At 39.9% G+C, this 144,179-nt stretch overlaps 1 protein-coding gene across 1 annotated transcript; it reads left to right on the top strand.

Annotated features, from left to right (window-relative positions):
* Window positions 1-37,175: 37,175 nt before the first annotated feature.
* On the top strand, window positions 37,176-142,485 carry MARCHF11 (membrane associated ring-CH-type finger 11). The gene is made up of 4 exons (XM_074353957.1): window positions 37,176-38,189; window positions 39,382-39,537; window positions 123,842-124,034; window positions 141,887-142,485. Exons 1-4 carry the CDS (start codon window positions 37,638-37,640, stop codon window positions 142,207-142,209), a joined length of 1,224 nt encoding a protein of 407 aa, XP_074210058.1. The 5' UTR covers window positions 37,176-37,637; the 3' UTR covers window positions 142,210-142,485.
* Window positions 142,486-144,179: the final 1,694 nt, after the last annotated feature.

The following is a 144,179-nucleotide window of genomic DNA, read 5'->3' as shown; positions in this document are numbered from 1 at the left end:
CAATCAAGATGACACTGATGAGATCACTAGCATGGCTGACCTCAAGGTGACTGTCAGGGCTGACTGTGCTGTTCCGCATGTAGCCCCCTACCTCTGCCTGGGCCCCACCTGAAACTCCCCTTTAAAAGCTCTTGCCTACTGATCAGCAGAGAGGAGTTGGCCTTTGGACATGAGTCTGCCCTCTCCCCTGAGTGCCAGCCTCCAGATTAAAGCAAACTTTTCTTTTTACCAACACTAGATTCTCAAGTACTGGTATTTGAGAGGTGAGCAGCCAGACCTGAGTTTCAGTAACAGGAGGGGGCTGAGATGCCTACAAGGAGGCTGTCGGAGGAGTCGAGGTGAGAGATGAGAGATATTGAGGGGACTGTTACATGACAGAGAATTTTATCCCTCAGAGCACTTTGATACCTGGGAGAGGTAAGTGAGACATATATTTGATTATGTTATTTGATGAATTAAAGACCAACTAGACAAGTAGATGTCTGGCTGGTGTTATTTTTCAGGGCTTCGGACTGAATATTTAAGCAGCTCTCAGACTCCGCTGAGCATACGAATCACCTGGGAAGTGTTAATATGCAAATTCCTGGGTATCATTTTAGCTCTTCTGATTCAGCAAGGATGGCGTGGGGCCCCAGAACCTGCATGGGTAAGAGCACCTGGTTCTCATGCAGGTGGCTCAGGGATCCTGAAAAATCTAGAATCCTTTCCCTGAAAGGGTCTCCAGTTCCCTGCAATTTTGGCTTCCTCAAATGTCCAGTTAACTCTACACTCTGAATGTCAACACTTATTAAACATTTTATTTCACTGTGTTCTATTTTTTCAACTCTATTTTTTTCACCCCTGGAGCTTTAAACACTTTGAGGACTAGCTTTTTTCCTTCCTCGTTCTTTTGTCTCTTTAATTTCCCTCCTCATAGAACAGAATTCCAGGTGCATAAGCACTTTTTAACTGTTTTTAAAGCAATACAGTGCTCACAATGTAGAAACATTTAAAGGACAATGTATCAATTACAAGCAGAACAATTTAGAGTCAGAAGTGGCTTAGTGATATAAATAAAGGACCCATTTTCTTTAGGAAGTAACCGAGACACAGTCACCAACCTTTCCCTCCCATAACCCAAGACATTTTAGGAGAATAGCCTTCTAAGTCACAGGCAATAAATGGCAACTGAAAATACACAAATGTTTTTATCAGGCATTTTAATCTAAAAAGTGAAAAACACCCCCAAGGTAGCAGACGTTTAATGCTGTGCTGTTGAATCTAATTGTAGGACAGCTTGCTTTTTTACTTACAACAAAATGGAATTTGCTCCAGATATCTGGATAACCTTGACGGAGCAGAAAATGTATGATTCAATCATATGAGGCATAATAACATGTATTGGTACAGACTGAAGTTCGTAAATGTTCCAAACTGTCCCAGACAAGATGATCCAGAGGCAGATGTTGGGAGACCTTATCTCCTTAATGCTGATGAGAGCATGCAATCATGCCGGTCATTGATGGAGACAGAAGCAAAGCCGAGGTGCTACAAGAAGACTCTTCTCTTCTTCCAAGTAAACAGCTTTTTGTTTTGTTTTTCCACAAAAGGAAGTCTAAATGATACTTGAAGAACAAAATATTTTTCAACAAAATCTATATAGGAAAAATCAACAATTAGTTTTATCTAGCCGAAACACTTGTAAAAAAAAAAAAAAGAAACATGCACCTCAGAAAAATACCACGTGTAAGGGAAAAATACATTTTCGTTCTCTTTGTGATTGCTTTCCTCAGCCCAAAGAAACTACTAGTTAATGCAGACAAGTTCTCAGAGAAATCTTATTTACCCCAAACTGAAGCCAGATTGACATAAAACAACTAACCAAAATACGGTGCTCGCCACACCTGGCGAGCAGGTGGGGTACTTTATCAAACCACCTGAGGGATCCAATCTTTTGTTCCACATCACTGTGCCTCAAACAGGGAGACATGTGACCTGCATGTCCCAAGCTGAGAAGAATTCAATATGCCTTGTGTCATGGCTTATTTGATTGTTACACATAGCGTACAAGTAAAAAGCAAATTGACGTTCTGTCATTTCTGTTTCAGTAAGCTGGGAAAACATTCATCTCAAACAGAACTAAGACAAGCCACCTCTCAGTTGCAGGCCAAAAACTGGATGGTTAATGGATACACATCTGGAATATATTAGCAAGTTTTGTGTTGGGAAAAATATTTCCCTAAACAATAGTGTTGTTAATGTGACTGAATTCCAAAGTAGAATATGGTATTTTTTTAATGTTTATATTTACAGAAAAGGAGAGTACCACTTCCATTTCTTGAGGAAAAATTTCTTTCAGGCAAAAATAAATGTCTGAAAAAAGTATTGTAAATGTGAAAATATGTTGTCTCAGGGGTAATGTGAAGATACTGTGTTAAGGGAAGAAGGGAGACGTTTGACAAACTAATCAAGTGAACCCCCCTCCACAAGCTTCTTAATAATTATTTATTAAATTTAGTTTGGTGCCTCAGTGGAAATAGCCTAAAAGCCTATTTCAATGGCATTGAAATCCAAGATGACACAGAAAAGTTTGAGATGATGGATCTATTACCTTAAAGTAATATCTCTGCCAGAATCTGCTGGATCATTTTTACAAACTCCTTGAAAAATGTACAATTTGGAAAAAAGAAATTGACATGTCTGGGCTAGTATGTGAAAGTTTCATGTCATTCATTTCTTTTCCCAGAATAAAATCTTTGGGACTAGAATGGTTCTTGTTTTAGTGTTATCAGATTGATCAAGCCATTGGAGCACAAGTTTGCAAGGGAAAAAGGAATTTGCTCTGGTTAATTAACACAGTAGGATCTGGATAACAAGGGGGTAGGTCAGACTCTAACCTCAGAAAAGGCCCTTTATGGGAACACACTTCATTATCTTCGTGTCTCTGGGAAGCAGTGAAGTTTGCAAACTTCAACAAGGAAGAAGCTCTTTAATCTGGTCATTTACATAATTTTCCTGAGCCAGTGGGGTCATCACAGTTTGTCCGTCTCTGTTTCCCTTAGTTCACATTGCAATTCCCTTCAAATATTTACCTTTTTAATAATAATGTCTCCCTTTGCCCTTCAGCTTAAAAAAATCAGAGAAAAGACCTGACACAGGTAATAAAAAACAGCCACACAACGACTGGGACTTTTAAAAATGGCACAACCAAAATACGCTCTTTCTTTGATATCCCGTAGTTTGAAAGGACATGCTGTACTTGGTGAGCGGATGGAAACTTTTGTCATCTAAAAAAGTTCAAGGACTTATCTGGCCAGGGAAACCAACGGATAGAAAGGAGAAACAACTGTTTAATTTTGTTTGTTTTTGTAGCTAAATAAAGTGATTGTCCTAGTTATGCTCAAATTTACCATCTGGCTCTCATTCCATGTTCTCTTAGTTTAAAAAAAATCACGAGATCCAGGACTGCTATTAGGGCCATTCTGATTAAGAAGATACGGGAGGACAGATGGTAGAATTAGGCGCTGGAGAAAGTGATGGGGGACAGTGAACTACTTAAAATGAATACTGTGCTGGCGTAGTGGCTATCGAATTGTTGGGTGGAAACTCTAAGTTGACTGTCATGTCTAGAAAAATTCCCGTGTGAAAATCATCACTAAAAGGGTAAAAATGTGTGACAAAATATACGTACGTTAATGTAAAGGAACCTAATGATGTGTAGGTCATTATTAATATTGTCACTTATTGTGGTTAGCACTTACTGAACACTTGTGTATTGGGGATTGTACTAATTTCTTACACGCACTATCTCTTTCACTCTTCAAACAACCCTAAGAATCAAGTATTCTTACTGTTTCATTTTTTCAGACTGAGAAACTGAGGCTTTGAGAGATTCTCAGCTCTTAAGGCGAAATACACAAGAGGCTGAATGAGAGACTCAGAAATAGTCTGGTTTTGAAATTCTTACTTACTAAGCACACCACTTTCTGTAACGTTGAATAATTTGGAATGCAGCCACTTGGTATTTATCTGCTTTCATCCGCCATTCAACTTGCTTTTTCCAACGTCAGTCCTCTCCTTCCACTCTTCCTTTGATATATGTCTTCAGCGTGTCTGTGATTGAGAGAAGCTTCCGAGTGGTAACACATCCAATACAGTATCAAGTTCTAGATGCCATCTACCAGTCCTCTCCATTTTCCTTCCTTTCGCTGCCTCCTTATTTGCTGTACAAAACTGCATCGATCATTTCCCAGCCCATCTGAGTTCGCACGTGCATGATTAACTTCGCCATTACCCTCGGGTCTTTTAGGACATTAGTATTTGACTGACTTCACTCATCCATTGACAGTTCATGTTTTGGATTCTTTTTCAGTTCTCAGATATATTCGGTTGTAACTTGCCAAGTTGAATTTCAGTTACTCTGTGGTTTTCTCCTCAATTTATTCCTCTGCCACTGTGACAACTCCCAATTTAGAATCAGATTTCATTACAGTGACAATTTCACATTCTTCCAGGTTGTCAATAAAGATGTTAAACCAGATCAGACCTTCAAAGTGACCCCTTGGTTTCTGTTTGTATGCTCTTCCAGGGAGCCCATCCAAGAAGAGCTTAGAGTAAATATAAACTGTGAAATCAGATTGCAAGAAGCTTCTAAACTTGTTATCAAGGGTCAAAATGATTCCCCATGTAGTAATTAAATGGAAAATGGCTTGGACTAGAGCATGAAGGAAGAAGTAGAAAACTTAAGGAAGAGGATGAAATAATTTTAGTTCTTCTTGCTAGAGATGACATAGAAACAATGCCTATAGTGTCTAGAATATGGTTACTAGTTTTTTTTAAAAAAATGTTTTCCCCAATATCAAGAAATAGTTAATATCCTATTACTTTCACAGCACGGGTTTCGTTCTCCCCTCTTTGCACTCAGGACACCAGAAGGTGATGTTATTTCCATTTACTGTAGAGGAAGGGAGAAGCACGTAGTGACTCAACAAAGCCACTCGCTCTTTGGCTTCAGACCCAGGTCCACTAACGTCCACTAGATCTTGGCAAGTGTCTGAAATTTAGCAATGCAACTAATGACTTGTACATAGTAAGCATGCCATAAGTATTTGTTTAATGAAAGCTCTTTATAATCAAATCAGAAACTCTGTCAGGAAGATTTAAGAGACGTGTGTCTCCAGGACAGACCATACCTTGATCTTCCCTCACCTCTCCTTGATGTCTGTGGGGTATTTGGCTCCTATTTATTGTTCCTGAAATGAAGACTTGCTGTCCTGGTTTCCTAGGGCTACAAAACACTACAGATTGGGGCATTTAAACAGCACATATTTATTTTCTCACAGTTCTGGAGGCTGGAAGTTCCAGATCAAAGTGTGGTCAGGGTTGGTATCTGGGGTGAGCTCTCCTCCTGATTTGTAGGTGGCCACCTTCTCCCTGTGGCCTCACATGGCCTTTCCTCTGTATGAGTGTGGAGAGAGACTGCTGGAGTTTCTTCCTCTTCTTTTAAGGGCATCAATTCTAGTGGATAAGGCCCCATCCTTATGACCTCATTCAACCTAAATTACCTCCATAAAGACCCAATCTCCAAACACTCACATCGGGAGGTAAGGCCTTAACATGTGAATTTGGGGGACACAATTTAAGCCATAACACTTGCTGATGCTGCCTGTTACCTACAAAGTTGAGATATAATCTGCTATTAGTGTGTTCCATTTCTCCTCTACTCACCTCTTGCTAATGCTCCGATCACCACATGAGCCTCATGAGCCTGGGGTGAGCCTTTGCTACATGACTCTGTTTCCCTAAGAGAGAGCAATCCCTTGAGGAGAGCTGTGCAGACCCCTGGCTGCTGTACTGGATTGTGTAGTGTCTCCTAAAATTCTTGTCCACCCAGAGGAAATAGGGTTCTTGCAGGCGTAATCAAGTTAAGATGAGGTTGTACTGGATTAGGGTGACACCTAAATCCCATGACTGGTGTCGTCAGAAAGAGAAGGGGACACAGACACACAGAGTGAAGACAGGCTTGTGAAGACAGAGGCAGAAAGCAGAGTGATGCAGCTACACGCCAAGGAAGGTCAAGGCTCGCTAGCTGCCCACTGCAGAAAATTCATGAATTGTTTCTTTCCTTCCACGTGTCCCTATCCAATTCATAAGCAGCTCTCCTTGAGGGTCCTTCTAAGATGTGTCCTGTCCCCTTCGACTGTTTCTATTCCTGTTAACCTCATCTAAGCCATTGTCAGCTTTCATTTAAGTGATCATGATTGTTTCTTAATTTATTTCTCTACTTTCACTCTTGATACCTTGAGATCCAGCCTGTGCACAGCAGCCAGTGTGATTTTTAACAACTTAAATCTGATCTCATCGCTGCCCTTTGTAGAGCCCTACAAAGGCTTTCCAGAGTAATCAGGGCAAAATCCAATCTCTCTTCCCGTCACAATGCCCAATTTCTATGATGAGCCTCTATTCACATTTCCACTTTCGCCTCACACCCACCCCGCTCACCCCCACATTCCAGCCACGTCTGCCCCTGCCACGCTAGACACCCACTCCCACTGCTTGGAACGTTCTTCCTCCCAGATCTTCGCTTGCTTGCTTCCTATTGCCAAGCATATTGGCTTAATGCACATATTACCTTCTTGGAGGAACCTCTAGAGCATCTGGTCACCCTCTGACATTTTTCTTGTGTATTTGTTTGCCTGTTTTCCTCCCTTTACCTGTAATGTGAGATCCTCTAGAGGAGGCAACGTTTCTGCTCATACAGTGTGAACGTGGCGGCGTGACACAGAGTAGCTGCTAGGTAAATGTTTGTTGAATGAGTGAGTAAATGTAGGGTGGAAGAAATTGTCATGATTGTATTTGTGGAGGTTTCCAAGGATCGCCAAATTGCAGAGATCTGTCTTTTCTTTTGTTGAGAAGATCTTCTATAGCCAGCCCTCAGCTCTGCCAATGGCCATGAAATTATCCAGTTTTGCAACATGCTTATTCTTTTATCATCTTGAGCATTTCACATACTCATCCCCAATAAGTTATCAGCGTTGTCAAGTTATATATTTTTGCTTGCCTCAAGAGTTAAAAGATAATTAAAAATAAATGAAATACACCAGTGATCATATGTAATTGGCTCCACGAGGTTGGGCAAAAACACTTTCTTTGACTGCTCAGTGATGCCCGAAATTCCTTTACCTAAGCAAAGCTTTGCATTCTAAATCAGAGATAAAGTTTAAAGATAACAGAGCTAGGAGGAGGCTTGGTGGGCAAGCATTTATTTGGCACCTGAAACGGGGTTGGGGGAAATTACCTTTAAGGGTAAAAGTTGAAGAAGATCACTTTCTGCCTCTGGCTCCCTTTGCAATTTTTATTCTTGTGTGGAAGTGAAAATGTGGATCGTGAGAGCTATATAATTCTGAATTGTTGGCAAATAAACACGTAATACTCTGTTACGTGAAGTAACTGCCTGTGAAATGAATCCCTTCCTTCCTTTGTTTTTGGCAAATTTCATTTTTCCTTTGTACATATACAGTCTTTTCATCATTCTCTCCAGGCCTTGACATTCCCCATCACCCGATACATTTTTTAGGCTGCTTCTTATGTGTGAAAAGCATATTCCTCTTAGGCTTTTCTCAGCAGAATCCCTCTCTTACAAATTTGCTTTCAGAATTATGTTTCACCAAATCTTTTGAATCTAATCCCCTAGTAAAATTCTCCCCCTTGGTGGAGAAGACAGGCGAGATGACTCATGGAAGAAGAGAAATGAGATGGAAAGTCAGTAATATCTCATCCATGAAGCCCGCTTTCCTTCTGACTCATATTTCTGACTTGCTTAGTTGGTCTATTTCCTGTTTTGTCCTTCAACTGCAGTCCCAGTGGACAAAGGCTGTCCCTTCTTTTATGTTCTCAAAAGCACCCTGTAAATAACAGGAACACCTGTTTGGTGGCTGTTTTCTAAAGCTATCCGAATTGCTTACCTTATGCATATTTTTTTGCAATGATAAATATCCACTCTGTCCTGATTCAACATCTATCTTCAGTGAGGGACACCGAGTTGATGGTAATTCAAGTGTTCAGAGCACAGAGCACAAAGCCCAAGATACAGATCTAAATGTAGGAGTTGTGCATCCTTCCTCTGCGCTCGAAATTGAAATTCAGCCCATACTTTATCTGAGAACCTCTATTTTATAGTAAGTAAAGGAAAGAAGGCAAGGTGAGAGTTGTATTGGGACTCAAAAATAAAAATAGATGTTAATAAAATTGAACAAGATAAGGGATATAGATTCACTTTGTAAAATATATTCCTACACAAGTATAAAGAAATAATGGCTTATACTGACAGTTGATTTTTTCACCTTCAGACTAGATGATTCTTTTAATCTTTCAGAGAAAAGTTCTTAAAATTTCCTAGCATCTAAAAGAGGAGGGAGGGCAGTAAAAGGCAGCAAAACTAAGCAAACTTAGTTTTCTCCCTCTATGTGGCTGGGGTTTGTTGCGTTTGCTAAAGGAAATGAGTGGAGAATTTACTCACTTATTTTTATAATATAATCAGAATGTTATTTTATTATCTTTATTTCCTCAAGTTATGAATAAGCCAGTCAAGATTATAAATGTCCAGTGTACATCCTGTTCTCACAAAGTATTTACTCCTTAAACAAGTTATTAGTAATCAATGCTATTAATTGAAATTGTCTGATTTATATTATCAAAAGTTACTGAATACTTGAATCGTTTAAAATCTTTGTTTCCTTTACCTTGTTTAAACCTTAACAACATCTCTGAGAAGAAAGAGAAGCAGAATGTTACATGAACTTTAGGAAAATTCACAACTAGAGGAACCAGGGAAACTCACAACTAGAATTTCAATCAGTGGTGTGCTGTTAAATGTTTAAACGCAGTCTCTTGTTGGGAGAAGGGAGGGAACCCCAAATCCCTGAATTGTAACATTTATCAGTTCTTGTGGTCTAAACACTCCCTCCCTGGCCGGCCCAGGCTATCAATGTGAAGTAACTGAACATGAGGGTGGGAAGAGATGGACATATTTGGTTCTTACAACAGCAGCTCAATAACCCTGCTCTTTCATGGCAACTGACAGCAGCACTTTTGAGAGTGCATTTCACTCTTTTAGGTTATTTTGAGTGAAATTACAGTGATCAAGAACTAGTCTAAGCAAAAAAAAAAAAAAAAAAAAAAAAAAAAAAAAGGAAGAACTCATAGAACATATGTGGTGTATGGTAGTATCTCATGGAACACAAAAAAAGAGCTGACCCACTGGACCTTTCCCTGTACGAGGACCATGGTAGCTCTGGGGTCCTCTGCAATGCAATGTCAGGGCCTTTCCTCTGAAGTGCTGCCATTTATTTGCCTTGGTTACTGATAAATCCTGATTCTCTCATCTGCAAAGTCCAGACTCCAAGGTCAGATCATCTGACTCGTCCAGCTTGAGTTCATTGTCCAGAGCCAGGGGAACCCATGGCATGGATGCTGCTGTTGGGGCTTCACCATCATGACAGATGCAGTTTCTGGAGAAGCAGGAATCACTGTGTCCTTGAAACACCTGTTCAGTTAGGAATTAGGTATCTGATACATACTATTACTAGGTTGGGAAAAGGGCAATATTGGTGGGAATGTAAATTGGTGCAGCCACTATGGAGAACAGTATGGAGGTTCCTTAAAAAAACTAAAACCAGACTTACCACATGATCCAGCAATCCCACTTCTGGGCATATATCTGGAGAAAATTCTATTTCAAAAAATACATGAGCCTCTATGTTCATAGCAGCACTATTTACAATAGCCAAGACATGGAAGCAACCTAAATGTTATCAACAGATGACTGGATAAAGAAGCTGTGGTACACACACACGTGCGCATGCACACACACACACACACACACACACACACACACACACACACACACACAGTGGAATACTACTCAGTCATAAAAAAGAATGAAATAATGCCATTGGTAGCAACATGGATGGACCTAGAGATTGTCATATTAAGTGAAGTAAGTCAGACAGAGAAAGACAAATATCATATGATATCACTTATTTATGGAATCTAATAAAATGGTACAAATGAACTTATTTAAAAACCAGAAATAGACTCCCACACATAGGAAACAAACTATAGTTACCAAAGAAGAAAAGGGGAGAGGGGATAAATTAGGAAAATTGGGAATTTGGGATTAACATATATGTACTACTATATATAAAATAGATAAACAACAAGGACCTACTGTGTAGCACAAGGAATTATATTAAATATCTTGTAATAACATATCATGGAAAAATATTAATAAGAATATATATATGTGTGTGTGTGTGTGTGTGTGTGTATGTATTTGGGTAACTGAATCACTTTGCTGAGCACCTGAAACTAACACCACATTATGAATCAACTATACCTGAATAAAAAATAATTTTTTAAATGGGGAAGGAAATAAATAAGAGAGACTTTCAGTTAAATATGTAGACTTGATTACACATGTGCAAACAATTCTGCCCTTCCAAAACCTTACTAAGATGACAACTATAGAGCTTTTGAAAAGGCAAAAAGCTCAGAGGATAAAAAGAATAGGCGTAAAGGGAATAGCAACATAATTTTGGGAACTAGAAAGGAAATGAGCAAGTGGTAACTGAATTAGCAGTGCAGAAGAAATTGAAATATAAGTCGGAGACGGAAAGCCAAGTCAGGTTTTATCACCAAAGTCCAGAAATGGACTTTTTTGGAAATGGAAAGTACTGCATACCTCTGAAAATGGGGTTTGCGTGGGACTGAAGACAGATAGATTGTCTACAAGTACTTATATGTTAGAAGCAGTTACCCCCAGGTCTCTTTTCTTCTTCCATTTTAATCCTGATTCCAGCTCCTCCTACCTGGCAGAAGACTTGAGGATTATTCTATGAAGAATTTGAAACAGGAAATTCAGGCTTGGGAATTTCTGGCTGATGGTGGGGACACTGAAAACAAGGGCATTTAATGAAACATGACATACTTTATGGGAACAGTTCAATCTCCTGTCCTCTTTTCAATACTGGGCTCCAGAATTCTTGCAGCTAGATGTATACCTCTGAGAAAGAGAAAAGCAACCCCGTCTCGCTGAGAGCTGGCCTGGCAGGACCAGCTAGCTGTTGGTGTGGCCAGGAGCCAGGACAGGCTGCACAGTGTGTGGCCAGAGCAGCCACACAGGACCCACCACACAGAAAGACCCCGTGCCTGGGGTTTCCTGCTCTGCAATTGCTGTCTTGAAATTCTTAATTCTTTTTTTAAAGATGACTTTTATTTTAATGGAGGTACTGGGGATTGGACCCAGGACCTCATGCATGCCAATCACACGGTCTACCACTAAGCCCTACCCACCCCCTCTTAATTCTTAATTCGTTTGAATCTGTGCTTTGTAAATGAAGCCTAAGGGCCAAGGAAGCATGCACCGTGGGCTTGGAGCCTTGGGTCAGGTGTGAGTCCACCTTCTGACAGGTTTCGGACCTGCCTCCCCAGAGCCAATTCTCCTGAGTCCCTATGTCCCGCTCATCCCGCCTCTCCAAGTACCTTCCCTCAGATACCGCTGCCCTCTGCCTGGGACTGAATTCCATGGGTCAGCTGGGGGAGGCGAGGCCGCACTCCAGCCCAGTGGGGCCGTGGGCACATATAGCGGAGGGTCAAGTTCAGGCAAGATCCCCTGGCAGCCAGTGCCAAGAAGTGTTTGATAGGTGGCTTTGCAGAACCTTTTACTTACTCCCCATCCAGGTACCACCAGCACAGAAGTGCAAGCAACTGGAGTGGGTGGGGAGTGCCGGGTGGTGGGGCATGGCTGCTGTAGGCTATGCCTTATTTTCTTAGTTAGCTATTTAAGAAAACGCAGTGTCCTAAATAGAACCAGAGATGATGTTGTCAGGGCTGTCTTTTATGTTCATTAAAATGTAAAACAGAGAGACAAAGACGATTTGTCCTTATGTATGACCATAGTAAGGGAAGTTCAGAACTCCAGAACAGAAATCAGACTTGTGATCAGACATGGAAAGCTGGGTTGATTCCTTGACAGATTCTTGGTTTCAGTTAGGTTTGTAATAAGCTATTTAACACAGTTAAGAAAACTTCTAGACACAGATTATGCAGGATTAACTTTGACGAGTTATCTAATTTGGAGAGAGAAAGTGAGAGACAAGACATGTAGTGAGTGCCTGACAGTCCACCAAGGAGCACGTGCTCTTAAGTGAGTGTTAAATGGGAGGTAAACTTGGTGTTGACTCTGGGAGCCTCTGGTTGTGTGACCATCGCACACTACTGACAATAATTCTTGTTTTATAGACATATGTTATTCATACAAAATGGCCCTTATATGCAAGCCAGCAATTTCATTTGGTGTGAAAATGATGAAACAGCAATCCATGGTGATGTGAAAAGAGACCTGGGTTCGACTGGGTTTGACTTGGGAGGAACGGAAATTCTGCCCTCACTTGGGTGACTGTCAACGATAAGTTTTTACATGTGATTTTTGCCAAATAGGCTGATTTTAGAATCTAACCTGGGTACAGTGTGACTTACTGTGATTAAAATGTATATTCTCACAATAATCAATATGTTATGTGAACACTTGGATTAGTAAAAGCAACATGTTTTATATACATTAGAAACTATAAACAAATTTGGATAAAGTTAACCAACAGCTAAAGCAATCTATCCTCAAAATCATATGAGAACCTTTTTTAATTCCCAAATCTTGATCTGGGTGCAAAGATGTTTATCAAATACTGAGGAAATTAAATTATAGCTACTATCAAACAAATGTTGATGCATCTAATTGTATCAGGTTGGGAGTCATATTCCAAAAAAATGTAAAATCTCACAGGAAGAGATTCAGAGTCAGAAAATTTCAGGGCTAAGTAAACACTGTCCAGGAGGTAGACCAGGAAAATGTCTAGTTCTCATCACGCAACAGATAAGTAATGAGTAAGCTTGGTGAGCACACAGTGGCAGCAGAGGGAGTCAAACTGTTCTGAAGGCTATTTTATCCAGGTTGTGGTGGGTCAGGTACCCTGGCTACAGAAATTATCTTCCTAGGAGGTCCTGACTGAAGATAGCAGAAACCTTCGTGCAAAACCCGAATGGAAACCAGGCAAACTATTAAGCATGGACTAGATGCCAAAAGGTTCCACAGCAATTTGTTGTTTGAAAGAACGTGTTCCATATAATCATAAAAGTTGCAACTAACCATCTGTTTCAATATCCGGGCATGACGTTGCTGGTCAGCGTTGTGAAAATGAACATCTTGTTGTTTTTGATGAGCTCCATTTAGGTTTATCTGAACATATGAAACACTAATGGTGATTAAATTCAACTTTTATTGTGTGTTTAGAAGGCGAAGAGCATGGTAACAGACACTGGGAGGAAGGTGGGGGGAAAAGAGTTCCTATTCTCGAAGTGTTTGTGGGCCAGCAAAAGAGACCAAGAGTGCATGTAGAATGCTGCCCTGGAAGGTGCTGCGGGGTTATTTACTTAAGACATTTGTTGAACGACTACTGTGTGTCTGGCACTGTGCTTAAAGCTGCAGGTACAGACATTAGAGAGACACTCCCGCTCTCAAGGAGGTGATGGTGATGATAAGGTTGTCTGGGGCAGAAGGAGAGACAGGGCTACCGACACTTACAATATACTGTTCTAAGTGCTGTAACAGAGAAGAGCCCTGGGGTATGCTGAGTCACAGGGAAATGATCCCACACTATTCCCCTTTGGCAGCATCAGGGAATGCTACCCAAGGAGTTGACAACTGGACCAAGCTTGTTAAGATTCAGTGTTTATTCACTGTTTCAATGGACACATACGGACTGACTTCCACCCTCCTCTGGGCACTGTTTGAGGCACATGAGATCTACAGCAACAACCCAGCTGAGTCCCTGGCCTCATGGAGCATCTTTTCTAGTGGGGGGGTGGGGAGAGAAGAAAAGTGAGTAGATAAATAAGATACCAGCTATTAAAACTGCTTGGAAACGTTAAGTTCTATGGGGACAAAGCTGAGAGATGTATTTTAACACTGAATCATCTTACTAGTCAAAAAACCCAGAAACTTAAGTTGTAATATTTTTATTGTTACACTGAGTTAACAAATACATCTTCTAAATATAGCGCTAATCTGTTAACAGTTGGCTTATCCAACTCATCTGATTAGATTAGCCAATTAAGAAAGGGGTAAAGTGGGAGGAGATATGCCAGAAAGATGAAGAGAAAATAATAGAGCAAAATATCACACTGGCAGGTCATGGACCTGGAGGTGTATGATGTTCTCGAGGAACGGAAAATACACTCAGTGCAGCCAGTGTGCCGGGGATAGGGCAGCAAGCAGTGAAATGGGAAAGGCGAGCAGGGACCAGGTAGTGAAGTCTGAAGAACTTGGACTTTATCCTCAAGGAAGATTTTAATCATGTCACCAAGATAATTGAATGTTTTTATCAGAAAGATAAATTTTGCAGTGGAGTAGGGAATAGTTGGAGGGAGGGCAAAGTTGGAGATGGGGGTTAATTAAAAGGCTACTGCAATAGTCCAGGGGAGAAATGACGAGGGTCTGAGCTAAGGCAGAGTCAGTGTAGATGGACGTGAGCTAAATTAAAGGAGGCAGAATCCTTAGGATCTGGTAATTGATAAAGGGCGGCGCCTCTGTCAGATGCTTCAGTGAGAATGGTGCTGTTCCCCAAGGTGGAGACCTTAGGAGGGATGTATTTAAACAGATAGATCATGAGTCTGCTCTTGAATCTGTAGCATTTGAGGTATCTGAGGGACGATGAAGTGGGTAGGCCCAAGAGGCAGCTGAATCTCTGAGTTCAGGGCTCTGCAGAGTGGTTGAGACAGGAAGCAGTGAATAGGGAGCTGTTTCGGTGAAGAAGCTCCGGAGTATCCGAGAGTGCTCAGGTGGCCCAGTGAGGAGAGAAGTGGGAACTAGTGAGAAGAGAAGAGAATATTCACCCATGTGCAGGAGAGAGAGAAGAGCCCTTCCCCCTGGAAACTCAAAAAGACCAAGAAGGAGTTGCAGGGGAGAGAGAGCAGCGTCCTGAAAGGCCAAGGGAGTTGGAAGCAGGAGGAAGTGGGCAGCTCTCAATTATAACGATATTGTGTAGTGACAATGAAGTGAGTGGCCACTTTCTCCAGAGAAGTTTTAGTAGAACATGTGAGTGATGGGGATGAGGGTGAGGGCCATGTATAGGGATGAGGAAGTAGGAAATGATATAAGATTAAAGAATAATTTAGGGATTAAAAGTGGAGGCAGTGATTGAAAAGAATTCTTTCAAGAACGTTGACCCTGAGAAGAAAAAATGAATAGAGCTAGAGAGAATCCAGAAGGAGTCTCCCCTTTGTCAGTGTCAGAGGCTGCGAGTTATTATTTTTAGCTGAAGCTAACAAAAGGGAAAGAAAGAGATAAAGAGAGAGACAGAGACAGAGACAGAGAAATTTTGGGGAAAAGGGTGGCTCTGGATCCCAGAGGTGAGGAGCCACAGATCCAGAGGAGAGATGGAGTGGCTTTCAACTGAAGGCAATTTTTCAATTGTTCTATGAAAATGTGGCTAAAGAGGAGTGATGGTTAATTTTAGGGGTCAACTTTACTAGCCTAAGAGATGTCCAGAGAGTTGGTAAAACATTATTTCTGGTGTGGCTGCGGGAGTGTCTCTGGAAGAGATGAGCACTTGAATCAGTAGACTGAGTAAAGAAGAGGAGGGTCCTCACCAATGCTGGTGGGCATCATCTAATTTGTTGAGGCCCCAACTAGAACAAAAATGCCAAGGAAAGAAGAATTTGCTCTCTGTGCTTGAACTGAGACATCCATCTTCTCCTGCCCTCAGACTTCGGTGCTCCTGGTTCTCAGGCGTGCTCAGACTGGGCTTATACCATCTGCCCTATTCTCAGGTCTTCGGACCTGAACTGAATTATACCACTGGTTTTCCTGATTCTCTAGCTTGCAAAGGGCAGATCATGGAATGTCTCACCCTCCGTAACTGTGTGAGCCAGTTCCTATAATAATTCTCCATATCTATCTCTATCTTTTTGGATCTGTTTCTCTGGAGGACCCTGACTAATTCAAGAGATTGGCTGGGTGGCTTGCACCACAGATGTGGTTGGGTTTGTGGGCTGGGAAGCTGGAAGCCAACAGAATTCAATGTTCATGAGTTCAACTTTCTCTGTGAAGTAGGTGGCAAAGCCAGATGCTGAGTAAGGATGATAATATGTAATATTAAGCTTGGGAGAGGAGGAGGAAAAAGTGAAAGTCAAAAAAAAAAAAAAAGGATGAAAGTAATTCAGCCTAAGGGATAGAATAAGGTTTTGTGAAGGAGGTGGTATTGGATTTGGCCCTAAAGCTGACAAGATTTAAGAAAATGGAGAGGGAAGAATAAGTTCCAGGAAGAAGACTGGCATGAGCAGAGGCAAAAAACAGAAGAGTGAAGGTCATGTCAAGGTCATTAACTCATAAAAGTGAGAATGTTGGTTAGATTCACAGGACACGTGAAGGAAATTACACAGACGTAATGATTTAAAATGTTATATTTGTTTTCTTGTCTCTAGGGTCCAACATGATTCCTGGCACAAACATGGGTCCTCAATCAATATGTGTTACATGAGTGAGAGCAACTTTGTTTGCTCCACAGAAAATTATAAAAATTATAATAAACATCTAAGGACAAGCAATGAACACCATTTTCTTTATTTTGTTAAATTCCATCATATCTCCTCACTTTTCATCTATATAGGTGCTCCAGTTACTAGTACTACATAACAAAATATCCTGAAACTCAGTGGGTGGAAAAGGCAGTCTTTTAAAAATTAAATGTCACAGATTCTGTAGCAAGGAATTCAGGCAGGGCTCAGCTGGGTAATTCTTCTGCTTCTAGTGACGTTGACTGATATTACTCAGTGGTACTCAGCTGGCTGACGGGTCACTCAGGGTCCAGGACGGCTCCACTCACAAACCTAGTGGCTTGGTGGGGGTGGCTGGGAGGCTGGGCCCCAGCTGAGACTGTGGACTGGAACACCTACATGTGATGTCTCCAGCATGGTGGTCTTGAGTAGTTGAGTTTCTTAAATTTTACTTGGCTTCCTACAGAACAGATTCTCAGCAGGAGGTGAGCTTCCCCTCCCTGGGGACAGTTGGTGATATTATCTGGAGATAGTTTTGATTGTTACAACTGGGGGAGAAGGTACTGCTGTCATCTAATACATAGACACCAGGGATGTTGCTAAATATCCTCAATGCATAAGACAACCCCCTCCCACTCCTCCCACCAAATGATTATTCAGCTTGGAATATCAATAGCGCTGAGGTTGAGAAAACCTGCAGTGGATCCAGGGAACCAAGAGAAACAGACAACAGCTGCGGGCCCCTTTTGAGGTCATACAGAGTGACTTCCTCCCATTGGATTGGTTGCAAGAGAATCACAAAGCCAGTCTGATTCAAAGGGGAAAGGAATAGACTCCACCTGTTGATGGGGGACTGGCAAAGTCACATTGCATTAGAGCATGTGGATGGCACAGCTCTGGAAAAAACAATTTACTACAATAGAGGTGGAAGCATAAACAGAAATCTGGGGAGGGGTGGGTGGCGTAGAGGAGTAGCTTTAATGCCCTTAAAGGTCAGGAGTTTTGAATATATATCAGATCAGATGGGGAAAAAGAATGGACACAGTTAATGTGCTTCAGGGAGAAAGCTTCCTTCAAGTAGGAAAGTTAAGGGGGAGAATCGCCTCTCTCCATCTCTGTTCCCATTGACAAGCAACGATCAGTGAGAAGTGGACCCATCAGGAAGAGGGTCCTGCTGATTCCTTGGGACACCAAGGCCTAGAGTATTGAAGCTGAGAGTCCAGAGCTGAGGCCACCAATGTTTTCAACACAGATACTCACTCCCTGAGCTCTTGGTGCCCCTGGAGGTTATCAAGAACAGTTTGTTGCTTGTTTTCAATTTTGTATTGTCCTCCCCTTAGGGGGACTCATGTGAGGCCTTGTACTGAGCTGAGATCAGCCTGAGTGACAGACTCCGTGCTGTGCTCAGAGCCAGTCCTTCCCGTCTATCTGTGCCTTTGTCCTTTCACAAAACCTCTGAGCTTCCACTCTGCCTTCCATCAGCACGAGTTCTTTCCCAAGAGTCACCTTGGTCCTTTAAAGTCACCAACTAGCCATGCTTGATTTGCAGTTGTATTTTGCTTATTTTTAAAAATGTATTTATAGTGCATCTTTAAAAGATATTTGAACAATATGTCAATATCTAAACATTAGGAAATTTCACATCAAGGAAGCTTTCCTGCATTTTTTGAATCCCTGGAAGATCTAGAAATATTGAACCCACAATCTTGATGGCAACAATTGTCTGGAGTCAGGTATCATCTGCCTTGGGAGATACTTTGTGGTCAAAAAAGTCTGTGAAATGCAACAAAGGAAATGGCCCATTTTAGGGATTCCCATTCGATGGTGGTGTATTAAACTCCCTGGTACTCCCTGGGAAGACTTGAGTAATGTTGATATTAATGATAATGATAATAATAATAATAGCTGTTTAACTTTGTTTAATGCAGCATTTTGCAATGGACAAGAAAAAAAAATTTTTTTTTAAAAAATAAATGTACTTTGAGACATGTAGAAGCAAAATATAAGCAGTCCATCATGGTAGCCAGTGGTCCATACCTGCATGCAGATGCCTGAATCTGGCATCCTTGGTACATGATATATGTGGAATATTTTTCTGCAAAAATAGATGCAATGATTTCCCTCTCTGTGTAATTAAGAGAGGGAAATTTTAACCTATACAACTTACACAAAGTCTGTGACTCACACGTAGACTTAAAATTCCTTGTGCTTTAGGTCTTGCCTTCACTTGCTGGGCTGAGAATTCCAAGATCATCATTTGAATCAGCCAAAGCTAGTCTACTGGAGAGGCCATGTGGTGGAGAACTGAGGTGCCCAGCCTACAATCCAAGCCAACTGCCAATCTACTACAACTAACTACAAATATATACATGAATAACCTTTAATGAAAAAGAATATGAAAACAAATACATGTACGTATATGTATGACTGGGGCATTGTGCTGTACACCAGAAATTGACCCATTGTAACTGACTGTACTTCAATTAAAATATATATATATACACACATACATGAACCCAACTGATCTCTCCTGGTGTAAGTGAATCTTCCCAGCTGATCCTGGCCCAAATTGCCAATGCACAGACTCACAAACAAATAAGTCATTTTAAGTTACTAAATTTTGTGATTGTACACCAATGAATTACTATCTGATCTTATGCATGGTTTTTGTTTATTTATTGCCCTCCCTTCTAGGATTTAAGCCTTGTGAAGTCTGGAACTTTGTCTTGTTTGCACTGTGGTCACCAAACCTAGAACAGAGAAGTCCTTGGGAAAAATTTGTTGAATGAATAAACCATCTTTCACAGAGTGACCTCATCCAGCTCTTTCTTTTGGGGGAGGGCAGGGAAGAGGGAAAGAGAGGGAAGAGAAGGAGGTGCTGTTAGGGGAAGTGAGGGATTATAAATCTAGGTGTCTGGGTAAACAGCCTTTGAAAAAAAATTTTTTTAAGTGAAAAATTTAAACCTACATAAAAGAGGCTGATTTAACAAACTCCTTCTGAATCTGAATTCCCACTTCAACAATTATTATTCATTTATTTTGAGCAAAAACATTTCTGAAATATCTGGACAAGACAACACCATTAGATACAGGTGTGTATGTCTGTTTTTTTTTTAACTCAATTGATTCTTAGTCTATTAGAGAGAAAAATGGCTTGAAGACCCTTTAATTTTTTCCCTAAATACAATTTTGCAAATGAAGCAGTGACTCTTACTCATAAAACTCCAATCCTTTCAAAGTCTTGGCATATTATTTTAAAGACTGCTATAGATTAACTGCACATTATGAACTCAGTCCAGCAGTCTTAATAAAGAGAAAACACCCACTCAGATGAAAATATAATAAATTTAACTGGTAAAAAAGAAGAAATGAAAGAAAATGCAAAAGTAAAGCCAAGTTTTTTTTTTTAATATGAAATCATCAACACGGGTGAAATAATTTCAGAGCAAAGATCAAAGTCCTGATAATTTGCAAGGAAGATAAGAAGGTACCACATGTGTACTGGGAATCCACACATACGGAGGCATGTGGGCCTGCATCCTCTTGATTGAACAGGTTTTTTAAATGTCATTTGCTCAAGTTCTGAATCAATATTAATTTCAAAGGACCAACATTTGAACATCAGCTCTTATTCTTCAAAGCTATTTTACTATCGAATGAATTTATTGCCAAGATACCTCTGCAAATAATTTTGCTTCCATTATTTTTTTAAAAATTAGCCTTTATTTGGTTCATAAAATTGCCTGAGAACCTTAGGCTCCCAAGTAAAACTTCCACCTGCCTGGATTTTTACCATTAAAAGACACAAGCAAAACAGTTGAAGCACTTGTACATAAAAAGTGGGCAACTGGATCATGCAAGCTCATACAGACTTTAATTATTACATTTTTGAAATCATGTGTGTGGTCAAGTATCAAATGTTACAGAAAGCAGGTAGTGAAAATATCGCTGTATCCCACCCTTGCCCACTTGTCCCACAGTGCTTTTCCCAAGATTCAACAATATGACTTGTTTCTTGTATCATTTTAGAGTTATTCAGTGCACACCCAGCATTTAGGTAGGTGCCTCCTTTTTATTTCTCTAGGTGATAACATGATGTAAACACTGTCCAGGACACTGTTTTCTTTCCTACCATTTCCAACGTATCTTGGCAATTATTTTACGTTGGAATGACCAGAGCCATCTCAGTGTTTTCAGCATTGCAGTGTACTCCATCATATAATGTACTATAATTTATTTTACCATTCTCTTATTGATGGAAATTTAAGTTGTTTTAACCTTTTGTTACTGCAGAAAATGTCACAATTAACAGTCCAGTAGAATGTCTTTAAGCATATGTGTAAGTGCATCTGTAGGGGAAAAGCCCTCAAGTGGAATTGCTGAGGCAAAAGGTTTACACATTTTAGATTTTAAAAGATATTGACAACATTCATAAAGACTGTGCAAATATTATACTACCAATAACAATGCATGATGTAACTATTTCTCCAAACCCTTGCTCACTCAGTATGCCACATAATTTTGCCAAGATGATAGGTAAGAAATGGAATTATATTATAGCTTTCATTTGCAATTCTATTATTTTGAGATGACTATCTTTTCATAAGTTCAAAAATATTTATATTTCCTTCCCTGTGAATTATCTATTCATGAAATTTGCCCATGTCTATAAGCTTATTGGTTTCTTCCTTGTCAATAATCGATAATAAATCAATAAAATTTGTAGTAAGAATTATATATATATTTATGGGCATCAAGGACATTAATCTTTTTTCGAATACTGCCTTTTTTTGGAGTTTGCTATTTGTCAGTTGACTTTGATCATGTTATGGTAGAATTTTTTATATGTTAACCTATTTTATAAACAACACATTCTACTTTTGAAGTTTCCTGTCTGGGAGTCAACACTATAAAGAATATACCATATTTTTCCCGTGAGTTTAGATTTAATCTAATTTTTTAAAAATGTTTGTATATCATCATGCTCTCTAGGTGAAATCTGAAAGAATTCTAGCAGCAACCAGGTGACAGTGAATGCCCTGAAGTAGAATTTATTCTCATAACAATGGATCTTTGAAAAGATTCTGCACCTTAAATGGAAGAGAACATAGCACTTAAGCTCCAGGAAAATTCTACATGTAAAAATTTACTATTGAAAACAGAGGTTAATCTGGGGAAATATTTGCTTTCATACTCAATAAAATTTAAGAGTAGATAAATTTTGTGAAATAAGAGATCAATGAAGAGATGAAAATTCCATTCTTGCATGAATAGGGATACACCTGAGAGGCAGGTAGAAATAAGAAGTAACTTAATTGCAATGGGGAAGACTGAAAATGATGCAAAAATGAAATTACAGAAGTCAAATTGTCATTGGAAAAATAAATCATTAGATGAAAGACACACACAAATATCTTAGTGTACACAGGGAAAGGACAAAAATACAAAATCGGTGAGCAAAAATTTAAAAAAAAAAAACGAAAAGAAATGAAAGTAGAGGACAAAGAGCAGAGATGGTGAGATGCTGATCTCAATGGAGACGCAAGAAGGAATGGAATACTACGATGATGAGGACAATTTAGCACTCAGTTTTCTCCACTACGAGCTAAAGAAAATAATTCTGGCTAATTTAACAAAGAAAGGAATTTACTTAAAAATATTGAGTAGCTCACAATATCTCCAAGAAAGTCCGAGAATTAGGCTTAGAATCTAGGGAACCAGGAAGTAGGCAGATAATCAGGTCAAGATATTACAGCTTGGACCGCTGAGGTACTGAATGCTCGATCTGAAGTGCTTCCACCTCACCGCTGCGCCTGGTACTTAGATGCAGCTGCCCCACTGTTTCTTCCCATAAATTGATTTATTTCAAAGTCTGCAGCGGCACATCTCAGTGACTACACATAGATCATGTACCTGTAGGCCAGCCACCAGGAAAGCGGTGAATCCGTGGTGTCTGACATTTTCACTTTCTGTAGAGGTACGCAGGCTTTTCCAAATACCACAGGAGATTCTTCAAACATAGAAAAAGCCTAGCTTAAGAGGCACAAACTGCTACGTGTAAAGTAAATAAGCTTCCAGGTTATACTGTACAGCATAGGGAATATAGCCCATATTTTATAATACTTTAAATGGAGTATAACCTATAAAAATAATTGTATAACTATGCTGTATGTGTATAACTATGTGTATAACTACACCTAAAACTAATACACTATTATAAATCAACTGTACTTCAATAGAAGGAAGGAAGGAAGGAAGGAAGGAAGGAAAGAAAGAAAGGAAAGTAAGGAAAGAAAGGAAGAAAGAAAGAAAGAAAGAAAGAAAGAAAGAAAGAAAGAAAGAAAGAGAAAGAAAGAAAGAGAAAGAAAGAAAGAGAAAGAAAGAAAGAAAGAAAGAAAGAAAGAAAGAAAGAAAGAAAGAAAGAAAGAAAGAAAGAAAGAAAGAAAGAAAGAAAGAAAGAAAATACGATAAAAGTGATGTAATATCACTTCCAAGAGGAGGTTACAAAAAAGATTGACTTTCCTCTTGCTGAATTCTCCCTCGGGCTCTTCTCACTTGCTTAGTTGATGAAGAAACCTGCCACGTTGAGCCATCCACCTGGCAAGGAGCTGAAGACATCTCAGGGCACAGGCAGGGAGGAACTGAGACCCTTACTTCAATATCCTTTGGAAAAATGGGATTCTGCCAACAACCACATGAGTGGGCTTGGAGACAGATCCTTTCCCAGTGGCACTCTGAGGTGGTTCAGTTCTGGGTGACACCTTGATTGCAGCCTGGGACAAACCCAGGGACACTCGGCTGAGTCCTGCCCAGACTCCTGCCCCACAGAAATGGTGAGATAATATGTTATTGTTTCAACCCAGTTGTTAAGAGAATTAACGATTTTGTCATTTAGAGAATTTGTTCCACAGCAATTTGTTTTTAACTGAAAAAAACAAAAAACAAAAAACAAAGCCCAACATAGTTCTTAATGATTCTTAGGTCAAGAATTAATCAAAATGAAAACTCTTATTTAGGGAAAAACAGCAATGAAAAAATTACAAAGGAAAACAGGTGAGTTTTCATTTCTGATCTGATTGGTTGGGTTTGTGGTAGACTAATGTCTCAATGAGAAGAAACAGAAAAGTTGGATATGTTGAAAAAAAGGATTCTGTTTGAAGGCCTCAGAGGCAGCTGAAGCAGCTTGGACTTGAGGGGCCAAGTTCCTGGAGAGAAGTGAGCTTACTGGGTTGGATTTCAGCCAAGACTGGGAATTGAGGAGCTAATATTCCAGAGAGAAAGAAGAAGATGGAAACTGGTAGATAAAATATTTCCCCTTCCTTTCCAAAGAATGTCCCTTTCTCCCCTATCCTCTTCGTCCCCCAGAGACCTGTCGGGGGGTGCAGTTTGCACAGCTCCTCGGGGGCGGGTCTGGGCTTTGAGCCAGCACACTTATAGGCAGCCGTCTTGGTGGTGTGTGCTCACATCAGGTCTCCCATCTCCCCTGCTTCACTCCTCTTGGGCCTCATTCCTGCTTCCGGGAATGGTAATTCCTAATAAAGTAATAGCTCATAAGCCCTTTGCCTGAGGCTTTGTTCAGCATTGAAACTAGATTCAAAATAAGTGAACAGAAACTAAAACATTTTTAAGACACCAGGGATGGTTAATTAGGAAACATAATGGAAAAAGCAACCCATAAGTTTTATTAGGTTGTGTTTTCATTATCAGTTCAAAATACTTTCTAATTTCCATTGCAGTTCCTCCTTCAGAACCATAGATTAATATATGTGAAGTGCTTAAAAGGTACATGGTAAGCACTATGTAAGTGCTAGCGTTTCTTATTGAAAAGCATAAAGATATGGGCACACACTCCCATGTCTGTGTAAACATAAACCTATAGTATTACAAGTAAAAGATAACTTTTACAATATAAATTACAGACAAAATAATAACAACAGCTAGCATTTATAGAGTGTCCTATACAGGTTCTCTATATGGCAATACTATGTTCTATTACATTTTGCAAATGAGGAAACTGAAGCACAGTAATTTTTCTGGGTCATAGAGCTGGTAAATGATGGAGTCTCACTTTGAACACAGGCAATCTTATTATACAAAGAATTCTGGTTCTGGTCCAGTTTACATAATAAGGGGCATAGTTATCACTTTCCCTTCTCAAACCATATTAAAATAAAACAAGAAATATATAAGAAAATCCATAAGATATTGGAAAGCCAGTGGGGATGCCAGTGGCATAATAAAACCTAAAATTCTGTAACATACAAAGCAGTTGGTAATTGATTAATAGTAAATGCTAATGAAGCTGAGAAATTGCACTGTACCTTGAGCTCCAAAAAATTAACAGGACTGGGAGAGAACACGGGTTCTGGTGGTCTGCTAGAAACTGAAAAGTCAACAGTAAGAAAGAACTGTTTTTTTCCCCCAATTGTACCTCTAGAGAGAAGCTGCCTCTGGAATTGACTCCCAGGTCAATGCCCCTGGGATTGTGAAGGAGAAGTTCTGACGTGGGAGGCCTCTGGAACGGGCCCTGGGCTGGAGATCATCCCAAGATATAAGGTTCCTTAGGATCCCAGGTTCCCAAGGGCATGATGAGGGACTTGGGAATCTCACATGCACAAACACGGAATATAGCCAATATGTTATAACTACTTTAAATGGAATATAATCTATAGAAATATTGAATCACTATGTTATATACCTAAACTAATATTGTAAATCAACTATGCTTCGATAACAAGGAAGGAAGGAAGGAAAGGAGGGAGGGAGGAAGGAAGGAATGAAGGAAGGAAAAAAGAAAGAGAAAGGAAGAAAGAAAGAAAGAGAAAGAAAGAAAGAAAAGGAAAAAAGAAAGGAAGGAAGAAAGAAAGAAAGGAAGAAAGGAAGGAAGAAAGGAAGAAAGGAAGGAAGAAAGGAAGAAAGGAAGGAAGAAAGGAAGAAAGGAAGAAAGAGAAAGGGCCTAGAGTGTGGGCTGGACCCAGGGATTTGCTTCTAACAAATAGAATACAATATAAGTGGTGGACTATCACTTCCTAGAGGAGTTTAAATAGTCTGACTTCCCTCTTGCTGGATTCTTTCTCTCTGGCTCTTCTCATTTGCTCAGTTGATGTAGCAAGCTGCCATGCTGAGCTGCTCCACCCAGCTTTAGGTACCTACATAGTTTTGGGGGAAGCTGAGATCAAGGGTCTATCTCAACAAGCAAAGCCAGCAGCTGTTGAGAATCTCAAAGTTCAAGGCAGAGCCATCTGGAACATTCAAGAAAAATATAGACCCCTGTTGCGTAAGAGGAGAGTGAAGATGAGGAAGTCAATGAAACAGATGTAGACATTAGGGACATAATAGATCTGGTCGTGTCACAAGCAAATGCATTAAGAGCAAAGGCAGCCCAAGTCCTGGGGGACAGCATTCATAACATTGTAAGTGTTAGCATGGAGTTAACAATGTAACCATCTGAAAATGAGCACTTATTTATTTTGGTGTTTCAAAAAAGTAACTGCAGTTTGGTTTTACATTTATACTGTTTAATTCCACTGCGGCTTCAGTTTTGTACTGCTTGGCCCATGGAATCTACTTTAGTGATTTTTTTTTTCTTTAGGAAATAAATAGAAAAATGCAAAGATAAATGTCTGTATTGATGCATATACAAACATTATTGATAACAGCCCTTGCCCTTCCCTTCTCCCACAAAAACAACAAAACAAAACAAAACACAAAGATAAACAAAACAGAAAAAAGAGAAAAGAATAGGCAATAACCAAAATATCCTAGCAGAAAATAAATGAACGGGACATCCATGTAATACATAGTGCCGTCTTGCCATTAAAAAGTATATTTTAGAAGGATATAGAAAAAAAGATCAAAATATACTCTGTAAAGTAGAACTCCCATAATGTTTGAGAGGACTAGAAGGTTTAATTAATTAACTAAAGAAAATCTTTCTGATGAGTGTGCATTCCTGAAGACTAGCTTGTAGAGAAGATTTCTTATGATGTTAAGGGTGCTCTCATTATATTAAGGGTGTTCTTGGTCCTTATGTCCCCTCCTATTGGTCAATGAATAACATATATGTAAGGGAGGAAATATATTTTCTCTCTACCCTTCTGGGTTCTTGGCTGAAAACTCCCTCTAGTAAAAGATTAGCAGGAGAAGAACAAACAGAAATAGAATGACACGTTTACCCCTGTCCCCAGGTGAGATACCCAGGAAAACTAATTCCCTGGAAATGGCCCAAATCACCACCTTAAATACCATCTTCAGCTAAAGACAAAAGAAAGATGTTGGGGGTGGGGGTTGCAGTTACTGGAGGTGTCAAAAGCATAGTAAACAAGAGTAAGATTGCTTTGCAGGGTTAGATCATTGCCTTCTCGACTGAGAAGAGTTCCTAGAGATTTAGAATCATCCTTTGCCTCCTAGTTCAGAGAGGGAAACACCCTTAAAAATGGAGATTTCCCTTATAGATGTAAATGTCTCTTACAAAGAGTAAATTCTTCATTTTCAGAGCTTTCCCTAAGTCTGATATTTCTTAAAAATAATCAGCTCAAGATAATCCCTATGCCAAAGAGACATCTTATGGGGTGGCATATTCTGCTCCTCTTCATAAATAAATGATAATATTTGAAAAATGTAATTAATATCATGTTAAATGTTTTTTTTTTGTCTGTTTAAGAATTACTAACAGGATCTCATTAATGATTGGGGATTTCTCTTGCATCTTTTTGTTTTTAAGCTCACTTTATTAGGATAACACTTTTCAATAATCATTGGACTTTTTTCTTATTATCATTAACACCTCTCCTAGAAATACAGGTATCATTCTCATCACTATCATCAAAATATTTACTGTTGTTTAGTAGAATGCCTTTTATTTTGGGAGTTTTAAAATCTAAATTAACAGAAGTCGATCATGTTTAAAGTCTCATTTTTAACTTCCATAAAGCTAATCTCAAAACCAAAATATCCTTTGAAATCAGTGGGAAGTCTGTTCACTGAGCTTTGGAAAAGATAAAAAATAAGCTGAAAGAAAGTGACTGTCACCAGTTACCTCATGTCCATGCATTACTTTAATCTATTTTAAATTAGACATTTATTTTAAGGATATGTTCTTGTATAATGCATAACCTATTCAATCAGTCTTTGGACAGTGTCCTCTTTTCTTAATTGTTTCTATTTCTTCCAAGATTTAAAAAAATTCTAATATTTAACCTTTCATTTTTTTTTAAATTCTGAAAAAAAATCCTTCTTTGTACAGTTTATTATTACCTTTTTAGCATTGCTTTAAAAAATTTTAAAACTATTTCTCCTTTACTCAGATCTTGAGGAAAATTCTACTATTAGCCAGGGTGGGGGTTCTCTACCTTGGCACTATTAAATTTTGTGGCCAGATAACTCTGTTGTGGGGGCTGTTCTGTGTATTGTACAATATTCAGCAGCATCCTTGGCCTCTACCCAACTCCAGGCCAGAAGCAGTGCCCTACTAGTTGTGATAACAAAAATGGCCTCCAGTCGTGGACAAGTGTCCCCTGGAGATGGGGAGCAGAAGGGGCAAAGTTGCTCCCTGCTGAGAAACACAGAGTTAGGGTGTTTTAGGCTTGTGTTTCTATTTTCAATCATGATTTATGAATGAATTATTCTCTGAAGCATTACAGTGAATAGGCCTTTTACAGCAGGATTTCTTTTTTTTCAGTCAGTGTACAGATAAGGATGTGAAAATTAATAGAGGGAAACCTCATTAAAATGGAATCGGAGACTAGAAGGGAGAGCTGTCATGCATGTACCACTGGACGTCAATATAGATCCCAATAGGAAGAGACATACCTGTGTCTCTGGCAGGAAGTGACACTACTTTACTACCACCAGCAGGAGGAATAAAGATTTTCTCCTTTCCTGGCAACAGCTCAGCCAATGAGAGACTGTCACAACTCAGCCAGTGAAAAGCCACTGCACTTCAAACCCCCAGTTTCCTCCAATGAACTTTTTATTTATAACAGCCCCTTCCAACTTCCCTTTCTGCTCTATAAAAGAGTTTCCTCTCCTTTGCTTTACCAGACTTGCATGTGGTTCTCCATAGTTGCATATCCTGAATTGCAATTCTTTGCTGCTCCCGAATAAACTGCTGGTAAAATAACTGGCTGTTTTATTGTTTTAGGTTAATGTTCCACCAGGGAATGCAATACTTACTCCACTCAATGCCTACCCCACACCCTCTGCCCCACTCCTGTTATTTTTTCTCTGCCAGTAGCATCAAAAAACAATTTTGAAAGCATGTGATTATGACATTTCATGATATCAATCTCAGAAAGTCAGGCATATAACACCCCCATCCCCTGTCTTTTCCTGCTAAGCTCCATGTCACCAAATTAAGACTTAAGTGTATCTTCAGCTCTTCCAGAAATGAAATTTTAAACCAGCCCATCAGGGATCACCTAATCAGCACTAGTCAGGTAATCTGCCTGGTAGCCCCCAGCCGTCCCCTAAAGGAAAGTAACTTTGCAATAACCAATCCACTTTTTTTAACCTGGTATCACTTCCCTGTCCCTGCTCCCTTCTGCTTATAAAGTCTTCCATTTTGCACAGATCCTTGAAGCTCCTTTCCATCTGTCAGATTGAATACTGCACCATTTGAATCAATTTTTACTCAAATAAGCGCTTAAAATTTTTAACAGGCCTCAGTCTATCTTTTAACACTGCACTCTCGTGTCCATTACAACACTATTCACAATAGCCAAGATAGGGAAACCACCTAAGTGTTTAAAAAACTTCATTTTTCTCTTGTTCATTTCATAACACTTTTTTGAATACCCATTACTTATCAATGCATTTTTACTAAGCACTGGGGACAAACTATACATTTTATATATAAAAAATGATCTGGCCTCAAGTAACTTGTGATCTGCCGGTTGGAGAAAGGTGGAGCAAGTAAGAGGGAGACGCAAGCGGCGCATGCTCACAAGGGAACAGCGCGGTTGAATCCGGGCAGGGCCAGGGTGGGGGGGTGGAGCTGCCCCAAGGAGTATAAGGAGACTTTCCCAAATGGTTATTTCAAGTAGTGAAAATTCGTAATTAACCCTATTGGAAGGGAATCTTATGAACGCATGTCTCATCATGCTTTACTTAATCAACACACACAGTTCAGGCTGTAAACTTTTTTTGAATGTTCACATCCTTTACTACAAGTACCAATGATTGTGCAAGTGTAAAAGCAGACAGACCTCCAGCGGCTTTCTACACTGCGCATAGAGCTATCTGCTTTTACATAAACTCTTCCTGAGGAGATTTTAAAATTAGTGGGTCTGATTCTGTGCGAGGAGGGCAGAACATTAGCTGTTGTTTCCCGAAGCTGCTCTTCTGCTTACATTTCCAAGTTTGTTATTTGTAATTTGCTGTGGACAGAGAAATTAGGTAAATATGTTTATAAGGATTATATTTAAAATCAAATAAAACAGATCGAGTGGTTTCACCTGATGGGAAAGTGGAAGCATTTGTAAGTAGATTTTTATGCAGTTGTGCGTGGGGTGGGCTGCAGTGGATTTTGGAGGCCGATTTGCTTATTTCCTGGTTCTGAGGTGGTTCTGGTTGCATATGATGCCTTATAGTGATATTTTTCCAACAGAAAGTATGCGTCTCTTCCAGTATTTCAGTATATAGTAGGTTCACTTTTATCCTACTTATCACCATCTTCATTTTTTATGACTTTGAATCATATCCTGTCTCATCCGTCCTTGTCTCTATAGTCCTCACACTGAAGTCTGATATCTACAGAAGTTCTCTATCCTCTTGGGTTAGTTGCTGACATGAGGCACACCTGGCACACTCCTATCTAGCCTTCAAAGCCCAGCTCAAATGACTCACTCTGAGAAACATTTTCTTAGGTTGAATCATCTTTCTCATGCAGAATTGTCTATATTTGTATTTCTAAAACACTTCAATCCTCCTACTATAACTCTTAGTCTATGTAACTTGTTTATATCTATGTACTTATCTTCTCAGTTGGAATATGGCTTTTTTGAGGTCAGGTTCACCCATGTCTCAAAATGCATTACCAAAAGTTGTCACTTTCAGAAAGAGATGGTGTTTCATGGTTTGCACTCAATCCCTCTTTGATGATATTCATTATTTGTGGGATTCCCCTACCCAATCGTTCACTCATTCCCTCAGCCACCCCCCTACACACCAGCATATTGAGCTCATGCCTATAACATCAAAGATTATTCTTCTTTAACTGTATGTAGTTATGCCCACTTATTTAAAACTTCCTGCATTTAAGAAACCTTGCAGATAGCTGCGGTTTATAACTCTTGGTTTTGCATTTCTGGGTATCTGTTGGTGAGCAGTTTCATGTTGTTGGCTTAGCCGGGCAGGGCTAAGTTCAGGACTTCAGTTTCACGGGAGGAAGGAGTTGACAAGTACTATAAAGTGTAAGGGCTAGATGTCAAATTCCACAATCTGGGGAGAGCAGGCATCTACTTGTATCTGTCAAGCAGTCATTCCCCTGGGAACATTTCTCTTCCTTTGAGGAGGTGCTGTTTACCTGTAACAACTGTAACTAGGCTGAAGGTAACTTCGGTGACTGGTCAGCAGCTCACCAAAGCAGACTGAGTCAATCACAATCCTTTCCTGAAAACTTTAAAGTCTGATGGATTGAAGTAGAACTGGGGGTGGGCTATAAAATTTGTGATTTGGGGTAAACATGGAATTGTCTCCTCTTCTTGCCTGAATAAGGACTTTTCTAAGGCAGAGGGAAACAGACCAGTGTTCCTAATCTAGGCAGAAGCCCTGGGGAAAAATCAGAGACTCCAGGACTCTTTGGGTAGAGCAATAAGGATTCAGGCTGGTACCCTACTGAAGCCAAGCTCCAGCTAGCATCCTTGCATGTTTCTTGCTGCATCTCCACTCATCTCAGAATGGTGGTGAAACTGATCAGGTCCCAGGTGAGTGAGTTAAGTATCCTGAGGGAGAGTAGGCAGGGGAAAGGAGAAGAGAATGGACAGTCAGTGTTTTACTGAACTTATTAATCTTGGATTGATCTTAGGGACTCTGAATCCTTTATTCATACAAGGATTTGTCTCTGTCTAGCAAGTTCTCTGTCTAGTATATAAACTAATTTACCGCTGTCCATCCAAACATCATGGAAGCATAGCTACCTTTAAGTTGTTATTGGTATGAAACTCTGTTAGTAACTTTTAACAAGTAAATAATATTTCTCTTGAATTGAGATTTGTATTAATATTTACTCATTTAGTGCACGTTTATTGAGCTGTCACTAATGTCAGTCATTATAGTATATGCAAATAAAAGGTTCACTTAAACAGATAGGTTCAAAGTCCAAGTAGCTCACAATCTAACACAAGAGGAAAAAAAACCCACACATATAAGTGAATACTGAACCACAATGGAAGGCATAATACAACAGAGGTCACAAAACCATATTTAATATGTGAATTTGGTAGAAAAATAGAAGATTTTGGGCCGAGGGGAACCAGGACCAGCTTTATTCAAGAGCTTTCCAAAGCTCGAGTGGCCCTATCGGGTCACAGTGATTCAATTGCATTCCAGATGTCAGTCAGGCTTAGGATATCCAGTGTACCCAGTGATTCAGCATACCTCTGTGCCTTCAACCTGTCAGATAAAATGCCCTTCTGCATTTCCCAGTTTCAAGGTAGGGAGACTAAGGGTAAAAGTAATGCTTGGTTATATTTTCTAATATTTAAAAATTCAATATGATCCTTTACAAAGCCAACGTGACTTTAAGATGTTCTTTTATTGTTCTGAAGGTCTCAAAGCATTTTGGGGGAGGTGTTTTTGGTAGGAATTAGGAAGCTAATTATCTCATAACTTCAATAGTACTTGTATGCAGAGTTTAGTTATCTGTGTGCTTTCAGAGCTCACCAAGTTCTTAGAGAAATGCCAGGTCAAAGGACGTTGGTGAGGATTAAGGCATCTAGTAAGGGTAGAGAGAGGACTGGCCCATCAGCTTAGATACAGAAGCCTTTATGAGTGGAAGAGCCAGCGGGGTAGGGGAGAGTGGAGAGATGCAAAGGCAAAGGTAGAAAGGTTGAAGGAAAGTATGGTCTCAAACTTACAGGTAGAACTGACAGATGCTAGAATGCAGTGTAGTATAAACAAATGAGGAGCATGATGGGTGATCAGTGAGACCAGTCAGACATGGAGACCATCCACCCACACTCCTTCACTTTCCCTTAAGACCAATGGTGTGCATTTTCAAATTTCTGATGACTTCACTGAACATGAGATCAAGGTCAACCAAGACTTTAATTTCACTTATACATGGTAGAAAATGACAGATTAGTCAGTGAATACAAATTACTTCTTAGTACAGAACAGAATCATTTTAATTTGGTTAAGCAATGAAAAAAAATTGCATTGCATGGCGTGCACCAGAGTGCTGTGACTGCTCCCTCCCTTGTCCTACAGATTGCATTCCCACCTGGAAATTAGGGTTTCACCAGCTGCACAGTGCCTTAAACACACAAACTGATTAATAATTATCTGCTTGATTGCCTGAATTATTCATATAATTATTCAAAAGTACTAACTGACCACAACTCTGACCAGGCACTGTTCTAGGCACTGGGGACAGAGCAGTGAATGAAATAGTCTCCAGTCAAGCCAGTGTTCCAGAGGAAGATGTTAAATGAGAAAAAAAAGCAAACAAAATACACACAATATGTAAATATATCATGTTGAAAAGTAAATCAGTATGAAAAAGAGTAAAACTGGGCAAAGGTTAGAGTTAAAATGGGAGTGGAGGATTCTACTTCAGATAGGAAGGTTAAGGAAGGTCTTTTTGATGAGGTGCCTCAGAGCAGAGATCTGAGTGAAGCAAGGAAGTACGCCGTGACACCTGGAGGAAGAATGAGGAAGGAGTGTACCTGGGGAGGGGCTAGGAGGTCAGTGTGGTAGGAATGAATACTGAGGACCAGGGAGAGAGTGGTGGAGAGGATATAGAGATGTCTTTATAGGCATAGCCAGGAGCTAGACTGAGGATTTGTAGGACATGCTCAGATTTTTGATATTGCACCAAATGTGATGGGAACTGTGGATGGGTACTGAGCAGGCGGTTGACCAGATTGGATTTAATTTGACTAGGCTTATCCTGGCTGCTGTAGGGGGCAGATTCAAGAGTAAGAAGCAGGGAGACTAGAGGCTATTTTGATGACCCTGGTGCACCATGGTGGTTTGAGCTGAGATGCTGGGGGCAGAGGTGAAAAGCAGTAGTAAAACTTGAAGTATATTTTGAAAGCACATTTGAAAGAATTTTTTGACAGACCAAATATATGATATGAATAATTTAAGTCAAGGGATAACGATAAGGATTTTGACTTAAGTACCTGGATGAATGAGCAGCTGGTTTATTGGCATAATGAAGAAGGGAATAAGCAGGTTTAAGGGTGTCGTTTGCTCTTGGGCTGGGTTAGTTCGAAACAGCTCTTAGATAATCTTAAGTTGTGTAGTCACAGAGGTGATTTGACACAGAAGTCTGGAATTCAGTGCAGAGGTTAGAATAGGACATACAAATTGTGGACTTTTCTGCACATGGCATTGTGTCATATGGTGCTGACTTCAGAATTGCTTCAGTTCTGCTGTATAACAAAGCAATACTCTGCACCAAGAGCTCACAACAGACAGACTGCATTTGACTATCCTCTTAACAAATCACCCTCCCACTCATACTACATAACCTTGCTTAATTTCTTTTCTCTCGGATACTTGAAGACAACTGAGAATTCTGTGTCTTGTATTCAGTGGCCACAGAGATTAACGAGTGCACCCTAAAGTACCAACGGAACGATTTTGGAACACCTCTAAGAGTTGAGATTAAGCAATTTTAAATTAAGCAGTTTTAAAGAGCTCTCCAGGATAACTCTCCTATTATTAACCCTCCTATCGGAGGGCACATCAAGGTCATCACACCTAATCTAGCTTCAAGGTCATTCTGAAACAACTCTGACATAGTGAGGCCTGGATTGTTTTCTACTTAATATCCCTGAGGTGACTTCAGGGGATATCTCCAGGATGTGGTCATTAGGGAAGTTCAAGGAAAATATTCTATAGGTATCTGTTAAGATCACCAAAGAACTTTTGGCGACGTAATTGCCTGGGGCCCTCCCACCTCCCCTCCATCCTTGGATTCAAGTCTAGAGACTCCTGAGTTTGCATGTTCATAATGAAACACCTCTTTTGGCAAAGGGGACATTTCCCTCTGTGCATGTATGAGTGGGTCAGGTGGGGAGAAGGGAGACAAAAGAATGGAGGCTTTTCAAGCATTTGTCATATTATTTATATCTTTCCCATTTATGTAGGTTAAAGCAGGTTGGATGTGCCTTTCGGTCTTCACTCACACTGATAGAATTGCCTCTCCCTTCATCCATTCTTCAGTCGGTGGCTGCATGTAGGCTATTGGATGGCTGCCAGTGGCTGCGGGTGCCCTGTTGTTCTTTATGTGATTTCTGTGTCTCTCGGTCAGCTCTTCCACACAAGTGCCAGCCGCTGAGAATGGTTCATCCGTTCTGTGTTCCCACTGTTCTATATTAACAGTTCTATACTTTTATGGCAGAGGATGCAGCCACAGTTACAAAGGTGTTTTCCCTTGATCCATTGAAGACTCACTGAGTTAACTGAAGGTCATAAACTAGTTTCCCTTTTTCAAGGAGAGGTCAGCTTTGGCGGTCACACACGCTAGGAAATAATTTTTGTGTGGCTACTCACCATATCAAGGACAGTTAATTTTCTCTTACTGGAGTTTCTTTTCAGAAACAATCAGCTGAGAGGACACATCTAGCATTGTGGCCGTATCCTCTTCCATCCATGTTATTTTGCTGTCTGAGTGACTGTGCATTGTTTATCCAGAACTGACAGCTTTTATGCTGTCCTTCAAATACTAATGTTCATTATCATACTTGGTAGAACTGTATTAGTTGTAAATTGAATTATTTAGGGGATTTTAAAAAACCAATTTAGATACCTTTTAATTCAAGAATTTAAAATCAAGGCTTATGATTATCTTAAGACTATGGCAATATACAATCTTGTGCAATGTCATTTTGATGGTGAAGACTGAAAATGAAAGCATTATCTACAACCACATTTCTTCAATGTGATAAGTTCCTAGGGCATTCAGGGATTACTATTATTCTTTTTAAATGTGCTTGCTGCCTGCCACTCTGTTACCAAAAATAAGCTAGCCTGAGAGGGCTAAGTGTTAGAAGACATTCCTGGGAACTATTTCATCCGGAGCCATTTGTAACAAAGCTTTCTTGACTTCTTTTATACTACCTCTTTCTCTACTTGCCAATGGAAACAATTTCTGTCAAAAAAGCTGGACTTTTTTTCAAACCAGATTTATTTCTTACTGCCAAAATGTATTATGAAAAAATTAATTTATGCTGGTAGTTTATCTTAACCATTTAAGAACATCAAACACACCATAGTACAAAATTGTTTTAGGAGGCAGGAGGGTGGTTTGGGAAAAAAATAATCATCTGATGTTTGAGTGGGAAAATATGAAGTCAAGAGCTCAAAAGTTCTTTGTTAATAGTTCTGTGACCTTGAACAAGTTACTTTGCCTATATGATCCTGGCTCTTCAGCTCTGAAATGCAGCCAAGAATACCGCCCCAAAAGCGAGCTTGTTGTGTCAAAGACATCAAAGGGTTACACTAGTGAAAATCACCAGTGATTTTGGATAGACACACTGCAGTGTATAAATCCAGTGCTCTATGATTTTACAGTGTACGATTTTGGAAACTACTGCACGGTTTTCCATCTAGTTCTCTGCAGGTAAGGTAGCTAGCTTATTTTAGAAAAGAATTGAGGGGACTGTTGCCCTGCCAGATGATGAGTCCTAGAGAGGTTTTGCGGAGTGGAGTTATAGAGAAACTGCCTGGCTTCCGGGTGCGAAAAACTGAGATCCAAGGTTGCAGCAACTTCTGCAGGAGAGGTGTCATAAGTCACCTCTTATAAGGCAAGGGTGAAAGTGACAAGCCGCTACAGGACGTGACACCATGGTTCACTAGGAGGAACCACTCCAGGAAATGATATGTACCGTGTCACCAGAATATTTACAGATAAACCCGGATACTCACTGCAGGAGGGAGGGGGCGAGGAGGGCGGAGGGAGGACGCAGGTTCCAAAGACTTCTGCTTTTGGGGCTCTAGAGGATCAGTGAGAGTGCCCTTGAAGCAGAGGGCTCAGAGGGCTGGAAGTGATCAGCTGGGAGCGTCATTTGGTCCCCAGCGCCCGGCGGGCTCTTTTCCTTGCCGAGGGTTAGCCGGCTCGGGTGCGCCCGGGGCACCAGGCTCGCTAACCCCGCTCCCACGCGGGTCTTGGCTTCCATCATCCCGGCCCCATCCTGCCCAGCGCCGCCGCCTCCCACTTGTCCACCCAGTAACGGTTTCTGGACCCGCGACCTCCAACCCCTCCCCCCACCATCCAACTCACGAGAGCCGCAGTGCCGCGCGGTCAGGAGAGGGGCAATCCGCCCCGGAACCGACGTGAACGGCCCCGGGGCGGGGTCGGTGGAGGCGGCGGAGGGATTCCCCCCACCTCCCAATTCCGGTCGGTCGTCTCCGCAACTCACCCGGGGTTTGCACCCGCCCCCTGCACATCACCCCTCCCTCCGAACGACCCTCCGCTCCTCCCCACCCACCCCGCTCCAGCTCCCCCAAAGACCTCCTCCTCCGGCCCACCCTCCTCCTCTGCGCTGCTTCTCCCCCCTTTCCCCAGTCCCCCTGTCCCCTCCATCGGCCCCCTCAGCGTCGCGGCTCTCACGCGCCGCGGGATTCGGCGCCGCCTCCATCAGAGCCGAGCCGGTGGCTCCGCGGAGCAGCAGCCTCTGCCGCCGCTGCCGCTGGGCCCTCCTGTCCCCTCCCCGTCCCGCCCCTCAGCCCCAGGCGCCCCAGTCCCCTCTCCCCACCCTCCTCCCTCCCTCCCTGCCTCCTTCCCTCCTCTTTCCTCCCGCCCCCTCCGCTCCCCCTTCGCCGGCAGCCCGAGCCCGGCCCGCCACCCGGGCTGGCAGGAGGGCAGCGGCGGCACCATGAGCTTTGAGGGCGGCCACAGCGGCAGTCGGCGCCACGGGGCAGAGAGCCGGGACTCCGAGCCGCCCCCTTCGCCTCCCCCGCAGCCGCCGCCTCCGCCGCCGGGAGAGCCGGCCTCGGTCCCCGCGGCCCCGCGCTACCTGCCGCCGCTGCCCGCGCCGCCCGCGTCCCCCGAGCGCCCTGCGGGGCCCGACGAGCCGCCAGCCGAGGTGGTCCCGCGGCACAGGGGCGCGGAGGAGCTGCCGCAGCCACCGCCGCTGCCCCTGCCGCCGGCGGGGCAGGAGGTGTCGGCGGCTGGCGACTTCGGGGAAGGTCCGAGGCGCCTTCCGGAGGCGGCTGTCCCTGAGGCGGCAGCTGGGAAGGGCGACCCGGGGGAAGCTGAGGCCGGCGCGGGCGGGGAGGGCGAGCGGAGGGGCGCCGGCGACCAGCCCGAGACGCGCTCGGTATGTAGCAGCCGCAGCAGCAGCAGCGGCGGTGGAGATCAGCGCGCCGGGCACCAGCACCAGCACCACCAGCCCATCTGCAAGATCTGCTTCCAGGGCGCCGAGCAGGTAAGGCCCGGCGGGACCCCGTGGCAGGGGGCGGTGGGCTCCGGTCGGGGCTGGGCTGGCTCCCTCTCGCGCTGCCGACCTTTCAGCACCACGGACAGCGCCCACAGCTCAGTTCTCCGCTGAGTCCTTGAGTGGCGGCTGCTGTGTGTTTCTTTTTTCTTTTCTGTGAAGGCGAATAAAAATGTCCCGGTGGCGAACACAGTGTTTAATTTGGTGTACACTTCTTTTTCTACCTAGTTTTGCAGTTACACATTCCTCAGGTGCTTTAATGATAATGCTATAAGTACTTTTTTTTTTTTGTAAATTGCTAAATGGATTTTGGCTTATACATAGAAACAAACCTATAGTCCTTTATTTACAAGTGTATCGTGAAGCAGATAGCCTTAGGGTACAAACTGGAGGTGAGTCACGTCAAAACTAAAAAGTGCAGAGTCTTTCTTTCCTTTTTGTAAATTTTGGTGACAGTCTCACTGATGTGAGAAGAATGTTACACTTTTCATAAGAGAAATAAAAATATACTTTGACCTTGTGAAAGAAAGCCTATTTTTTGCCAACAATGTACTTTATATTTTATTAGAAACACAATTCTAAAATTATAAGCTCCATTAGAGTTGCATGCGAACTTATATTCGAGTAATCATGGAAATAACACGATAATACATCTCTCACAAAATGTGTGGTCTGAGAAAACATTAGGTTTAATATACTTATAAGTAAGGAAATTGCATAAGAATATGCAGGCTTTCAGGAATATAGTGCCCTAAGTCAATATTTATGATGCTACATTTAGAAAAAATAAAAGCATAATGCTATTGCAAGCTACTTTCTGGGACGGCATGCATTTCTTCTTTAGCAATGATCAAGAATAACTGCAGAGGAAATGCATCTGACCATCCACTTAAAAGTTATTAAAGAGATTTAATAGTACAGCTTTCCCCCAAGGGTATTTGGAGCTATATCTTGCAGACATTTTGTATGTTGGTAGAACATTTATGTCATAACTCTAAGTAGTATCTTTGAAATAGTTTTAAGACTTTAGTTTCATTCCCATCAGAGGTATAAAAATTTAATTTCATTTTCTAAGATAGAATCTGATGCTTGTATCCTTCTGAGTAAATGACTTTGAAAGAAAAGAAAGCAAGGGTTGGATTTGTTTTAGCTAAATAATGATACTGAGTTGTTTCCTTTTCAGGGGGAGCTGTTAAACCCCTGCCGATGCGATGGGTCAGTTCGGTATACACATCAGCTGTGCTTGCTAAAGTGGATTAGTGAGAGAGGTTCTTGGACCTGTGAACTCTGCTGTTACAGATACCATGTCATAGCCATTAAAATGAAACAACCTTGCCAGGTAAACATTTGTGACATTTTTCCCCCTGAAATAATTTTGCTAAACATGAGTGCACTTGAGCTCAGTTATTACTAAGGATATTTACATATGCTACTTAAGACATTTTATGCGAATTACAGTAAAACCAAGATTTAGAATTTGTAGAGATGTGCTTTGAGAAATCTGTGACACTTTTATCTGAGAAACTCAAAAGCCGTTTTATTCAAATGGTTTCCTTTATCAATTTGTTTTTTATTGATGAAACTATCCTCATCTTTGTTTCTAAAAGGTCAAGTTAGTAAAATGTCTTATACCCCAATTAAGTCAATTTTTTAAATTAGAAATGTTACACAATTAATTCTAGTCATATTTTGTTAATTTAAGCAGTAGAGCCCTAAATGACTCCATTTATGGAAAATGGATTCAAGTAAAGCAAAATGTTACTAGTCTGGAAACTGAGATTGAACCTACTAGTTCTGAACATTCTTTTCACTTAACTAGGCTTTCTTTTTCATGTGAGGTTTTTTCACAGTTAAATTTTAGCTACTTTCATTCATTGCTCTGTTCAACTACATAGTGGATGCAGAAGTATTCCGAACAGTTACTCTCAATAATATTACTGAAATTGTACATACTCTTAAAACTTTTTGTATATAATCACATAATAACACAATGCCCATAAGTGTACTAAAACCCTTGGGAAATAGGCTTTTGTGTTTGTTTGCTTATTTGTTTGTATGGTGGAACTGATTCAGGTCCTTGGAATAGACTGGTGGAATGTAAGATAAAAAATACTAAGAATGACACCTTAAACTAAAGCAGAATAATGTATAATTGATGAGATCGGATAATGACATGGGGCTGAAGTTTAGTAGCCATAAAAAAGTAGGTTCAAAACACAGAGACAAAGGAGCTAATGGGAGGAAAAAGAAGAGAGACTTGAACAGTTAGGAGGGGAAGAAAGTAATAAAGTCTAATGTTCCATGTTTCTATTTAAATTACCAAATTTAGTTTGCATTGAGCAATATAAAATAGGTGAAATTGTTAGTAATTTCAGAAGGAACCTGGAAGCTGAATTAATAATTTAAATTTCATAGTTTTTAATGTGTGCATCCTTCATACAGTTTGCAATTAATTTGCATCTCTGATAGTCATCATTTAAGGCATGATTAGCAGGCATGAAATGAAAGTATGAAATTTCTCAAGCTGACCTAAGGCTTACAAATAATTTGGAAAGAAGGCAAATAACTAATGTGGATGAGTGATGTTATCATGCCGAAGACAGGCAAGAACCTGACACATGTTCTCAGAACCTCTAATTGATTGAACTACTTGAATATCAATTTATAGATCCATCATAGTTGTCTTGAAAACCAGATGGAACCATGTTCAAATAGCAGGACATGAGGAGTATAATTGAAGCTACAATAATTTTATAAATAGAGATATGAGATGGGAAATGGAGAACTTTGAGTTTCCAGTGAAAAGCCCCATTGGAAGTGCTGTGACCAGTCTATTTCAGTTCAAGAGCTGAAATAGATTGCTAAATATTTCAGAACCTCTAACTTATGGCCACTAAATATTAATTCATTTGGGATGATTCATTTTGAAGTAAGTAGAAATAGGTCCTTGAGTAATTTTAAAACAGAGAAGAGATTAAAGTTTGGGGCAAAAAGTACTATTTACTAATTCTAATCTTACAGCAACATGAATTGATTACTACTATACTCTATTTCATTTTAAAAAGACAATCAATAATTATTTTAAGAAAAGCAGTTCCCCACAGTGTGTATAAGATATGACCAAAAATTCAAAAGAAAAAAGCTACTAAAGTTTAAAAACTAACCTGGTATTGTGACACATTCAGGATTCATTTTATTATGACATTTGCAAACGTTGTCGTAACCTGTGGCCTAATCTGTTTGCTCCAGTGAACTACAAAATAATATTCAGAAGCAAAGCTGATATGAGTATGATGATGATAGTTCAGATCATGCCTGAGAAAATAACTTTCCAGGACCACATTATATGCATATAAATATCAGTATTCTTAACGTACAGAAATCAGTTATAAGGTTCCCAAAGCGCAGATTGTTATATATATGAATAGTTTATCTTCAGATAAACTTTGACTAATTGTCTGGCACTTCCGTTATTGATGACCCAATAACTGGGCACTTACTCTGATTTTTGGTTTTCTCCTTTGCTGGTATGAGGCCAATCAGATTTAGCATTGATCACATTCATGCTTTAATGGCACGGCAGAGATGCATTTCCTCAAACAGGAATGGTGTTATGGCCTTCCCTTCACTTTCCATATCCCTTTGTTCTAAGTATAGAGCCTTCCCATAGATATGGTTCCTTGGACGCAGAGCAGAATAAAGACTGAATGATAACATTGAGAGAAAACATTTACCCAAAGTTACTTTGTGCCAGGCACTGTTCTGAGTGCTTTATACATAATGCTACTGATATTTAATCTTCAAAACAAACCTATGAGATAGAGAATATTATTATCTCTATTTTATACAAAGTGAAACTGAGGCACAGAAGAGTTAAGTAACTTCTACTGCATACATCTCTATATAGTAGAAGGCAAAGCCAGGATGCATAGTCTGGGTCTAGGGTCCGCAATCTTAGCCACTCTGCCCTAGTTGGAAACTGTTCTCAGCTCCATCATAGCCATCCTGAAGTTTCTGGGCCTATCACAACTTATCCTGTGTTATGCTGAGTCAAGCAGGGTTTCAGCCCTTGTATTGTTGTATAACAAGCTCCTTAAAATACTTAATGGTTTAAAACAACTATCGTTTATTATCTCTTAAGAGTCTACCTGTTGATTGAGATCAGTTAAGAGGTTCTTTTCCACATGTGGTGTCATTCTGGAGCTGTACTCATCCATCAGTTTGACTGGACTGGAACAGCCAAGAATGGCTCACTCATTCTACTTGTTGTTTGTGCTGGCTGTTGGCTGGAAGCTCGTTGAGGCTGCCAGCTGGTACCTCACTTCTCTTTATATGTGACTTGGATGTCTCACAATATGATGGCTGGTTTCCAAGAGTGTGAAAGTGGAAGCTGTAGATCTCTTAAGGCCCAGCTTTGGCTCAGCAGACATGGTTTTATGTCTGCTGAATTCCTTTGATTCACGTAAGTCAAAGGACCAACCAGATTCAAGAGAGGGAAAAATAGACTCCACCTCTAGAATCTGCCCTTCTTTAAAGAGGATGGACACCTTTAATCTACCATGGGAGAGAGCCTCTAAAATGGCACTATCAACTTACCCTGGTCTCTGCATTTGGTCCTCATCAGGTCCAAATCAGTCAACAGCACCACAATTTCTTCTCTCCCAGGGCTCAGAAATAAAGAAGGTTAAAAAAAATGTATGGGAGTTTACTCTATCAGTGGTGCTTGATACATATCCTCAAGAACTTTCAGAAGTGATTATTAACATGATGCACCTCTTGGTGTTTAGAGGGACAAGGGGACAGAGAAGGAACGGAGCAGCTAATCAGGAAGCAGGTGTGCATGAGGGAAATATGTTGCAATGAGTCTAAAACCTTAGCTTTCCTTGTTTTTCTCATTGAGATTAGATTTTTTTGAGAATCTGTGTCTAAACCTTCCCATTTTGTGAGATTTTTAGTGATGCTCAGCAACATGACCCAGTAGAAAACTGATGATGTAGCCTATATATTTAAACCTTAATTACTGTATCATCAGCAGTAGGAGTTAATTAAGACATTAGAAGTAATTAACATGCATTTACCTTTCTACCTACTTACAGAATCTCTTTTATTGATTAACATATTCAAGATGATGCATTAATGTTATCTTAAGAGTAAAAGCTAATTTTGTTTTGAATCTCATAGTATGGTATAAAATTAGTGGAATCTAAGAACACATAAGACCAAATTTATTTTGAGATGTTGGTGATATTCTAAACTAATTAAGCTAGTATATTCAAGTTTATGAATGCTTTCAGTACTTTTTCAAGAGATAGAAGTGTTTGAAGAGATAACATTTACTAGATAAAGTATTGTATGGGAAACTTTAAACTTGTTATAAGAAATGGGCTATAAAATCTAAACATAGAAAAACTGAATGTTAATGGAAGGCAATAGCTATGCTACCTTGGAAGAGTGGCTCAACTATTTCTGCCTCAGGCAACTCATCTATAAAAAATAACAGTGGCACCGATTTTACACACACTTTGAGGTTTAAATACATATATACATATGAAGTACTTAGAGTAGTGCTAGCACGTAGTAGGTGCCATTTTAATGTTGGCTCTGATTATTTTTACCTGTTTTGTCATTTAACAGATGGGGACCTTCATTAGCTCACAGCAACAGTGCTTACAGGTCCCCGTTGTTTCCTTCAGTCTGTTGCCACCAAAATGAAATTAATGACTCTTCTTTCCATGTCATTCTTTGCCTCTGTCTTTTTACTCCCTGCTTTTTGTAGGAGAGCCCACCTGGGTTTCTGACCAAATTTGTTATTGATAATAAAGAATGCATCTGCATATTAACAAGTCAGATGTAATAAGATATAATGATCTCAGCACATGGGAACATATTTATTCTCCAGGTGTCCCTCCCCCTGGGTCTTTATTGAAGTCTGCTCATAATCAGAGTCATGAGATGCTTTTGATGAGGCCAAAGCACAGGACAGTGCTATTCAGCATTGTCATTGGGCACCCATGTGTGTTTGTGCTTTGGAGAGACCCCTGTTGGTTGGGGGGGGGTGTGAGCAGAAGAAGCCCCAGAGCTCCCTGAGTGGCAATCACAAAGGCACAGGCAGGTGGCTGAGCATCAATCACAGCGAACAGTGGGATCCCTCTGCTTTCCTTCCTCCTCTGTTGCTCGGAGCACCAGGGGAAAGTATTGGCAGAGGACTTGAGGAGTAGGGATGGAGACTTGCATGGGGGCCACCTTCCTCCGCATATAATAATAGGGCCCTGGCCATTTTCCGCTCGCCTCTAACACTTGTGTTTGTATTCCCCTTGCTGCTTTTCCTTAAAGCTCATATGATGGGCTGTCAGGAACAAGTCTTCTTACAGCAGTGAGAAGACTGGAGGGTCTCCTAGGAAGAAGGAGGACTTTGAGAGTCTTTTTTATTTTTATCCATAGTCTTAAAACCCTGGGATTTATCATGATAGTTTGGAATTAGAGAGGAAGTTGGCACCAGGTAGGTTCATCTTGGCTATGTTTCTAAGGTACAGCTTCTGGAGCTATAGAACGTTTGCAAAACGTTTAGAACTTTAATGAACTTCTTGAGGACCTTGTGATCATTATTTTACTAAATGGGGCTCTGTCCTGAAAGAGGTGTTTCTTCCTTCAGAAGTGATTAAGTTGTTCCCATGATGTCACTAATGCAGTAGAAGAAGCTGACGAATTATCATTGAAAACTGACTGTGATTTTGAAAACGTATTAAGAAAACATCAGAGCATGAATTTTATCAGCATTCTTGCTGTCATTTGAAATACTTCAGGTATTCGCATTTTATGGATTAAAAATGTCTGCAGGCATACAGCCTGGTTGAAGTGGCAAAGCCACCCCATTTCTTTTACTTTTTCTCTAACTGTTGCTCTTATTAACATTCTCTGTAGGTTTAATAGTAAATAACAGGCAGAGGGGAAGCTTTTTATCAGCATGCCTGAATAACTGAGAAACAATGGAAAAGTGTAATATTTAAATGCATGTACTGACATATTTTATAGATAATTAAAAATGTCTAAATAAACTAAGAACACATCATGAGGCAACCCCCGGCCTTTGAAATTATTTTTATTTCATTTGCTGACTAATTCTTAAAACACTCAAGTCTGCATTTTATTCACTAGAACAGATTAATGATCCTCTAGTGAATAAAATATAGAAATTGCACTTTGTCTCCTACTATAGCCATCTTATTTACTGTATAGGCCATGTGTATGGTGATTTTACAGTTTGCTTCAAAGCCAGGTGGTCCTGAGACGGTAGTAAAAAGAGACGGAGGCCACTGAGGGCATTGTGGGCTGGTGTTTGCTTTTATCCTTTACGGAGAGAGGATTGAGGCTGATGTGGTCCTGATGGGTGGTGCTCTCCAGAACTTTCTTCCCCACATGGATCTGCTTTTCTACATTTTTCTAGCTCTTTTTAAGTGTATTTTCCTTTTGACACCTTTCTCTTTTTTGCTTTCTTGATGCCTCTAATCAGCTGCCCATAGAAGAAAGAACATTTTGAGTGGGACAGATTTTTAGAACATATTATGTAACACAGTTCAATGTAGCTTAATATTGATTTTCTTGGTCACTTCATGGGCATTCAGTGAATATTGTGACATGAATGAATGAATGAAATGAGTGTTCTGGTCAGGTAGAGAGAACCAGCATGTTCACATTTCTGCCGTGAGAATATGACTTAAGGAAATCAAGCTGCATTTATCTCCCACACATTAGCCATCCACTGGCTATCATTTTTAAACCTGTTCTTAGATTGATCTGATAATCTGATTCTGAATCTGCCTGGGAAAAATATGTTCCATTCTTCAGACCATAGGAAAAAGTCTTAAGAGCAGGATCTATTTTTAAAAGTCTAGAATGAAAGAAAAAAAAGCTTCCAGTGAGACATATCTGCTCTTTTCAAAAAATATAATGTCATGAAAAAAGACTCCTTGAATGTGAAATTACCCATGTGTGACACACTTACTTTCTTGAGGTTGTCACTGGTTGAAGGAATTCATCTAGCATTTGTTCAGAGAATTTGAATAATTTGTAGGAAGTTTTACTGTATGATCATGGATAAAGATGAACCGCTTAGAATGTCTACTGGGTATCTTTTTTTTGGTATGAAATCTGCCACCTGGCTGAAAGCAAGGTGACATTTTTTTTTTTTTTCCGGATGAGCAGTTTGTACAGTTGTAACAGAACTTCAGAAATGATTTTCCACTGGAGAGTGCAGTATTCCAACGCAGGGAGATGCAGCCAGAGAACAGGCTATTTCTCCTTTACTCATTTCCTGCTTTGCCTTGGTGTGTGGCTTTGCTGTGATGTGACTGATGTTTGCTGAAGGGATTGGAACAAAGGAAACTCAGCTTCGTTCTATTTTTGGACCTTCTAAGAGTAGAGCTGGAGGACTCCGAGGGCAATGCTGGAGTGCTTCCGACCCTTCAGAGCAGCAGGGAGTGGACGAGATAATCACCTACAATTACAAGTAAATGGATGGCAGACACGGAGGACTGGGCCAAGAAAAACTGCACTGTGCCTTGTGCTTTCTGGATCCTTGGCTCTTTGAGCATCCTCCCGGTGCCCATAACTCATCATTCAACAGCTGCTCTTATGATTTAGCCAAATGAAGTCCCACAGAAGTAGAGGTGGACTGGAAACAGTTGTGTTGGGAAGGCATTACAAATACCTAGAAGCATGTCCGTGTAGGTGAAGTCCACAGGAGAACTTATGGAGGAGACATTTCTTATTCAGTCCTCCTTTTAGGGGTGGTATGTTCTGAAAGCTGCTTTCTGAAAATCTGTTTTTTTTCTCCAGTTGTCATCTCTTCAACATAGTTCACTTTGCTGGTGACACCTGGGCAGTGTACCCCTAACAGAGGAACAGAGTTCCTTTGCCCTAATGCGCCTTTTGGTTTCACTTCTCATTTTGGTATGCTAATTATGTGCAAGTGGCCAAGGCTTAATTTGGGCCCAGGGGACCCTCCCCATGTGCGTGAAGCTCTTGTTTCAGGAGCCCTCTGGGCACGCCTTTGTTATATATGGACTTGCAGTTGTGCCCTGACACTGATGTGTCATGACTCTGAAGTGCAAAATAGTTCAAATAAACAAGGAACTATTTCAAGAAATTTACACAGGCTCCTTTGGTTGTTTAGACTATTTAAAAAAAAAAAAGATTTGAAGAAGGATAACATCTCTCACAAATATTAGAGGATTTTACTTGTATCCTTGTGAAAGAATATTCCAGAAGCCACCAGAGGTGCATGCTCGTTTCTCTTCCCCACCCACTCCCCAGTATCAACTTCTTTTCTATGCTACATTTGCAGGCTTTAATATAAGTGTGTATGTTAGTGTCCTCTCTATTAATTTGAAAGAAAAAAATAAAGAAAATAAAAAGCTTTACCCAATTTTGGTAAAATTAGTTGTAACCTTGAGAGCAAAGTAGTGAAGAGCACAGGATTTGCCAGGCACACACTGAGGATTCAGTAAATATTTCTCTTGTCCTTCTTCAATCTCTTTCTTCCTCTTGTTGACAACATCTTACCCTTATCTTTTTACTGGGGGTAAGTGGATGGGCAGTTTCCTGGGGAACCTCCAGTTCTTTGGAGGGAAAGACTCAGTGAATGGGGGTAACAGTCCTTGCCCACACTGTGTTCTCTAGGACCAAGCATGCTCAAGCTCTAACCTGGAGGATGAAAGGAAATCCTGAATGCAAAACTATCTTTCAGTCCCCTCCCAATCTGTCCTTCACCTTTCACGGTGGACTCTCAGTCATGCTTAATGGCAGTATGTAAATGTACTTAATAATAGAAATCATAGCTTCTATTAAAGGCATCTTCAGATCTAGACAAGACTTTTCAGCTATTTGAGAAGTAGTAGAAAAATGCTAAGCTAACAAAATTACAAATAATTGTACCATAACTTTTTGGGTAGCTTTGAGTGACACGTGGTTCTTAGACTATGGGGAAAGGATATTGAAACCTCTTTGGAGAGTTTGGTGAAGGAATCTCCTTACCTCCTGTCTGCCTCTTCTCTCTGACCTACACCCTCCTAAGACTGAAGGTAGTATACATTACATAAAATAAAATCTGTGACAGAAATATCTTAGTTCATTTTGGACATGATTAAGCTCTACTACAGTAAACTTTAGGAGAAAATCATCAAGCATTCTTTGAATTGCTTGTGGGAAAATTTCAATGCCAAGTGATGATGAATGCATAGAGATTATTAATATAACAGGGCATAACAATGGATTAATATGTGTTTTTTTTTTGTTTAGAAGATGATCTTACTCATGTCAAGGGGCAGCCTTAAAATATTTCATCTTTTTTTTTTCCTACTATGAATTAAATAATTAATATTTTTTATTGATTTTCTTTCACTCATTCAATAAATTAATCACTGCCATGTTGCAGGCACTGCTCTATGTTCTAGAGCTACACAGTTTGTTAAAACAGGTAAGACCTCTGCTTCTAAAATTTAAATTCTTGATGATGAGGGACAAATAGTAAACAATAAGCAAATAAACTAGGTAATTCTAGATTTATGGTAATAATTCAATGGAAAACAAACTGTGTGATTAAAAAAGGGACCATATGGTACTGGATCTGAGTTGGAAACATCAGTATAAACTCATGTTTTGCTTAAGGTAGATACAAAAGATTACATATAGAAATATTTATAGATATGTGCTTGTACATAGGTTAGTATACACACATCCATTTCTTAGCTCTATTTGTTGAGAGGGCCCAATGGTAACACCTCAGTAATAATAAACTTACCTAGCATCAGATTTTGGTTTCCAGTACCATTCTCCAGTAAAAGGAACCAGTCTTATACAAGATGCTTGTCTTATAAAAGATGCTTGTCTTATAAAAGATGCTTGTCTTCTACAAGATGCTTGTCTTCTACAAGATGAGACTGGAGTATCTTGTTCCAGAAAGTAAAGAGGTGCTCAAAAAAACAGAATGATGAGGCATAGCAAAGGAGAACACAAGAGCCAGCCTGAAAGGGCCCCCAGTGGCTAAATCTGAAACAATTTGATCAATGAAATAAATAATGTGGTATTGAATTATAACCTAAGCTGTAATATAAATATCCATGAGTGCACATTGTTATAAAGAAATGATTGAATGAATAAGTAAATGGAGGGAAAGAGACAAATCTTCCTTACAGAAGAATTCTACATAGTTTATTTATATAATGCCCCCTCCAGGAGACGGGGTTCAGCTACCCCTGACTCTTGAGTGTGGGCTGTACTTAGTGACTTGTTTCCAAAGAGTCAACTGGTTACAGGGTAAGAAGGGGAGAAGGGGAGTAGCTTTATAGTAGACAAGCCTGGCAAGTACTGCCTAAGCCAGGGGGCCGAGTTTAACAGTGACAGTTCATGTTGATAACATGTGCCTTTGATATTATGTGATGAGACTGCTTCACCTCTGTGGTCTTCCCCTTAAAAACCTGTCACCCTGGTTGTAACCATGAGAAAAGCAGCAGACCAAACCAAACTGAGGGACCGTCTATAAAATACCTGACCAGTATGCTTCAACACTGTGAAGAAAAAACAAGGAAAGTCTTAGAAACTGTCAGAGACTAGAAGAAGCTGAGGAAAGGTGATGAGTGAATGTAATGTGATAACCTGGATGGAATCCTGGAACACAAAAAGGACATAGGGAAGAACTAGTGAAATCCTAGTAAAGTGTGGCGCTTCATCAATAGTACTGTACCAGTGTTGGTTTATTATTTGTGCCAAATGTGCCATAGTAATGGAAGAGGGTAACAGTAAGGGAAACTGTGTGCAGCCTGTGTGGGGATTCCTTGAATTATCTTTGCAACTTTTATGTAAATCTGAAACTGCTCTAAAATTCAGTTTATTTTTTAAAAAGTAGCATGGAGAAGGCTAAGTGCATCTAGATAGAAGGGGTAGGGAAAGTCTTCTATGAAGAGGTGACATCTGAGTTTGGACCTGAAGACTGATTGATGATGATCCTTCCTTTGAAAAACTCTTTGAAGAGCATTCAGGAAGGGAGAGCAGCTAGACTAAAGACCCTCAGGAGGAAACAGCTTGTTGCGCTGAAGGGAATAAAAAGGACCATGAGTGAGGAGGAGTAGATGGGGAGGTAGAGGTGCACCCTCCCACGCAGGCCATCGTGAGGAATGTGTGCTTCATCCTAAGAGCAATGGTAAGTCATTGGAGAATCTCGAGCAGAGGAGTAATATAATAACAGACACTTTTAGCTGCTTTGTAAAGACTGGACTGGAGGGAGCCTGGGCTGAGAGCAGGGGTGCTGTTAGAATGCTCCCCGATGGATGGGAAGGACATAGCAGTGGCTCATACTAGGATGATGCAGTAGAGATGAAAAAAAGCAGAGCCATTTGAAAATGTGTTGAAAATAGAAGCAAGAGTTTAAAAAACTTTTTTGTGTGTGACTTATTTGGTGACAAAACATCTCCTGACCTGAGTTGATGCTATTTATAGTCTTTATCTTGAGTAGTGACAGTGTTCATATATTTTGCCATAGAAATACTGTGATTGGTTATAGCCTGTTGACCCAGATCGTGCTGAGGGTGTGGGGTATTACATAATACAATGAAAATACACCATACCATATTTTAAAAATCTGGACAATTTGGAATTCTGAAACACATATGGCCCAAAGAGTTTTAGGTGAGGGATTTTGGTCTAACATATGGTCTATCCTGGAGAAAGTTCCACATGCTCTTGAGAAGAGTGAGTGTTCTGCTGTTGTTGGTGTTGTGTTCTATAAAGGTCCATCTGGTGTAGTTTATAGTGTTGTTGATGTCTTTTAGTTCCTTTTTTGCTCTTCTGTCTAGTTGAAAGTGGGGAATTGAAGTCTCCAAATATTGTTGTTGAATTGTCCATTTCTCTCTTCGATTCTGTCAGTTTTTGCTTTACATATTTTGGGACTCTGTTATTAGGTGTAAATACATGTATCAATATCACATCTTCTTGATGGATCAACATTTTTTATCACAATGTCTTTTTTATCACAAGTCTTTTGTCTCTAGTAACAATTTTTATCTTTAAGATATTGGGATAGCTGCTTCAGCTTATATGATATATCTCTTTTTAAATTTTTTACTTTCAACATATTAGGTTTTTTAATCTAAAGTATGTCTCTTGCAGACAGCATATAGTTGGATTATTGGGTAAGGGAGTTCGGACCTTTATGCAATTATTCCTAAAATAGAGCCTTATGAAAATCAGCAAATGTTGCTGATGTTGCTTTGTTCATGAAGTTATCAGTTTAGGAAGACCTATTATTCTGCAATCATGGTGATTGTGTGCTGTATGAAATTATGTGTTTTAAATCCCTTATTGAATATTCTGTTAACCTGTGTATTTATGCAATAGTCCTCTCCCATAATTTGTGAAAGAAATATGTGATTTTTTCCTATCCTGTCCTCCCCCCACCACCTGAGACTTGGTGTGAGTCACTAAGGCATTGTGGAACCCTAAGCTTTTCTAATAAATGGAAAAGCCATTCATAAATACTCAACTGATTCTTCCAAGTCTACAAAGCTCCATGAGTATTTTGACACAATTAGCCTTTTTAATTTAAAACTATCCTTTTATACATTTATTACACACCTTCTAGAGGGGTTAAGATTATATGTAGGTCAGTGCAACATAATGGAAAAAGCATGGACTTTGGAATATGCAGACCAGAGTCTAAATTTTAGCTCAGCCACATACTAAGTTGTGTGGCCAACAGTGATATCATGTGTATTAATTCCTTAATGTTGCTGGGAAGGTTAAATCAAGTAACAGTTTCAAAACTCCTGGTATGTGATTGTGTTTATTAAGTTCTGACTCCTAACAAGAGTTGGAACACATACAATTCTGCCAGGTTTTGGATTTGTTGTTTTTTTCATTTATTTATTCATCCATTTAATAATCCAACAAATATTTATTAATTACTTACTGGGTGCCAGGCACTGTTCTAGGGACTGGAGATGAATAAAACAGTAAACAAAAGAAATAAAATCTCTGCCCTCAGAGGGTGTATATTCCAGAGAGGGAAATTGATAACATACAAGTAAAAATTCCAAGTAAAATAATTAGTAAATCAATTAGCAGTAAGTGCTAAGGGGAAAACATTGGGCAAAGAAGCGGGAGATGAAATGTTGAGAGGAGTGGTTAAAATTTTAGATAAAGTGGTTAGGAAGGCTACCAATGCAAGACCTTTAAAACTGATTGACAGAAATTGTCATATATGACTTTCTAGAAATAAGGTATACTAGTGAATGTTTGCCATGCTTAGTTTTCCTACTGAAGTACATTTCATTCTGGGTTTTAGTTTTCCATGAATGGACTGGAGAGGTCAATATTTTGCAGCCTATATTTATATAATTTGCATCAATATATTAAAAGCTCCCATAATGGCCCAATTTCCTTGATCCATTATATATCTTGGATAGTATGGTGAATATTTAAGACATTGGTTTTAAAATAAAGGACAAAAGAGCACCATCAGATAGACGTTAAGAGAAAAAGAATAGTGAAAAATACATTCTAGATTCTAAAAATACATTCTAGATTCTAAGAATCACAGATGCTAAATTTACTCTTCCTGAGTTATTTAAAATATTTATGTTGCCACATTCACTGTGCAATCTACAGAATAATCAAGGGGTTAGGATCTTAAATAAAAGCCATCATATATGAGAAATTCAGTGCATTTGGATTTTAATTATTTTTAATATTGATTTTTATAAATATATTTTATAAATATAGTGATAAAAACACTCATCTTGGACAAATACGTTTTTTTCTGTTGAAAAACACACATTTTCTGAGATGGACTGTTTTGCAGAGAATCTCCGTTATCTCACTGAATGCCATCTAGGACACCTGGCTATTTGGAGAATGAATGTGTGAGACTGTGATTTTCAAGGTAATATAATTGGGAGCTATTGATGTGGCTTGTGCATGACTTGGCCACTATGAAAGTCATGCAGTGACTTAAAGAGGAGGAATGACTTTTTACGTTGCTCCTAGAACTACAGAAATTGTCATTGGGCTTCCAAAATCTGTTTGAAATAAATGGCTTCCATTAATCAGGACAACAGGATGCTGGGAAGCCCGTCTTTTTAGAATCACTGCCATTGACAAAGAATGAATGCAAAGGAGTTTTGAAGGTTGAACACTCCCTCCTGTTCAGAAAACTTTTAATAATATGGAAACATTTTGTTTGAGCTTATAGTACTTAATTGACCAAAATGGAATAATCAGTTCCCCAAATTTGATGGGAAATGTCATCTGTAACTTAAAATCCCTAGCTTTCAAAGCATGAGCATGGTCACTAAGCATCTTTTATTTAGGAGAAAAGTGATGGTCATTTCATGGAAAGTGAGATGTTATATTTATGAACTAGTGCAGGAAGGAATCTTTCTCAGGACAAGTGTTCTCCATGGAGCTCTAGCCTGGGTTTCCAGTGTTTGTTTGATTGTAGTGGGCTAGTTTGGGTCATCTGTTAGAAGCTTAAAACCTTTCAAGATAAGTCAGTAGTGGCAGGTCTTGAGGGTTAATATAACGAGCAAGCATCTAATTATTGGTATCCTTTTCCCCAGTTAGATGTCAAACTTAGAACTTCACTATGCAACTCCGCCCTCTAGTGTTTGCTGATAACTACAGTCATGTTCTTGAAATTTGACCCAGGGTGACCAGAATTCCATTAGGTTAGAACTATTTCTCTATTTTTCCCATCTTGTTTGAAAATAAATTTGGCCCAGATTCCAGTTACTGAAAAGGCTTTGACATCTGTTATGATTCACCTAATTTGTTTCAGAAAGGGTGCTTCCCCCCACCTCGATTTGATTAGATTTTGATTAAATAAAACATTTTCTGTTTTTATTCCACTTTGCAATGGGGGGGGGGTTAAGTTTTAGTCTGTTCAGAGGTTTTGGAATAACTACTTCTTAAACAGTTTAAGGGTATAAAGCATGTGAACTCAAGCAGAACGTTAAATCCATTTAAAGTTGTTTTAGGGAGTGCATTCAAAATCTGATTGCTCATTGACTATCTGGGTGCAGCAAGTTTAAACAGAGGATAATTGCGAGGTCTAGCACCTCTGCCTGCAGAGCTGTAATGTACTGATGATCAAGTATTTTAGGTATTTTTTCCAACAAGACAAAAAGAATATCCCTTACTTGGATTCATGTATCTAAGAACAACTATTGACCAAATATTAGGACAGTTTTATTATTTGAAAGAGAAACTGACTGCCTTTTGGCTTCTTTCGTTTGGCTCTAGTTTTTTCAAAGATGTCCTTTTATTTTGCTTGGGGCAACATTTTTAAAGAGAATTAGATGAGAAGCAGTTTTCATGATGTAAAACTTATGAACTATATTTGAAAATGAGGTTTTTAATTACCGCTGATTGTTTTACTAATGGCAAGCCATCTTGCTTGAGGGAGAAAATTTTTCCAAGAGGCTTCAGTTCTTAGTTAACAACCAGGGGCGCCTTAATTAAGCAGTCACTATTGAGGCCCCGGCCGTCCCCGAGCCTCCTGACTGCGGGGAGGGACTGTGGACGATGAGTCTCTCTGGTTCTAAGTCTCCAGGGAAGGCTCTGTCCACTGGAAATAACTGAAAATAAAAAGGAACAGAGGAAAGATGAAGGAGAGAGAAGTAGAATTTTCTTTTTCTAAATGGGAAATAAAATTTTATCTTAGAAGTCCGAGGCATTTCAAGAACATTCATAGTGGGTATTAGACAAACAGATCATTTGTCGGGAAGCACACATGTGCTCTTTCCAGATCAATGAGGCCACAGTTGCTCTTGGTTCGATGCTTAGAAAATATGACCTATTAGTTACTGAAAGTGAACAATGTGTAACTAGCTCAAAGAACTTGGTTTGTGACGCTATTCCTGCCTCCTTGGCTGAGTAACCCATTTATCAGAAGTGCACGAAGGCATGGTAACTAGTGAGAGGAGTGTTATGCTGTGTCAGGGAAGACCATTTCAACGCTGCGGTTTCCAGTCTCATAGGTGGGGCCAGGGCCTTGCTGGAGTATGACGCTTCTGATAGACGTGGCCATAACATTCATTAAATGTATTTTAAATAGGGATAAAATGTGAGGCATTTTAAGTGGATACATATATATATACACACACATATATATACACACACAGACATGTATATATATAAAAAATATATGCTGCCTTTTACATAAAGACATACATGTAGTTCTTTTGCCTTATCAAAACTGTAAAGTATTTATAGGCCAACATATATTTCAGTGAACAGCTTTTTAAATGAAGCTAAACATGATCATAATTGCATAAATTAGCATGGTTAATTTATAATTAAATAGCTTGGAAGTGTATGTTTCAGTTTGGACAGCTATAAAAATACTCTTGAGATTTTCATATCGTGAGAAAAATGACATGCTACTTAGTAATCGTCTTTTTCTCTGAGCAACAAACCATATGTGCTAAGTGAAATAAACAGTAAGTTAAAATTATTTTGCAAGGACAATAGCAATGTTTTCAGCAGTTAAGCCCTTAGCAAAATGCAGAGCAGATTAATTTTTATGGCTCTGTTGAAGCAAGGGATTGATAGAAAGTTGGGACAGTTTTCAATGAAATGCTGTAAAGTTTCATAGAGAGTAAGGAGAGAAATTCTTACATCAGTAATGTATAGGGAGCTACACTCAATATCCTGTAATAAACCATATAATGGAAAAAATATGAAAAAGAATATGTACATATGTGTATAACTGAATCATTTTTCTGTACACCAGAAACTAAGACAATATTATAAATCAACTCTACTTCAATAAAAAATAATGTATCTGCATTACATATTCTGTATTAAAACATATTCATTTAACTATTTCCTAGCAGATCCACACTGACATAAGATTGGTATTTCCATAAAGAACTAAGAAATATTGGCCATCATTGAAGGCAGTTTTAGTTTATAGTTTGAAGACAAGGCTCTTTCTTCAAATAAGGTGCTAATTATATGTGAGTGACAGTTCCATGATATGAAAAGTAACACAGAACTCCTTATCAATTGTGAGTCAGAATTTGGCCAGCACACTAGAAGTAGAGAGTGCTCATTTCTCATACGGTATCAGAGTCTGATGATGGAATTTCTTCTAGATGTCTGATCAAAGCCAAACAGTGCCAGCAAAGTGACTTTACAATGATTAAATTATACAATGATTAGCTTTTAAGTATCTGGTAAATCCATTTGAATTCAGTACAAAAAATATATTGCCTTATATACTTACAGATATTTATGGATTAAAACTAACTTGACGGCATAGCAAGCAGCGGTGGAAAGCGATGTGGATTAGACAGGAGTTTACTTTTCGTAAATCCCAATAGGTCATTTCCAGAACTGAAAGTATTTCTTGAGTGTGGTTGAGAGTGATCTGGCGGAGGAGGTGAAGAGCGTGTGGCGGCATCTCCCCTCGTACACGCTTTGTCCGGCTGACTGTTGGCTGAGCCTCTGATGAGCTCAGAAAACAAGCACGCTTAGTATAAAGTTTGTGTCGCACGACAAGGACTACTTGTAGCGATTCAGGCTGGTAATACTAACTGCTGCCATGCGCTGAGCTCTAATGAGCCAAGCACTGTGCAAAGCACTTAAGAGGCATTGCTTTATTTAATTCTCAAAATTTGCGATAAGAACGAGCATCTAGAAAAGTGTGTCTTACTTGGAGGTGCTTCAGTTTAAGTTGTGTCCACATTTACAGGATCGCTCAAACTCTCTTTAATTCAGAAAAGTTTAAGTCACTTTGGGGAGATGAAAAAACACTTTCCAATCAGTTAAGGGGCCTGAACACCAGTTTATGGATCACCACAAGTTACTAATGGGATTTTGGGTAAATTTAATAATTTACTCAACTGTTTTTAACTACACAAGTAGTTCAGGAAAACATAATGTTGTTAAAAAGCATGTTAAAATTTAAATAATTCAGATAATACAGGGACCAGTGAAAATGGATAACCCCTCTTTTTATTTACCTCCAAGACCTCATCCCAATTCATTACCCCAGTCCAGATAATCACTTTTAAAACATTGGTCTGCAGCCTTCTAGTACCTTTTGAAGAATGTGTTTACATGTATATAGGTATATGTCTGCGCACTTACAGTGTTTTCCCCTGACTTTGTGCCTTATTCTTTAGCTTCCTTCATTTGACAGTATATCAGTACGTATGAGTATTATTTTTTAAATGTATTAATTATATTCTTCAGAATGGATCTAACAGTGTTTTTAACAGTTTTCCTGTTGAGGGACACTTAGGTAGTTTATAATTTTTCACTGTTATAAAAATACTGCAGCTAACTCTATACAGACATTGGGTGCATTACTGCCAGATTGAGCCAGATGTGCAAATGTTGGGTTATGGAGTTTGGGCTAGTAAACTCTTGTTAGGCGCTTCCAAATCGCCCACCGTCAGCACGGGACTAATGTGACTCTCCATCAGCAGTGTAGGACAGTGGCCACTTCTCTTATCTTCCCCAACACTGGAAATCATCAGTTATAAATTATTAGTAAACTAAATTATCCATGTTTTATAAAAGTAATACCTTGTTATTTTAAATTGCACTTCCTTTATTACTAGTGAGGTGGAATATGGCTTCCCATGTTTACCAACCTTTGGCATTTCTGTATGTGAGTGTGAATTGTCTGTTCATATCCTTTGCCTGCTTTTGATTGAGATTAAGTTCATTAATTTTAAAAATTTATGTTCACATCATTACAAAATTTCCCCTCTTTTCTTGGCTAGCTTGATCTGTCAGTTTCTCTTACACGACTTAGAATCCAGTTGGGATATAGACATTAACAAGTCATCATGTGGTTGACTTGTAACCATATGAGGATTATCTTTGTGTTACTGACTCCTCGCTTAAAAGCCTTGTGATTAGAAAACGTAGTTGATGTAAATTCATTCTTTCAATATTTGCTGAGACTTGAATTTTGGCCAAATATATGGTTAATTTCTGTCAATGTGTAATGTGTGCTTGAAAAGAATGTGCTTTCTTCAGTTATTGGATGTAGTTTCTCAAGTTTAAATGCATTGTCCAATATAGCTTTTTCCACCCCTAACAAAATTCTCGAGTTCCTAAGGTGATGCTAACAGATTTACTGGATGTGTAGCTATAGAAAGCCCCTTGAATCACTTTCCCAACCCTGTCAGATAAGATTTGGTTTAGATGCCAGGGGTGAATATTCAAAATATCTGAAGCTCAGAAAAAATAAGAATTTCTTTCTTTCTTTCTTTCATGAAAATGTCAAATGAGGTACTCCAGGGCTAAGCAGGTGCTCCATGTGTCAGAGTCAAGGTTCTTCCATTCTTTTTGCCCCTATATAGGTGACCCTCATCCCTAGCTCATCTTTATTGCCGAAAATGGCTGCTTCAGCTCCACACATTACAGCTGCATTCGAGGAGGAAGGAAGAGAAGGAAAAGCTCACTCATCTAGAGATGCGTGGAAATGTCTAGGGACCATGTCCCGGAAGTGGTGCGCAGCACTTTAGATTATATCCCATGGGCTACAGCTTAGTCATATGATCACAACTTGCTGCAGGGCAAGCTAGGAAGTGTGTGGTCCTTATTCTGGTTAGTCTGTGACCAGCTGAATTTTGGGAGTTCTTTAACAAAAGGGATAAATAGGTATTGAGCAACAATTAGCAGTCTCTGCCACCACCAGGTCTATCAATATGTACATCTTTCAATTAATACTCAATTCATTGTACACAAGTGTCTTCAAGTGTAAAGAATACAACAATTAACCTTGTGTGCAATCTTTGCTTAAATACTTAAAGTTCCACCTTTTCTACATGACTCTGAGCATGCTGTACCCCTTCTTAAGAGCCTCATCAGGTGCTTCCAGTTGCCTACAGAGTCACATTCATGCTCCCTAGCATGGTAGTCAAGGTCTTAACTGAGCTAGTCACGTCTGAAGTTACCAAATGTCTGCCCGCTTCCTGTGCTTCTCACCACGTGTAATCCTGCCAAATAGTTATTCTTGTTTTCCCAGCACAAACCAGGAATCCTGTCTCAGTTCCTGTGCTCATGACACTCCTTTCTCATCTAAGAATATGTTTTTTCTATTTTCTCCATGGAGAACTCTCTTGCTTTCTAAGTCTAATCCAAAAGCCACTTGTCCATTAAGTCATCTCTGATCACTCCAAAATGTGCACAACTCTTGGAACGGCCATGGCTGTTTCTGTTTTTCTGCAGTTGTGTACATATTTTGTGCATAACTCTTTTCTGTGTTTCTGCAGTTGTGTACATATTTTTTGTCTCTCACTATACCAGGAGGCACCTGAGGGCAAGATCGGGGCTGGGGTTACTTTTCCATCATCTATGCCTGGCCATGTGTATAACACTGGACAATAATACATCAGTAAATGAAGTTAAATAAAATGACTGATTGATTCCTTGTAAAATGTGTACATTTAGTGCCTTAATATGTATTTTATACAAATCTATAATATTATATTAGCGTATTTTATTTTCTGTGTGGTCCAAACGACATTGTTGGTGCTTGATCATAGTAATAAGCAGAGAGATGCTTTTAAAGATAGTGTAACTAGCTGCAGGTGGTGAGAGAAAACATGATACTATTTACTGGCACATCTTAATATTTTAACAGATTTATTCTTAGCCAAATAGAGGAAGCAGAATTTAGAAACAGTGCCAGTTCCTGAAATTGGAGTCATCAGGGGGCACTGTATTTCATAAACTTTGAGAAGGAGTGATGAAATATCTTGGGCTCCATTTGTGTCTCTGACTGAGGGTAAGAAATGGATGCCTGATTTCGCTGTGAAAGCTGCAAGTAGGTAATCTTATCCTGTGGTTTTATATCTATCTTGTCTCAAACAGGATTTCTTTGCAACAGACTGGATCTTGCCAAAATTTGGTTTAGTTCCTCTAAGATGAATTAATGAACAGGGCTTGAAATGGTCTGTGACATGGATCTTGATAACACTGTTATTACTCTGATGCTGTGTATACGCAGGACATGTGTTTTAACGATATTTTTCATGTTGGTCCAGAAACTTGGAATTAATCTCATGTTTGGACAGAAACTGAGAAAGTTCTTTGTTAGACAGATGGGGAGGCAGGTAGAAACTGTCTGGTTTATATCACACCTATCGTTAAGTATCCCAGTCACTGTGTATTCATCTTGATGGAGACACAAACATGCATTTGGTAAAAGTCACTTAATCATAATAGAACTGTGAGTGAAATGTAAATAAAAATATAAAACTCAACTAAAAAAATTTTAATGCTTAATGACTGAGATGCTGGAAACCCATCTACTAAGGTCTGGATCAGAACGTGAGTGCTTGTTGTCACCACTGCTGTCTGAAATTGTTCTGGAAGTACTAGCTAATGCAATTAGGAAAAAGAACCAAAAAACGGACATAAGTGTCATTCCCCCACACTTATATCAACAAAGAATATTGCTCTTTGCCTTAACTCCAAAAAGACAACAACAACAAGAAAACAAAACCAAAACATCCTTTATTATTTTAGTTGTATTCCTTTGGCTCATGGGGAGATTGGGTATCTTTTCATGTTTATTGGCAATGGTAAGAGTGAGAGTTGAAATATTTACTTGCAGCAATAACTAGAGACATGGAAGGAAGAATTCTGATAGACATTGCCCTTCAATAGCCCCCCTCTCACACCACCATGATCTTAAGGCAAAGATGCAAGACCAAGCTGCCAGGCCTTTGTCCTTCTAGGAGACAAAATAATTAATCAGTCTTGAAGAGTGGGATGTGGTGGGAAAAGAATTTGGGGCCTACAAATTGATACTATGTTTTTGGAAAGTGATCTAGGAATGTTTATCTGAACATAAAATTTTCAACTCTTGACTTGGCGATCACACCTTGAGAGGTTTACTCTAAGGATAGAATTGTACAAGTCTGAAATGATCTATGTACTAGGATATTGATTTCCACCTTATTTGTGATAGAGAATTATTGGAAAAGTCACAAGTGTTCATCCATAAGAGCTGATGAATGGTTATGTAAATGATGGCACCTCAATACAGTGGAATATTATGAAGCCAATGAAATGTATTGACGTGGGAAGATTTCTACAACCTAATTCTGCTTGGTAATTGAATAAATAGGTAGAGTCATATTTATATATCTAAACATATCTATGAATGTAGAGAGATGGCTAGAAAAAAACATTTGCTGAAATACTGACTTAATTAAAATCGAACTGGGAAGATAGATGCAGACTTGAAGCTGTGGGGGAGATACTTACAATGAACTCTTAAGGTCTCAGTTTCAGAGAAGAGGAAGCTCGGTGTAGCAAGAGAAGTTAAAGGGGTCTCACATCATAGGAAGCACTTGAATTGATTCATTTATCTGAGTTAGGGTTTGAATGGGTGGAGAGGTAGGAGGCGCATTTCCACTAGGGATGAAATCTTCCTTCATTCACAACGTTTGTGTGAAGCAGTGAGCAGGCACCAAGAATCACATATAAGTTATGGCCTCCAGACTCAAGGAGCTTATAGCTGAGTGGAGAATAAAAGCACATAAATTATAATCCAGTGTGGAAAGTGCATCTATAAAGATGTGCCCAGGGCACCATGAAAGCACTGAAAATGAGTACCTACCTGAGCCTCCAGTGTGGTCAGTGGGGACAGAGTGGGAGGGGCTGTGAGGGGGAAGTTTCCAGACGTGGTGAGTGTGAGCTGAAACTCCAAAGATGAGTTAGCTCTGTGGGGAGTAAATAATACTAGAAAGAAACATGAATGTTTACCTTAGACATGACCGTTAAGAAGATAGAAAAGGCCGCCTCCAACTCACCAACAGGTAATGCATTTAACTGGCCTGGAAACAGCAGTACTTTCCCCCTGACAGAGACAATGTAGCTTCACAGACTTGCCCACGGAGCCCAGTCAGCCATGCTTCTTAGGTGAATTGATATCTGGATTTGAGGAGACAGGAAACACAGTTCTCCTCATCGCTACTCTCTCCAACTGCGTGACTGGCTTCCAAGCCCTGGGAAATGAAGCCCCCTCTCCCTACTCTGTCCTGCTTCTGATCCAGGCAGACTTCTCTTGATGGAGCCAGAGTTGGTTCTCATAGCTCACTGCTGTCCCTGAAGCAGACACACAAGTCCTCTAAAGTCTAAGAATTATGTATTTATTTGTAATAATGTACTCTTTTATGGAGGAATGACTAATAGAGAATGAAGTACACAAATCTAGCCTGATGAACTTCTACATGTGTATACACATGTGTGTAACCACCGTCCAGATCAGTCCCCAGCATGCTCCCCTATGCTCCCTCCCAGTAGACAGTCCCTCAAAGGTAAGCATGATTCTGACTTCTGTTGAACTGGACTGGTTTTATCTGTTTGTGGGCTTCATAGAAATGAAATCTTATGGTATTTACTGTTGGTCTTGGGCTTTTTCTGCTTACCATTGCATCTGTGAGATTCATCTATGAGGTTGCAGGCAGCAGTAGTTAAGTCTTTTTCATTGCTGTATAGTATTCTATCATGTGGCCATCCCACAGATGCAGGTCCGTTGGTCAGCTATGCTGTTCTTTCTCCTTGGACCACTGCGCATGTTATTAGGGAGATGGTTTAGGCACAAGAGAGCATGACAAAGCATGCAAGCAACATCTGCTAATATTGCATTGGCCTAAGCAAGTCACATGGCTGGGCCCAAAGTCAAGAAGCATGGAAGTGTATCACTAGAGGTGAGAAAAGCTGCAAAGTCACACTGCTCAGGGCATGGATACAGGGCAAGGTGAAGAATTTGGGCCATATGCAGTCAATGGCACTGGGTTATAGGAATATGTATATATAACTTCAGTAGGTACTACCAGAGAGGTTTCCAAGTGCTTGTGCCAATTTATACTCCCAGCAGCAGCGTAAGAGAACAGAGTAAGACACAGTTGTTCCACATCCTCGCCAGTACTTTGGTGCTCAGTACTGGTACTTATGATTTTTAATTCTAACCACAGCCAGGAAGCATCCATACGTAAAAGGGTCCTTTCCTTTCCTCATCTCAACTTTCCACTGACCTTACTCCTCATTTTGTTTAGATACTAGGTCTTTAAAACAAGATGTATTCATGACTTTCTGAGAAGACTGCACTTACGTTTCAAAAGAAGGCCTTGGAAGTTGGGGTGAGGGCTTGGGAGAAGAGCAGGGCTAAGAGTAGGGGCAGTGCTGGACATGGTAAGTAGGACACTGCGTAAAGAGATGGGGAACCTAGCTGAGACCTCGGGGAGAGTCAACAGGTGCGGTGGGGACTGGCCATGAAAGAATGGAACGCTTATTCTCTCCTTCCCCTTCCCCATCACCAGAGCCACCACTGTGCACATGCTTTTAGATGAGGGTCAATGCTGATTATAGTTGGATGTGGGTGCCAGGGACAGGGGAAGACTGTCAAATGTTAGTGGGGTCTGTGGAGGCCAGTGAGGGAAAAAGGGAAACGGAGAGGGAAGTCCCAGGTAGCTACTTGAATTTGGTCAATTTCTAGATAGCTGTTGTGCTGTTACTGTAGAAATCACCTGAACTTGGACAATGAAATAGTGCTACATTTATGATGTGTATGTACTTTGACTCATTGTGTTTGTGTATAAATATATATATAGTTTTTACATAAATTTAATCTTACAAGTTGTTTTTCTTTGGACAAAAACTAAATTCATGTCCTCTGCTTCCTACCAGTACACTTACTTCCTACTCTGATTATTTATTAAATAGATATGCTGTTGAATTCAACTTTCCTCAAATTTTTTTCTTAAAATTTGTACAATAAAGCATACAATATTTCAGGGGCAGAAGATTAAGAAAAACACATTTGTAGAGAACTCCTCACGACATGTTAGTGCTACCAAGGGTGCACTGCAGTAGCCTTGGAGGTGGCATAGACGTCTCCTGGACTACACAGTTGTATAAACCACGAACCAGCTGTTCCTCCCTGAGTTCTGTAGCTCATTCAGTCCGTTGGGATGTGCTCACTGAATGCGAATCATACTTAAGACTCTGAGTAGACAAGGTGAAGGAGTGCAATGATGAATTACACTTCTTTGCCTTCAGGGATTTCTAGTAGGACACAGACATGGACCCAATGTGCAGTGTCAGGAATTGCTAAGTGTGCCATGTAATATTAAGTTAGCATAAATAGATCCAGTGGCCTCCACTGTCCAGGACGCGCTTCTCTGAGGTAACTGGAGACAGCCCTGTGGTCATTCAACATATAACAAATTGGGAGATCCCAATTTTAGATTTCCAGGGACACATGAGAGATCGTCTAGCCCAATCCTGTTTACTCAAGGAAGGGCTGAGGTAGCCAAGCTCCCCAAGGTGATTAGTGGCTGAGCTGTGTCGAGAACTAGGGTCTGCTGTTTCTTCCAAGTGGCTTTGCAGGTGAGGGCATGGTTTAGTAAGTCCACAGGTCAGGTTTCCAGTCTCTCTGCATTTACTTGCTTTGTAAACTTCAGCCAGTTTTTTAACCTCCGGGTGTCCCAGTTTTCCCTGGTCAAGAAGGGATAATAATAGTAACGGTGTCATAGGGTTTTAGGGGGGATTAATTGAGATGATGCATGTAGTGCATTTAGCAGAGTGATGCGTGGAGTAAGCACTCCGCAAATGTCAGCTGGCATTAGCAAGGTTTTTTGGTTTTTGTTTTTTTTTTTAAGTGAAAGGCTTTATAGTTGAAGGCAAAGAGCGACTAAGCACTGATTCAAGGTGTTCATAGAAATACCTAGATATTAAACAGTCAAAACCTAGTCTATCATGACTGTGCCCCACTCTAAACACAGTCACCTCAAACACAACATCTACCATGACAGCAAATGAAGGGAGTTCTTTGAAATGTTTCTTCTTTTGAGAAAAGTGATCTAAGAAGCATTGAGATACTTTCAGTGTTTCCACTCCGGTTGGTCTGCAAGCTGTTAGCTCAGCATCTTCTCTGTGTCTCTGTTTCTGTCAGTCTCTGTTTTCATCTTTTAAAGATTTTCAGCACAGAACAGCTAAACTAGAATTTCCGGTTTTCCCCTTAATATCCAGCCCCCTACAGAGGACTGCAGTAGAAGGCGGGAGGGGTACTGCTTGAGCCATGTGGCCACTCCAGCCTGGATTCTGCTTCTGTGCTAGCTGGGCTGCTTTCAGATTGTTACAGCAGAAAGCTAAACTGAGATGACTGACTGTCCTCCAGTTGTGCTATCGTGCCACAAACCTAAAAATTTGGAAACAACACACCCCAGACAGTTTCTCCTGCTTCTCTCAGCCTTTCAAATCAGAACTTTTGAAATAGTTTGGGGTTTTTAGTTGTTACAGCTGCAGGTACTTTAGACATCATATACTCCAAACTTTCAAGATCATAGAGCTGGCGGAGTGAGACCTGAAGTCCTGGTCCCTGAGTCCAGGGAGCCTTTTGCTCATCTCTGAGTGGTGCTGAACCAGAGAGAACTCTGCAGTTTTGAGTTGAGGTCTTCCTCTCTCAGCATGAATATTCTTTTTGAAACAATTTCAACCATCAGAACTAAAGATTTTTAAAAACAGGATGCTTTTAGCAAATTGAAGACTTTGCTTGTCTGTACTTTGTTTTGCTTCTTGGTGATTTTAACTGTTGAGTAGCAGGCATCAACTCCACCAGTTAGAATGATTTGGTACAATACAGAGAAGGCCACTGCAAGGGGTTATAGGGACACTGCCTGCCCCTTTATTTTAATGAAATAGAAACACACTGGGTCTTGATAATTAGACAGGGAGATTAACAGGATCATCAGCCACTCACGATTGAGGAGGTTTACCTTATGTCCCAATTCTTTTAATTACTTACAAAATGAAGCAATTTTTTTCTGTTGTTGAAAATAGTTATAAGCTTGACATTCACCTGTCCACTAACTGAATGCAACTGGGCAATATACCCCATTTACGAAAGTTGGGAGAGTATTAACTGAATTAGACATAAGGGATTTAAAGTACTTCCCCATAGAATCCTCTTACAGATCGAGTGCTTAAAAATGGTAACATTTTACCTAATTTTTTCTTTGGACAAATATGGATACAATTAATCTAGAAATGGAAGGAAATTTACTCTAGGGCACCCATCTGAGGATCAGTTGTCACATGAGTGTTGAATTACGGAGACAGTGATTCAGTGAGGAGTAGCGCAGTGACATTCATGAGGGAGAAAAACATGTTGATGAATTTGATTGGATACAAACACGTGCTGGAATGAGAAAAGGGGCCAGGGTTTACATTTTTCCAAAATACACTCTGTCAGTATCAATAAACAGATCTTTTCAGCATGTATCATTCTATACAGAGTGAATATGTTTGGTCCCATATCCTAAAACTACTTTCTCTTTCATGAAGAACTGTATTAGTCAGCTTGGGTTGCTACAACAAAATAGCACGGACAGTGTGGCTTAGCCAGCAGAACTTTATTTCTCACAGCTCTGGAGGCTGGGAGGCCCAAGGTCAAGGCTCTGGCTGGTGCTGTTCCAGGTGTCATTTTCCTCCCGGCTTGCAGACCTGTGCCTTCCTCCTGCGTCCTCTCAGAGAGGACTCACTTCTTAGGAGGCCACAGTTCTATTAGATTAGGGCCCCGCTCTGGCTACCTCATTAAACCCTAATTTTCTTAAAGATCCTTTTTCCAGGTACAGTGCCTTTGGGGATGAGGGCTTCAACATACAAATTTTGTGGATACATAATTCAGTTTGCAGCAGGAACTTACTTGGGGACTTAAGTAGAAAACTACAAGATGAAAGCAATTTAGTTGTTGATTTCATTTAAAATCTGAATAGGACATTGAAATTTAGTTTCCAAACTCTATCCCGCTGTCTCCATGAAGAGTGGGGACCCTTAACATTCCCTGGGCATGATGGGAAAGTCCAGAAAACTTGCCTTACCCCCAAGTTTATGGACCTTTCACATTAAATTCATTCTGCTGTCTTTAAACATTAGGTGGCCTGTAGGTTACTTAGGAGCTGTTGTTAATATCAGTGAATGGATCCGCTCCTCCCAGAGAACAGGGGGTGGTGTTTGGGGTGAGGGGCAGGAAAGGGACTAAGTTTAGAGCTTTTAGAGGGAGAGCTGGCTAGAGATGGAGGCCTGTCCTTGGCAGTCTCGTGACAGCAGAAGACACCTAGCACCAGGGCACAAAAGAGGGCAAGAAAAAGATGAAATGGAGGCCTGATTTGGAATTTGAGGGTGTGGAAACAGCAACACAACATAATTTATCTTTTATTTATTCTAGCCCTACAAATGCTTGCAGTGAAAGTATTTCATTAGTAATTGCTTAGTTTTTCCAGTTAGTTATCTTTGATATGGTAAGATTTTTATTTTAGAATAGTTTTACATTTACAGAAGAGCTTTAAAGTAGTATATCTTTTTTATTATTTTTATTGAGGTATAGCTGTTTTATAATATATTAATTTCAGGCATATGACATAGACTTAATATCTTTATAGATTATAACCTATTGAAAGTTATTGTAAAATATTGGCCACATCCCCTGTGCCGTACATTGCATCCTTGTATCTCACTTATTTTGTACCTAGTGGCTTGTACCTCTTAATTCCCTCTCCCTGTCTTTCCCCTCCTCCCCTTCCTCTTCCTGTTGGTAACCACTAGCTTGTTCTCTATATCTGTGAGTCTGTTTTCTGTTTTGTTATATTCATTTATTTATCTTTGAGATTCCACATATAAGTGAAAATATACAGTATTTGACTTTCTCCGACAGACTTATTTCACTAGCATAATACTCTCCAGGTCCATCCATGTTGTTGCAAATGACAAAATTTAATTGTTTTTAGGGCTAATCAATACTCCATCGTATATACCACACCTTCTTTATCCATTCGTTTGTTGATGGACAGTTAGGGTGCTTCCATATCTTGCTTATTGTGAATAACGCTGCTGTGAGCCTCACACTGTATCACCAAATCTACAGTTATTTCCTTCTACTGTATTTTTCATTTCAGCTTCTGTATCCTTCAGCTTTGACTAGTTCTTTTCTATATTTTCTAGTTTCTTATTTAAATTCTCACTGTGTTCATCTGTTCTTTTCCCAAGTACAGTTAGCATTCTTATTACTATTACTTTGAACTTTTTATCTGGTTAATTTTCTTTGTTTCTTTAGAGATTTTTTTTCTGTTTTTTTTTTTTTTTATTCCCTTTGCTCTTTTATTTGAAACATATTCTTCTGTCTTCTCATTTTGTTTGACTTTCTCTTTCTCTGTGAAATTAGGCGAAACAGCTACCTATCATACCCTTGAAGGGGTGTCTTTGTGTGGGAGCATCCCTGTGCAGTCTGTGTGTGGCCGGAGGCTTTGGTGGGAGAGCTGGATCCTGGTGAGCACGGGTCACGTCTTCCCCTAGGGTGTGCTGGCAGCCACCTCATTGGTGGGTGGTGGGGCTGGAGATGGAGAGGCTAGAGCCAGAGCCAAGTGTGAGGCTGGGCTTCTCCTATGCTCAGTGGCCAACACCGCCCTATCGGGGGTCTGGTCGGGGCCCAAGGGGCTAGAGCAGAAGCCCTGAGGGAGCTGGGTTTCTTCTGAGTGTGATGGTAGTCTGCATCTTGGTTGGGGTCATGGTGAGTCCCTGAGAGCTTGGGGCTGCACTTCCTTGCTGGTTTCACTTCCTCCTCGTTGTGGGTCCCTTGTTTAGAGGTTAGGTCAGGGTTGGAGGGGTTGGTGCCTGGCTACTGAGCTGGTTCTGCTCCTGCTGGCAACATTGGTCTCTGCTCTGGAGCGGGTTTAGCTCCTCCCAGATGTGCGCAGGTACACGCTGCCTCCGCCCTTGTCAGAGGCCGAGTTGGCTCTGAGCTGGCTCTGTTCCCACTAAGTTTGCACACTCTCCTTGGCGATGGCAGCCTTTGCCCTAGCAGAGAACAGGACCCGAGCAAGAGGGGCCAGAGAAGGTGCCTGGTTTAGGCTGGTCTGTTCTCTGGGGCTGTCCTGACAAGCCAGCCAGAGCCGCAGGCAGTTGTCCATCTGCTGCCTGCACTCTGTGACCAGAAGTAAGCATGTGTGTGCATGCTCTTCACGAGTGGAGTCTCGGTTTCTTACAGCCCTCTGGTTAGTACCACTGACGTTCCAACCAGCTAAGGGGGCTTATCTTCCTGATGTCTGACCCCAGGGAGGGGGTGCCTCGAACCCCTTGCTCCCCAGGGAAGATCGCTGAGCCTGTGGTATCCTCCTCCTCTTTTGTGTCCCCTGCTAAGGATGCAGGTCCCTGCAGATTCACTTCTTCTTTCCCACCAGACTCTGCACGGACCTTCTTTACAGCCTTGCCTGTAGAAGAGCCTTTCTGCCGGTCTCCTGGTTGTTTTCAGTGAGAATTGCTCTACGAGTATTTGTAGAGCATTTTTGGTGTGTTCGTGGGGGGGGGGCGGTGAGCTCAGCATCCTCCTACCCCACCATCTCAATTTCTGCCATCAAGTATAGAACAATCTTGTATGCCCCACACCCAGTTTTCCTCATTATTAAGCATATTTTATTACTATGGTGCACTCGTCACAACAAAGAAAGAAACATTGGTGCATTATTATTGACTAAACTTTACTAAAATTTCACCATTTCTCCCCTAATAAAATTTTTCTGTTCCAGGATCTTCTCCAGGGCACCACGTTGAGTTTAGTTATCATGTCTCCATAGGCTCCTCAAGGCTGTGACATTTTCAAGAATGTCCTTGTCTTTGATGACTTGACAGAGTTGAGGAGCCTTGGCCAGGTGTCTTCTAGAATGTTCCTCAGTTTGGGTTTGCTGATGCTTTTCCCTCTTAGGTAGACAGGAATTATGATTGTGTTTTTGGCGGGAGGGAGACCATGGAGGTGTTGTGTGTTCAGAGTACTTGCCGTTGACAGGACTGAGCACCGTTTATGTTGACCTTGATCACCCAGTCTGAGGTTGTGCTTGTCAGATTTCTCTACTATAAACTTCCTCTCTCCTCTCACCTCCTTCCATAATTTACTCTTTGGAAACAAGTGAATGCATCCCACATTCAAAGGATGGATGATCTTTGACTTTATTTAATGAACGTGTTGAATTGTCTTCTATTACCAGCAACATCTAAGTGAATCCCAGTCCTTATCCTTATCCTGACTCTAATGGGAAGATTTTGTCTAGTGATTTTCCCACAAGCTCCACGTACTACCTCTTTTTCTCATTTCTGTCAGCTGTCACTCTTAATTTTGCCTTTTTTTCTGTTGTGTGCACATGGCATTTACAATCCAGATTAAGACTGAAAAATTTAGTCAGCTATCCTTATGTTTCTGCTTAATTTAAATGTTTGCCTAATAGCCTAAAAACTCAGAAAACGAACTGAAAATTATGTTTTGATCACAAAGTTTGGCACTGTAGAGTGATACTCTTGCTCTGGCACTGTGAATTTCTCACTCTGCTATTAAATTATATATAATTTCACTGGATGTGGAGCCATGTGACTTTTCTGAGCCTTCCTATGGGGGCTTGATAAACAGATTGCAATATGTTGCTTTAAGAATCAGAATGCTGCATGCTTTAACTGAAAGCGAAAACCCCCAAATCAATGAAGCAGGCTGATGGAAAAACAAGAGGTAGGATTATGGGATAGAGAGGCGAGAAAGTCAATGAGTACACATTTTATAGTTGGTGCCAGAGAACAAGGGAAAGAGGGAATGAGGTGTAGTGATGCTGTTAGAAAGTGTTCAGTTAAGGAGAGGGCCGTGAGCCTGCTGCTGATTGCTGGTGATTGAGATGAACGACGCACTGGGAGAGGATGTCTGGGCTGGGCACCGCAGAGCAATCTGATAAATCTGATTTTAAAGGGCATTAAGTCATCTTAATGAGCATGTAAAGAGTATTCAGGAACATATTCTTGACTTTTTCCTTTACTAAACTCATCTTGCGGTGTTAATTCTGAGTTTCTCTGAGAAACAATAATGAAAATTTGCTTCTTGTTTTTCCGTGTATAAAGTGCTTTCACATGCATTAGCTCCCAGTAATCCCATATGAAATTATAGGATGTTAATTTTATCATTAGTCCTATTTCGCAGCTGGGTCCACTGAGGCACGGGGAGGTGAAGCAATTTATTTGGGATCAATTGGTCAGAGATAAAGAAGCAGGAATTTCCCTTAGCCAAATCAAGTCAACTGGTTTCAGTTAACACTGGGGGGGGGGGGAGTGGGGGGGTGGCTGAACTGGAGGGAGGCCTGCACATGGGTCTCCAGACCGCAGCGCTCACACTGGAATCCACAGCGATCCATGTACATCAAACTGCTTCTGAAGTCCTGCGAGTATTTTGAGATTCTACTATCAGGATGTCTAAGCTAGGTTTCTCTTTTGGGAGGATGCACCCAAACTCAGGCCTGAGGATTCGGACTGTGCTTCCGACTCCATGCCCACATGCTACTAGACTTGGATGAAATTCTCTGAAATACTCACCTTCCTCTCTTAACCTTGCTCCAGTCTCTCCGGTCCAGGTAAAAAGAGTAAATTAAGACTGAGGAAAAACTTCCTTGCTCCTTGGAACACTACATAGTTCTTGGCTCTTGCTTAGGACAGGTGTTTTCCACGGACGCCTTCTTGCTGCACGGCAGTCAGTTGAGCTGCTTGAGGACAATAAAGACCGGGCAAGATAAGCTCATTTCAGAAGGGGAGAACATCAACATTCAGTGGTGCGGTGAGCCAGCTCCTGGGGGACAGGGAGGAATAGGCCAGCCAGGGCAGGGCGGCCGGACTGCCTTGGCCCCAAAGGCCAGACACTGAGTTGTTAGAGGGACAGGGAATGACCGGGAAAGAGGAGCAGAGGGCAGGTCAAGACGTGTCCCCCATCAGCAGTCCTCTCCCACCCTCTTTTTCTCCCTGACTCCAATACGTTCATGGTGGTCTCACTCTCCACCTTCCTGTGCTGTCTTCGGAGTCAGAAATAGAGATGGAATGAAGCAGTCATCTAGAAAATCCTCCGAGAGAGTGGGGAGCTAAGGACAGGTAAGATGAAGGAATAGAGAAAGGAGAAGGGAGGAGATATGAGCATAGAATGTTTTGCCCCTTTTACAGTCTAATGCTATTTGCTTTTATACATTAGAAGGTAAAACGCACAAAGTGTAAACGGGGCTTCCCCTTTGAGTGGACTAACAGAGCAGAGGGAGGCAGGGGTGATGGAGGCAGTGATGGTGAACTTCCCCGGTCCACCGGATGGCACAACACACTGCTTCAACTGAAACGCTGACCTCCAGAACTTCTAGGCAGTGGAATCCTCAGGGTAAATTTTTTATGATGTATTTTTTATCTGGTTGCCTTGTGAGCCATCTACTTGGCTTAAGACAGTGTTGGACTCAGAAGAGGGATTTTTGAAATCTGTCCCCGTGGTCCTGGAGTAGAATTACTCTTCACGCTGTTATTTTAACAAGGAAAGTGAGCATGAGTGGAGGAGATGATGTTGGTACCAGGTCGCTCAGAAAACCGGGTTATGATTGTTAAGTTCTTGGATGCTTTTGCCTCTTAAAAATCTCACCTCCGAAATGGCTTGCCCTTGTAAAACATGGTCCAATTTAATAGTTTCCCCTCCATGTTAACAACTTATTGATAACTATTTTGGTTTTGGAAACAGTGATGCCAGCCCTTCGAGTGAGGTTTTTTAGTCATTTTGGCCTGAGTTGATGCTCTGTGACTAAGATAGAATCTGCTGTTTTTCCTCGTAAAAATGATCACAAGGCTGGCTTCTAAATTTTTGGCAGTGAGTCATGTGGAAACTATGGGGAGGCTCTGACTTACCTTTTGAAATCTTTGTATCACAATGATTTGCCAGGAAAAAGGGGAAAGAAATCTCTTTAAAACCAAGTGTCATCCTGGTTGCTGAGGGCCGTTTGGGTGGGGCTCCTGCTGTGAGGCAGTGAGCATGTGAGGTGCTCGGACACTGCAAGGGACTTTTGGAGGTGACGCCACTCTTCCTGCTCAAGGTCAGAATATGTTGCTCTCATGTGCTTCTTGACTCTTGAGCATCAATTCACATTTTCAAGGTGAATGGAAAGTAGATTTTATTGGTTTTAAAAAAAGTCAGTTTTCTTCAGGGTATTAAAGTGATTCTGTCGTGTAGACGAGGGTGTCGCAAGCCACTGTTTAGCTTCTAGTGGGTGTATTTCTCTCCCATTTTGTTAATGACTTTCCAAGGACACCCTTCTTTTCTTCTGCCAGCAGGAAATGACTGAGGTAGTCACAGTTCTGCTTCCAGATGGCCTGCACGTCCTGTGGACGCTGAGGGCTCTTTAGGAAGGACCACATTTTTGTTTCCATTTTACTCAGTGCCTGAGGTTTTGGAGAGGGTTCATTACTATTAGAGGATTTGCTCTACTAAGTTCTTCCTGCTTTTAGATTTAGGACCAGAACGTGAGCTAGATGAGGACAGTTTATCGGAACAGTGCCTGGACCCCGCAGGCACTCAGTAGGTAGTCACATGCTCGTGAATGTGTTTGCCTGACGGGTCACCCATCAGCCGCGAGATAAAGCAGAGCGCTTTATAGAGTTCCCAAGTGTCTTGTCTAGAGGGTCGAAAGAACTCTGGAGGTGGACTTTAGATATTTCCTTCTGTTGGTTTAGCAACTAGATAATTCGTGCAGCTTTTCAGAATAAATCAAGAGTCCTGCAGTATGGGCTCTGCCTCTCGGCCCCCTTCATTCCCACAGCCGTCACCTTACTTGACCACTACCTTAGGAACAGAAAAAAGAGCGATTCTGAATAGGTGCACATCCGCTTACAACAGTGCTGGGCACATTGAAACACTATATAAATTTAGTCATTATTATGATGTTAATGATGTTGCCATGTTTTTCTACTTTATTAAGAGTTTTAAAAAGTCGAAAATGGACGTTTTAAATTTTATTAAATTTTGTCCAATTCCTTCTCAGCATTAATGGAGAACATAAAATTTCTCTTTTTATTTACTAATATGAAGAATTGCGTTGTCTTATTTTCTAATGTTGAACAGTCCTTGCACACCCGTTGTGAACCCCACCGAGCTGCACAATTTGGCTTCCACATATTTACTTTGAGATTTTTGCCCTGAGGACATAAGTGAAATTTGTCTGTAGCTTCTTTTTGTGCGGGTGTCTTTGTCAGATGTGGCACTTAGTTACCTCATTTCTACATTCTCTACACCATTCCCCTTCTATTCTGTAGCCCCAGTTCTCACAGTGGCTTTAATTCTCATTCCTTGTTTAAATGCAGTCAGTGGTTTTGCAGAACAAATCAGAAGCTTCCCTTCCACGGCTATGCGCATGGTAAATAGCACTGAAGTTACCTGTGCCTCTAAGCACTTGTAGAATTCACAAGTGTGAAAGTGATTAAGCCTGGTGCATTTTGGGGGAGTTATTCTTTAAAAATGTACTGAAGTTTAATTTATGGTAACTGATAGTGTACAAAATCACCCATTCCTTTCGTTTTTACATTTATTGTAAATATTTTTGATCCAAGTGGTTTTTATGAGTCGCATGTTTCATGAACAATTTGTGGTTATTTCCATATTACTTCTATCTTTTTCTTTTCTATTTTGGTTAGTCAAAGATTTATCTCATTTATTGGCCTTAGATTTCTTAACTTGAAAAGAAGACTCTTTGTTTTTTATTGAAATAAGTAATTTAGACTATGAATTTTCCTCTGAGCACATCACAGTTGGAGTCCCAGAGATTCCAACAGAGACTTCCATTTTCACTATTTTATGCATATTCTGTATTCTTGGTTTTGATTTCATTTTTGATACAAAGCTTATTTTGGAGAATTTAAAATTTTTTTAGATGGTAAGATCCCTTGAATCTCTAGTTTTATTATAGATTTTTATAGTAATGTGAACAGAAATTATCTTTTGTTTCAATTTTTGTAATTGATAGAGGCTTTATTTTTGACTTAAACAGTGGTCAAAATATTCCATGGAGATTTGTAAAGAAGTCACATTCTCTGTTTTAAGATATGGAATTCCTTTCACATATCAATTAGAACAGCTTTGTGATTTTATTTTTATTTCTTGTTGGTGTGGTCATTCTTCAGCAGAAGTAAATTTCAGAACTTCTGTAAATTTTATGCTTTTGTATTTCATACAGGTTTTGCTATACAAAGGATGCTGCCATGTTACAACTGCTCATGTGGATTGTACTGTCTACAGTTCCAAAGTAGCTTTCTCTTATTGGTTGCTATTTGCTTTGAATTCAATGTGCCTGATATTAAGCTCAAGATTCCTGACTTTTTGTTGGTACTTGCCTGTCCATGCCTTTGCCCAAAATTTTGTTTTCAATTTTATTAAGTCACTTTATTTTCGCTGTTTCTGACATAGAGCATACATACAATTTGTTTTTTTCCTTTGGGGAACAAAGTGGGGGTTTTTTGTTTGTTTTGGGGTTTTTTTGTTTTGTTTTGATTTTTGAATGAATATAATGCAAATATATTTCTTACTGTAATAAGTGTGTTTAGTCTTAATTTGGTAATAGTTTTATGTTATTCTTTGTTTTATTGCTTAACTTTTTATTATATGGTCTCAGTTTAGGATTATTTGTTCTAGTTCTGTGAAAAATGTCCTGGGTAATTCGACAGGGATCACGTTAAATCTGTAGATTGCCTTGGGCAGTGTGACCATTTTAACAATATTGATTCTTCCAATCCAGTAGCATGGGCTATCTTTCCATTTCTTTAAGTCATCTTTAATTTCCTTAATCAGTATTTTGTAGTTCTCCATGTGTAAGTCTTTCACCTCCTTGGTCAGATTTATTCCTAAGTATTTTATTGCTTTGGATGTGACTTTAAAAATGATTGTTTCTTTACTTCCTTTTCCGGCTAATTTATTGTTATATGGTCTCAGTTTAATTGTATTTTTTTTTTTTTTTTGTTATTTGGAAAGTTCTTGCCTGTTATGTCATAACTCCTTTAGTGATAACCTTTGTAACTCTGGCTTCATAGTTATACTTAGTAATTATTGTCTTTTAAGCAGTATCCATGAGTTAGTCAGCGCATCCCTCCACCTCTTAGCTCCTCTTCTGTCCGCTCTGTTCGTCTTATTAGTTACCTCATTTCTACATTCTCTACACCATTCCCCTTCTATTCTGTAGCCCCAGTTCTCACAGTGGCTTTAATTCTCATTCCTTGTTTAAATGCAGTCAGTGGTTACTACTAGGCATTTTGCTGAAATGTTTTAATTGTCTGTTGGCTTTCTTTGCCTGGGGACTTTGGAGGCCTTCTGCCATGTCTTAATATGGAATGTTTCCAGGGAGAAGCCAAGGTTAGCTCATGTCTTTTCCTTCAACATTAATTTATCCCTTTATCCTATCCGGATGCCCAAAGGATTTTTCTTTATCATTGAAATCCACTAACTTCATGTCTATTGTTACATATGATTTTTTTCCCTGATAGCCAATGTGTACTTTTAATCTGTTTCTTTTATTTCTAAACATTTTCTTGCATTATTTACCTGTATGTATGTATATATGTATTTATCTATTTATGTGAGCTATTTGCTTTTCCTTATTCTGGGACACCATTTATGCAAACATAGCATTTGTCTAACTGCTGTCATATTTTCCCTGAATTTTTAAAGCTCATATTTCATTTATCATCCTCCTTAATGTACAGGTGAGAAACTGAGGCATAGTAAGAGATGGGGCAGGCTAGAATTCAATTCCAGGTCTACCTTCTCTCTGTCCTTTTAGAGAGGCACTTATTTTCTTGCTGAAGATCTTTCAAAGTTTGTTCCACCTCTTTCCCTTCTTTTCTCTCCCCTCCCCCTCCCCACCACACCTCTCTCTCTCCTTCCCTCCCCTCCTTTATTCTTTTTTTTTTTTTTTTTTTTTTTTTTTTTTAGTTTTCTTTGATATCTTTTCCCACATCTTTGCACTGAGGAAACTGTAGCTGTAACTATATGTGTAGTTGGAGGCAAGGGGTGGGAGGGAGGGGAGATGACTATCACATGACTCACTCATACTTTTTTGGGGCATTTTCTCAGGAGACATGGAGACCATTTGATCACTGGCAGCTGTGTAATAATTACTTTTCATCTATCCTAAGACTTTTAAACTTTTTGATAGTGTTCTCTTTGGGCTACAAGATCTCATTTCTGAAGAGTTACTATTATTTATAATGTTTTCCTTTGAACCTTTCTTTTAAAATTGTGGATCCAAAAACTGTAGATGATGTTCATAAAGGACTATATGTGGCCAATAAGGTAGGGAGGGAATAACCTCATTCCTCATTCTTATTGGTCAATGCAGTTTTCAGTAATGTACTTGATTTTACGCACAGCTTTCTAATTCACGTTCATTCAGTTTCTGGTCCACTAACTGCTAGATCTGTTTCATACACACCTGCACTCGCTCTCTGTGTTGCATTGTGTCATTAGTGTATCCTCTGAAGTGTCCCAGCAGACATCCCTTTTGGATCTCTTTCTGTTTATTTCTGATCACATCAGCATTTAACAATGTCATTCTGAATTTATAAAGTCTCCTGATTTGGTAAAAGATCCAAAGCCACTAAGTTTATATACTGTGCCAATGTGTAGTGACCCATAGAAAGATTATAAAATGTACTGTGCCAGGAATTGACTTCAAAAATTCATCCGAAGCTATAACTAATTGTTTTTTTTCCTTCCGGTACTACTGACATATAATTGACATACAGCACTACATGAGTTTAAGGTGTTCAGTGCAATGATTTGACTTACATGCATTATGAACTGATTACCGCAGTAGGTTTGGTGGGCATCCATCATCTCATATAGATACAAAATTTTAAAAATGGAGAAAAAAAATTCTCTTGTGATGACAACTAAGGATTTACTCTCTTAACAACTCGCATATATAACATACGGCAGCGTTATTATATTTATCACGTTGTACATTACAACTCTAGTACTTATTTATCTCATGATGGGAAGTTTGTACCTTTTAACTGTCTTCATCCAGCTCTCCCTCCCCCTACTCCCCACCTCTTTATCCATTCATTTATTGATGGGTACTTAGGTTGCTATATAACTAATTGTTGAAAAAAATGAACTTATTGGTTGTATTTATAAAATTAACGTATGCTGGTGTAGGGAATTTGAAAACTCTGTCTGTGTGTGTAATGTCACCCATAATAATAATCCTGTGGGTACAAAGATTACTTAGCATGACTTTGTGTTTCTTTCTAGCCTTAAATATACACACATATGTAATTTTATTAAATTTTAGTCATGCTTTAAATACCTAAAACTTAGTGTTGCATTTTTCTCTTTATATTGTTATGTTATCTCATTTTGGTAACTATTCTTTACATGTGGTTTTTGTAATGGCTACATAATTTTTAATTATAAGGCTGTATCAGAATTTAGTTAGTCATTTCTTTACTGTTGAAGTTCTTGTGTTACCAAATTTTGTTCATATTTATAAATATTTTGTTAAAATAATGTCTGAGATGTAGAATTAATAAGTGAAGGAGCATGAGGATTTTTTGGTTCCGATTTTTCTGTTTATTAAATGTTTTTAAGTGAAAAACTACATGTACAGAAATATAAGCATGAGCATTTTTCAGGCTCAAAATATAATATGAGATTGGTTATAGGAATGGCTGTGCCATTTTACATTCTCATCAGGAGTGTGTTTGAGGGGTTCCCTCCCATGCCAACCTCAGCAGATAGCCTCATGAGTTTTAAATTTTGTTGTCAATTTAATATAGGAAAAATGGCATTTCTTTGTTTTTCTTTTTGTTTCTTTCATCTATGGAGTTGCATAGAGTGATACTTATTAGTCATTTGTATTTTTTCTGTCAATTGTCTAAAATAAGTTCTTTGCCCAGTTGTCTGTTGGAGTATAGTTTTATTTCTTTTAGAGGCATTTCAAATATTTCAACATTATTCATATTTTTACAAATATGTATTTGTGCATACACGTCTCTGTGTGTGTCTGTGTGCATGTGACAGTTTTTTGCTCCTATTTAGGTAAATTAGTTAGCTAGTGCTGTGTAACAAAAAACTCTAGAGCTCAGTGGCTTACAACAATAATCCTTTGTTATTGTTTATTAGTCTTTGGCAGTCTGTGTGGTCTTCTGGTCTTGGCTGGATTCTCTCATGCTTATGCAGTCAGAGATGGTTCTGCTGATCTTAGCCAAGACTTCTTACATTTTGGGCATTGGCAGGCTGGCTGAGCTCTGATGGGCTGGGCTAGGGCAACTGGGTTCTCCTTCAGTAGGCTAGCTTGCCTGTTCAAATGGTAGGGTTCCAAAAAAACTTGGAACTGGTACACAGCTATTTCTGATACATTTGTTGGCAAAAGCAAGTGACAGAACCAGATCAGATTCAAGGAATGAAGAAACAGGCTCCACCTCTCAATCGGAGGAACTGCAAAATGCAGATGCATTGCAAAAGGCATGGATAACGGGAGGAGTAGATAATGGTGGGCATCCTTTCCATTTTCCACAGAATAGGTCTGTAGTTTGGTTTTTGTTTGTGTGTTAGTTTTTTCACTGGATCACTTGAGGATATTTCCTCATCCTTTTGTTTCAAAGATTTTTCTAGTGTGTATCTAAGAGACATCTTATAATTCTACTCTGCTTTATTAAGTGCAGGAAGGTCTTCTTCCATATGTCTTTGATTATTTGTGTCTTCCTATGTCTGTGTTAATGTCAGTTGCCTACTGTAATGTGAATTTTGATTTGCTTGTTATGTTTTATTATTTACTTGCAATTATTTATCTTTATGTCTATTGCAGTCAGTTGTGTTTCTTTCTGTTCCTATTGAGTTTTCATCTAAGGATTTTTTTTCTTGTTATTTTCTGCTTCTAGTTTTTATCAGGCATTGCTTCTTTTATACTTCTGTGGCTTCCAGGAAGTCTTCTAAAATGTTCTTTGGATTCCTTTAATAAAATATCAACTCTTTTATTTTTGGTCTCCAGGCTAACACTCTACACTATCTTGTTCTCTGACACTTTAAATATAAATCATCCATATCCAAATACAACCCCTTATTTCCCTGTTACTGAAACTTTTTCCATAACTTAGTACCTTGCTTGTAAAGAGCTCTCATTACACAACTAAATTTCCATGCACTGCTGACCCTTGAACAACATAGATTTGAACAGCATGCATCCACTTATACATGAATTTTTTTCAATAAATATTACAGTACTACACATCTGAGTTTGGTTGAATGAACAGGTGCAGAACCTCAGATTCGGAGGGCAGACTGTGGGACTTGACCATCCGCAGGTTTTGGTCCTGGAACCAATCTCCTGCATATATCAGAGACAACTGTACAAACTTTCTATCATTAATATATCATTGGTTCTGGCAATCCAGTCACTATAGGGGAGTTATGAGGGCCATGTTAAGGAGGAAGAAGCCAAAGATAGATGCACGGTGGAAACTTCTAGACCAGCAAGGAATGGAGCCCAGATATAGGTGCTAAGTTGGACTGGCAGGACAAACATGACTGGTCTGAGGCGGGTAAGATTGGACCAAAAGGAACATATTCAGACCAGGGCTCATTATTCTTTGTACTGTCTCCTTCCTTCTCAGCTATAGAATTATTTCTCTCCTTATCTTTGCCCTTAGGCCATTTAAACACTGTGAGAATAAGTCATGTTATACTTGGTTCTGAACATAGCAGATGATCTGCCTTATAGGTAAGAGGAAGCGCTGCTGTGACACATTCTCCTGCATCACCTGGGCAGCCTCCTCAGCCACGGTTGGAGATGCTTGGAGCTCCTGCCCTGGGGTCTTGGATCAGGGATGAAAGGAATCCTCTGTAGCCAGCTCTGAACTACACTTTCAGGCTGCAGTCAGTGGCTTCGTCTCTGCTTTTCTTTTCTGTTCTTTCCACGGGGGTGAACTTTATCTCAGAGCATCTGCGACTTGATCATTGTGTCTCCCTTTCAAATGCTGCCACATCACCACTGTTCAATATTTCACATCAGAAGCTGGAAGAAGATAGAACCAAGTAGGTATTTAGAGAAAAAACAAATAAAACATGTATTCCGGTTCCTAAACACAAAGTAAAATGATCTTCCTATTTAAGCTATCCTTTGTGAAATGGCAGTGTTCCTAGAATAGTTGAGCTGGGAAGGAGCCAAGAGATCACCAAGTTCAATGGGAAGAAACTGAGCCCCACTGGGGTTGGGGTGACTCATTCATGATTCCAGGATGGGAATTCATATCTAGGTTCTATCAATCCAGTGCCTTTTTATTCTTTATTTTCCCCCTAGTTCTTCACACTGCTTTGCCGATAATATAGTTTATTTTAAATTGTATTTTTTTCTTTTCTTTCTATTATTAAGGTCCAAATCTTTTTTCACCTTTGTCTTTGCCTAGTTACAATGTTGTATATTTATTATATTTCAAAATTGAAAATATTTCCAAAATCTATCTCTTGTCATCTAGAAAATCATAAGTAATACATTGTAATTTACTATTTTCTGCTTCCATTTCTCCATAAAAGGAAATTCTAATGGGATTATGTTACCGCTTATGAACCAAACTACATTATTGCCTGCCATTTCTTTCATGATAATTGTTTGCTTTCTTCCTTACAAACTAATGAGGAGTTATTGCCATTAGGATTAGGAAAATTTTTTTTGGAGAATTATGTTTAACTGTTGTAGCACTTGCCATAATATTTCATGTGCATTTGTATTAGGTGAGCCCTGCCTTCTGTGCACTTCTTTAGGCTGTCCTTAAATGGGGCAGTTAGGTGCTGCTGGCTTTAACATGTGTATTTAAAGTCATGCATAGTAGATATTTATCATTATTTCATCTTTTCAAATGAAGGGTCCCATCCAATCATATTTGCCTAGTAAATTAACACCAGGCATATGGATTACAATGAATTTGGCAGGTGGAGAAAGATTTAGGAAGTGAACTAGTTTCAGTGAGAATGGAAAATGTGGTGCCTACTATATAAACACATCTGGAGTTAGACTGTCAACTTATGGTTGGATCTCCAGCAGTGATGCTGGGTTGATTTGCACGTGGTGGTGACTCCTTCTACCTCAGTGTGTGTAACACAAGTTAGAAGTATATTTTGAGCATCTGACTTTGTTTAAAATGCTTTCTTAGCTGTTTCCATCTATGCGATTGCTGTTGCCTTTGGCCTTTTTATAGCTACTCTTTTCGTGTATGTCATCATCATCAGATTTTTTTCTTTAACCGGAACCAAGGATATTTTATTTTCCAAAGAGTGATTTGTTCTCCCTTGAGTAGCACCTCACACTGACTTTGTTCTGTAATTATTCCACAGCTCTACAGAAGTTTGCAAAACAACAAAACTTTATTTATATTGCCCAAATAGCATCAGCACAGTATTTTGTATCACAATATCCTAATTTGTGAGTGTACTTAGCATCACAGGAGTATTCAAGTTCAAGGTCTGTCCACAGTCTTTTTGAAGAGCTCATGATGTTTATTGATTAGAAACATGGACCAATGTTTAATAAGTGGTTAAGAAGAATATGAACACACTTATATGAGTGTGCTTATCACCTAAAATTTACGGTATTTCCATCAGCACAGGAGTTAATATGAATTATTATCAGAGAGATAGACCAAATTTCCAAAATTGAACCTGGATATAGTTATTGAATTTATTAAAGTGAGATTTTACTTATATTTACATAATGCAGTTAGACAAAATCTTAGGGGCAATAAATGTTTATCTCATTTTCTCCATAACTGATAAAATATTTTGTCTTTACTAATTCCCTAGGAAACATATCTTGAAATACTAAAAAAGGGAAGACGTGGAAATTTTACCCTCTTTGTATTCCATAACACAAATTTGACTGCACACTCTCTTCTCATTTTGACTTATTTTTCTTCTGGTCCTTGAAAGGCATTCCTCACTCTGGTAACATATTCCCACTGCCGTGTAAAGATAAAAGTGAGTTGGGACAGGTGGCAAAAAATGGCCTCAAACAAAAGAATTGTGTAGCTTATTGGAAAAAAATGTCAGTTGGAAATTACTATTTCTCTATCGAAACAGCTGAAGACAAACTCAAGAAGGGTATTAGAAATGTCTTAGTTCCACAGCTACCGTTTATAAAGTCTTTTCTGGAGTTGCTGAAACTCACTATAGAAATAAAGTATTGCTGAGCCAGCAAGGTGTTTGAAAAATGATTTACTTAAGGTATAATGAGAATGTAGAATGACCCTAAAGTAAATATGTTAAATATCTTTCTTTGGATGTCTTTATATTAAAGAAAGTTAAATTTAGCATAGCTATTTCATATAAAACACTTGCCTTAAAAAATAAAGACATTTGTTTTCCATTCATAAACTGTGACTTTAAAAATTGTTCTGGTACTTTGCTTTCTATAAAAAAATAAAGGGCATGACTGTATGCTAGAAAAAGGTTTCCTGAGCCATGCCAAGAAAATATAACCAAAAAACACTGGAACTGTGTGAAGATGATAGAAAACATTCCTAGCCATGCCACAACTCTAAATACCTATAAATGGCTTTGGATGGTCTGCGGTAGGCTCTTTTATTTGTAAGATGTCTGGCTTTTCAGAAGTGAATGCAAGTGAGGTGCCAGGGTGAGCAGCAGCCAGCTCCCATCAATTGCCTGTCAGTTACACCAACTGCATGAACTGTGGTGAACAGTTGATAAGTCCTAGGTTACCACGAAAGGGACTGAATGTTAAGCTTAGCGAGATTCAGCTGTAAGCTTGTCTTTCCATCACCCCTTACTAATCAGGGGTTAATGGGACTTCTTTGCATAAATATAAATGTTGAAAGGGGAGTGGTCTTACATAGAAAATAAAAGAGACACTTTGGAAGATGAAAACTAGACACAGGAGGACAAAGTACGTGAATGTGTAAGGTTTAAATATCCAACTGGAATTGGTGTTTTTTGAGTTAAGTCGCATGAACAGATGGCCACGCTTGCTCGCATTTTTTCCCCCTAAATTTTGGACTTTTGAATCGGTTTCTTATGGACTTTGAAAGATGCATTTAAAGTAGTGTTTTTACACACGCACACACGCACACGCACACACACATGCACACACACATGCACACACACACACACACACACACACTCTTTAGTACTTGACTAGTAGCCCGTAAAATTCCTCCCAAGGAGGCTATTTCCAAGGAGGTTCTTTCATTTGTTAGGTTGTTTCTACACTCTGAGACTTTTCCCCACACCACCTTCTCTAAGAAAGGTTATTTCCCCAGGTCACGTCCATCTAGAATTACGAAGGTAGTCACATCAAAAGCATTAAATTCTGTTTTTCTGGTTCTTGCCGCTCCTCCCTATAGAGGGACCCTGAACAACTTCAGACTTTTCCCTGAATATCCTTGGGTACTCCAGGGGTCATTTCAATGGGCTTGAATATCCCTTGGTAGTTAATAGTTGTTCAGCAATTGGCAAAGCTGCCCGGGAGTACCCAGCCGCAGTCTCCTGAGCCCACATTTGAGCTGCCTGGAGGCTGGCGCGGTCCCTGTGGGTCCCTCCAGCCCGGCGGGGGGAGGCTGCGAGCTCACTCACGAGAGCTCCGATGTGTCAGTGGGTTTCTGGGAGCCTGCAAATGGCCCAGCTGCCCTGTACCTTGGGTCAGAACAGGGGGAACACCTCACTTTCTCTGTTCAGTCGCACTCCCCCTGATAATGCCGACTTGTGTCTTGGTGTCTTACAGTCATTTCAATAAAGATAGTTTTAACCTTTTAAATTACACATTGCCTGCATCAGCCCTGGTAAGAAACAGACAGATCACTTGAGAGATTTTGTGGGTGGTGTGAGCAGGATCGAGGGAACCCACAGGAGCTGGTAGACTGGCAGGGTGTGAAGGCGCAGGTGGAAGGTTCCTGGACCCTGTCTGCTCAGAGCTTGTAGCTGTGGAAGAGGATGAACTGAGGTTAGAAGAATGCCGTGCTCATGGTCAGGTAGGGAGGGAGCAGGAAGAGCAGATACCCCAGCTTCACTCGGCTCCCTCCCTCTGATCTCCTACAGGCTCCTCCCATTGCCCCATCCAACTGGAAGCCAGAGGGCAAGGGAGCTAATGTGACGGTTTCATAAAGAAGAGGCCAGAAAAAGACAGAATTGAGATGTGGAGGGCCAAACTGAGAGTATTTGGTGCATAGCGTTTCCTTTCCCCTCCCCTCTCCCACGCTGCATGAGACATGGGTCTAGACGCTGGGTCGGAGAAGGAGTCTGCAAAGTAGATGGCTCGCCACAATCAGAACAGTCCCTCTCCTCTGCAGAGCAATGACAGAAGTCTGGCTAGATGTGCAAATAAACTTCCACTGTGTTGACCCAGACACTTCACCAGACCTGCCCAGACCAGCCTTGTATCAGTCGAAGGAGGTTAGGCTGTGGGGGTCAACCTCCAACATCTCAGTGACGTCACTCACTGAACCCAAAGAGAAGCTCCCTCATGTTCCAGTCCAGTATGGATCAAGTGCCTTCTGTCTTGGAGGTAAACCATTTGCAACATGGGGCCTCCAGGAGCCAGAGAAAAAGGAAGAGAGAGAGAGAGAGACAAAGACAGAGACAGAGACAGAGACAGAGACAGAGACAGAGACAGGGACAGGATCACATCAGATGATTTTACAGCCAGGCCTGGTGGGGCAGACATCTGGCCACTCACTTCTTGTTGCCCACTTAGTTACACGGCTCCACACTGCTTCGAAAGAAAGGCAGGATATTGAAGAGTTTCAACCATCTCTGTTCTGTTCCTGAATCCCAACAATGAATGCAATCTAGAATGAGCTGGGACTCCTTGACACGTGTTAATTGACTACTCAGCCCCCCGATTGCACACAGCCATTAATTCCTGCCGTCCCTGGGATTTCCGCCATACCTGGTGAAGCCTGAATGTTTAACTAGTTACTCTAGACAGGCTACTTTAATTATCTAATTATTTAATTATTTTTGACTTTAATTATCTCCACCATTGACTTTGGAAGAACCATGGGAGATGCTTTTTATTTTTTATGACTGAGCTAAGATGATGTAAGTAGGTATATTTACATTGTTATTAAAGATTTACAACCCTTCAAAAATATTCCCTCAATTTTTAGTGCTTTAATCAAGTTGTTAATTTGACTCCTTATAAAATGTCTAAGCCTACTAAAAGTAGATGCTAACCAAGGCAGGACTTTTGAAGATACTGTATCTTAAAGTTAGAACAAACACTGAATTGTATCACAGTGAGCAGTTGATAGGGTGAATTGATTTAATGTCAGTACTTATTAAAATCTTACCTCTGCAATTAGAATCTTAATTCTACATGTCCCACTACATGAGACATTTGGAAATATTTGAAACCAAATATTTAGGACCAAAGAGAGGTCCAGAGGAAACATAAGACCAGCATATAAACGCTAAGACTTTTCATTCTTTAAATAAGCGCTTGGTTCTTACTTATAAAATGTCTCTGCAGGGCATTAAAAAGTAGCTGTTACAACAATCTGAAGAATATCAAATGGAGGCTTTGCAATTAAGAACTTAAGTTTAATTCTAGCTGCAAAACATTATAATTTGAAATAAAGTACAAAGTAATTCATGTGTTAAAAATTAGTCTACCTGCCAACGTTTTCCTGTAAAAGATTTAGTTGTTAATTAGCAATATTTATAAGGCACATTATTGGCACAGGACTTCATGGATTTGGTGAGCACTGTGCAGATGAGAAAAAGATTTATCTTAATTCTCTATTCTCCTTTCTTTAGATGTCAAGTGAGCCCTATGTGCCCCTTCCACCCACCACTCAACTTAAAACCATCCATGCTTTATGTTAAAATGATGGCTCTTTTATTCTTTCATTAACAATTTCTCCTTGACTGCACCAGGTTGCAGTATTTAATTTGCACAATAACTGTTAGCTGGAGTGATGTTATTTAAGAAAGCCAAACTCAACTAAAATAGTTAAAAGAGATTCATTTGAATTGTCTTACAGTGAACACATATTCTGATCACTTTCTAGAGATTTGCAAAGAATGATTTTCTTGCAATCTTGAGGAGGAGATTCTTATCACGTTGACATAGTATGTACAGATTCCAGGGACGGTGTGTCTTTGTTGTGTCCTTTTTTATTTTTTTGCATTTTTTTTTTTATTGAAGTATAGTCAGTTTACAATTTTGTGTCAGTTTCTGGTGTTGCGTCTTTCTTTTCGTGGAGAAAAGTGAAATGTGTAGGTTACCTCACAGGCCTCCCGGTGTGTGATTTGTATTAATCACTTACGACTTATTTAGGTAACTTTTCTGTCCTTCACAGAGCAAATGTAGCTAGATTTCCTTATAATCAGACCACGTACTCTGGGTTTCTGGGCATGAAGCTCTTTGACAGTGTAAGGAAGCAGCAATCCATGTGGACTTACAGACAGCCAGGGAGCCCCAGCTGAGAGGTGTCCATGGATGAAGCACTCTGAATGTCTCAGCTACTTTTGCAAGCTCCTAATCCACCCCTGGATGGCTGGCTGGGGGCTGGATTCTTCACTGCAGGCTTTACTGGGGAGTGATTCCATACTTTAAAAGCCACCTGGCAGGGGGCGGTTTGGGGGGCTTTTTACAGCACTGAGGGATTTAGGATATGAAAATGATAAGATTTATTGAACTTGAACCCCATGTCATCCCAGTTCTAGGACAGTTACATATATTATCCTCAATCCACACGACAGCCGCTTTCCTGATGTTTAATATCCAAGTTGGCTTTTGGGCCCAGGGCTCTGTTCAAACGTCAGATGGTCATGAATATGCTATCAGCAGTGTTCCGAAGAAGGAGCGGTTGGCAGCAGCATCCTCACTGGAGTTGCATTTCGGCTTAATATGACATAGCGCAGTTATGGAGGCCCTGTGGATTTGATGTTGCAGATTACAATGCTTGGTTTAAACTCCGCTTTACTGTCACGTAACTGACAAGAAGCTGAGAAATATTCCTGCAAAGAAACCTTAGATTGAAGGCAATTGTAATAATGCAAATTTAATCAAACAATAAGAATGTGGCTCAGTTGGCGTTCCTGGTGCTAGTGCTGCCGTGTTTCTAGAAAAAAAGTGACAAATCTAGTCAGAGCTGACAAAAAAGTCAGCCAAAAACTTGGAAATGATTAACAGATAATTAGAAATGTGAATTTTCATCTACTATTGTTAACTATGAATCCTGCCCCTAAGTGTATTGCTGTGTTTGAGATACAAACTAATGATTGTATAAACCTCTGGTGTGGAAATTTATTCCATGAGACCTCTGGGGCACCACTGGATATTGGAAATTTTCAAGGAAAATACAGCGCCATCTGTTGGGAAGTGGGTGAATTACTAGCTCCAGATAATTCATGATTTCAGGTTTTAAGATTCCTTTTGATGATAAAGTCAGATTTTTCAGGACGGCTGTGGTACAATGAAAGTGCCCCATGAAGACAGAATTGGAACAGGGAATGGAGGAGGCAATGTCTGCTTTCAGTCCGAAACTTCAGAAGTTGTACAGTATCCAACAGGTCACATGTTCTAAGTAATTGTGGTCATTTAATAATAACAATTATTGTGTTTTAAATGGCTATTAAATTGTTAAGAAATATATACTATTAAGTTGCCTGGATCCGACTACTTCATAGACAGAATTGTAAGCTATTTCTTTTGGCCTGAGAGCAAAGTGAGGAGATTTATGGTGACGCTAAGGGCTCTGTGAACCAAAATAGTCTGGGAACCTTGGCTGTAAATTCATAATTACCAAGACTTTTTCAAAAATTAATATGCAAAACCAAAAGACAAATATCTTGCATTGTTTCTGTAAAGATAGTTTCAAGTCACATTTGAACAAAGCAGATCCTTTTTATTGAGGTGACTTGAATCTTTCTGAAGGTCTTATGAAATTTGATCATTCTTACCATGTCTATAAGTTTGCATTAGGCTCACTTCAGTTCTTATCTTGAGATGTCATTTAGCCTGAGTTGGTGACTGAATTTCCAAGAATCACAGCTTACCGTGGATTTGTTTATGCAACTGAGCTGAAACAAGCTGGATACATGCCCCAAACAACAAATTCCCTGAAGCTGAAGTGAATGGATGTGAGTTTCTTTTGTAGGATAATGTGTCTCATTCTCGCCCATGGGAAGTAGCCATCTTTACTAATAGAGTATATAAGGAAAGGGGCCATGCCTCCAGTTTTGACTCCACTTCTAGAAAATATGCTTTTATATTTCCTGCATATCTATTTTCAGTCCTTTCATGGGCCTCCAGATCCAACTCTCCATCTTGTGTAGAACTGTCTGCCCCCAGCTCATGGCTCTGTCGTCTCCTGGATTAAGGAAACAGAGAAGTCATTTTTGTTCTGATCACTGAATCTCACCTTTGAATTCAGGTTGAATTAAACTCCCTGTCATCCTCACCACATTCGAATACCATGCAACCAAATCAAGCCATAAAATAAAATCCTAGGTGTTCAGTGACAAGGCAGCACAGGACACATCCCAAGGCCATTCATGGTGTATGAGTTCACTGGGGCTGCTGTAACAGAGTGCCACACACTGGCTGGCTTGAACAACAGAAATTTATAGTCTTACAGTTCTGGAGGCTGGAAGTCCAAGATAAGGTGTCAGCAGGGTTGGTTCTTTCTGAGAGCCATGAGGGAAAGGTCTGTTCCCGGTCTCTGTCCTTGGTTTGTAGATGGCTGTCTTCTCCTGGGTGTTCACCTGCTTCCCTCCATATGTGTCTCTGTGTCCAAATTCCCTCTTCTTATAAGAACACCTGCCATGTTGGATTAGGGCCTACCCTAGTGACCTCAGTCACCTGGTGTTATGGACTGAGTGTGTGTATACCTCTGAAATTCATGTGTTGAATCCCAGTCTCTAAGGTGGGGCCTTGGGAGGTGATTAGGTCATGAGGGTGGAGCCTGTGATGGGATTATTGCCCTTATAAGAACAGGGAGGCCAGGGAGATACCCAGCTCTCTTTCACCATGTGATGCTATGATAAGAAAGCGGCCTGCCATCCTGAGGAGTGTACTCACTGGAACCTAACCATGCGGGCACCCTGACCCCAGACTGCCAGCTTTCAGAACTGTGGAAAAAAATTCTATTGTTAAAAGCCACCCAATCTATGATACATTGAAGTAACCGCCTGAACAAACCCAAGATACCTGATAATACCTGTAAGGACCTGTCTCCAAATACACTACTGAGGGTTAGGACTTCAACACAGGAATTTTTCAGAGGCACACACTTCAGCCCATAACATGTGGGGAATAAATGGAACAAACAAGAAGTGATGAGTTTGGAAGAGAGAAAGTCTTGCGATGGAGGAGGTGGCTTCTGAGCTGAGTCTGAAGAGTGGTGGCTTTTCAATAGTGAGGGACAAGGCAAGTTCGTGAGGAAGTGCCTCTGAATTTACAGACTCTGAGCATCTACACTGAAGGAATGACTCATTGTAAGTAACACGTGCAAAACTGAGATGCAAAACTAGCCTCTCTGCTTAATAAAGCATGTCTCCCTGGTGTTTTCTACAGGGAACTTGGACTTGTGTGGCCTGATTTTTCTCCAGATCTCTGCAGCCCTCTCCTTTGATGGTGTGCCTTCCATCTGAAATGGGGCAAACAAACCTCCACTGCACTGGGCCCCTTGCCTTGTGGCCCAGGTGGTTTAATCTGCAATTAAGAAGGAACAAGTCGGGTAACCAAGGCAGAGGGAAGCCAGAGCCACTGTGGTGTGTGTGGTGTCATAAGGGTATGCTAGAAAGGAGGAGAACGCCACAGGGCTGCCAGAGCATCCAGACTCAATGGAGCAAAATTGTCATGGCCACCATTTTGACATAGAAAAGCAAGGGTATTTGGAGGCACACTGAGAAGAAAGCCATTTTGTGAGCCTTTAGCATTTGTGTAATTCTCCTTGTTATAAAAATATTTTCCTAAATGAGTAATGTGTATGAAATGTACAGTGTATGGAATATAGTCAGGGACTGTGTAATATCTTTGTATGGTGATATATCATAGCTAGACTTGTCATGTGATCATCTTGAAATATATAGAAACATTGAATCACTGTGTTGTGTACCAGGGACTAACATAGTGTTGTAAGTCAATTATTCTTCAAAAACCAATCAACCAATCAACCAGCCAACCAACCAACCAACCAACCAACCATCTCATAGGAAAAGAGATCAGATTTGTGGTTAAGAGAGGCAGAGAGTGAGGGGAGGGGAACTGAATGAAGGTGGTCATAAGGTATATACTTCCGGTTATAAGATAAATAAGTACTGGGGATATAAGGTACATGATAAATATAATTAACACTGCTGTATGTTACATATGAACATTGTTAAGAGCATAAATCCCAAGAGTTCTCATCACAAGGAAAGATGAAACTCTTTTTACTATTTCTTTAATTTTGTATCTATATGAGATGATGGATGTTCACTAAACTTACTGCAGTAATCATTTCATGATGTATGTACATCAAGTCACTATGATGCACACCTTAAACTTACGCAGCACTATATGTCACTTATATCCCAAGAAAAATCAGAAGAAAAGTTACATAATTTTTTCCTTAAATATTACTTATTTCTGCTGGGCTTTTAAGAGATAACAAACATAAATATCACATACGTGATGAACCCTGGTATCTCAGATTGCTGACCAAGGGTGGGTTCTAGAACTTGGACAGTGAGCAGGTGGCTGCAAGGCTGCCTTTTACTGTGAAAGCGGAGAAGTTTGGCAGTTCTCTCCTGGGAGGCTCGCCTCCCTCTCTCCAGACCCATGCCCTGTGCCTGCCTCAAGGCTTCCCAGGGAAAGCACGATGCTTAGCTCCCAGGGCCCAGAAGTTTCTTTCTGCCAAAGTTCTGAACAAGGCACTGGGGTCTATGTGAGGCAATGTGTCATAGATGATGGATGGGAAAGGGTGGGGGCATCAGAGCCAAATGGCTTATGTTTAAAGCCAGTCCTACTGCTTTCTCGCTCTGTGCCTTTTGGCATAAGACCTACATTCTCTGTCTCCTCATTTCTGTCTGTAAAGTGCAGATAATAATAATATCAATTAGTTGAAAACCATACTGTGCCAAGAACCATACCTGGTGCAGTACGAACACTTGAGAAAGTTGGTGATGTGATTACTGGCAGCTGTGACAGTGTACCGGAAATGATACTGATGGTGTAACTGATGGAGAGGCAGGAAGACTGTCTGCCTCAGGACAGGTATGAAGCCTTCGCCTTGCTTTCTGGATCTGTCCATGGACACTGACCCTCGGCTGTTGTGGCAGCGTCAGCTGTGACTGGGGACAGTGACATTATTGTTGTGATACTTACATGCAAACTTAACCTTGTATAGTTAGAAGCACTTGAATTTATTCGGGTGTCCACTCAATTGTCACCACCTCAGTGATGCCTTCTGTCACCACTGAATCTAAAGTGGGCACCTGTTCACTTATTACCTTATAACCCTATTTTAAATCTCTTTATGATAGTTATTACTATCTTACATTTCCTGATCTGTTTCATTCATTCATTGAGTTATTCATTTAACCAACACATATTGCATTTTCACATGTACCAGGCATTGTATTAGAGACAGAGGGATGACAAAACAAGAGAAAGTCCTGGTCCTCATGGGACTTACATTCTAATGGGCATGGTAGGTTAAAAATTAATAGGTAAATACATAGTAAATTTCGTATGTCAGATGATGAGAAACCCTATGCAGAAAAACAAAGAAGTGCTGGGCTGGAGTGGGGAGGTGGGTTTGCAGTTCTACAGAGTGTGTGCAGGGAAGGCCTCACCGATGGCTCACAGTTGGGCAGAGATCTGAAGAGAATGATGTAAGCGGATATCTGGGTGAGAAGTTCTCTTACATATTGGGAGCAGCAAGTGCAAAGGGTCTGAGGTGCAAAGTTTACTTGTTGTCTTCATGTAACTGTAAGGAAGTGGGTGTGGCAGGGGTGAAATGGATAAGGGGAGATGTACCAGTTAGCTTTTGCTGCATAATAAGCCGTCTCAGAGCTTAGTGGTTTAAAACAACGACCACTCATTTAGCTTAGTCAGCTGTTTGTCAGCAGTCTAGCTGGGTCAGCTGGGCAGTTCTGCTGGTCTTGACGGGGCTCGCTCATGCGTCTCTGGCAGCTGTCAGGAAGCTGAGAGCTGAGTGGCCTTGGGGACCTCAGGTGGGATGACTTGTCTCTGGTCCACATTGTTCATCCTTCTGTAGGTTATTTGATGCTTGTTCATTTGGCAGGTCACTCCTGCCACATTCTATTGGTCAAAGCAAGTCTCTTGGCCAATCCCAGATTCAAGGGGTGGGAAATTGACTCTACCTCTTGAAGCAGCAAACTGCAAAGCACTGTGACCATCTTTTGCAATTTGCCCTAAGGAGAGTGGCAGGACACGAGGTCAGAGAGGAGTGCAGCCTTGCAAACTGTAAACGTAAGTTTATATTTTATTCATAATGTAAGTGGTAAATGTAAGTTGGAAAGCCATCTGAGGGTTTGAAGCAGAGCTTTGACATGATCTGAATTAATAATTGGACAGTATTTCTCTGGCTGCTCTGTGGGGAGAGCCAGTGGAGGGGCAAGGTGGAAGTTAAATGTCCAGTTAGGAGGCTACTGCAGTCATCCTAAGTGATGCTTGGACTGGGGTGGTAGCGGTGAAGGTGGTGCGCACTGGCCACATTCTAGATATATGTTGAGTGCCATCCCCTGCTTATTCTCTGTCATCTTAACTGAAAGCTCCTTGTGGGCTAGGAATGTTTTATTTTCCATGGTGTTCTCAGTACCTAGGACCATGGCTGGCACATGGTAGACATTCAGTACATATTTGTTGAATAGGTGAATGAGTCCATGAAACTGTTGAACTTTAGATTTCCAAGGTGAGCTTGTCCTCAGAAACTCCTCAGGGGACCCCACTGGCTCTGGGCTGCCCTGGATGCTGCAGGCCCCTGCTTGTTGCCCTTGGACTGTCTGCTGGGAGGGGAGAGACCAGGAGTCAAGCACTGAGCAGCGTACGAATGGACATAAAGTCAAGGGGAATCCATTTGTGAAGAGTTATTTAGTAGACAGTGCATTTTAAGCGAGTTCCTTTTACTTCATTTCATTCTGCATGTTTATTTGAATTAGTGGGTTGAGTTTTTATTACTATAAATAAAAGTAATAAAACACAGAGCCTTGGGTTTTTTTTTTCTCGCCTCTAGGAATAATTGGTGGAATACACTTACATGTAGAGGGTTCTTAGATGGTATTGTCAGCAAGTCAGTAAACACGGTTGCTCTGTTGGCTGATAGGACTTCAGCATCCCAAAACATATGGTCTTCATGGGCAGGCATCCTTTAACATTTTAAAATCTCAAGTCTTCCAGTCTTCATGGCTCTGGGAATTTGGATTAAAATCTTTTTTTTTTTCAAGTCCTATGTGGAAAGAATGTCAGTGATTCCTCCTGCATGAGCTCTCCCCACCTCGTTACCAGACAGGAGCCAGCAGCCTATTCAGGAGTAATGTTTCTCCTCTTGCTCCAGAGCTCGAAACGTGCCTTTTGATTGAAGAGGCTTCCCTGAACCCCTAAACCAAAATGAGTACTTTCTGTTTTCCTCCTTCAGAGCAGCCTTTGCTTTCTCACCACACTTGTCACCGTTCATAGTTACATGCCAACTTTCTTGGTGCCATTGTTGGTCTAATGTCATCCTCTTCGGCTAGCCTGTAAGCATCACGTGAGCAGGAACTTGCCTGTCTTTTCACCAACATACGTCCAGCATCAGGCCCACAGTAAGCACTAAGTTGTGTGCTAAATGAGTAAATTTTATTTCCTAGTTTATTTTGGAAGAAAGCAGTCATCCATTTCTGTTAGCCTGTGGCCTTCCTGAGGGACCAAGGCCAAATATGGATGTAACTGTGCTCTGGTGCGCTGTGCAGAGCACTTCCGCTACACGTACGTTGTTTTCTCCAGATGTATAAATGGAAGTTAGTTCAGGACTACAAAGAAAGGCGCTGGTCCTGAAACGTCTACCCAAATGAGTCAATTTAAGGAAAGTTTGTGCCATTTTATCAGATGGCTTTAAAAGGTTAGTGAGTAAACATGCCAAATGGGTACATAGTCAGGGATAAATAATTCACAGCATCCCAAATGAGCCATATTACAGCACAGCCGATTCAGTCATATTTTATTTATCTCTGGATGGAAGAAAATCAATTTGAGAAGATTTCCAGAGCAGTCCTGGTATCCTGGTGCTTAGCTGCTCCCCCTCCTCTGTATGTTAAGTTAGGTGGTTCTTTTCAGGTAAAACAGCTGTGAAACTCATCCTTTCTCTTGCTCCTATTACCTCGCTGGTAAAATCCTCACTGCAGGTGCTACTGCAGTGTGCACATTTGTCCTTCTTAGTGTATTTCTGACATGCAGTTTAAATAATTGCTCTGAAGTTCTAATTGCCAGAATCACATTTACGTTGGAGTTGAGGTCCCCTGCGTTATCTATGTCTTCCTTGAATGTCTTAGCTGGACAGCACCAGCTCTTCCCCTTGAGCTCTTATCCCTGTGCCTGAAAAAATTCTGAGCCCCTCCTACTGTCGGACTCGTCATGAATTGATGGCACTGCGTCTGAGAAAGCAACTTCTCTTATAAGAGTGCTTTTGGGGAATTTTACCCAAATCCAGTTTCTTAAACATTTGTCCATAAGTTTAGATAATTTTGTCCAGAGCCATGAAAACTGGAAGCCTTGAGATTTTAAAATGTTAAAGGATGCCTATTCACAAATACTATGTGTTTTGGGATGCCGAAGTCCTGTCCATCATTGCATAGGGTTATTTATATCTTTGAAATCTTTCCAAATACTCCAAAATGTAATGTCACCGCACACGGTAGGATAACACCTTTACTTGTCATTCCAGTAGCCTAGATAAATTTTCCTAAAGTCCTCATAAGATATTTTTACTCTGTCAAGGTAGACAAAGTACAATCACTATCTCCACATCACGTTCTTTTAGAAGTTCGTATGGCAGCAGAAACGATTTTCTAAATCACCTGTAATAACCGTTCCCTACAATTTAGGAGTGGGGGTGACAGTGAACTTAGCCATGTGAGGTACTCAGAGTTGTTTGATGAGATTGTAAGCAGGAAAGGTGGGCGATCCTAGCTCCCCGTTAAATGGGTTACATGCTGTGAAGGCAGCATCATAGTGTATTTCCTAGTGAGAGGGAAGGCCAGGCTCCAGGCACTGAAGTGCGGTCAGTTTGTTTTCTTAGAGGGAGATTCAACTTTGCAGTTACCGGCAAATGGGACTGAGGACCTAACTATTCACTGACTGGATATACTTAAACATCAAGAGGATGATTTTCTTTGTGGTCTGCAGTGTCTCTGTTGAGGATCATTAATAATTACAGGCATATTCCAAAGGCGAGAATCATGCCGCTTACTTTGACCGTCTCCCTCTCCATGATGCTCAGCCTCACAAAACATGTGTCACCCTGTACTTACTAGACTCTCTAGTTCCCGCACAGGAACCTGCAAACCCAACCTCAACGCGATTGCTTATACTGAAATTTTCCCAGGAAAGAAAAGATAAAGAGCTTTCAAAAAATGGACAAGCTCCAAGTTTCAATTTAACCGGTACAGAATTTTTAAATGAATCTTTTTATTCCTTCCCTCTTACCCAATTTGTTAAAAAATTCTAAATGACTCCTAACCCGCATGCTTCCTGGAAATGCTTCTTTAAGAAATAATATTCTCCTTGCTTGGCTGTCGCTTCTGTCCTCTCGTCTGCTTTCCAGGGCTCTTAATTCCGATTTACTGATGAGTTTATTCTTCTCTCCTAAACTCATGAGGCTGTGACATCGAGCTGCACTTGACAGTGCTCCTCAGCTGAGGAGAAAGCCAGCAGCACAAAATAGGCAATTCTGGGAAGCGCAGGAAGAGGCTCTAAGTGCGTATCGAATGCAAGTTGTTGTGACGGAAATCGATGCGTTAAGGAACGAGAGGGCGCTCATTACAAAATAATGGTTTAAATTAGACTCACAAATTTTATCTTAATACGTAGACCAACTAAATGTTTCATTCTAAGTTATGCTCATTGCAAAACGCCCTTTACAAAGTTCCACCTCAGCCTCCATTAAAAATGTTACTGCGGAGTCAAGACTTAGAACCTTACTCACGAACCTCAGGGATGACAGCAATTTATTCACTAGAAAAGGATGAAATCATCACAAAGGGTGAGCTGCAGTGTGCAGGTTAAAGTTATTGAAAATACCGTCAACTGGAAAAGCTTAGGTTAATGGCTTTTGATTCCAACACACAGATTTTTTATTCTTCAAAGAACAATCCAAATAATCAAAGTAAGTTTAATCAAGGGAAAATCTGAGAAAGCACACTGTATTTTATTTCCATGTTAATAATTAAGACAGCCGTGTCTTTTTGATTATAAAAGACTTTCAAAAATGTCCGCCACGTGCGTATGCCAGCAGACCCTCCAAATCTAATGGCTGAGCAACGTGACACTTCTGGACCAAAAGGGGAGATTACCACTTGGGAGCAAGGATGCTTTTCTGGGAGACAAACAAGCTGATAGTTCAGAAAAAAAAATAAGGGGAGCATGTTGTTAATTGACCTGCAAACATAATCACAGCACAAACCAAAGAGAAAAATTTCAGATTTTAACCTCTTTCTGTACTTTTTTCTTCGGTTGCATAAATCTTAGTTTATCTTAAAACCAAGGTTTCTGTTAACTTTTGATTTTTGCATTATAAACCAGCTCTGTGAAAAACAAAGATAATAGTCTTCCTTTGAAAACAAAAGTGTGCTCTTGATATAAAGTATTGAAATCAGGAGGGAGGATTTTATTGTTAAACGTTTCTCAAAGACATCGTATTGTTGAGGTTTTATACCCTTCTTCTTTTTCCTCATTCAAATTCATGTATTTTTTTATTTAACTAGAGGAGACAGCCACTGATCTAATGTAAAAAGATTATCCTTCCAAAATTCCATGTTTTTAAAAGTTGAGCAGCAATAACATATTGAGTCTCTTCAGTATGCTCAGGAATTTTACGAATGTTCTTTTAAATATTAGCCATAGTTTTCATTTGGTCAGTACTCAACGCTAATTACGGCTGTTGTATTGAAATGATCAGCTGTACTCTACATGTACATTACCTCATTTGCAATTGAAATCTCCTCCACTCCCACCACGAAAAGAAAAAAATAATGATACTTTGAATCTTGCCAACCCAACATATAAAGGGCTTTCTATAAATCATGTTAAGCTACTAACAATTTTAAGGAGAAACAATATGCCTGCCAGAGTAATTTTATTTTAAATGCATCACGTAATACCTAGACTTTAGTTTACTGGTGGTGTTGGCCATATATTAGCAGTTTCCTATCATGGATATCATACAAACCATGCTTTCCGGCTGTGTCATTCTTTTTATTTGTTACCTTTTGATATTAAATGAATTATCTCCACAGAACTCAAGGAATATAGTAACTATTACTTCAAAGGCTGGAGATTGGATATGTAAATCCACACTATTTTCTGAGACTGTTGTTAATTATAATGAAAAGATCTGCAACTTTTATTATGTTGGCATTAACTATCTGTGTGACCTTGGGTAAGTCACCTTACCTTTGTCCTCAGCTTCTATAAAATTGGAGTTAGGACTAGATTGTTCCAAGTGCTTTTTAAAAAAAATTGAAATGTAGTAAATTTATAATATTATATTAGTTTCAGGTATATAACATAGTGATTCAATATTTTTAAAGCTTATACTCCACTTAAAGTTATTACAAAACAATGGCCATTATTTCCCTGTGCAATACAATATATCCTTGTTGCTTATCTATTTTATACATAATAGTTTGTATCTCTTAACCCTATCTTGCTCCTCCCCCTTCCCCTCTCCCCACTGGTAACTATTAGTTTGTTCTTTATATCTGTGAGTCTGTTTCTTTTTTGTTGTATTCACTAGTTTTATTTTTTAGATTTTACACATAAGTGATAACATACAGTATTTGTCTTTCTCTGTCTGACTTATTTCACTTAGCATTATATACTCCAGGTCCATACATGTTAGTGCAAGTGGCAAAATTTCGTTCTTATTTATGGCTGAGTAGTACTCCACTGTGTATGTGTATACCACATCTTCTAAAGATTATACATTCATCTGTTGATGGACACAGGTTGCTTCATGTCTTGGCTAATGTAAATGATGCTATTGTGAACATTGGATGTATATATCTTTTTGAACTAGTATTTTTGTTTTCTTCAGATATATACCCAGGTGTGGAATTGCTGGATCATATGGTCGTTCTGTTTTTAGTTTTTTGAGGACCCTCCGGACTGTTCTCCTTAGTGGCTACCCCAATTTGCATTCCCCCCAGCAGTGCACTACTCCCCATCCTCACTAGTGCATGTTATTTGCAGATGTTTTGATGATAGCCATTCCAATGGTGTTAGGTGATACCTCATTCTAGCTTTGATTTGCATTTCACTGATGATTAATGATGTTGAGCATTTTTTCACGTGCTTGTCATCCATCTGTATGTCTTCTTTGGAAACATATCTATTCAGATCTTCTACCCAGTTTTTGATCAGGTTATTTGCTTTTTTGATATTGAGTTTTATGAGCTCTTTATGTATTTTGGGTATTAACCCCTTATCAGTTATATCATTTGCAAATATTTTTTCCCATTCAGTAGGTTGTCTTTTCATATGTCGATGGTTTCCTTTGCCGTGCAAAAGCTTTTAAGTTAATTAGGTTCCATTTGTTAATTTTTGCTTTTATTTCTTTTGCCTTAGGAGACAGATCTAAAAAATATTGCTATGATTTATGTCAAAGCATGTTCTTTCTATGTTCTCTTCTGGAAATTTTATGATTTCCAGTCTTACATTTAGGTCTTTCATCCACTTTGGGTTTATTTCTGTATATAGTGTGAAGAATTGCTCTAATCTCATTCTTTTATATGTAGCTGTCTAGTTTTCCTACCATCACTTATTGAAGAGACTGTCTTTTCCTCATTGTGTATTCTTGCCTCCTTTGTCATAGATTAATTGACATAGGTACATGGGTTTATTTCTGGACTCTCTGTTCTGGTCCACTGATCTATGTGTCTGTTTTTGTGCCAGTATCATGCTGTTTTGATTACTGTAGCTTTGTAGTGTAGTCTGAAGTCAGGGAGCATAATACTTGTGGCTTTGTTCTTCTTTCTCAAGATTTCTTTAGCAATTCAGGGTCTTTTGTGGTTCCAGATAACTTTTAGCATTATTTATTCTAATTCTTTGAAAAATGTCATGGGTATTTTAATAGGAGTTGCATTAAATCTGTAGGTTGCTTTCAGTAGTATGGACATTTTAACAATATTAATTCTTCCAATCCAAGAACACAGTATACCTTTTTATTTATTTGTATCAGATTCAAATTCCTTCATCAATGTTTTATAGTTTTCAGAGTATATATCTTTCATTTCCATGGTTAAGTTTATTCTAGGTATTTTTTTTTCTTTTTGGTGAGATTTTTAAATGTGATAATTTTCTTGCCTTCTCTTTTTGATAGTTCATTATTAGTGTATAGAAAAGCAATAGACTTCTGTATATTAATCTTTTATCCTGAAACTTTACTGAATTCATTTATTAGTTCTAAAATTTTTTGGGTGGAGAGAGACTAGGGTTTTCTATATAAAATATTATGTCATATATAAATAGTGACAGTGTTATTTTTCCCTTCCAATTTGGATAACTTTTATTCTTTTTCTTGTCTGATGGCTGTAGGTGGGATTTCAAATACCAAGTTAAATAGACGTGATGAGAGAGAGTGAAGATCACGTCTTTTCCTGATTTTAGAGGAGACATTTCAGTATTTCACCATCAAGAATGATGCTAGCTGTGGGCTTGTCATAAATGGCCTTTATTATGTTGAGGCATGTTCCCTCTATACTAACTTCAGTGAGAGTGTTTATCAATGGATGTTGAAGTTTGTCAAATGCTTTTTCTGTATCAATTGAGATAATCATATGATATTTACTTTTCTTTTCATTAATGTGATGTATTCCATTGATTTATTTGTGAATATTGAACTGTCCTTGCATCCTTGGAATAAATCCCACTTCATCATGAATGTATGATCCTTTTTATATATTGCCAGATTCATTTTGCTAATGCTTTGCTGAGGATTTTTGTGTCTATATTCATCAGAGATATTGGCCTGTTGTTTTCTCTTTTTTTTGTAATGTCTTTGGTTTTCATATCAAGGTACTGGTGGTCTTGTAGAATAAATTTTGGAGTGCTCCATCTTCTTCAATTTTTCAGAATATTTGAGAAAGATAGGATTAGCTCTTCTTTAAATATTTTGTAGAACTCCCCTGTGAAGCCATCCAGTCCTGGGTTTTGGTTGCTGGGAGTTTTTTCATTACAAATTTAATTTCACTACTAATGATCAGTCTGTTCAGATTGTCTATTTCTTTCTGATTCAGTCTTGGCAGGTTTTTGTTTCTAGATATTTGAACATTTCTTCTAGGTTGTCCAATTTTTTAGCATATAACTGTTCATAGTATTCTCATGATTTTTAAAATATCTGCGGTATCAGTTATTATTTCTCCTCTTTCACTTCTTATTTGTTTATCTGAGTCTTCTCTCCTTTCTTCTTAATAAACCTAGCTAAAGGTTTATCAACTTCGTTTATCTTTTTAAAAAACAAGCTCTTGGTTTCATTGATCTTTATTTTCCTCCCTTCAGCTGACTTTGGACTTTGCTTGTTCTTCTTTTTCGATTTCCTTTGGATGGCAGGTTAGATTGTTTATTTGAGATTTTTCTTGTTTCTTAAGGAAGGCCTTCTAAATGCTTTTGTTAACCTCTAATATTCTCTATTTCAAATAAATATCTATTTCATAGCGTACTGTTATATTGTATTACACTGTGCATATTCTTATGTGAACATGCTGCTCTTCACCCACAACTAGCAGCCCACATATAAGTAGTGGAAAAATGCAATCTCTGGGCTGAGATGGAGAGTTTTCTTCATTACACCTGATCTCCTTTGAGTCCAGTGACACAGTTTAATGATCCCTTTGTGCAAAACAGTCTTAACAAGTACAAAAACTGACTTATGTGATCTTGGTCTCAGTGTCCTAAACAATATTTTTTGTCTTATAATTTTTATCTTCTGAAAGGGGGCCTTCATACTAGCTTATACTATAAAATTTTATAAATTAATAAAAATATACAATTATGCTTTGCATAGATTTTTAGAGATCTGGGAAGAAAACATGTTTCTCAAATGAAACTTCACTGATATATTAGCCAATGGTTCTGGAAAGAAAAGTGGCAGTGGATATATTTGCCTGTTGTGCAAAACAAGCCTGGGCCTGCCTTCTCCCAGGGCTCAGCGTGTGAATTTCTGGAAACTCTGTCTTCGTTTCAGTTTATAGCTGGATGCGGTTCATCGAGTGCTTCTGTTCCAGGGAAGCTGTTAAGTGTTTTAGGGAGATTCATCTCTTGTGATGCTCAGAGCAATCCTATGAGGTGAGTATTACTATTCTGCTGTTGTAAAGGAGGAAACTGAGGCTCTGAAGTGTCAAGCAGATTTCCAAGGTTGTGTAGGAAGTAGCAGAATTAGGACTCTCACTGAGGCTGGACCACACTGAGGCTTGTGATGTTAACAACACATCATCACCACCAGATGGAGGACACAAGTACGAGTCATAAACACACATGCGCACACATACACGTTTACATGTGCGTGTTGACTGAAGAAAATGCACGACCTAAGAGTTGCCAGTTAAGTTTTATTTGGGGACCTAACTGAGAACTATAGCCTGGAAGACAGCCTCTCAGACAGCTCTGATCAATAGTTCCAAAGAGATAAGGGAAGAGCCAGGATATATAGGAGTTCTTACTGAAAACAAACAAACAAACAAAAAAACCCTGCAGTCGAACATCAAAAGATTATTTTTAATCACAAAAAAATAGACATCTCCAGTTAATGATTTTAGTGCTTTTCTATATATGGGAAGATGCAAGAGCCTGGGCTCATTGAAATTATTTCTTAGATATGATCTTAACTACCTGGGGCCAGTATCCAGAATACAGAACATTTCCTGGTTTTCTCCATTCTGAAATCCCCTCAGGGCACACTGTCAGGGGCCACTGCGGTGGCTGATGGCCTGATGGTGGGCAACATACTTTGTCTACTGGAAGGGCCGGCAATATTCCCCATTTACAGGCCCACACGTGCACGCACACGCACACACGACACAAATGCTCTCTCCATAAACCATAAAGCTCTTTGTGCAGAGCTCTGCTCCTGCAGCTACAGGAGAAACCCAGCCCAAAGCACACTTTTCTTATGTGCCCCCACTACCCAGAAATACACAGGCCTGGTTTTCCATTGGCTGCTCTCTGGGCCACCTCAGCTGGTCTCCATGCTGGGTGCTGTGGCCCTCCCTGAATCTCGTGCTCTGCAGCTCCCTCTTCACCCTGCCTTGCTTGCTCCTGGCCACTGGAGCTTTTAGAATTGAATAGATCTGACCTTCTGTGTCCCTCCTTTTCTTCGTCTGCTTGTCCTGCCTGGGGACAGTCCTGCCACCAGTAGGTCCCCTTTCTCTTCCCCAACAGATGTTAAGATGAGACCTTCTAAGTTCTGCATCCACCACTGCAACCCTATGCCTGCCCTCCTTCTCCACCTCTTAGCCCTAACATGCCCAGATTTAGGCTTTATTTCTTTTAGCTGGGAGTACATTTAATATTGTTGTAGCTGTTTCATAATTTATTAATTATTTGGGGTTACAGTTGCCTTAGTTCACTGTTTGTGAAGCATGCTTCATTGCAGTCATGCATTCTCCTACTTTCAATTACAAAACTTTTGTCAAAGAAGTTTGTTGAAAAATAAATTATCCTTTAAGAGGGTTAGGGCTATAACCTCCTAAAATACGGTAATGTGGTAATCTAATTTCCAAAAGAATCAATAGTGCTGCCCTCAAGCCCTTCTCTGTTCTCCAAACTACTTAATTTTTTTTTTTCACTCTAAGCATCTCTTGGGTGAGGGAAAACTCTAGAAAAGTTGCCTTCACATCTTCTATCAGATAAATCCTGTTCATAAATAAAGTGGCTTAAAAGCTAGTTCAGCTGTCATGTGGATAATTTCATATTCATTCCTTCTGTAATGTTCATTATTTTGGAATGTTTTTCAGGATAGACAGAGATTTTATCAGAAGTAGTACAGGAACAGCTTCATAAAACACCTGACCTGTGGCCAGCGCCCCAGCTGGGATCCCACCCCAGCCACCTTTGACATTATGGGTCCTGGGGCAGGTGGTTTATGCCGCTATCAAAAGTAATGGATTGGACTGGTGAGAAGGAATTAAGAGTGAATGGTACGTGAGCCCATAGCAGTGAGAAGATGACCCAAGCTGAGAAAGGGAGAGGTTTCAGGGCGAGTTCAGAGGCATCGTACAGAGTAACAGGATCGCTGGACCAGTGCCAGTGGTCAGATTGATTTCCTGCCAGCCAACGTGGTGGCCTTGCCCAGACGTTTACTTCCCTGCTTGGACCATTCTTCTCTCTTCCTTAAAATAAAAGGTCCCTGAAGAGTTTTCTGCCTCCTTCCAAATGTGTTATGAGGACAGATTCTCAGTTGTGTACGTTCAGATCTGGAATGGGCTGAATTCTCTCCTCAGTAGACACATTTTTCATCCACGCCCATCAGATTGTTTTTGGTTTTCTTTCTTATCTGAAGAGCTCTCCCTTCTCCAGAACAACACAATTATTTAGTTTGTAGTGTAGATTCCCCTCTCTGAGGCCTCAAGTTCGCCTAATCCAGAAACTGTTTAGTATCAGAATATTAGAATCAGCCTAACCTTTTTGAATAGCTTTCTTCCAATTCCTAATCAAAAATGGAAAAGGCCAACTGTTTTTTGTAATCTAAGTGATTCCAGTGAATGGAGACATGGTGCGAGATGGCCACACAGCATTATGATGTTATAGTGACCTTGGCTGTGGCCTTGGATGAGGGTAGCTCAGTCTGTCTGTCCATCTATCTATTCATCCATTTATCCACCCATCCATTTATCTACCTATCATCCATCCATCCACTCATCTCTCTATCCTTCCTCCCTCAGTCCTTCCTTCCTTGCATCCGTCTGTTTCTATCTATTCCAAGTTATAAAGAAGTCTTTCATTAAGCAACATGCTTTCCCTTCCTTCATCAACGCTTCATTGAATCATCTATCATTCATTTAAAATATGAGCATGCTGTGTAATGTATACACACAGCTTACTACATGCAGAATCACAAGGAATCAGGCACCTTGAACACATCAGCACATTAGTCACCACCTGACATTGTCCTCCCTGCACTGTTTCTCGTGCATTTGCTGGCTGAGTCACCATGTAATGCAGTTTGCTGGCTGATGAGATGACCCGTGACACACTCTGGACATGACTGCTGTTAGGTTTCCCAGGAAACTAAGTGCAGTGATCTTGGAAAGAATTGGGCTTTTCCCCCCTCATTTCTTTTTAAAGAGAAGTATGCTTTAAGTTCAGAAGAGAGGACAGCGAAGACACCCACAATCCGAACACAGCATCTATTTCAGTCTTAAGAATGATTAGACTAGACTAGACTAGACTAGGGTTTCTCAGCCTTGGCACTATCGACATTTGGGGTAATTTTTGTTGCAGGGCTGACTTGTACATTGCAGGATGTTTACCCGCATCGCTGGCTTCTGCCCCCTGGATACTAGGAGCACCATCTCCAGTAATGACAACCAAAAATATCTCCAAATTCTGTCGAAGGTCCCCTGGGGAGTGGGTGTGGCAAAATTATCCTTGGTTGAGAACCACCAGACTAGAACTAGAAAGTTAAAGTGACTTTGGGATCCTTTTATGCCATCAAAGCAAATCACTCCCATAAAGAGAAGAAGCAAAACTAAGTCTCCTTCACCGACCCAGTGTGAGTTCTGATGCGGTGCCAAGCATGATGCCAAGTAACAAAGACTCATGCAGACATCGATAAGGTACCGCCCCTGCCTGCTGAGAGTCCCGGTGAGGTCGGGGAAGCGGCCATGTAAACAGATGATCATATATCAAAGGGATTTTCGGGGAAAGAATTAGTCATATTGCTGGATGTTCTGTATCTAGCAGCCTGTTGACCACACTTCTCGCTTCTCAAATAGTTCCTCAGGGGTTCTGCAGACACAGCCTTATTTTAAATCGGGCTCCACAGAAGCATCCCTTGTTCATTCTCCTGCCGTGGAGCCTTGTTCATGTTGCTCCTGCCTGGAAGGTCTTATCCCGGACTTTTACTCTCTAAATTTTCCCTACTGCTCACAGGCAGGCCAGTCTCCTCCAGGAAGCCATTCTGGATTGCTTTAGTCTGCGCTGACATCTGTCCACCAAACGCCAGTTACGAAACTCACGGTCTCTTCTGCACGGCTTGTGACTTAATCACATGCTGTATTATTTGACTCCCCTCTGTTTCCCATGCATTGGTCTCATCACTCAAGTAGATTATGGGCTATTTGAGGTGGAAACCAGATATTACACTGGAATTAATAACTGGAAGTAAATTATAAATTAGTAGCTAGAATTAAAAATATATTGGAATTAATGGGATAAGAAGTCATTATTTGACTGCTGCTGGTTTGCAAAGCCAGGGTGTGGGAATTGAACTCATATCTATTAGAAAAAGTGAGTGAAGGATAAAATGAAATTAAAGCAGAACCCAAAGCCAACAATTGAGAGCTGCTTGGCCTTCTGTCTGGCATATTCTTTTCTGCCTAATGAACTTCTACAGCTTCTTCAAAACCCCAGAGCTCATGCCCTCCTCCTTCTGCTTGCTGTGCCTCCCGATTACGAGTTGTATCTCTGTTCTGCGCTGTGAGCGTGCTGTGCGCACAGATATGATTGATGGGGCATCCTTTGCAGTCACTTGTCATGTGTCTCTTCCTCACTGGACCCTTGGGTGTGACGCTATGTCTCACGGTAGTGCTCCGTCCTGCACTTCTGCCTGGCCTGGCAAATGGTAGGTTATCAATTAAAATGTGAACAAATGACCTTAAGTTTAAGTTTAAGCAAAAGGATGCTCTCTTTAGTGAGGAAAAGCTTATTCTTTATTTTTCCTCCAAAACTCTTATGATGGGAAAACTATGAGACAGTGAGGAAGTCCAGGAACTAGTGGGAAGTTATCCGTTTGTTGGGGTTATTAATATATTGCTCAAAGTAAAGAATAAAATATGAGAAGATATCATAGCTATTTCCCCCCACCACCACCCCCTTTAACTGGGGATTGCTGAGTTGCCAAATCTCCCTGAAAAGATTTACAATTTCTTAGATTTACAATTTCTTATGTCAGTGGAAAGGATTTCTTTGCACTCAAGCAAACTGTTGTGCTAACCACAGCCGGATGTCGGCAAATGGGTCATGATTTGGGGTGTAACTGGGAGCTGGGAGGGGTAGCCGTCCTCAGACACACTGGTGATTGTTCTTCCAGCAGATTTTCTCTAGAAACATCTAGAAGCAGAGGGTCAGGATTTCCCTGTCTCAGAGAAGTTCTCAGTTGTGCCTTTGGAATAATAATTATGGCTAACTGAGCACCGGCTTCGTGCCCAGGCACTGTGGTATGTGTGGCAGGACCTGGCAGCATCCTACCACATTTAGACCTGGTTCTTTCTTGTGATTATAGCCAGTGCCTGACAGGATACAATTTAACTTCGTAGCCGATCCTAGAAGCCCCTCATGAGCCACTTCCACTACTTGCCAGCAAGGACTGTACTCTCCAGTGACAATAAAAATCTCACTAGTTCCCAAACATACCGGCTCCTCTGCACGTGCTTCTTTCAGCCTGCCCTTCCATCTCCTTGCCAAGTCTGCAGCAGACTCTTTCCACCGAATCAACTCTTTACCTGTCCTTTTAGACTCTGCTCACCTGTCCTGGAAGCTTTTTGTGTTTCTTTTTCTCTTTGTGAGTGATCCCATGAGAACAGGAATTTTTCCTCAGTCTAGTGCCTTCTATTGGGCCTGGCACATCCCAGGGATCCAAAAAATATATGCTGAACGAATACATTTATACACATCAGAAATTCAAAGGTGGCAGAATTCCGTGCACCTTCACATTGGCGGCGTCATCCCGCAGTGAGACTTCTCTAGCCCGAAACAGAGGCAAAGTCCAGCTTCATGTAGTAGACGCTGTGTGTTCAGTGCTCAGTTTGATGGGCTGCGTCCTCCCTGTTACTGATTCAGCAACTTGATTGTCTTATAGCCACCGGTTCAGTCTCCAGAACCCATGTAAGGAAAGAGAGCTAGGTATGGGGGTGTCAGGACACAGCTGTTCTCAGACAATTCTTTCAGGTATCCTTTTACAGTGAAAAATACTAAAGTCCTTATGAGAAAAATAACTGACTTGGCAGAGGGGCTCGTTCACAGCTCTCTGTCGGAACCAGCACATTAGCCCACCTCCTCACTGCCAAGGGAAAATCACTATGCAAAACTGCATAAATCCACGGAAGATACAATCTGACTCGTGCTGTGCTCCATAATTACCAAGGGTGCTCTTCTGACCAGCAGGAGAATATACAGTGTTTGGTCAAAAATAGTCAATAAATAATCTAATACAGGAATAGAAAAGAGTTTTATTTGAGCCAAACTAAAAGGACTATCGCCTGGAAGACAGCCTCTCATAAAACTCTGAGAAACTGCTACAGAGAAGCGTGGCTTTCAGCACAGGTTTACATCTGGTCAGAACAAAGGATATGAAACAAGCCAGGGATATATTCTTTCAGTTTCAAGAAAAACAAATCAGCATGAACACAGTGAGTCAGTAAGGTGCTGGCACCTGGGAGGGGAGTCTGATCGTTGAAGGTAAGTACCATCATTGGCATCTTGGACAGAGAGGTAGTTAACCTTTATTTCTAACATAGACGTTCTTTACTTCTGGCCAATGCACAGTTTTCTTTAATAATTAAAGTAGTTACACAATGTATGTTTGATTGTACACAAATAGGCTTTTTCAGTTAGCACGAAATTCATGTTAACTCACGTATAAGCCACAATGACTTCCCCATACCTCAACATGTGAATATGTCAAAGTTTTGTAAAGATAGTTGTTTTCCCTGAAAATTCGGTTCCAAAAACAAGGTTGAAAACAGTAACAGCCCACTGAGAGTTTTAACAAGCTCCTTTAGCAAAGGTAGCTTTCAACTCCTTATGGAGAGAATGAGTAAATACCATTATGACCGCCTAATAATTACTCAGAGATCCCCTGGGGAGCTTGTATTCAAACATCATTAATATTGAATATTGAGAAGGGTATTGAAACAAAAATGCATTATATGCAGACATACACTTTTAATTCATATGGGGCAAAATCTAGTCACTGAGATTAACTGTATTAGACAGTTGACACATGGGGGACATTTCCATGATTTGATATAATGAATAACACTTGCTTTTGTTATAAGACAGAGAGGGAAAGGACAGTATAAACTGAAACACTGAAGAGCTAAAGTGTATTTTTATTTCAACTTTTGGACTGTTAAATCTGGACCAACAAGCCCTTGACAAGTGTGTAAATCTGTAACAGTCAGAACAATTGAATAAGCGATTACATTGGGAGATGAGGTATGGATGGTTCTAAAAGAATTAGGGGAAAAAATGGAGGAATAACTATACGTTTTCTTACATGAGATCCAGACTCCTTGATATTCCTTATGTAGACACCGTACCCTATTGTGGCTAAATTAATGCTTCCTTGTTAGTTCAAAAAGCTGTTGCTCCTGTTAATATTCAGTCATCTGAGAGATTTTTCTCAGTTAGGCAAAACCTTCCAACTAAGGATACTCATCCTCTGTAAGAAAGCTTCACATCTTCTCCTTTGAGCTACCATCTTCCTGTGGATCTGGAGACAGCCAGATGGGATAGTCTTCAGGCTCAGCCTCCTATTTCCAAAGACTTGGCATCTGGATAAAGGAGAACTTTTGCTAAAAGGGTTTTTTGGAAAGCTCATCTCATCTGCATAATTAGCGTCCTGGTCCCTGGCTGTTCTGAGATGCTTCTCCTGTTTAGTATCCCTCACTTCTCCACGTCTGTGGCTCTGCCGGTCTTGCTTCTCATTTAGTAATGAAACATTCACTTTGGAATTTCCTCCCACCTTAGAATTGAATTTTCAAACTTTCCAGGCTTATCTGATCACTCTGGCCCAGCCCTGAATTCTTGGTCCCTTTTCTGTTCCACGTGGGCTCAGGCTAGTTTAACCTTTGTCCTGATTCATTCACGACTTTATTCTCTTGGCCCTAAAGTCAAAAAGCAGCCTTGCCCTTTCTTGCATCCACGCTATTTGAGCCCAGTTGTCATGAGGAAAGCTAGGAAGATTCTCAGTACTGAAGTCTTCTTAGAAGCTGTCTTCTCTGAGAGGTTTCTCTCCTACTTTATAATCCTAGGGCTCAGGCATACAGCTCTGGACAATCATATCAAGAACCCCCGAGGTGACCCTTGCCTCACCTGCTTGATTTCTTCCTCTTGAACTATAAACTGTACCGAGAACAACTCCGTAGTCCTGGGACATGGCTTGTCGAACTCTTGGGATTTCCATGACTCTGGAAGAAATAATCTATTGATGTTTTGTGTTCTGTACAATAACGTGAGCGCACCACAACATTCCCCAGTACACGTGGGAGGCTGCCCAGCCAACTTTCTGCATTTCTTTTCGTCATGTGATCTAGTTCCAGTCATTTTAATTAAACCAAACAGTGATCTGTGGCCAAGACGTTGTTCCTTGAAGAATATGCATTACCAGTGGCCAAAGGAGTGGTAGTAAAGATTGTTCCCCACAAGAAAGTGTTCAGGGGGTTTTCTTCTGCCTAATTCTTATGGAAATTGCAACTAAGAATTGGAGATACGTTTCTCGTTTTTAATCACTGTGAGTTAAAATTAGAGTGATAATATCAACTGATTGATGATCATTATAAATGAGTAGTTTCTTTTTTGAAAATGTTAACAATGAGAAACATTTGTTTTTTCTGATACGATTTTTCTTCTGTTTTAACTTTAAAAATTAACTTTGAGGAGAATGGTTATCTGAAAAATATTGAGTCTTCTGGTACATAAGTGTCATTTATTTAGGTCTTCTTTAATTTCTTTCAGAAATGTTTTGTAGATTACCCTTAAACATGTTTCATCCTAAGTAATTTCTGATTTATAGTGTTCTATGTAGTATTATTTTTATAATTTTATTTTCCAACTTTTTGCTGCTCATGTTTAAATATAATTTATCTTTGTTTATTGACCTTGTATTTTGAGGCTTTGCCACATTGACTTTGTAATTTAATTAGGTTTTCTTGTAGATTCTCTAGGATTTTCTACGTAGGTAATCATGTCATCTACGAATAGAGACAATTTTATACTTCTTCCTTCACAATTTGTATACCTTTTTTTCTTGCCTTATTGCATTGACTAGGACATCCAGTTCAATACCAAATAGAAATAACAAGGGTGGTGTCTTTGTCTAGTACTCGATCCTTTTTTTCCCACCATTAAATATGATTCTAGCTCTAAGTGTTTTGTAGATACCCTTTTCAGGTTAAGAAGTTTTTTTTTTCTACTCCTACTTTTCATTATGAATGAATATTTTTCACATAATTTTACCACATCTATTGAGAGAATCTTTTTATTTTTCAGTTTGTTGATATGGTCAATTACACTGATTGATATTTGAATATTATATCAAACTTGCAGTCCTAGGATGAATTCCCCTCACTCATGCTGCATTTTCCTTTTTATATATTGATGGATTTGGTTTGTTAATATTTGTAGAGGGTTTTTTTTCAATCTATGCTCATAAGGAATATGGTATGGAATTTTTTTTTTTTTTCTTGTAATGTTTTTGTCAGGTTTTGGTATCAAGTTTATGCAGAGCTCATAAAATGAGTTGGGAAACATTCCACCCTCCTTTATTTTCTGAAAGAGTATATGTAAATTTGACATTATATTTTCTAAATGTTTGGTAAAATTCTCCAGTGAAACCATCTGGCCCTGGAGTTGCTTGTTCATTTGTTTGCAGAAGGTTTTTGATTAAAATGTCAATTTATTGTATATAGGGTTATTCATACCTTCTGTTTCTTCTTGAGTCAGTTTTTTAAAGTTATGTTTTTCAGAGAACTTGTCAATTTCATCTGTGTAATTGAATTAATTGGCTTAAAGTTGTTTATAATAGTCTCTTACTACTCTTATCAAATAACAATCAAGCTAGGAAGAAAGAAAAGATAATTTTATTCAAGCCAAACTGAGGATTATAACCAGGCAAACAGATTCTCAGAAGATCTGAGAACTTCTCCACTGATCAGGAGTTAGAGATGCAGTTTTACATACTTTTGAGGCAAAGAGTTTATGTAACATATTGACAAGTTAGCATTGTGCACACAGTTCATCAATTTTTTTCAGTCAGTTATGCATGTACAGAACAAACCTTTGGTGAATGTGACCCCTTGTATGAGATTAAAAAGAAATATTAATAATAGAATTACAATGCTGGCATCTGAAGAAAGGGGCTGACTTTTCTCAAAGGTTGTCATTCTGCTTTGAGGAGGTCTGGTTAATGTATAATGTGAAATACACATTGCACATTGGGAAAGACTTATCACAAGGGGGGCATGTCATTTGTTTTTTCTTTCTGTCTTAGTTGGATTGTTCTGCCATAGAAAATTGATGATACTTTCCTCATTATCTTCCCCCTTTTGACCAAAAATCTTTTGATAGAAAGCATCAGATGATCAACTATTCGGTCCCTTGATGCCAGGGTGGTTGCTTACCTGCCCTGGATCTATGATGTCCCTCGATGCTGGGTCTTGATAGCCCAATTCTTTCTTTCTTTTTAGGAAACTGTTCCAGTAGGTTGCTTGGCAATGAAACAGAGCCAATGTCAGGGTGTCCAATAGAACTTATGCCAATTGAACCTTATATGTGTAGTGTGCATGTCCATTATCTTATATGGATGTGATCATCAGTTTCAGTTCATTTAAGCATTATTATTTATTTTATCTCAGTAATCTAATTAAATACAGTAAGCAAGCATAGAAATATTTGATGCAGGAAGTATTATAGAGTGTATATTTGATCAATAGTATCAGTTTGTTGTACAATCACTATATGTGTGCTTTTGGCAGTAGACTTAAAACAAGCAGTGATACGTGTCATAAATAATTTGGTAACAAAGAAAAGAATGATAACACATACAATGAAAATAACAATTGTCTATAAAGCAGAGCCAGAAAAGGTTCCTAGTCCTGAGGGGAGGCAACTAAAAAAGGTCATTTAAAGGGTCAGTCTTTCTTATACCTTGAAACCATTTTGCTTTGGGGAAAATCTTTTCCAGACATTTCTCAACCCTTCTGGACGTGTTGATGTAATTGCAACAAGTAACGTGAGCTATAGCACAAATGCCACCTTGTTTGGCCAGTAGGAAATCTAAGGCAATCTTACCATCTCATTCTACCTGAGCTAAGGAACTGAGGGATTTCTGCTGTGCTTCAATGCTTTTTTGCAGTTTCTTCAGCCTTTTGACCAATGGTGGCTGATAGTTTCTAAGGATATCTCTGCTCACATATACTCCTGCACTAGGAACCAAGATTCCAAAAAGACTTTGCCACCAGGTATCTTGGTATTCTGCTAGCATGGTTCTTTTGACTTTGTAATGGGAAGAAAAAGGAGGTCCATCAGTTTCTTTGTATATAGATAGAGGGGTAACATAACATTCCAATAAGCATAAACCTACTTGGCAGCTATTTAGACATTTTTGTGACCACTCGTAGGAAGCTGGGTCAGTTTGAATACCACATTTAAAGACAAAACCTGGGGTAGCACAAGTGATTCCTTCCAGAGTGGTTTCATTGATACCATTGTTGATTGGAAGTTTTGTTGACACAATATTAAACCATAGGTTATTTCTTTTGCAGGCTTTCCAAAAACTATCCATATGATCATTGATGTGGGGGAGTTGTTGACACAAGTGACTTGTATTTTTTTCTTTAAGACATCTGTTAATTAAGTAAGGGACAGAGCAAGGGGGGCCTAGGGTAAGTTGTGTCCAGTCTCTAATAACTGAGGATAGTGTCAGGCAAGGGATGATATATTAATGCTTTAGAGAATTTGAACCTGAAAGTTTAGGCCAGAGGGAAGTCTATCCAAGTGGTAACATTAGGAACATCTGAAAATTCAGTGACAGGAATCACAAGGGGTTTAAATCGGCCTTGTGGTGACTGAGGAATTTGACGACAAATCCAACAACCAGTTAAATTACCCACAGTGGGTACACTTTGTGATAGTTTTACTAAAGAGTTTTCTTTCCATCCTAAACATTGGCACAAAACATAGCTGGAAATAGAATAACTTTCAATTTTAATAGAGAGACAAGCATTTTGATGGACAGAGGGAGTTTGAACTGGTAAAATAAGTCTTATAGGCCTGGTCCAGACTCTTGGGTTAGCTGTCTGCCACTGCTGTCATCTGCTTCTAGTCCTGGTTTGGTGGGGCCTTTCTTAGTTAGTCGAAGTCTGGTCTCAGAAATAGGAGTTGCAGTCCATTCAGGAGGGAGGACCTTTTTGAGGTGAGAAACGTGAATCTAAGACCTTACTCCTTCAAGTCTCACAGCACAGGGATTTGTTAACAATGCTTGCCATGGTCCTTTCCAAAGTAGTTGTAAGGAGTGCTTCATTTGGTGTCTTTTCCAGTAGGCAAAATCCCCAGGCTGTAACCCATGGTCCTTAAGGTCTTCATCTCCCAGATGCACACTGTGGAAGTAACCAGTTATTAATTTTTCATTTTCTTTAAGCGCTTTGATGAGTCCTTGACAATAATGTAGAATATACTGGTTCATATACAACTTCATCTAGATGCATAGGTCACCCAGTAATTCTTTCAAAAGGAGACAATTGATGTTTGCCAAAGAGGATAGACTTGAGATTGAGGAGTACCAAGGGAAAGGCTTTTGGCCATGGAAGATTAATAACTGAAAATTTAGCCAGTTGTGTTTTTAAATAGTGCTATTTGTCCTTTCTACTAGTCCTGAGGATTGAGGGTGATAGGCGCAGTGAAAATGCTACATTATTGGCCAAGTCTTACAAGTGGATTTAATAATCTGTCCAACAAACTGGGTTCCATGGCTGCTATGCAACTCAGAAGGAATTCCCCAAACTGGAATTATTCGTTCCAATAGTAATATGCCATTAAGGCCGTTGCCCTTCTCCAAGGAAATGCTTCCACCCAGGGTGAAAACATGCATACCATTACCAGGATGCGTTTATAGCCCTGAGAGGAAAGCACCTGGATAAAGTCCAGTTGCCAAACTTCGAAAGGTCCCTTAGGGAAGGGGAAGTGGCTTTAAGAGCCAGGAAGGAGTTTACCAGGATTATATTTAGGACAGATAGAATATCAGTCATAAAATTTATGAGCTATAACTCCCACTATAGTGGGTGATGGTTTCCAGACATATTGTTTTCCCCATAACATCATTTTCTCAGGTGCCTGTTGGGTCAGGGAAGGTACGTGTTGGAGTAAGGGTAACTGAGCACTTTTAGGCTTCTTATTTGATCTGAACCATATTTGTGAGATGGGATCAGAAAGTACTCCTTTTTTACCTCCAGGCTTGCTTTTCATTCTCTGAAGCTAGTTCCTGAGCCTGCAAAAGAAATTTCTTAGCAGTTTCATCAGAGTTATGTTTGAGCAAAAGACATTCTTGAAATTGGACTGGGACAAGGCTTAAGGCAACTTGTTTAGCTGCAGGATCGGCCAGTTGACTCCCTTTGGTTTCTACTGAGCCAGAACTGGAATGTCCAGGTATTTTAATGATAGACAGCTGTGTAGGCAATTGCATGAGGTCTAAAAGTTTTGAGACTAGCTGTCCATTCTTTATAGGCTGGCTATAAGAGGTGAGAAATCCTCTCTGTTTCCACAGCATTCTAAAATCATGAGCCACTCTAAAGCATCTATCAGTATAAATATTGGCTATTTGATCTTTGACTAATTGATAAGCCCTAATCAATGCAATCAACTTAGCTTTTTGGGTTGATTTGGTGTCTGGTAAGCATAAACTTTCAATTATTTCCACTATCAAAATTGTCGCATAGCCAGCTCGATAATGTCCCTGCTCATCCATCTGTAAACCAAATTGAATCAGCATTATCAGTGGAGCTCCTTGTAAGTCAGCCCTAGGAGTAGGAAGATGGTTGGGTAGTGTAACACAGTCATCACTGTTGTCACCTTGACGTGATGAAGGCAAAGTTGTGGGGTTAAGACTATTACATGGAGCCAAGGTAATAATGGGTGAAAAGGGTAAACAATACTTCATAAGAGGCCAAGCGACTCACAGAATAGTGTTGAGTCTGATGAGAATTTAAGAGAGATACAACTGAGTGAGGAACATAACAAGTCAGAGGAGATCCCATTACAAGTTCTTCAGTAGCTTTGCATGAGAGAGCTGTCGCTGGAAGGGCCCTCGTGCAGGGTGGGAGCCCCTTTGCCACCGGATCTGACTGCTGACTGTAATACGCTCTGGGGCGATGCCTCTGAGTTAATATGCCCGGGGCGCTTACTCTAGCTCCACGCGCACAGAGGAAAAGTGGTAACGTACAGTTAGGACGGCCCAATGCCAGAGCCTGGGCTAACGCACGTTTTAAGGCATTTATAGCCTTCTTTGGTCAACCAACCATTCAATTGGGTCTGACTGGTCAGACTTAAGTAATGCATAGAGAGGTTGGCAATGAGGGAAAAACTAGACCTAGAAACCCTCTTAGTTATTTCTTTGTTTGGAGGAGTGAGAAAGCTGAGATTCCCTTGATTCTTTCAATCAACAATCCTTCCTTAGATATTAAATGACCTAAATATTTCACAGCTGGTAAGCAGACTTGTAGTTTGTCTTTGGACACCTTATGCCCCTTCGAGGCTTATTGTTGCAATAGGTGAATAGTGTCTCTTTGGCAGTCCTGTTGAGTTCTAGAGCACAAAAGTCATCTACTTACTGAATTAAAGCAGAACCACTGGGGGTGTACGTTAGCCAAATCAGCTTCAAGTATTTGAGAAAAATAAGTAGGGTTTTCAGGGTAGCCTTGTGGTAGAATGGCCTAAGTGGATTGACGATCTTCCCAGTAAAGGCAAAGAGGAAGTGGCTTTGTTTTTCTCCTGGAATATTAAATAACGCACCGCACAGGTCTATAACTGAGAAATAATAGGTGTCTCCTGCAGTGTCGGAGGATTACGAACCCTAGGGTGGCAAAGAATCGCACTGTTATTTATAGCCCTCAGGTACTGAACACACCTCCAGCCTTTTCCATTTGGCTTTTTTACTGGGAAAAAGAAGTATTGCAGGAACTGGGCAAGGAATTATAAGTCCTTTCTTAAGGAATTCCTGAATAATAAGTCTTATTCCATTTAGTGCACCTGATCTGAGTGGATATTGTCGGATATAGGGTAGAGGCTTTGGTCAGTGCGACCCCTTGTATGAGATGAAAAACAAAAATTAGTCATAGAGTTACAATCCTGGCATCTGAAGAAAGGGGCCAACTTTCCTCAAAGGTTGATTTCAGCCTCCTGCTTTGAGGATGTCTGGTTAACGTATGATGTAGGTGCACACTGCCCATTGGGAAAAGGCAACACCCAAAGGGCCATGTCATTTGTTTTTTCTTTCTGTCTTAGTTTGATTGTCCTGCCATAGAAAACTTATGATTTTTTCCTCATTAAGATTTATCAATTTTATTAATATTTCAAAGAAGCAGTTTCAGGTTTCCTTAATTATTTTCTCTTGGCTGTTTAGATTTCACCTTTCTCAGGCAAAGCAAACTTCTTTTGTCTGACTTTTATCTCAGGTCTGATAAGTTTATGAAAATGCTTTTCTCGCAGTGAAGACTCATATTAAACCATGAAATCACTTTTAATATGCAGCCTATAAATACAACTCTACAAAGAATGGGCATATAATTAACTGAATATTTTATCTGCATGTCAAATTGATCACATATTGAGACGTTTTCTGCCAGCATTTCAAATCCCAACTTTAGTGGTTCAATTTAAACACTGTCTAAAAATGACTGAAAATAAGTTTTGGCTAAATTCATTTTTGTGAAGAGGACACTTCTTAAGAGCAGGTGTTCTCTCCTGTGACACTAGTAAGCAATCCCACCTGTCACACTGCATGCTATAAATCATTGTACTACAAATCTATTAGCTATGATTTATATCTGGCCTGCCTTGTAAAAGCAAAGATGAAACAGTGCTTCAGACTGAATGATTTAATACACACTGAGCGAGTCTACTCTCTCGGAGTTCAGCCTCACTCCCTCTGAGCACGTGTTATTTTTGGGGAGGAAATTGGATTCTAAATTGAGAAGCTGCATTAACTCTTTCAGACAACAGAATGACAGGAACATCTTTCTAAATAGCTTCCTGGAGGCCTGATGGAGTATCCGCCTTTCTCCGGTTCTCAGCTTGCTGGCTGGAAGTGATTTATACACGGGGGAGACTCGGTCTTGCCTTGGCTTGGCCTCCCATCATTTCTTTAACGAAAATTCCTAGCTTTTTCTCTCATCCTTTCTTGTCTGAAGGCAGTAATAAACCTGTGATAATTTGTAAGATTTCATTGTTGAGGGCAACAATTGTTGCTATGGTTTCACAGCAGTATGTGATCATTATTGAGGTATTTATCCAATCTCCCACGAAAGGTACCACTCCCACATGGACCCTCACACACAATGATTCCCAAGTTGGGGCCACACACGTTTTCTGCATCTTTCTAGGACTGATGGACCTTACTTGTTGCATCTTCAAATAGTTGTATATAAAGAGAACATTAAATAATTTCCACTGTATGTTTATTTAATTCTTTCCAAACATCATTAAAATTTTTAAAAGTATAACTCTGAGAGTGTCATGTTTATGTTAATATCCATTTAACAAACTGCAACTTTCAGACTCAAGAAGTACATGAAAATGCCATTTGGAAAACACAGGGCAGATTTAGTTGGCACTCTGCTGAGCTGCTTGTTGCTTTTGTTGACTTTTTGTCATCTCTAAAACTACCCTTTAGATAGGTTTAATTATGTCCTTTTTGGTTTTGCTTTCAGATGTAGGATGTGTCAGTTTAAGTGGGCAGAGAGAAGGCCCACTGTAAGAGCAGTCAGAGAGAAAGAAGGACACTTTAGAAAGAACTTAGGCTTTGGAAACAGATCTGAGTTTAAAGTCTCACCTCTCTTCTCACTAGTGTCTGGACGTTTATCCTGCAGGCAATGATAGAATGGGTGTGGAGGGAATGTTAACCCAGCAATCAGATAGGTGACGGAAACTAAAGTCAGGATATAGTATTTTTAAAGCATTGACTAGGTGTGTTAGGCTGTTTAGTGAACACAAGGGAGGGTGTCTTCCATGATGACATGCAGTCCGTGGACAACAGGGAGATTAACATTTATCTGGTATTCCAGCAAGAAAAAAATCTACGTGCAACAGAAGTATAAATAGTGGATTGTGGGGCCCACAAAGAGAGGTTCTGCTTAGAAGAGGAGGGGCAGAAGGGGGTCAGCTTTTTAGAAGAGTTGCCATCACAACCAGTTATGGATGGATGAGAGATGTCACCAGGTGAGAAAGGGAAGGGCACTGTGTGCCAGGGAGGAAGGTGCTCAGAGGCAAAGAGGGGCCAAAGTGAAATGTATGTGGCATTGGGGAGAACATAAAGAAGTCAGGTGAAACTGAATTGAGGAGTGAACCTCTCTCTTCCCTCCCTTCCTTCCTTCTTCCCTTCTTTCCAATTTCCTTCTTCCCTTCTTTACTCTCTTCCTCATAATATTCCTTCATCCATTTCTTTCATCCTTCCTGCAACAGTTACGTGCCAGGCACGGGGAATATGTGCTGAACCAGACATTTAATCTCCCTTTTGGAGCCTGGAGTCCAGCCCAGCTGGGGCGGCTCTCCTTTCCTCAGGAATGTAGACTTAGGAGTTACACAGAGGATCAGTGGATAACTCACAGCTGGACATCGAGCTAGAAAGCAATTTCATTAGACCAGGGAAGGCAGACTCAAAATTTTGATCAGGAAAATTGCCATGGCACTGAAAAGACAGTGGGGCATGCGATTAATTGTCATCAGAGCTCAGCAAAATTATTAGACAGTATAAGGGTTGAGAGCATGAACCTGGAAGCCAGACCACCTGGGTTTAGCTCCAGTCCTTACCTGGTGTTTAACTTTGGGCAAATTGTTTAACTTCTCTCTGCCTCTGTTAATGAGTTAATACATATAACTTATCAGAAAAGTGCCTGGCACATTTTATCCCTGGATAAATACAGGCCATGATTATTAAATTACACCTTCTAATATGCTAAAGAGAATGGACTTCCAGAAGAGGAGCCAATCGGCCCTATTTTTGTTGGAAACCATAGGTCCAATAGCTGTGTAGAAGTGAACAGCTTTTCAGGAATACAAGGGAGTCACACCTATTTACATCTTATGGAAACAAAGGAAATAATAGCAATTATTTAGCTAATCTGTTTACTGTTGTATTACTTTCCTTTCCAAACCTGGGAAGAAATTTAAATGAAAAAATATGCACATATTTACATATCAAATTTTAGAGGACGAAAGTGTTCAGCAGTTGACAAATTTTGTTCAAGATTCAGAAGTGTCTTACAAATTGAAATCCAGGTCTTGGATACCATTGGGGTGGAGAGAGAGGAGCCCCAAGACACTCATCTTCTGTTTTTATTGTCCAAGTTCACGGTCCATTCACACAGCTCCTTTCGGTTGAGGCTGGTGGATAATATGGGACTTCCAGGCCAGGGGTGCTGAGTGGGTGTTTCCTAGTTGTGGGAAAAAACATTATTTTCCTAGAGAAAGAATGTAAACAACCCCATTTTTCTGCACATAATGGTAAAAATAAGACAGCAGTATATAGTGGGTAAAGAAATTATCAAAATGACATCAGTGTTCAAAGAGAAATCTCTGTATTTCTAGTTGGTTTAATAACTTCCATTTCCTTAATGGTCTGTCCTTTTTAGCTGTTCAGTGCAAAGTTACTAATTTGAATGTTTATCAGGACGTGAAGAACGTCTCTGCACGTTCAGACACATTTGCATCGTTAGTGAAGTGATACAAAACCGAAAATTTTAGAGAGCTCATTATGGATTTTGAACAGTTTAACCTTCTTTAAAAACAAGCTTCAAAAATCTCGAATTACTTCTTCTATCCACAATGAGAAATGCTTTCTGTGATAAGAGTAAATAATTGAGCTTCCCAGTGTATTGTAATCAAGAGTCATTCTTTTTTTCTCAGCTCCCTGATGTAATTTTAAACCCAGTCACTTCAAAGAGCCAGGCATTTGAATTTTAACCCATTTTAAACTTGGTAACACCAAACAGGCGTAAAGCATCCATGTTTCTTATTCTTAGTAAGTCTGTCCCTTTGTTCACTCACTGTCCTTGTCAAGGATCTGCCGAGCCTCACACGTGGGAAACCTGCCACCTGAGCACGGCTTCCCAGACCTTGCAGTCATGCTGACTCTGAGCCCAAAGCCACACAGTTTCCTGTGTCCCAGGACACACTACAGGAGCATAAAATCACCCCCACCAGTTCGCCCAGACGCAAAGGCCCAGCAGGGTCCACTCCACTGTGCCTGCGGCCTGTGACCATCACGTTGTTACTGAACTGGCGTGCAGACAGTCTGGACCAACTAATTAATAAGCCTAACGGAGGCCAAATCTAATTAATTACACAATACTGAGCTGTCCAAATGGAACTCCGCTAAAATTATGTAATGCATCTGGAACATAAAGGATTTCTGGCAAAAGGAAACTAGATGTCAGGATGTAAAGCTCATTTGAGGTGAACCCTCTTCAATTCCTTTTGATCCCCCAGCTCCTGTGTTTCAGGCCTATGTCTTTTGAAACATGTGGCCCATTATATGAAAATCACACACACACACACACACACACACACACACACACACACACACACACAGGACAACTTTGCCTCATGGATTTAAAAGGCTGCTTTGTTTTCATCAATTTGATGTGACTAGTAAACTGACAAAGGACCACGTGGTGCATACAGACATGACAGCACCCATCTAGGACGGAATTAGCTGGAAGTAGTGTTCTATATTGCTTACCATGTTGTTGCATTTAATGCAAATTTTAATGAACATCAAAACTAAACGAGACACAGACATTGACACTTCACACTTGTCTGGTGGCAGCAAATTTAAACAGTTTAAAATTCAATGCCTAGCTGTTTGAAATTAATATGCCTAAAATTATTCCAGGAAGCTAGCTAAAACAAAAACAAAAAAACAAAAAAACAACTTCAAACATGTGCTTGAAATACATTGATCCATTTCTAATGGTAAAATAATATTGACTAGCTCAGTTATTATTCATACAGAATTGTAGAAGCAAGAATCACTTTTCGATAAATGAAGCTTCAAATTAAAATGGTTACAAATACCTTTCTCACAGACTCCACAAGCTTTGTCATTTGGGTCTGTTTTTTTAAGAGAAGCGTAACGTAAATGACTTTAGAGAATGAAATATTTCAGATGCATTCTGATATTTCATCTTCAACAAACGTAGAATTTAATAGCATCCAAGAATATGCAAGGTTAAATGCATATTTGAAACTATTATCTATGAATGATACGATGAGAGGCAGAGGCAGTGAGGGACAGAGGGAAGTTCTGAGCAGTGGCAGACTTCCACTGGGAGATACACATAGTCAGACTTCAGGTAAGTAAAGACATTAAGGAAATACCACATTCACCCGATGGGCAGTGGTTGTTTAAGCTCATTTGTTTTTAAAGGTTATTTAAACTGTTTAGGAATTCTTCTGACAAGCCACATGTTGCTCCCACACAATAAGACGATGCCGGTTATTTTGAGTTTCATTGTGTGCTGGCAGACAGACCATCACAGCAATCCTAGTTTTGTTTCTGTCTCCATTACGCCAAAGTGGGAGCATGACTGATTAATTCTCAAGTTAACACCCTTGAAAGGTTTTTCATCATTTGTGCTATAAATCCATTCAAACATTGATGCTTTGGACACCAAATTATTCTCCCCACTGAATGGTGTGTGCTCATACAGTTTGTGAGTTTCAAAGATACTCTTTCATGTACAAATTCTAAATCTTGACAAATAATGGCTTTATGGATTACTCATTAGATAATTAATAGCCAGTAATATCTGTAATGTCTAACTATATGAAATGTACCAATAACACATAACATACAATTTTATAGTTCCCTTGTAATTATTTTAGTTTGTTAAATGATTTTTCATGGATGTTCTTATATAACATTTATTTGCTTTTTACATTTTTTTCCACCAAGAAAGAGATAAATCCCTTTTCTGCAGTAGCCAAATGTGTTGAGAGCAAAATAAATTTCCAAATAGAGGACTCCTTCCTCATCGTGTTTCGTCAGAGTGTATTTAATTTCATGCATGTGTGAAAGATGATAATGTGATTCCCGGGTACTAAATATTCCTCGGCCGTCCACACTCAGTCCTGTTATCTGGAATAAAACTAGATTAAACTTGCAGAATGGTGAATTACTGAAAATAATGAAGCTGAGGCAATTCATTAATCTTTATCTGCTTGTCTATTTTTTATAGCCTGGATGAAATGAAAAAATTCATTTGGGGGCCGATCAGATTGAAAAGGGTCTAACATGAAGAGCAAACATGGGGCTGAAAATGTTTTTTTTTTTTTTTCCTTTTTAAATTATACACAGCACCTTTTTCTTACATGCCTCTGTTTTTCTTTTAGTGGCAAAGCATTTCTATTACACTGGTTGAGAAAGTTCAGATGATTGCTGTAATCCTAGGATCCCTGTTCTTAATAGCGAGTGTGACCTGGCTCCTCTGGTCCGCCTTCAGCCCCTATGCAGTGTGGCAGAGGAAGGACATCCTTTTTCAAATCTGCTATGGAATGTATGGTTTTATGGATCTAGTGTGCATAGGTAAGATCATGACGTTCGACGTTAACAAACTGTCAGTAATCCATTTCTTGCAGCTGTTCTGTTTTCATCAGTTGGATCTAATACAGAATGTTGTGGTTCATGTGATCTTGGTTCTCCAATTCATTACCTATCTGGGGTACGGCAACCTGGCCACTGTTCTCAAAAAGCAGAGCATCTATATTTCTAAGTAGTCTGAAAAAAAATTAACAGGCTAATGCCCATTTAAAGTGACATATTTTGCAACACAAAGAAGGAGTTGGAGAAATTATTTGGGGCGGGACTTGTAAGGATAGTCATTTATTTCTAAGGGATAAGGGCAAATAAATCCGTCTCACTAAGCTGGGAAAGTGTTGACTAATGCCAATGGCGATATTGTGCGTCTGGGGAGAGCACTGACACCTGGAGATCTTACATCCTCGCCTGGCGACTCAGATTCCCCAAGGGCATAAAGAGCTCCTTGGAAGGGTAAGAATTTGGGAACAGTTTTCCTTGCTTTCCTGTGCCTCTTTTTGCCACTTATTAAATTCATTGGCCTAGAAGAGAAAAAGGATGAAACATTTTAGCTTAAATAGACCCTACAGAAATGGTTACTTACGCCTTTCACTTGACCAATCTCTTGTTTTCCTTATACCATGTGAAAATGGAAGCCAATTCATGGGGCATTTATGCAGGTGTGTGTGTGAAGTGCCATAGGCATTGCGATGATGACCAGTTGGCAACAAGGGGGAAGACAGAGAGAGGCAACACCAGATTCAGGGGACTCCCTACCCTGATGTGGTTTACAGTTTAAGGGATGTAAAAAGAGCTGAGGGAGGCAGCCATGGTTTGCAAGGTATGGTCCCAGGACCACCCATGGCAGCACCAGCGTCTGCAGCAAGTGCTTTAGACATGCACATTCTCAAGACCCACCCCAGACCTGCTGAATCAGAGACTTCAAGGTTCCCTCCCCACCAGCCTTTGGTGTTTACAAAGATGGCCAAGGTGCTGATGTGCGCTGAAGTTTGAGAACCACTGATGAGGGAAGGATTCTCAACCTGGAATCCAGTGACTTGGTTTCTAGCCCTAGCCTCTGCTTGGACAGATCATCTTCATCCCTCCGTATTCCTGTTTTCTTGCCTATAAAAATGGGAATAAGCATCCTTAGCACACAGGCCTAACTAAAGGAAATAACTGTTGTCCAATAATTATGCTATTAACTGGAGGTTGTAGATTAAGAGTATCTAAATAAGTCACCAACATTAAAATACTTTAAATCACTTAAATCAGTGCCTCTATTCACTACAGCCTTAATTTTACTGGCAACTTTAATATTTTCAGTCTTTTTTTTTTTTTAAAGAACTCTGTGCATTTAAAACATAAGATCAGCTTGAATTGCACCTCCTTTTCTTCTTTCCTCTCTTGTTACCAATACAAGACTAATGAGAAAGAAAAATAATGAAATTTCAGGCCAGAAAGAAAAAAAGAAAGAAGGGAAATGTCAGGAATAATGTGTAAACTGAGCAGATGGTGCCTGACTAATTGGACTAATCATGTATACGAACAATTTGCCTTAAATATGATAATGTATATGTAAGCATTTGGAAATTGGAAATCTCTATACAAATCTAATCTCTAGGGTATGGCTCTAAAAAAAAAAGGAGAATTAATGAAATTATCCCACAAATTCCTCAATGCATTCAGAGACAGTGTTTGTTTTGTCTTGCAACATAGATGTTGTAAAATGTAGTATTTCATTGATATCGAAGGGAGAGATGGAAAACAAAAGAACCACTAAGCTCCCAATCCAATCTGCAGAGAAGAAATTCCAGTTGACTTTCTTGATATTACAACACGGAAAAAGACCATATATTTCTTGGTTAGGGAATAATTTTCTTGAATTTCACAGCTTGCATTTAGGCTGAGTTATTCTATCTTAAATTTTGATGGCTAAGGCCAGTCCTTTAATCAGGATTATTAGAATTCCGGTTTTAGGAGTACACACATATGAACTAATGATCTTTTTGACACTATGTGACATATTTGGGCTTCCCTTTTGAAATCTGAGCATTTGACCTTTCTATAAAGTCAAATTTCTAAGGAACAAAAATTAACATTTTCCTGGAGACACTTTGGAGAGTGAATTTTTATCTAAGTTTTAAATATTAACATACTTTTCGCTGTCTTTTGGCTCATCAAATCAAAGCCCCACCATTCGAATTATTTTTAAATATTAAAATATTAAAAATATTAAAGAAAATATTAAAGAATTCAGATTGAAGAACATTGTTTATTTCACTTGGCAATCTCATTAATTAGTCTCTTTGGACCCATAGAAAAATCTTACCTTCTCCCAAGAAATGGGGATCTACTACAGTCAAGAAAGCAAATACACACAGGCTGCCAACAGGCAACCAGATGCTAATAGCCGGTATAGCTCCTGCTAACATTTCAAATTAATTAAAATGTCTCCTAATTAAACGTACACAGTAACAAAATAGGTTACATTGATTATACCTCAAATACAAGACTAGAATGAGAGTTACAGTGAAAAGCAGGTTTGCAGCTTTGAGTCCAATTTGCTCAGCTCAGTCCAATAAACTTTCTATGTGTCAGACACAGTGCTGAGTGCGGGGGATGCAACTAACAGCTGGTCATTTTCCTGCCCCCAAGGAGCTCCCAGCTACAGGGGCAGACAGACATGTAAGTGAGGTACCTAGAATTCAGCGGGCTGTGCACGGTGATGGGATTGTGCACAGGAGATGGTAGTTGGACAGCCAGGAGAGATTGACGCTGGCTGTTTTGTGCAGAGAGGGAATGGTTTCAGGGAGATTTCATGGCGAAGTGATAGCCAAGCAGGCTGATGGATGAAGAGGTGCTTGGCAAGTGGGAAGATGGCTCCCTTGTCACCACTGGACGATGTAGGATTGGCTCTCTATTCAGAGGGCTTTAAAGCGGTTGGAAACATGCCCCTATTCCTGTTCGTCCAAGCTTTCAAACTTGTTTATACCTGAATGAGAAGAAGCAGATTGACAGCTTCATAAATTTTCTTAAAAAATAATTCTGAAAATCCATAGAAGATTATTCTAGAATCAAAAAATATTATAATCCAGCCAGTGTATATAATGTTTAGGAAGAGATTATTATTGGACTGTTAAACAGAAATGTAAATATTTCTAGAAAATGTATTTACTTGGGAAAATGTACTTAGTTCCAGACAAAGTAAATCTGCTTGTTGTTTTCATTTATTATTAACCAATACATTGTCTGCTTTCCCACGATCCAGTTTCTTCTTGCTATTAAAGTTTTGAATTCTCCTAAGGGTCTGGGTTCTCCTATAGTTCAAATATCTCGATCAAGTCTGCCCAACAGAACTTTCTGCAATGATGAAAATGTTGTGCAACTGTGCTGTCCAGTACAAAAGTCACTAGCTACATTTGGCTGTTGCGCACTTGAAATACAGTTAGTGAGAATGAGAAACTCAATTTTTAATTTAGTTTTATTTAAATTAACTTAAATAGCTACTCTGGCTAATGGCTACCATAATGGATAGATTTCTACATGATGGAATGGTAAACGTGTGAGAGTTTGATGAACAGGTTTCACCTTGTCTGAATAGACCAGTTGTATTTCCTAAATGATAAAGTAGCTCTGTTCCCTGAAAGACGAATAAAGTGAAAATGAGTTCAAGACAATTAAGAGAAGGCTATTAAAGGTGAGCGGGTGGTGGTCAAAAGGTAGACAGAGAACCGTAAGAGGGAGACGTCTTAAGGAAGTGGGAGTACAAAGAAATATGACTTTACATATTTGGTGAGCTCTTTTAAATATTTGAATAGATGACATCCAGACTATGACTGTGCACTAGGAAAACTAATCTGATATAAAGGATTTAAATCACTGAGATGTTGTAGCCCAGGGGCAGTAATTTAGGGAGAAGTAATAATCACAGCAGGCTGCTGCTCTCGGCTCCCCCCTAAGAAGATTTGCACAGTGGACAAAGGAAGATGAGCAAATTCAGAAAGGAAGCACAAATGCATGGGGGAAGGCTCTGGGCACAGGACCTGGTTCTCAGTTCCATATTTTGCACATTGAGAAAATAGAAGTTTGATATTGCTTCACTTGGCTATTTTTTGCTCCAGGCAGAGCAGCTGAAACTAACACATGATTTAACATTTTATTGATGTGAAATCTGAAATGCACATTTTCTTTTTTTTTTTTTTTACATTATATGAGGAAAAGTGAAGAAGTTTGACTAAAGAATTTCAGCATAATCAGAGTCTTGGTTATGGCAAATGAGTCCACACCATCGAGGATGACCAGTTGCCCATTTAATAGTTGTTTCCACCTAAAATGGTGCTTTTAGGTCATCTTCCTTCCTGTGGCTTGCTTTCAACAGATATAACCCAATTAGCATAAGCAAAGAATAATTAAGAAATGAATCAACCAAGGAAGAAAATTCTCATACATTCCAAGCAAAATATAAAGGATGTTAAAACTCTCCTCTGTTTAAAACTTTCCATGCTCTCTGGCGCTTCCCAGCATGATTCAGAAGTTGACAATATTTCTTAAAGTGTTTTAGGTGAAAAACATATTTACTGAGACTTAGAAAGAAATTAGCATTAGAATTGAAATATGCCATGATTTAGAGCAGGAAAAAAAAATGGGTTTTCTGGAGAGCCCCCACCAGAGAGCCACTAATTCTCACGCTGTCACACAGGGTCGTCAAACATACAGATGAGTGTGCTTGAAAGGACAGTTGCTGGCAACTCCTGGGTCATTGTAGAGAAATAGCATTTTTTTTAAGCTGCAAAATATTTATGAATAAATATAAAATGTATCAAATAATTCCAGGTGAAAATGTAAAAAGATCAAGAGAACAGTCAAGTTCACCACTCTCTAGGGTCCCTGAGGTACTGTCCTGCACAGAGGACTTTGTGGATGTCTGACACAGTAAGCTCTTTCCCAGCCCTGCCTACCGAGAGCCAGGACCACAGAACCCAGTGTGATCTGACGTGGGCCGTCTCCACATTGAAGACGCTTTCTCTATGGGAAGTGAGGACAATAGCTGTCGGCCACCAACATCCCCTGTACCTCTTCTCAGGGCTGCACCTTACCTCATTCAGAATTATCAGCAAGTTTGATCATAAGACTTCAAATATATGTAAAGTAGTTTTTTTTTTTTGTTTTTTTTTTTTTGTTTTTTGGTGAAGGAAGCTGACTTTCCATCATAGTCCGCCCCCTCCCACCCCAGTCACCACCACCACTACCAAGTCTGGGATCTGAGCCACTTGGATCGCTCAGGAAAACAGAGCTTTGACCATCAGTAGGTCAGCATCCAGCCAGAGTGGGGATGCAGATGGCAGCCTGAGCGCCTTGGCTGGCACTGTGGGTGACAGCGGGAGGCGGAGGGTGGGAGGTGTTTTCTCTGTTGTCTCATTCTGAGTTTCATAGGAAGCATTCATGTGGATAAGTCTGCATGAATCATAAGGCACACGAAGAAAGCTCCACTTGAACACCGTTTGGAAAAATAACTAGGGAAGTCAATTAGCCCAGTGCTTCCTTTTTGAATCTCCTATCACAACTTTCCCTGCAGACATAAGAAGACTGTCAGCCATCTCTGCTCCATTTCCGGCTTCCGCTTCCTGATCTATAATTTGATTGGGGATCGACATCCCTCCAGCGTCTCAATTTGGCTACTTAGGAGAACTTTATCCAGCTGCTAATGTAGGGTGGACGGAAACCTTCTACTCTTGTCCAGAGTCCCGCTGGGTTTCCCTTCAAACTTCCTCCCAGGCGAGGACGGGCAGTGAGGCTGGCGTCGCTGGCTGGTCTGTCACCCCTGCAGCAGATTCGCATGCTCTCCTAGCTTGTTTGGAATCATTTCTCAGAGCAGAATTCCTTTATGAGCACAGATCATTATTTCCTGGTTTCAGAATATCTTAACCTGCTTCATGCCCCAGAAAATGCCCAACTGCACTTGGAGTCTGATGCAACACGGCCGGTTTAAATCATGAGTGGCAGTCCATCCTCCAACTTGTCCCAGCCTAGGATTTTTTCCGGTTTCTGATTTCTGAGCACTCCCTCCCTTGGAGGGAGAGGCAGAATGGCCCCTTATAATTCAAAATTGCTAGAGGAAAAACAAATCTTTACCCTCTATATGTTTTGAGAAGTCAGCTGTTATTATCGCTTTACTCTGGAGGCACAAATTATAGGCTTTTCCATACCTTAATCATACTGATGTTTACCGATTTCTCTGAACATTATTATCATAGTTGGTTATTAGTGGGATTGCTGTCTTTAAAGGCTCGGGAAAGAAAATAGAAGGGAACTTGCTTTTGCTACTTGCCCTCAGGGCTGTGCCTGAAATGGTCTCTCAAAGTGAGTTAACTCATTAGGCCCCCTCCTGGGGGATAAAACCCAACGCCTTACTCTCCTGTGACCTTGTACAGTTCAAGTTCTTTGGGAGAAATGTTGACATGATTAGCCTAGCAGCAGACCAGATCTATTGTCATTACTGAGTTTTGTTTCCTGCCACCTCTCTCAACTGGGTCCAGCTTAGCCAAAGAAATGTTAGTCACCTCTTGGGCCAACATTCATTGACTATTTACTGCATCCCACGTCTGGAATGCAGGAGGGAGATATAAATAGTACAGGATCTGCTGCCTGTTTTTAATCTAAGAATGATTTTTACATTTTGAAATGGTTGACTAAACATTGAGATTATTTCATGGCACATGAAAATTATATCAAATATAAATTTCAGTGCCTATAAAAGAAGTTTTGTTGAAACGCAGTCATGTCCATTCATTTATGTGTTGTTAGTGAGAGACTGCAAACTCGTCAAAGAAGGATCATGATGTTTACATAGCCTCCAATATTTACTGTCTGGCTTTTTACAGAAAAGCTTCATCGAGCCTTGGAATAGAGCATCCTCCCTGCTCTCCAGCTGCTGGAGAGAGACAGGCAGGGAAATAAGCAATTAAAACACAGCATGGGAAGTGCCAGGAGAGAAATAGATGTGAGAGCAGATGGGGGAAGGTTAATCATACTTAAGGTCAGAAATTCAAGCTGGAGATTTATATAGCAGTTGAAACCTGGGTGAGTGACTGGGTGAGAGGAGCGGCAGTTTGAGGAAGGTGGTGAGACACAGAGAGCAGGCAGAGGGAGGCGTATGGCCAGAGAAAGACAGAGCTGAGTCAGGTGAGTTGAGGAAGGACTTGGGGGCAGAAGAGCAAGTGTCTGACAGTGCCAGGTGCCTTATCAAGAATGGGTGAAATAAGGCCAAAATGTATCACTGTGCTGCAGGAAGACAGATGTGGGCATGAGGAGGGCTTTGTCCTAGGTGTCCGTCGAGTCCCTGGGACGTGCCCCGCCAAGTGTGCTTCCTTGGCTTCACGCAGGAAAGAATTCAAGAGTGAGCCACAGTTGAGTAAAGGTAGATTTATTTAGACATACATACTGCCTAGAGTGTAGGCTGTTTCAGAAGGTGAGAGAAAGGCCACGAGGTGTGGGGGTTGGGTGCTAAGGTTAAAGTAAAAGTATACACTCCATAGACAGAGTGTGGCTGTCTCTCTGAAGAGGAGGGAGCAAGAGAGGTGGCCATGAGGGGTGCTGTTGCCAGTTTTTATGGGCTCTGTAGCTTCACACACCTACAAGTGGGAGGACTATTCCAGCTGCCCTGGGGAAGGGACTGGGAGTCCCAGGAATTGGGCCATCGCCCACTCTTTGACCTTTTGTGGTTAGCCTTGGGACGGTCATGGCACCTGTGGGCATGTTATTCATCATGCTAATATATTACAATGGGTGTATAATGAAGCTCAAGGTCTATCAGAAGTCAAACCTCCCCCCATCTTAAGCCTACTGGGCATTGAATCTTCTGCCATTTTGGTGTTAATTGCTGTGTCATTCCTTGAATGGCTGTGCTCTGACCATCGTCTCAACTGGATTTGGCAATATGGGGTTGAATGTATAGACACAAGGTTACAGTAGGCTGAGAATGGCTGAGATAGGCAGAAAGGGGCTCCCAGTATAAGCTGATTTATAAACTTGGCTGAGAAAGGACACAGGTATGAGGGTAGAATCTAGAGAGATGTGTGTGGAATTCAGAAAGGTTCTGTTTATCTGTTTTAATGGCAGAGTTAGGTTTGAGCAAATGCTGAGAGGACAGACCCAGATGAAATTGGAAGAAAGATTAAAGATCCAGTTGGGAAGGAACAACCTGATGCCCCTGAGATACAGAGATGGAACCCAGCCTGCAAGGAAGTGGTCTGTCTTGCACAGGATGCGTCCCCATGCCCGTGAGATGGGCAGGTGGGAAGAGAGGGTGGGTACAGTTGGACATGGCTGCTTGTGGTGCTCCGGGAGAATAAACTGAAGGGCTTCCTTGCAGATCTCCTGTTTCTCAGGCAAGTAGGTAGTTTGGGTATCTGTTGAGACAGAGAAGGAACAGTGTGGGGAAGGGAGTCTGAGGGGAACATTAAGAATAATAATCAGCTGTCGGGGGCTTTGGGGAGAGAAACTGAGCTAGGAGACAGGAAGAATCACTGGGCATGACTGAGTGAGGCTGGGGAGGGCTGGTTGTGTATTGTCACCCATTAGAGTTGGGGAGTAAGTACAATGTGGTGAAATGGTAAGGCTGGGCTAGCAGGAGGTTTTATACACAGAGTTGCTGGAAGATCAGCAGTGAGATCAACATTGCCGTTCACCTCGAGTGGTGGGAGTGGGATCACAGGATGGGGTGTGGTTTCTCAGTGGCTCGGGAAGGAACCAGAGCCAGAAAGAAGCTGGCAGACTGGGGAAAGATTGTCCAACATAGGGGCTCAAAGTCTTCAGGAGGTGGAATGGGGCGCATTTGTTGAGATTAAGAAAGTCGGTAAGTGAGAAGCGCTGGAGGAGTTTGTTGTCAGCAAGGGTGGTGGAGTTTCAGAGCTTGCAACTGGAATGGTTTCTGGAAGGGAAAGGCCTGGGCTGGGGTGAAGGTGGGACAAGGGTTAAGCAAGTCAGAGCATGGTCAGGTCATCCACATGGACCTGAAGGGTGTGGGTCTATGGGGCTGAGGAGCTCCAGGAGTCAGGGCACAAATCATCTGAGATGGCGGAAGCTGCCGAGAGGCCAGGAGGGGACATCTTTTGTGGCTGCACTCTGTATGCAAGCATGCATGCGTGCGTGCATGTGCACGTGTGTGTGCCTGTGTGTTTGTGTTTTGTTCAACTTTACTCCTTCTTTGACTTGACTATTTTCCAGAAGAGTGATTGTGTGATTTCTAAACACATGAGGCTCAGAACAATTGCAACAACTTTAGAGATCCGAGTACATTCCTAGGCAACTCTGAAATTAAGTTATCAAATAGGCCAAGTCAACATGGAAATGGGAAGTTTTCCTTGAAAGAGAGAGCAAAGTAGACTGTGTGCTATTGGAAACCATGACATGAAAAGGCAGTTCCCTTAACCTAAGAACCTAGAGATTGTTTTTCAGAACTGGGACCCACCTCTTTGGGGACCTCCTGGCTTCAGATTATTTTGCAGCAAAGAACTTTCTCACTGAGGAGAGTGTGAACATGATCACTTTTCTAAATGATGCTCCTACATAGAACACAGAGGATACAGGACTGTGGGTGTGCTGGCAGGGTTCCTCTGGGGTCATGAGGAACCACAGAGATGAGCATAGAAACGGAGCCCATATATGCCTTCAACTGCTTCCAAGTATGTGAAAAGGAGGTTTTAAAAACTGAATCTCCATTGATGGCTAAGATCATGTTTACTGTGATCCAGGTAACATTCTAAGCACTTTACATCAGTTTCCACACTTAGTCCTCTCAACAGCCCTGTGAGATGTGGGTGTTCATCTCCCAGATGAGAAAACTAAAGTACCATTGACTAGTTCTTGGAGGTAACACAGAAGAGGGACCCAAGATTGGACTCCAGGCACTGTCACTCCAGAGCCTGTGTAAAAATATGTGATTCAGTTAATTCTACTTATTATTTGGTTTAAAAAAACTCTCCTTATAAGCTGAGCTTGAATAGCTAATTTACAAAATGTTGTCTATTCAATAAAGTGAAACAATGTCTTTAGGTTGTTGTCTCAAACACCTAAGGCATGGTATCAGCAATATATACTTTTTTTAACTACTGATTTTAGATTAGAAATAGAGAAAAAATTTCCCTAAAAACCCAAAGTAATGATCTATTTTGTGTAGTCTTTATTTATTCCAATTAATAGAACCAAAAACATACAGAAATATTATTAAAGAGAATGAAATATTTAATATACCATACCAAAAGCCATTTCTCTCTCTTTTCATTGTCTAAGTGAAACAGTTTCTTGATAAGAATTACTAGTATTAAGAATCACATCTCAACCTTGAATTTTCTTGCTAGATCACAGAATAGAATGTTATGGAAACCTAAGGTCTTAACATTTTTATATTCAGGCTAAAATTTCATTGATATTTTCAATTAAAAACCCTGAGAGAATTAGAAATTTTACTTATGCTTAGATGGCAGCTTTTGTTTATATTTTTACCCATAGCTTATATGATTTAAGAGAAATGAAAAGCAAAGCCAACAAAAGTGAAATAGCCTATGTCAGGTTACAAAAGTAAACAGATTTTAATTAGATATTTCAGTTAAATCTTTTAAAATGTTGTTCTCACCCCATGAAATGGGACAATCAATACATGCATTGTCAACTTGAAGATTAATGAAATCACGACCTGCAAGTTTGCAGTAGATAGTTTATCCATTGGAGATGAAAAGGAAAATTAGATGTACAGATTTCTACTTGCCACAGAAAAAGTCCACCAATAGCCTCCTTCTAAGTACTAGCTTTGGTTCAGAATGTGGAAAGCAAATGGAAATCTACTAAAGCAGATTTCCAATCCTTAAAGCATTAATTAACGCAGAAGATAGACATTGATAGGGTTTTCAACCAAATATTGTTACATTGAGGTTTACAGAGTTACTTACTTTATAAGTTCTGAAGGTCACTGCAATCTTCCCATCTCCTGTCCGTCTCTTAGGTGTTAGGCATGGACCTGGGCATTTTGTAATTATCTGGGTTAATGATTGTTTGACTCAAGCAAACATTTGGTGATTAGGTCAACGAGAGGCTGCTACCATTTACAGAGGCTGAAAACAAATCCTTGTAAAGACTTTTAGCTCTTCTACTTCTTCTAGGCTGTGTGTGTGTGTGTGTGTGTGTGTGTGTGTGTGTGTGTTTTGGAGGGACTAGGGCAAAACCCACTGTTGAGAAACGTGGGCTCAGATCCCTAAACCCTTTCATTTCCAGTCTTGGTGTGTATATTTTAGTCTGTCTTTGTTATCTCAAGGTGTTACTCTAACATATGAAAGAACAATATTTGAGACCTTTTGTGTTTTAACAGCACTGTCATCCCTAGATAGAGTCAATCTTGTCATCCTTGAGATTCCAGTGATGGTCACTCTTCTCTTTCTTATTCCTTCTCATTTAGCAAAGATTTATTGAGCTCCTGCTCTGTATCGGTCATTGAAGTAGGAAGAGGGTTCCTTCCAGTCTTCAGGGAACACATGGCTGATTGGAGTCACAGAGAGATAATGTTCTGTTTTATCCCAGATTTGCTAAGAAGACAGAATTAGCAGAATTCAGTGCCCAGAGGATAGACTAGTCTAGATGATACAGGTTTCAACCTAACTGACTTGGGGGATGGTCACGAACTGAAACAGGGATGGCAGGTTGAGAAGCAAATTCAACCTGTGTTCAGACCTTCTAGAAAAGACTGCGCTTTCCTCTCTGGCAGCTGATGAGAGGTTATACTCCACATTAAAGTTTGCCTTTGCCATCCTGTTCTGTTCCCAGGCCAGGATGCCATCAGCACTGAAGACCCAGTGCTCTTTGAATCCAGGCTGATGACTGACTGCAGATTTCACTGAGGGAGAGGAAGACATAGAGGGTGGCAGTGTCGTAAAATCAGCACCAGGGCTTTTCTTGTGTATTACTTAGAAAAAAACAGTCATTTAGAGCCTTAACTATTATGATAATCATTTCGTCATGTGTGCTGTTCTTCACTTTGGGGGTGGGTGGATTAGCTCATCTATATTTGGACATTAGCCAGCCTCTAGTGTCAAGTTTCATGTTGTGGCAAGTTTCTGAATAATTTGTTGTCCTTATCACATTATTTTGCACAGAAGATTTTTTTTTTAACCAATGCTAATGATGATCTGTATCTGAACCCTTGAGCTTTAAACCCTCATGACCAGCCTGCCATTCTCAACCTGGTTCTGGGAGTGGGGGAAGATATAGATACATATAATATTCAACAAAACAAAAATCAACTCATCTTTTATAGATACAAGTGCATTTTCTGTAGGATATTTCTTTTCATTATTTGTTCTGATGGGCAGCATTGGAAATATGTGTTCACAAAATCCCCATATGTGATCAGGACATTGTAGTTCCCAGAGGCCTGGGTTTTAGACTATCAACTGATGATAGCTTTCTTTGGTGAACTTAGTGGTTTTTCTGATGGAATATGAATTGTCTTTCAATCTTTATATCTCTAAGTTTTATATTTTTGTTTTTTTGTTGTTTTTCTGATATTTTTCTTTAAGCTTCATATATAGTTGAGTCTAACAAAAGTAAACATCCATTATACATAGAAATGACTTGCGGTTATTTCTTCAAGATTCATTATTAACAAAATTCAACAATAGAGAAGTGCCTTTTAAAGTGATTACCATTGCACTTACATCTAAGTCCCCATAGCTGTTGGGCATTTGAATGACGGGTGCCTTAAGAAAATGTGCCAGGAGAATTAATGTAACTTATTACATCCTAGCAAAGATTATTCCAGCAAAGGGGATCTCAGGCCACAGTCTTGTTTAGTTAACCCTCTTTTGTGCAACCACACTCTGGTCTTCACCAAGTAGTAGTGGGAATTAGGAGTGAACAATGGAGCCAGGTTGTGAGATTGACTCTAATCTTCTCTAATTTTTTTGTCTTAAATGAGATTAAATGGGACTCAAAGTCACCATCCTGCTTCTGGTGCACACTGACTTTTCAGAATGGCACAGGCTATATTTATAGAGTTTGGTTATGTGGAAATGTCACTGAGAGAGGCGGAAAGAGAGAGAGAGGGAGAGGGAGAGGGAGAATGAGAGAGAGAAGAATGTTGGCCAGGGAAAATGGTTTAATTTAACTGAGAAATACTGGACATTTTTGCAGTCAAGAGCCTTTTCTGGCCAAATATCTGCTGTGAGCTGGGAGTTCGTTGGCATTCCCAACAGTGGTGGTGACTGAACTGCTCACAGGCATTTTGCCTTTAGCCATTAACCTGTGTTACCAGGATCTTGCATTTCCTGGGAAAGCTCAGGTTGGTACAGATTTCCAGATGGAGTGCTCACCACTGATGGTGTTGCCTTCATATAAGACTCCACAACCCTTTTCTCTCCTAGGATGGGGAGGGTTGGGAGGGGCAGTTTTATTGGCACTCCTAGAAATAGAACAGTGTCAGTGACACTCAAGGATATTAAAAGTGGCAACTAATTGTGTAACTTTTTCCAAATCATAGTCTCTGGGACTTAGTTTACTCATATTGTAAATAAGGGTGATGTAGTTTATATACTAGGTCCATCTTGTTCTGTTTGAGCTGCTGTAATGAAGCACCACAGCCTGGGTCACTTAAACAATAAACATTTATTTCTTACAGTGAAGGCAGTGGGAAATCCAAAGTCAAGGTGCTGGCGTATTAAGTCTGATGAGGGCTCTCTTCCTGGTTTGCAGACAGCCGTCTTCTTGATATGTCCTCATGTGATCTTTCCTTGGTGCACACACACACACACACACACACACACACACACACACACACACACACACACAGATACACACACACACACACGCACACACACGGAAAACTTGTGTCTCTTCCTCTTTTATAAGGACGTTAAACACCCTCATGACTTTATATAGTTCCAATGACCTCCCAACGATCCTACTTCCAAATACCATCATGCTGGGGATTAGGGCTTCAACATACGAATTTTGGGGAGATACATACATTCAATCCATAGCAAGATGTCTCTCAGTTGGTCATTCTATGTCTAGGAGAGAATGCTGTAAGTTGGAAATTTAGCATGAGTAGGATTGCAGCTCTCAAAATAGACAAGTTTTGGGCTTCAGTCTCAGAGCTGATATCTTCACAATGTTGGACGATTTGCTAAATCTCTCTAGGTCTCAATTTCCTTAACTGTGAGACTATTCAATACTAGTATCTGTGTACAGAGTTGCAGTCAAGATTAAATGAGAGTCGTGCATGTGTGAAGTACCCAGCACAGTGCTTGGCACAGAACAAATCCCTGATAAAAATTTTACTTTTTAAATTATGAAAAATAGCCAGATCTATTCAAACAAGAACCAAGATTGGCAACACAAGAAATGAAATGATTAGACTGGTGGTTTGGTAGTTACTATCAAAATTTGTTTATATTTGACCATATATTTTTCAAGCCTCGGTTAATTATAATATATCATTTGTCTGTATTGAAATAAACATAGACAAACGGTGTGTGCATGTATCTGTGTGTGCACACACACACAGATACATGCACACATGTGAACGCATGTACCTTGATAATCTTCCCATTATTTCTTGGGTAACCAGCTCAGTTCCTACTACCAAGAATTTCAACTAACACACCACTTCCAAATTTAGGATATACTTATATAAACAGTGTGCTTTTATTTCAGTGAAACCAGAAACTATTTAAACCTGCTCTTTTGTTAAAGATAATTCCCTAACAAAAATGTTCCTTTGCACATCAGTAACAGATGCTCCAGTTAAATGTTTCTGACAAGAAAATGATTAGAAGCAACCAACCAGACATACACAGACACATACACATTCTCAAGCTGCAAAATGCCAGATTCCCATGAATCACACCTTGTTGGCATCTTTGCCGTTAATAATGTAACAAGTGTCATAAAATATTTAATATTTACATTTTATAGTAATTATCATTGCTTTCCCCTTCAGGGTTAGTGGCTCAGATGAAGAAGTAAATCTAAGCCTGTTTTCATGTGACCTGAAATGTCAAGGTGACAAATTCATTTTAAGGCTTGACTTGAGGTATTAGAGTGAAGGCTACTGGACGAAGCGAACTGGTCAGTTATGAAACCGGAGGGGAATGATCATCAGTAAGAAAGGAGAGCAGCAGGATGTTCAATAGCTGGATTCTCCACACAGGAACTAGAGTTAAACGAATTGTTACCTCTGGATTTCAATGATCACAGTAGTCAAGTCTTCTCATAACCACTAGTACAGATGACTTTTGCTAGAAAATCTAAAGGAGAAAGGGGAAAAGTATACATTACAGAAGATAACTTTGGTGGTGGGATGGGGTTCCTCATATTTCAGTAAAATTTAAGCCTCTAAATGGTGAGAAGTAATTCTAAACATTCACAGGGAATAAGGCAAAACCTAAAATCCTTCACAACTTGAATACAATTCAGAAGCAGCACATGGAGCTGGAAATTCAGGACGACTACGTCTTCATGAAAACTTCAAGTAGTTGTCTTTCTTTAAAATAGGTTCAAAATGTACTATGAAGACCTATGGGATTTATTTCTGCAGGTTGGGTAGATTTATGTATTTAGAAAAGTGCTACCAGGAATATGTTCCCAGAAAATGACTTTGAGCTCAAGTGAATGATCTGATTGCTGGCCTTTCAAAGGAAATCAATAAAAAAAAAAAAAAAAAAAAAGAATAGGATTCTGTGAAACGAGTGGTTTCCCCTGGTGAAGCCAGGCCCCCATCACTGCACTTATCCAGAATGAACCTGACACAGACTATAATGGCTTTGTGATTAGTGTGAATGAATGTTCCTCACCACACAGATTCACTATTGATTTTTTTAATTAATAATAATGTCTTATATTTACATTAGTTATCATCTCCAAGGAAATCGGAGTGCTTTATAGTTGATGAATTCCAATTTATCTTCATACCATTGTGCTGAATGTATAGATTAGGAATTCCAGTTGCATTTTAAGGAGGAAAAAAAAAAACCCAGAAAAGCTAAATCATTGTCCATGGAGACTTCAGAAAGCTAAAATTAGAATTATCAGTTGAAATCTGGTAGTCTTGACTTATAATTCTGGCTGTTTTCCAAAAACATCTGGTCAGTTGGATCAACTCTGATTATTCCTTAGGAAAAAGGAATCAAACAATTATTTGAATTGCAATGACTAATAGAAGTTTACATTTCTTTTAAAAATTTTGGGGATGTACGTAACTAGGTTTAAGACATTTTTATTTATTAGACCACATGCATTTTTAGTGGCCTATGTTAATATCTTTGGAATGCTCTTAAGTCACGTGTGTCAGAAGTTTACCTCCTGGTAAGGGAACGATGTAAAACTTGAATTCTATTAGGTAGGTGTGATTTTTCAAAGGCTGGATATCTCCATTGCTTACCTGGCATTAGTTTAGCCGACAAAAAAAGAAATAATCTCCCCAACAAAAACATGTTCAAAACCCTTACTTGTACCTATGGAAAGATTACGACCATTCTTTCAATCACCCATTCCTCCAGCCTTAAAAATGTGAGACTGATTTTCTTCCCCTTCTTGCATTACAATTTCTGTTAGTTTTTCCTCTGACAGGTTGGTTAGTTTGTTTCTCTGTATTCTGTTTCCTGCTGCCCCTCTGCTCCTCACCTACAATGTCATAACCTCCATATTTGTCTCCCCTACTTCTGTTGTCTATTCCTCAACACATCTTAGGTCAATTTTCCTGATAAATTCTCTGTGACTTTTGAAATTATGAATTATTCCGGTGCACCAAAAGTATACAGGATAGCATGTTAAACATTCATTCACTACCCAGATGAAAAAAAAATGTGACATTAGAGATACACTCAAAAGTCCTCTTTGAAGCCTCTTTTTCATCTTTTTCCTTCCCCACTATCACGAATTTAATGATTATTCTTCTCATGCGCATTTTTACATTTTTACCATATATAGACTGTATCCCTAAAAATGTATAGTATTTCTTCACTCCAATTATTTATATTTCTGAAATTTTCATTTTTTTATATGGCTTTAAGATTTCCACTGTTATTTTAAGATTTATCCACATTAGTGCATGAGAGTTTGTTCCATTCTTTTTTATTGCTTTTGTTCTTTGGGTCCAAACACTACAATTTTTCCATTCTTCTCAGGATGGACATTGAGACTGTTTGCAATCTTTTTTCTCAAATACAAACAAATATGTAATAAACATTTTTTGACATACATCCTTTTTTCTATTTATTTATAAGTGTTTCTCTAGGACATACACCCAAGGTAGATGAACGTAGGACCTTCTCATTGTCAATCTTTGGTTAAAAAGCGGTTGTTACCAACTGACACGCCCTGCATATGTGCCACATTCCATCTTAAGAAAAACTTCATTGGCCTTTCCATCAGCTTTCAATGGAATTTCAATTCCTTTGAAAGAGAAGCACCTACTCACTTTTCTATCTGAAGGGACCTCCCCGCCAGGGACTCCTTTTTGGGATGGATCACAAATTCAAAAGCTTTTGGACTTCACGCTGAAATATGTGTGAAAAACGCAGGGCATCTTAAATGCCCAAAGTATGTTCCGAGCCATAGTGAGCAAGTAAATTATGCTCACGATGGCTTGACTGTCTGCCTGGTAGGGCATTCTCATTTCTGAATATTGACTACTCCTGTGCAATATGAGTAATAGCTTTCCATTAGACATACTATTTGAGAAGTCAGAATTCCATGCTTTAGATCATGATGAGTAACTGAGAACTGACCATTTCTTTAATCTCTTGTATGCAAAATAACATACCCAACTTACGAGTATGACCAGACATTTTTCTTTTCTCCTTGAATTTTAGGTCTCATTGTCCATGAAGGAGCTGCAGTTTACAGAGTGTTTAAGCGTTGGCGAGCTGTTAACTTACACTGGGATGTATTAAATTACGACAAAGCCACAGACATCGAAGAAAGCAGCCGCGGAGAGTCTTCCACAAGCAGGACTTTATGGTTGCCACTGACGGCTCTACGGAACAGGAACTTGGTCCACCCCACACAATTAACCTCCCCAAGGTTTCAGTGTGGCTATGTGTTATTACATCTGTTCAATCGGATGAGGCCCCATGAAGAGATGTCAGAAGATAACAGCTCGGGGGAGGTTGTGATGAGAGTGACTTCAGTGTGACAAAGTTAAGAAGGTGCGGTGTGGCCCCCCCTGCACATTTTGGAATGTAATTGCAATGAATGGCAAAACCATAGCACTTCTAAAAACACACATCTATGAACTTTTTAAAATTTATGCTTTTTATATGAACATTTGAATTGCAAATACATTTTTCTGAAAAAATAGAGTCCTCCTGTTCTTTGCTTTCTGATTTATCACATCTTTTATAAGTTGGTACTTGAAATCATTATACATATTATTTAACTCTACTTGGTTAAAAGAATGATGAAAGTTATCCTTAAGGTCAAAACTATTTTTTCTGGCTTGTTTTAAATATATTTTTATCAAACTTTTTGCTCCATGTGTAATTTTTCAAGCATGCTACAAATGGGGAAGAGTTTTAGGATGCTGTAGGCAAGTTCCAAAGTGCCTCTCAAGTGCGAAGCACAAAGACGTTTCTGTGAGGCTCTGCACTGGTCCTCGTCATACCTCATGCTGGTCAGCAAACTTGAGCATGACTTTTTTTGTGGGGTGAAATAACCTGTCACCAGGAATGCTAGTTCTAGGAATTATAGCTTGTTTTCTAACTTCTAAAACAATGCAGAGAGCTTATAGAAAGATGATTGGTATAAAATAGTTTTACAGGCATACTTTGAAGATATTGTGGGTTCAGCTCCAGACCCACAATAAAGCGAGTCACTAGAATTTTTTGGTTTTCCAGAGCCTATGAAAGTTATGTTTACACTCTTCTGCAGTCCATTAAGTGTGCAATAGCATTACTTCCAAAAACACAATGTACTTAAGTTTATTTAAAAAATCTAAAAAAAGCTAAACATCAACTACACCTTCAAGTTATAATAATAACAGAAAAGATCACTGATCACAGATCATCATAACAAGGATAATAATGAAAACATCTGAAATGTCGCAAGAATGACCAAAACGTGACACAGACACAAAGTGGGCAAACGCCGTTGGAGAAATGGTGCCGATAGACTTGCTCTGCACTGGGTTGACCTAGACCTTCAATTTGTGAAAAAACACAATGTCTGTGAAGTACAATAAAGTACAATAAAATGAGGTGTGCCTGTACTCCAGGACATATCACATAGGCAGGGTGTCCTGCATACTTATAACCCTAAAAGCTCACCAAAATGTTGCATCATTTCATGTGCAATAACACTGCCTCACCCGTGCACAGCCCTCTCATAGACATATCACAATTATTTTGGTTAATTATTAGTGCATTGATCTCTATGAGTACCATCGTATTAGCTTTTCTTTTTGTAAAAGCTTATATTCCTACTTGATCATTTAAACACTGATTCTATTACTTGGTTTAATGAAGTCCTTGGAAATACATTCTCCAGCAGCAAGAAGTGTTTCTCTTTTACTAGATAAGTATTTTTCAAATGAAAAGAGGAAAGGAAAAATGAGGCTATTGACTCCCCAGGAACAGGCTGCTAAGTAGTGATACCTGGGGATTTTCCACCTTTTAATCCTCCTGATGGAGGTAAATGGAACATGTTAGTCGGCAAGGGCAGAATAGATGAGGAGGTGGTGGTTATGCTTTCCTTAGAAAGGTGGGCTGAACATGTAGGTTGTTTGAAGTAATTGATGATTAGATGTTAAAGCATATGAAATAAAATGGTTTACATTCTATTTTCTAAAAATAACCTTTGAATGATAAATAATAGAATAATGTGTATAGGCAGCATTGTGATTCTTACATAGCAAATTCTACCAATATTGAAATTATATTTTCTCAATTAAAAAACCTGTGTCACAGGTGAGTTAAGGATGTGACAATGTAGAAATGTGATGGAAAAATCAGGAAGTCATGAAAGAAGGAAAATTCAACCACTATTTCGGGGCAGATCTTAGAAGTGAGAGTGTTGTTTGTTTGAATCTGACGTTACGTGAGTACCGTCCTGGGTGAGGCACTGGGAGGTGGAGATCGTCCCATCAGTCTGGTCCCTGCTCTCAGTCTT

Source organism: Camelus bactrianus, chromosome 3, assembly GCF_048773025.1.
Source record: "Camelus bactrianus isolate YW-2024 breed Bactrian camel chromosome 3, ASM4877302v1, whole genome shotgun sequence".
Taxonomy (NCBI): Eukaryota; Metazoa; Chordata; class Mammalia; order Artiodactyla; family Camelidae; genus Camelus; species Camelus bactrianus.
Note: the sequence above shows the minus strand (reverse complement) of the source record. Positions and strands in the feature narration are given on the sequence as shown.

Excerpts from the sequence above, each read along its gene's own strand:
- MARCHF11 (XM_074353957.1), top strand. The coding sequence starts at position 37,638 with ATGAGCTTTGAGGGCGGCCACAGCGGCAGTCGGCGCCACGGGGCAGAG. Across the intron at positions 38,190-39,381 it reads GCTTCCAGGGCGCCGAGCAG|GGGGAGCTGTTAAACCCCTG; the intron begins GTAAGGCCCGGC and ends TTTCCTTTTCAG. Across the intron at positions 124,035-141,886 it reads TATGGATCTAGTGTGCATAG|GTCTCATTGTCCATGAAGGA; the intron begins GTAAGATCATGA and ends CTTGAATTTTAG.